Source organism: Hyla sarda, chromosome 6 (assembly GCF_029499605.1).
Source record: "Hyla sarda isolate aHylSar1 chromosome 6, aHylSar1.hap1, whole genome shotgun sequence".
In the NCBI taxonomy this organism is placed as follows: Eukaryota; Metazoa; Chordata; class Amphibia; order Anura; family Hylidae; genus Hyla; species Hyla sarda.
The window spans coordinates 128,789,208-128,933,386 of record NC_079194.1 but is presented as its reverse complement, the minus strand read 5'-3'; the positions used below and the strand labels follow the sequence as shown (position 1 = coordinate 128,933,386).

Below are 144,179 nucleotides of genomic sequence, written 5' to 3'. Positions count from 1 at the left end.
CCCCCAAAATTTGTAACACAAATTCTCCCTACTACGGAGATACCCCATATGTGGGCCCAAAGTGCTCTGGGGGCGCACAACAAGGCCCAGAAGGGAGAGTACGCCATGTACATTTGAGGTGATTTGCACAGGGGTGGCTGATTGTTACAGCGGTTTTGACAAACGCAAAAAAAACAAAACCCCACATGTGACCCCATTTCGGAAACTACACCCCTCACGGAATGTAATGAGGGGTGCAGTGAGAATTTACACCCCACAGGTGTCTGACAGATCTTTGGAACAGTGGGCTATGCAAATTAAAAATTTTGTACAGCCCTCTGTTCCAAAGATATGACAGACACCAGTGGGGGGTAAATGCTCACTTTACGCCTTGTTACGTTCCTCAAGGGGTCAAGTTTCCAAAATGGTATGCCATGTGGGGGTTATTTTGCTGTCCTGGCACCATATGGGCTTCCTAAATGCGACATGCCCCCCGAGCAAAATTTGCTCTCAAAAAGCCAAATATGACTCCTTCTCTTCTGAGCATTGTAGTTCGCCCGTAGTGCACTTCAGGTCAATTTATGGGGTACCGCCATACTCAGAAGAGATGTGGTTACAAATTTTGGGGGGTATTTTCTGCTATTAACCCTTGCAAAAATTTGAAATTTGGGGGGAAACACATTTTAGTGAAATTTTATTTTTATTTTTTTACATATGCAAAAGTCGTGAAACCCCTGTAGGGTATTAAGGCTCACTTTATTCCTTGTTACGTACCTCAAGGGGTCTAGTTTCCAAAATGGTATGTCATGTGGGGGATTTTTGCGGTTCTGGCACCATAGGGGCTTCCTAAATGCAACATGCCCCCCAAAAACCATTTTTAAAAAACGCACTCTCCAAAATCCCCTTGTCGCTCCTTCGCTTCTGAGCCCTCTACTGCGCCCGCCGAACAATTTACATAGACATATGAGGTATGTCCTTACTCGAGAGAAATTGGGCCACAAATATAAGTATACATTTTCTCCTTTTACCCCTTGTAAAAATTCAAAAATTGGGTCTACAAGAACATGCGAGTGTAAAAAATGGAGATTGTGAATTTTCTCCTTCACTTTGCTGTTATTCCTGTGAAACACCTAAAGGGTTAAAATGCTGACTGAATGTCATTTTGAATACTTTGGGGGTGCAGTTTTTATAATGGGGTCATTTGTGGGGTATTTCTAATATGAAGACCCTTCAAATCCACTTCAAACCTGAACTGGTCCCTAAAAAATTGTGAGTTTGGAAATTTTGTGAAAAATTGGAAAATTGCTGCTGAACTTTGAAGCCCTCTAGTGTTTTACAAAAGTAAAAACACGTCAATTTTATAATGCAAACATAAAGTAGACATATTGGAAATGTGAATAAAAATAAAAATTATTTGGAATATCCATTTTCCTTACAAGCAGAGAGCTTCAAATTTAGAAAAATGCAAAATTTTCTAATTTTTCATCAAATTTGGGGATTTTTCACCAAGAAAGGATGCAAGATACCACTAAATGTTACCACTATGTTATAGTAGAATATGTCACGAAAAAACAATCTCGGAATCAGAATGATAATTAAAAGCATTCCAGAGTTATTAATGTTTAAAGTGACAGTGGTCAGATGTGCAAAAAATGGCCGGGTCCTAAGGTGTAAAATGGCTGGGTCCTTAACCCCTTAACGACGCAGGACGTATATTTACGTCCTGCGCCGGCTCCCGCGATATGAAGCGGGATCGCGCCGCGATCCCGCATCATATCGCGTCGGTCCTGGCGCTAATCAACGGCCGGGACCCGCGGCTAATACCACACATCGCCGATCACGGCGATGTGCGGTATTAACCCTTTAGAAGCGGCGGTCAAAGCTGACCGCCGCTTCTAAAGTGAAAGTGAAAGTGACCCGGCTGCTCAGTCGGGCTGTTCGGGACCGCCGCGGTGAAATCGCGGCGTCCCGAACAGCTGATCGGACACTGGGAGGGCTCTTACCTGCCTCCCCGGTGTCCGATTGACGAATGACTGCTCCGTGCCTGAGATCCAGGCAGGAGCAGTCAAGCGCCGATAATGCTGATCACAGGCGTGTTAATGCACGCCAGTGATCAGCATAGGAGATCAGTGTGTGCAGTGTTATAGGTCCCTATGGGACCTATAACACTGCAAAAAAAATGTAAAAAAAAAGTGTTAATAAAGGTCATTTAACCCCTTCCCTAATAAAAGTTTGAATCACCCCCCTTTTCCCATAAAAAAAATAAAACAGTGTAAAAAAATAAAAAATAAACATATGTGGTATCGTCGCGTGCGTAAATGTCAGAACTATAAAAATATATAATTAATTAAGCCGTACGGTCAATGATGTACGCGCAAAAAAATTCAGAAAAAGTCCAAAAAAGCGTATTTTGGTCACTTTTTATACCATTAAAAAATGAATAAAAAGTGATAAAAAAGTCCGATCAAAACAAAAATCATACCGATAAAAACTTCAGATCACGGCGCAAAAAATGAGTCCTCATACCACCCCATACGTGGAAAAATAAAAAAGTTATAGGGGTCAGAAGATGACATTTTTAGACGTATAAATTTTCCTGCATGTAGTTATGATTTTTTCCAGAAGTGCGACAAAATCAAACCTATATAAGTAGGGTATCATTTTAACCGTATGGACCTACAGAATAATGATCAGGTGTAATTTTTACCGAAATATGCCCTGCGTAGAAACGAAAGCCCCCAAAAGTTACAAAATGGCGTTTTTTTTTCGATTTTGTCGCACAATGATTTTTTTTCCCGTTTCGCCGTGCATTTTTGGGTAAAATGACTAATTTCACTGCAAAGTAGAATTGGCGACGCAAAAAATAAGCCATAATATGGATTTTTAGGTGGAAAATTGAAAGGGTTATGATTTTTAAAAGGTAAGGAGGAAAAAACGAAAGTGCAAAAACGGAAAAACCCTGAGTCCTTAAGGGGTTAAGGGGTTAAGGAGCCAGCCAATTGTCATTTTTGGACTTTCGTTTTTTTTTCCTCCTCCCCTTATAAAAATCATAACGCTTTCAATTTTACACTTCAGGCGGATATAAGGGATGGTTTTTTTTGCAACACCAATTGTACTTCGCAGTGACATCACTTATTTTATATCAAAACGTGCTGCAAAACAAAAATCAAAAAAAAAAAAAGATTTGTGCAGAGAAATAAAAAAACAAAACAAAAGAAAAACACACCATTTCGTAACTTCCCTTTCTATGCAGTGCAGTTTTCAATAAAAAAATGACACCTAATCTATATTCTATAGGTCCATACGGTTACATGATACTCAATTTATGTAGGTTTTATTTTATTTTTCTACTTTAAAAAATCCTAACTACATGCACCAAAATGAGTATATTTAAATTGTCATCTTCTCACCCCTATAACTTTTTTATTTTTCTGCTTATGGGGCTATATTAGGGTTCATTTTTTGTGCAGTGGTCTGTGGCTTTTATCAGTACCATTTATGTTCCGATGGGACTTTTTGATCGCTTTTTATTCTTTTTTTATGGTAAATGATGTGACCAAAAATGCACAATTATGGACTTTGGTGTTTTTTTACATGTACGCCATCAACCGTGCAGTTTAACTAATCTTATATTTTAATAGTTTGGACATTTTACGCACAATACCACATATGACTATGTTTAATTTTGATTATTTTATTAAAAAAAATGGGAAAAGGGGGTGATTCAAGCTTTTATTAGGGGAGGGGCTTATTCACATTTATTAACTTTTATTTTACACTTTTTATTTTTTTTAAGTCCCTATAAGGGGCTATACCAATCAATCTTTAGATTGCATGAACTGATCAACAGCAATGATCACTGTTATCGGTGCTCTGCTGCTCCAGCCTGCAGAGCCCTGCTGGAGACATCAGAGCACCGATCGTACAGCCAGGAGGCAGGTAAGGACCCTCTCAGCTGATAGGGAAATTGTGATTCCACCGCGATGGTCCCGATCAGTTCCACAGAGCAGCCAGGATAGGTTTTTTTTACCATTTAAGATGCAGAGATCAACTTTGATTGTGGTGTATAAAGGGTCAATGCTGGGAATCGTCTCGATCAGTGATATTCAGCATTAACCCTGGGTCCTGGCTGCTCATAGCAGTCAGAACCCACCGCGTAGGACCCACCGCGTATGAAGCACGCTCAGCTCGTGAGCATCCTTCAAACAGCAGTAACTGGACCAGGGTGTACAGGTATGCCCTGCATCCTTAACTACTAGGGCATACCCATACATCCTGCATCCTGAACAGGTTAAATACATTCTCTTTCTTTACTGTGTTGATTCCCTTTCTCTATTTAAAAGTTTCTATCATAAACTCTGTCTTGTCTTTCTTCCCAGCTATACATGTTAAAGGGGTTATCCACCATAAGGTGATTTTAGTACGTACCTGGCAGAGAGTAATGCTTCTGCTTAGGAAGGATCTGCGCTTATCTTGGCGATAAATGGCTATGTTGTGAGATTACCATAACACTGTGGCTAGCTTTTTGTGAACTGGTATTTCCTGTTTCAGTTTTCTTCTTTGCCTACAAATCCCATAATTCCATTGTCCTCCCTCCCACACATCAGCCACCCCACCTATTGAAACATAAATGAGCTGCATCCATTTAAAAGACCTGTGGTTTTCAATCAGGGTGCCTACAGCTGTTGCATTAGTTGTAGATTGATCTCTCTCCCACCAAGCGATTGCTCCACCCATTGAAGCAGACAGGCTCCCTGTCATCAGCTGACTAGTGAGTCAGGTCTCAGCTGCATTGCAACCTGAGAAAAATCAGAGACAACAGTCATTTTGTATGCAGTTAAAAATAAATATTGGGACGTAAATCACATAAGAATTGTGAGAAAACCGTCACACACAGGTACAGACACTATATTATGAACTACACCAACTTTACAGCCCCTGTAGCATAGTCAAATAAAAAAGAAATCCTGGAACACAGCTTTAAAGTTTTATCTTTCATTAATAGTATGAAGTGGCAGGGCCGCCATCAGAGGGGTACAATCGGGGCACTCGCCATTATACAATGGTGACAGCGAGAAAGCACGTAAGGGACCTCCTGTCGCCCTCTCAGCTAAGCAGGACGTTGAAATGTGTGGATCAGGCCACTGAGCTGGCCAGGATGACATTTCTCCCTTTGTAGACACAGCCTTTAACTTTGAGGTGTGGGGAAGGGTGAGGTTTTGAGGTGTGGAGGGGGGTTAGGAATTCAGCTGTGCAAGGGGCCCCAAAATTTCTGATGGCAGCCTTGAGACGTGCCTTTTTATACTCAATTCGTCACACAATACATAACATCACTTAAATGTCTGAAAATATCTGAGTCTCAGCTGCAGAACTATACAGAATATTCAAGCAGGAACAATGAGTCGTCCTTGAAGCCTGAACTAAGCGATATTCTCTGATGACATAGATGATTTTCAGAATGCCGCATAACAAGAGTCATAGGAGGACTATATCTAGAAGAATGTTCTGCTCTCATGTTCTCATGACATCATACAACCCATTGTATCTTCTATTCCATGAAGATCCTATACATCTCACATAAAGCATCCTGTTCCTTAGCAACAAGAGAAAAGAAGAAGCAGAAAACAGTCTTTACCCACTGCCTGTTCTATTGGGAGGCCAATCAAATCTCCAGTCTCTGCAATGTATTCATCTGTTTAAAGAGACAATGCTTTAATACAGTGAGCTTGTGGCAGGTCCTGGCACACTTAAAGGGGTACTCTGGCCCTAATACATCTTATCAAGATGTCTGATCGCAGGGGTCCTGCTGCTGGGGACCTCTGCAATCTGTCTTTCAGCACCCACCTTTGCAAGCTCTCCACAGCGCTGGAGGCTATGAGTGTTAGCCAAAGAACTAACTAGATAATAGTACCATAGGCCACTATAACATACTCTCACCAAAAACAATGAGGCCAAATATGGAAAAAATTCATATACTTTATTGAAAATACAGTAAAAACTTATACTAAAAAATTACATAACAATAATATATTGGTGGTCATACAACACACACTGCAAGAAAATGATGAGAATGTCCCGTATGAATAAACAGAATACACAAAATACAAAAAGTCTCATCCAAAATGGTGGCGTACCACATGGGATATGTCAATATGTAAACACATAATATGTATAAGAATGAGACTATGAGGAATAGGAATCAAATACAAAGAAAGAAAGGGCAGGGTAAACAAAGAATGGAAAAATGGAAAAAGCAAACAAATTCTGGTCATGCACCCTATCCTGGGACAGCTCACCTACCCCGAACGCGTTTTTGCTTGTCACTTCGTCAGGGGGCGTGTCTCAGGTCAGAGGAAGTGAGGTATAAATAGATAGAGGGAGCAAATCCGTAGCGCCATAACGGAAAGAAAAGCCAGGACACAGGTGAAAACTATTAGTATCACAGTCATACGTTCTACTATGTATCTTATGAGATACCTTATTGGTTGGTCATACTCCGTCAGCGCCGCGCGCATAGTGTGAGTCCTGGTCAGTAAATCCCGGAGGTGGAGAAGAAGGTCACAACGAGGTCTGGAGGTATCACGTGACACTAAGTCACGTGATCCCCCAGCGCCGGATCAAGAAAAGATAGGAAGGAATGCTGCATCAGAACAAGGTCTGGAGATGTCACATGACATCAAGTCACGTGATCCTCCAGTTCCACCTCGTATAATGGAGATTACGGCCAGGAGATCAGATCGAGACTGAGCTTGGTCACATAATCGCAAGTGATGCGATGCGATCAAGCCCAGCCCCTTAGTGATCATTGTAAACATCAGAATGGATAGCACATAACAACACTCGGGCAGCACAAGCCGGCACAGGATTACATATAGGACAGACATACAGAACATATAACATAAAACACCAAGGTGATAAAACGTGCAAACAAAAAACTTACCCAGCACCACAAAAATAGTGAAAGCGTGAATGAAGAGTGAATGGAAAAGACTGTGAAAGAAAAAGAAAATGAAAAAGAAAAATGATGCATAGCAATAATAAATCCGTAATGTACAATTCATAATAAATATTGTTATATATAGACATGGTGACAAGAATTATTTTATATAAAAAAGCTAATTGTGAAAAAATCAACGTGAATATCAGTGAAGATTATGACAAAAATGTAAATTAATTATGTTGATCAATAGGTGAAAAAAACGGCATAAAAAAGAAAAAATGAAACAAAATGTGCTATAAAGCATAAAGTGCATAGAAATTATAAAAAGTGTATACTAATAATAATAATAATAATATCTAAAAAATATTTAATCAATGTGATCATAAAAATGTATGAAATATAAGTGATAAGACATAACTATACTAGTAAAAACAAATCATTATACACTATTATTAAAAAATATATCATTAGATTCATAATATTATAAAAGTGACTATGAGCAATTAAATATTTTAAATAAAGTGCGTATGTGTTGATTATACAATTAGGAGAATGCAGGTATGACCCCAGGCGACAGGATAGAACTGTCCCCAGATAAGGTGCATGAACAGTGACCTAATCCATTAAAGTACAACTTTGAATTGGCATATAGACGCGGAATGGCTCCCAAACCTAAAAAGACAAACAAAAAGGAAAAAAGAGGGAGAAGAGGGACAAAAGAAAGAGAAAAAACAAATGTGATTAAAATCAATTAAAAACGCCTGTAATAAAATCAACTAACCAAAAAGAGACACCTGACCAAGAACTAACACGAAATCCAAACTATAAAAATGGTGCAAAGCTAACATAATCATTAAGGCCGTGGGGGTAGATGGTTTTGAGGCGGTGAATCCACCTCATTTCTAGTTGGGCTAATTTGATCTTCCAATTGCCTCCTCTACTCCCAATAAAAATGTGATCAATGCCCCTTACCATCAGACCTCGAGGGTCACAATTGTGGTGGAGCTGGAAATGTCGTGGAACTGTTGTGAGCCTCCATAGATCCGATTCTTCGTTTGCTGCCAATATACTCAGGACATGTTCCCTTGTTCTTTTCTTCAACTCTTTCATTGTCATCCCTATATAGATAGAACCACAGGGGCAGGTAGCATGATAGATCACACCAATTGTATTACATGAGATATGATGGGTAATTTTAAAACTCCTTGTTCCATATGAATTCTGAAACTCCGTATCCCTACAAATGTTGGGGCATGCTACACAGTTGCCACATGGATAACACCCCCACTTTTGTTTCTTAGCGGTAAAAGGTGCGGACGTCTTCTGTCTATAATGGCTAGTCACCAAAATGTCCTTCAAATTCGGGGACCTACGGAAAGTAAGGGATGGATTCTCCGAAATATATAATTGTAAAATTGTAAGAATGTAAGAATTTGCCAATACTTGGCCAGAATGTCCCGTACTTGTGGTATCTGGCTATGGTAAGTTGTTATGAGCCTCACCTGGTTATCACCATCTTTCTTAGGTTTTGATTGCAGAAGACTCTCACGTTTAGTATGTTTGGCCCTTAGATATGCCCTCAAGATCCAATTTTCCTGGTACCCCCGTTCTCGGAATCGCTCCCAAAGTTCACATGCCCTTGTTTCGAATCCCTCATCTGTTGAACAGATTCTCCTTAGTCTCAAAAACTGTCCCATAGGGATCCCTCTCATGAGACTACGAGGATGCGATGACTCTGCGTGAAGGAGAGAATTGGTAGCAGTTGGTTTCCTAAAAAGGTCCGACTGGACCAATCCGTCCTCATCGACTGAAAACGAAACATCCAAGAAGTCCATCTTGTGGCGACCTACCTTGTATGTCAACTTGATGTTTAAATCGTTTGAGTTAAGGTGGCTCATGAATGTTCTCAATTCGTCCTCTGTTCCCTTCCACATGAAGATCACGTCATCAATTTATCTGGCCCATGCTTCGACCCTATGGATAAAAGGGGGTGGATCGGTGAGAAATATGCTCCTTTCCCACGCTCCGAGAAACAGGTTTGCATAGGCGGGCGCACAGGCCGCACCCATAGCGGTGCCGCGCACTTGTAGGTAGAACTTATCTTTAAATAAGAAGAAGTTGTGGGTCAGGGCAAATCTTAGTAACTTCAACAGGAACTCACCTTGCTTTTCATCCATTCCAGACATAAGCAGGAACGCCTGTGTAGCTCTGAGGCCATCCTCATGATGTATAGATGTATACAGGGATTCCACGTCACAAGTAACGATCCACATATCCGAGTCCAGATGTAATAATTCCATCCTATGAAGGGCATCTGTTGTGTCCTTCAAAAAGAAAGGTAAGGTCTCAACAATATTTTTTAGATTGTAGTCCAACAGTTTACAGATGGGTTCGCACAGGCTATTACAGCCTGAAACAATGGGCCTACCTGGTGGTGTGGAGGCTTGTTTGTGAACTTTAGGAAGTAAGTAGAAAGTTGAAATAGTGGGATTCTCAATGAGTAAACAATTCTTTTCTTTTGTCGAAATGATGCCATCAGAGACCGCCTGGGAAAGTAAAGATGATAGTTCACCTTTAAATTTGGTCAGTGGGTTAAAGGTTAGACGTTGGTAACAGCTAGTATCCCTCAGTTGTCTATAAGCCTCCTTTTCATATAATGCGGATGGCCAGATGACAATATTGCCCCCCTTATCAGAGGGCTTAATTACAACATCTTTAATATTTTTCAATTGTTCAATAGCTAGCCGTTCAGCTCTAGGGCAGTTATTAAAGCCCCCTTTAGGAGATAATGTCTCCAAATCCCTTGAAACCAGTTGCACGAATAAGTCTACATTGGGTGATGTAGAGATGGGGGGGAACTTACGTGATTTCGGAAGAAGTGACTTGGGAAACCAATCCTTGATAGTTGGAGCCACTTCCTCCGTTAGTTCCTCAAGTGCCTGTAATGCCATAATCTCGTCTCTGGTCGTACAAAAAGATGCATCTTCTTATAGTTCAATTTTCTTGCAAATAGATGTATGTCCTTAATGATCTCGAACTGATCAGCGCTGGAAGTAGGTGAGAATGAAAGGCCACGACTAAGTACATTTGTCTGTGTATCAGTGAGAGTGACATTAGATAAGTTAATTACCTTAAGAGCATGACGTTGATTATCCTGCTGATGGGATCTGTTCATGTGTCTCCTGGTCGCAGGTCCCTGGTATGGTTCGTGATTCCATTTCTGGAATCGAGGTCTAGATCTAGAGGGACCTAATCTCACCGATGAATTGTCAGATGCTGCCTCCGATGATGCCCTTGAGGAAACAGAAGTGCTTCTGGACCTTCCACTCTGGATGATATCCGTCTGTTTGGTAAATTTCCATCTGTAAACGCGCTGGCTTTGATAATCGTTAACATCCCTCTGAAAATCGTTAACCTCCTATATTTGTTTCTCCCATGTTATTAAGCTCTCGTTCATTTCCTTCTGGAAATTTTCATTGTCCTGAGGGTTTAACAAATCGGTAAGTTGTTCCTTTTTGTTTGTCTTTTTAGGTTTGGGAGCCATTCCGCGTCTATATGCCAATTCAAAGTTGTACTTTAATGGATTAGGTCACTGTTCATGCACCTTATCTGGGGACAGTTCTATCCTGTCGCCTGGGGTCATACCCGCATTCTCCTAATTGTATAATCAACACATACGCACTTTATTATAAATATTTAATTGCTCATAGTCACTTTTATAATATTATGAATCTAATGATATATTTTTTAATAATAGTGTATAATGATTTGTTTTTACTAGTATAGTTATGTCTTATCACTTATATTTCATAAATTTTTATGATCACATTGATTAAATATTTTTTAGGTATTATTATCATTAGAGGAATGGCTGTGGATATAGTGTTTCTGGATTTTGCTAAAGCGTTTGATACTGTCCCTCATAGACGTCTGACAGGTAAGTTAAGGTCTTTGGGTTTGGAAATTTTAGTTTGTAACTGGATTGAACACTGGCTCATGGATCGTACCCAGAGAGTGGTAGTCAATGATTCGTACTCTGATTGGTCCCCGGTTATTAGTGGTGTACCCCAAGGTTCAGTACTGGGACCACTGTTGTTTAATTTATTTATCAATGATATAGAGGATGGTATTAACAGCTCTGTTTCTATCTTTGCAGATGACACCAAGCTTTGTAGCACAGTCCAGTCTATAGAGAATGTGCATAAGTTACAAGATGACTTGGATAGACTAAGTGTCTGGGCATCCACTTGGCAAATGAGGTTCAATGTGGATAAATGTAAAGTTATGCATCTGGGTACTAATAACCTGCATGCATCGTATGTCTTAGGGGGGATTAAACTGTCAGAGTCACTGGTAGAGAAGGATCTGGGTGTACTTGTAGATCACAGACTACAGAATAGCATGCAATGTAAGGCTGCTGCTTCCAAAGCCGGCAGGATATTGTCATGTATCAAAAGAGGCATGGACTCAAGGGACAGGGACATAATACTCCCCCTTTATAAATCATTGGTACGGCCTCACCTGGAATATGCTGTTCAGTTTTGGGCACCTGTCCATAAAAGGGACACTGCGGAGTTGGAAAGGGTGCAGAGACGCGCGACTAAACTAATATGGGGCATGGAACATCTTAGCTATGAGGAGCGATTAAAGGAGTTACAATTGTTTAGTCTTGAGAAGAGACGTTTAAGGGGGGATATGATAAACGTATATAAGTATATTAATGGCCCATACAAAAAATATGGCGAAAAACTGTTCCAGGTTAAACCCCCCCCAAAGGACGAGGGGGCACTCCCTCCGTCTGGAGAAGAAAAAGTTTAGTCTCAAGGGGCGACACGCCTTCTTTACCGTGAGGACTGTGAATTTATGGAACGGTCTACCTCAGGAACTGGTCACAGCTGGAACAATTTACAGCTTTAAAACAGGATTAGATACATTCCTGGAACAAAATAACATTAATGCTTATGAAGAAATATAAAATCTCATCCCTTCCCAATATCGCGCCACACCCCTACCCCTTAATTCCCTGCTTGAACTTGATGGACATATGTCTTTTTTCGACCGTACTAACTATGTAACTATGTAACTATGTAACTATGTATACACTTTTTATAATTGCTATGCACTTTATGCTTTATAGCACATTTTGTTTCATTTTTTCTTTTTTATGCCGTTTTTTTTCACCTATTGATCAACATAATTAATTTACATTTTTGTCATAATCTTCACTGATATTCACGTTGATTTTTTCACAATTAGCTTTTTTATATAAAATAATTCTTGTCACCATGTCTATATATAACAATATTTATTATGAATTGTACATTACGGATTTATTATTACTATGCATCATTTTTCTTTTTCATTTTCTTTTTCTTTCACAGTCTTTTCCATTCACTCTTCATTCACGCTTTCACTATTTTTGTGGTGCTGGGTAAGTTTTTTGTTTGCACGTTTTATCACCTTGGTGTTTTATGTTATATGTTCTGTATGTCTGTCCTATATGTAATCCTGTGCCGGCTTGTGCTGCCCGAGTGTTGTTATGTGCTATCCATTCTGATGTTTACAATGATCACTAAGGGGCTGGGCTTGATCGCATCGCATCACTTGCGATTATGTGACCAAGCTCAGTCTCGATCTGATCTCCTGGACGTAATCTCCATTATACGAGGTGGAACTGGAGGATCACGTGACTTGATGTCATGTGACATCTCCAGACCTCGTTCTGATGCAGCATTCCTTCCTATCTTTTCTTGATCCGGCGCTGGGGGATCACGTGACTTAGTGTCACGTGATACCTCCAGACCTCGTTGTGACCTTCTTCTCCACCTCCGGGATTTACTGACCAGGACTCACACTATGCGCGCGGCGCTGACGGAGTATGACCAACCAATAAGGTATCTCATAAGATACATAGTAGAACGTATGACTGTGATACTAAGAGTTTTCACCTGTGTCCTGGCTTTCCTTTCCATTATGGCGCTACGGATTGGCTCCCTCCATCTATTTATACCTCACTTCCTCTGACCTGAGACACGCCCCCTGACGAAGCGACAAGCGAAAACGCGTTCGGGGTAGGTGAGCTGTCCCAGGATAGGGTGCATGACCAGAATTTGTTTGCTTTTTCCATTTTTCCATTCTTTGTTTACCCTGCCCTTTCTTTCTTTGTATTTGATTCCTATTCCTCATAGTCTCATTCTTATACATTATGTGTTTACATATTGACATATCCCATGTGGTACGCCACCATTTTGGATGAGACTTTTTGTATTTTGTGTATTCTGTTTATTCATACGGGACATTCTCATCATTTTCTTGCAGTGTGTGTTGTATGACCACCAATTTATTATTGTTATGTAATTTTTTAGTATAAGTTTTTACTGTATTTTCAATAAAGTATATGAATTTTTTCCATATTTGGCCTCATTGTTTTTGGTGAGGCTCTGAGTGTGCAGCATGACGACTACAGGGCCGTAGTATCGTGACGTCACTACTCCACCCCCGTGTGACATCACGCCCCGCACCTCAATGCAAGTCTACGGGAGGGGGCGTGGGTGCAAAGGTGGGTGCTGAATGACAGATTGTGGGGGTCCCCAGCAGCGGGACCCCGCGATCAGACATTTTAAATTGTATCCAAAGGAGTAAGATGTATTAGGGCTGGAGTACCCCTTTAACCTCATGACAATAGACAGAACACAAAGATGGGGATGAGTTCTCACTCTGTAAAGGGTGGCATATCATAAAATCACCAGATGATACATTAAGTAGGTCAGCTCTCCAGAAATATCTGCAGCCCTCAACTGCTCTATGGAAATAGGAAGGGAAAAACAAGAATCATTCACAAGATTCTAAATCATGGCTTCATTTGGGCTATAAATGTCTGATTATAATCTTTGGCTTTCTTTACCTACAGTGGCGCAAAAAAGTATGTAGTCTGCAACCAATTATGTGTGGTGTCCCGGTACCGTATTTCATACTGTACCTTTGTAGAGGTCCCCATAGTCAGAGTCCCTAGGAACGTTGGGGTCCCTCTTCTATAGTTATCCCCTCGTCACCCCTTAGTTGGTTCATATTTGCATAGAAATTCATATAAATATTAGTATAAATATGTACATTTTCAATTGCCTACCTGTTCAGTGTAGCAGGACCTTCGGGTCATGTGATTAGGTTCAGAACTTTGGTGGTTCACATGACGTGTTCACCCACAATGCATTGTAACGGTGAGTGACAGTTGTTCTGGACCAATCCAAAACGGCCAGCCCCTGCCCATATAAGGGAGCTGCGCCATCTTGATCTCTCTCTTGGGTTGCTGATTCTGGATGAGGTAGGACCTCCGCAGCTTACAAGATGATTTGCTAGGCCAAAGCCTTGCGGGCTCGGCCTATATCAAAGCGGTTATACTAAGCTATTCCCTGCTACTTTCCGCAAGATCACTGGACCTAAACGCATCCTTAAATCCAGCGGATCTATGCTAAAAAATCTCTGAGAAGCTAAATTGAGCTTATCTGATCCACACCAACTGTCAATCGCTGCTCAGCTATATCTATAGAGACTCTGTTATCTGGACTGTTACTATTGCTGCATGTACAGAAATTCTTCAGTAAAAGTTCCTGCAAGTTTTCAGTTAACAGTGGTTGTGGACAATCCTTTATTCTACATTCTCCTATTGCTCTTGGGAAGGGTGGCAATGGGCCTATCAAGATTACAGTATTTAACCCTCACCCTGGTGTCACGAGTGACAAGGGTTAACAGCACCCTTTATTATTCTGAACAGCAACACCCTAACTACCCTACACCCCACAAGGCTTTATCCCCCAAGGCTACCACAAAGCCTTTTTGGTGTCTGACGAACAGGATTCAGGTGTGTGCCTGCTGCTGTGGCCACTAGTGAAATTGTATTCCCCCAATATAACGAACTTTATTCATGTACTGTGAATACTGTGGAGGAAGTGTGCATGTAAAGTAAGGGGGGGAGGCGAAGAGTACAGCGGAGTTACAAGTTGCAAGAGAAAGAGTTGAAGTCAGCACGGGGCCTTCCTGCGCGCGTGATCCAGAAACCCCGCCCACCGAAGCCCTCGGTGCTGTGGCGGCCATTTTGTCGGAGTCTAAAGCCAGAGACCAAAAAAGAGATATAGTTCAGAGCGGAAAAAGCGCAGAGTTGCAAGGAGCCGGAACAGTACAGGAGTCTGAGACACCAGATTGCCAAATTGAAGTCTAATGTAGATTCACTTTAGCTGCCGATCAACACATTCGAATTTCAACTTAAGGCAATTGAGTTTCAAGTCACCACTCTCAAATTTGAAATCTACGCCCTCAAGTTCCAGATTAGAGAACAACTGCGTATCTCATAGGAATCCAAGATTTATTTAAAGGGCCAGCACACCCAATACAAAAATGTCAGAGCCTGAAGCGGCACTGTCCCCACCTGAGCAACAGGAGGGCGATGCTCCAGTGACTCCACCAATGGGGTCTCCACCACTAGTCAGAAGGGTGCTGCCCCCTTCACCAATGCTTCCTACCTCACAAAGACGTGCCTTCCCTGCGATTCCAGCAAGACCTTCGCCACGGGCAGAGCAGGACCCAGCAAGTCCACCTTCAGCTTCTCCCTATGTGTTGGGAGCCCCTGTTGCCGCACCTGTCTTCTTGGGGAATCCTGTGCGTCCCACCTACAACGGTGACCCTTTCACATTGAGAGACTTTAAAGAAAAGTTCTACAGTCTCTTCGGATTCTATGCCTTACCTCCTCATCAACAGATACAGTTGCTTCTGGGACAGCTCCAGGGACCTGCCTTGGAGGAACTTTGCACCTGGCCGGAGGCTGACAAAGCCACAGTGGGGCAGATTTTTGAAGGACTCTCTCAGGTGTTTGAATCTCATTCCCCCTCTGAGGTCCACCTCAGACAATATGAGCGATGTCAGAAACCAGGTGAGACTCTCAGAGCATATGCAGTAGCTTTATAGAGCGCATTAGAGGTGGTGCAGAAGCTGGATGGCATCACGCCCGAGCAGGGTAACCGAGTGTTGATGGACCATTTTATAGAGGGGGCACAGAATAAATGGGACAAGGCCCAACTTAGGATGCTAGCTGTGCAAAATCCCGACATGGCCTTCCCAGCTTTTAAGAGACTAGCGGTTAAAGTGATCGAATCAGGACCCCAGACAGAGGAGGCTAGTGTCCCCGCTACAGAATCCCCGGGGCCCTCGCCCCAGTCACCTGTCCCTTCTTAGCCTGCCCTTACAACACCTCCCCCTAGCCCTTGGATAGGGGATTTGCAAGACAACGCTCCCACCTAAGAAACCTGACCCCCGCCCTGCTGATCCTCCTAATACCCCTTCTGTGAGACCACCTGGAAGTCAGAGACCTGTCTGTAGTTATTGTAACAAGAATGGACACTGGAAGAGCCAATGCAGGGCTTTAAATGGGTGTCCCCTGGGGTCGAGGACCGCACCCCAGGAGTAGCTGCTGAAGGTCCAGAACCAGCCGGCAACAAGAAAGGACTGTCTATGTATGTTGCTCCTTGCCCTTATGTACAGGTGATAGTTGAAGGTATCCGGTTGCAAGCTCTAATAGATACGGGGTCTCAGGTGTCCACTATTCCGCAGGGAGTTTTCTATAAGTATCGGAAGCATAAGGAAGCGGAGTTTAGAGTAAACGCAGGGAATGGGAAACCAGTACCCAGGCATGGCTACTGGGAGCCCACGGTGAAGGTGGGAGAGCATGTGTTAGAAAGGCAGGGTATGATTGTCACCAGTGTTAGGGATGAAGGGGCAGCTGACTTCATCTTAGGAATGAACATCATGAGACACAGTTTTGATGATATTGTCTGTTCACTGCATGCATCTCTCCCTCACATGTCTCCTCCAGGCCGGCGAGCCGAGCAACACCACCTCAAGATCCTCCGAGCAGAACAGAAGTTTGTGAATCGTCAGGGAGAAATCTGTCGAGTCAGGATCCAAGACATACGTGCTGTTACTCTACAGCCACAAACGGAGACAGTCATTTGGTGTCGTGCCTGACCTGGGGTGAAGAATCAGGATTACCAAGCGCTCTTGGAGCCCATCACGCTGGAAGATTTTCCCTTGGTGCGAGCAGCTAAAAGCCTGGTGACAGTACGAAATGGGAAAGTTCCGGTAAGACTCATTAACCTCTCTGAAGTTGCCGTCCCGCTATCTAAGTATACCCCTGTGGCTAAGCTGCACCATTTAGATGCAAGAGATGTGGTCTCGAAGTCACAAGTGAACCCATGAGGACCTGATCAGAATCCTGCAGAACCTTGGTGGGTCCAACTACAGATAGGGGATGAAGACACTCCCAAGGAGCAGGTGGGAGGAGTCATCCAGGTAGCCAAACAATAGCAAGAAGCTTTCAGCAAGTTCCCCACTGACTTTGACAGGACTACGATGGTCAAGCATCGGATTCTCCCCGGAGACAGTCCACCCATTAAGGAGAGGCATCGTCCCGTGGCTCCTGGGAAGTTTCAGACCATAAAGAAGATGCTCGTGGAAATGAAGGAGGCTGATGTTATCCAGGAAAGCCAGAGTCCTTGGGCAGCACCTTTGGTCCTTGTGAAGAAAAAGGATGGGACTATCCGTTTTTGTGTAGATTACCGGAAACTGAACGGAGTAACTCACAAGGACGCCTATCCTCTCCCCCGTATTGAAGAATCCTTGACTGCATTGGGGTCCGCCGCCTACTTCTCTACACTGGACATTACAAGTGGCTACTGGCAAGTACCGATGGCGGAAGAAGATAGAGAAAAGACAGCATTTGTGACCCCCATGGGACTCTTTGAGTTCAAAAGTATGCCCTTTGGACTGTGCAATGCACCGGCTACTTTCCAACGCTTGATGGAGCGATGTTTAGGACATCTCAACTTCCAGAGTGTTCTCTTGTATTTAGACGACGTCATTGTCTATTCCCGGACGTATCAGGAACACCTGGACCACCTGAAAGAAGTTTTCCAAGTCCTTATTCAACATGGACTCAAGGTTAAACCCTCCAAGTGTCATCTGCTGAAGCCACAAGTACACTATCTGGGGCATGTCGTCAGGTCCCAAGGGGTCCAGCCCGATCCGGATAAAGTGAGTGCTGTGAGGGAGTGGCCTACACCCAAGACGGTGCGAGGCGTCCAAAGTTTCCTGGGATTTGCTGGATATTACCGACGCTTCATCCCCCACTTTGCCCAAATTGCTGGACCCTTGACATAGCTACTGAGAGGCACTGCCCGGGAGAATTATAATGGGAGGTTACCCATACAGTGGTCCGAAGATCAAGAAAATACCTTTCTAGCCTTGAAATACCTCCTCACGGAACCCCCTATTCTGGTGTATCCTGACTACAGTCTGCCGTTCTGTTTGTATACAGATGCTAGCTTCGAAGGTCTGGAAGCAGTCTTATCTAAGGTACAGGATGGCAAAGAGAGAGTAATCACCTATGCCAGCCGACACCTCCGAGGCACCGAAAAGAATGACGCTAACTACAGCTCCTTCAAACTGAAGCTCTTGGCCTTAGTCTGGGCCATTACTGATAAGTTTAAAGACTATCTGGCTGCTACTCCCTTCACGGTCTATACCGATAACAATCCTTTGGCCCATTTGAACACTGCTAAGTTGGGGATCTTGAACAAAGCTGGGCCTCCCGGTTGGCCAACTATGATTTCAACACTAAGTACCGCAGCGGCAAAACTAACGTTAATGCGGATGTACTTTCACGTATAGCCCCGGGGGAAGCACCTCCTGCTGAAGATGTGTGGAAAGATGTAGAGATGCCTCCCTTCTACTGAAGGTTTGTGAGCCAGAGTGCTCTAACTGCCCAGGAGGGTGATGAACCTGAACTCCTCAAAGTCCCTGAAGATTTATCCACATGGAAGACACTTAAGGACGAAAGCCGGGTTATCGGGGACCTCTTGGACTATTGCCTCCACAAGAAAGTGCCCACTCAGCTTCACAGGTCACAAGGGGACATTAAGTTGAAACGGCTGTGGCGACAGAGGAATCGCCTGTTCCTGCACAAGGGGTTGATATACCGAAACTCCCTGGACCCAGTTTCAGGAGACCGTATACATCAGATCTTGGTCCCTCGAAGAGATGCATATAGAAGACAGGTGGGCTCAGCATCATCTACAAAGGGGTGCTATCAAGCGTACCAAACAACAATAACTGCACAGGAAAAGAGAAAGAAATACGCAATATAATGCACACCCACGGTAACTATAATCCAAAAAATATATCTTTATTACATTTAAATATTACAAAACGCAGACAATACAGTTAAAACCAATTTAAAAAGGCCCAAATGGCCACTGCACAAACGAGGGGGGGGGGGGGGGGCTAACAAAAAGAGGGGGAGAAACCCCACCCAGGGCACCTGCCTCCACAAATAAACAGGCTATCAACCTATCATACAACAAGAATGTTAAATCAATACAGTCCTGTCCCCACAACACTAATAATGTATATACAACCTGAGTATCCTTAATATATAACACAGGGGACTTGTAGTGGAGGACAATAGATGGAGGAGTAGTACGGCAGGTGCCCCCCTAGAGACCCCACACGTTCCGTTGCCCGTCAGCAACTTCCTCAGGGGGAAGCAGCAATGGTCCTGAATGCCTATCATGACCAGTCCGGGCATTTCGGGGTCCATAAGACTGAAGCCACTGTCAGAAGATTTTACTGGATAGGGATGCGGGGAGACATTGAGAAATGGTGCGCTGAATACTCCATGTGCAATGTTATCAAGAATCCCCGGAGGGACGCAAGGGCCCCTTTACATCCCATCTGTACGGAGAGACCGAATCAGATTGTTGCCTTGGATCGTGTGAAGTTGGCCCCCACTCGGTCTGGCTACTGCTACGCCCTGACCATGGTGGACCATAAGTGGGTGGTCGTGGTCCCTGTCAAGGACCTTACTGCCAAGACGGCTGCCCAGCTCTTCTACAGTCACTGGATCCAACCTCTAGGGTGTCCCGAATCGGTCCTCACGGATCAGGGAACCGCCTTTGAAGCCCAGTTGTTCCAAGAACTATGCCAGTTGCATGACTGCAAGAAGCTCCAGACGACGGCATACCATCCCAAGGGCTCTGCGAGAGGATCAATCAAGTATTCATCCAAATGCTCAGAGTTACCTCTGTCTCAGAGCAAGAAGAGTGGCCCCGGTGGTTGCCTGAGCTCCTCGAAATTTACAACAACACTGTCCATTGTTCTACAGGGTACACGCCCTTTTTTCTGATGATGGGCCGACATGGCCAATTGCCAAAGGATCGGACCTTCGGGCTGCAGGCCCCTTTCAACAATTCCCCTCAGGTTTCTCAAGGTTGGGTGTCGGAGCATCAACGGAGGATAGAGGAGGCCAAAAACATTGTTGAGAAGAAAATGGGCGAAGTCCATGGAAGCCAGCAGAGAGATTATAATCGGCATGCTTCAGCTCAGCCCTTACTGCTTGGAGATAAGGTCTGGCTCAGAAAATTCCCCAGGACCCATAAATTGGACTCATTGTGGGAATCGGAACCTTAAACCATTACTGCGATCCCTTACCCAAAAATGGACGTATATGAGGTACAGAAAGAAGGGTTTGAGCCGCAGGTGGTCCACAGAAACAGAATAAAAGTGCGCCTGAAAGAAGATGTGCCTGGACCATCTCCACCTACTCAGCCTACTCCACCTCCGGCAAGGCCAGTGAGAGAATACGTGCCGGAAGAGGGAATTCATCCCACTATGGACGTTCCTTTGTTCCCCTCTCATCAGCCTGCCATGTATTGGGGTATACCATTTCCAGCTCCACCCAGCCAGCCGCCAATGGTTGCTCCACCCAGTCAGCTGCCAGTAGCCGTTCCACCCAGCCAGCTGCCAATAGCTGCTTCTCCCCGTCAGCCACCATTGGTTGTCACACCAAACATCAGTCCTGCTCCTGTATCTGCTCCAAGTCTTGACGCACCTTCCCCACCTAACTTCAGAGAATCTCCCAGTCCAACCGAAGATGTTGCTTCTGTTTCCAGCCCTCCAGCTGGTCCCTCGGGGACTGAAGTTCCTCTAGTGAAGAGACTCCTGCTGACTCAGAGGTGGTGTTGTGACGATCTCAAAGGACTACACAGAGTAAGCTACCCTTTAGGTACCAAGATTCACATTCAGTACCTGCACACATTGTACTTTCAATGACTCACTTCAATGTACTACCTATATCTTTTCAGTACACCAAATTGCTCACATAAAAGTACTACCTTAGTCTTCTCAGTACACAAAACAAAAATATATCTCACATTCAAGACATTGAGTGTGGAATTGTAGCCTATTAATACCCAATTTCTGCCACTGTTAGGTACACTCATATTTCTCTTCTCTTTATTATGTGTGTGAGATGCTCTACCTGGCTAGTAGGTGCTCTTGCAAGCTAAAAATTGAACACATGTTTCTAAAGGTAACCTAAGTAGGTTATACTGTTGTGTTCTAGGGGTAAGTAGCGTGTAGCCGATAGACCCTAGTAGCTAACCTTATTGGTAGAGAGCCTCGGGCAAGCCAATATACCCTTTTTGTGTACTAACAGGTGACTCATCGTGGCAAAAGAAAAATGTGGTGAGATTTAAAAAAAAAATCTCTAGACAGCTTGAGACAAAATGTATAGAAGGCTGTATATAAATGTCTAGTGAGCTTTATAAATATCAAAAGAACTACATAAATGTCTAGTTAGTCTCATAAATGTTAGAGAGAGCTATAAAAAATGTCTAAGGAGCTAGAAACTAAAGGTTAGATAGCTTTATTAATGTATAGTAAGCTTCAAAATGTCTAGATAGCTTCAACATTGTCTAGTCAAGATGCTAGTCAGAGTAACAAGAAAGTACAGAGGTGTTTAATGTTTACTCAGATTTTGTCAGGATGTTTAGAATGTATTAATAATCCTGTTCTAGTCCTAGTTCCTCTGCCTTAGGGGACAGGCGTCGGGGTAGACTTTGTGGTGTCCCGGTACCGTACCGTATCCTATACGTTACCTGTATAGAAGTCCCCATAGTCAGAGTCCCTAGGACGTAGGGGTCCCTCTTTTCTAATCGTCCCCTTGTTACCTCTCACTTAGCCACTAGATATATAGTAGTTCTGTCTGATAATTATAAGTATAGAAAGTGTATATAGTGAATTATCTACCTGTTTGTAGCGTAACAGGACCTGCGGGTCATGTGATCGGGTAAACTCTATGGTTTTGCTTTAGGACCTTAGGAGGTCCCAGTGACGTATGCACACACCATGCATTGTAACGGTAAGTGACAGCTGACACGGACCAATCCAAAACGGCCCTGCCCATATAAAGGAGCGGCTGCCATTAAGCGCTCTCTTTCCTCGTGGGCTGCTGATAGAGGAGGATCTGCGCAGCTATCTTCAGCAGTGACCAGGCCCAAGCCTTGCAGCAACGGCCATCCATACAGAACTGTGAGTTATCTTAATCCCTGTTAACTTCGCGGGATCACCAGACCTAAATAGACCCCTAAATCCGGACGGATCTCTGCACAACTCCTAATTCTACTAACCCTCAACGGTCCGCAGCATCTGTCAATCATTGCTGAACTGTATAGAGACTGTATTACTGAGACTGTTGCTGTTAATTGGATGTACCGCAAGTACTTCAGTAAAGTTTATGCAAGTTCAAGTTCATCCCTATTGTGGACCTTCATTCATTTAGTCACGCACCTATTGTTTCTGGGAAGGGTGGCGATAGGCTGAAGATTTACCTCAGCGTATTAACCCTCACCCCGGTGTCACGAGTGACAGGGGTTAAATTAATCCCTCATATACCTAAGCAACAGCCCCACTGTATTATATTCTCCCCTAAGGGCTACCACAACTTGTTTTAAGTAAGGGGGTTTGTGGTGTCCCGATACCGTATTTCATACGGTACCTTTGTAGAGGTCCCCATAGTCAGAGTCCCTAGGAACGTCGGGGTCCCTCTTCTATAGTTATCCCCTCGTCACCCCTTAGTTGGTTATAGATGGTCACCCCTTAATAAGTATAAATATGTATATATTCAATTGCCTACCTGTTCAGCATAGCAGGTCATGTGATCAGGTTCAGAACTCTATGGTTTTGCTAAAGGACCTTTGGTGGTTCTCATGACGTGTTCACGCACAATGCAATGTAACGGTGAGGGACAGTTGTTCTGGACCAATCCAAAGTGGCTAGCCCCTGCCCATATAAGGGAGCTGGGCCATCTTGATCGCTCTCTTGGGTTGCTGATTCTGGATGAGGTAGAACTTCCGCAGCTTACAAGACAATTTACTAGGCCAAAGCCTTGCGGCCTCGGCCTATATCAAAGCGGTTATACTAAGCAATTCCCCGCTACTTTTCGCAAGATCACTGGACCTAAACGCACCCTTAAATCCAGCGGATCTATGCTACAAAATCTCTGAGAAGCTAAATTGAGCTTATCTGATCCCAACCTCAGCTATATCTATAGAGACTCTGTTATCTGGACTGTTACTATTGCTGCATGTACAGAAATTCTTCAGTAAAAGTACCTGCAAGTTTTCAGTTAACAGTGGTTGTGGACAAACTTTTATTCTACATTCACCTACTGCTCTTGGGAAGGGTGACAATAGGCCTATCAAGATTACAGTATTTAACCCTCACCCTGGCGTCACAAGTGACAAGGGTTAACAGTGCCCTTTATTATTCTGAACAGCAACACCCTAACTACCCTACACCCCACAAGGCTTTATCCCCCAAGGTTACCATATATGCAAGTTCTCCCACTTAAAAAGATGAGAGAGGCCTGTAAGTATCATCATAGGTATACCTCAACTATGAGAGACATATAGAGAAAAATGTAAAATAAAATCACATTGTCTGATTTTTAAATAATGTATTTGCAAATTATAGTGGAAAATAAGTATTTGGACAATAACAAAAGTTCATCTCTATGCTTTGTTATATACCCTTTGTTGGCTATGACAGAGGTCAAACATTTTCTATAAGTCTTCACAAGGTTTTCACACACTGTTGCTGGTATTTTGGCCCATTCCTCCATGCAGATCTACTCTAGAGCAGAGATGTTTTGGAGCTGTCGCTGGGCAACACAGACTTTCAACTCCCTCCAAAGGTTTTCTATGGGGTTGAGATCTAGAGACTGGCTAGGCTTTTTGTCCCACTGTATATGTGTCCTCAGTTTTTTTCCCTCCAGCGCTGCAGAAAATGCATTGGAGAGAAAATGAGGCAGGAACTGATCCCATTCATTTAAATGGGACAGTTCAAAATCCGCAGACAGGGGAACGCATCTACCTGCGCTCCCGCGTCCGGTGATCAGAAGCAGTGGACGCCGGATGATGCACAACTGATGCCAACTGATGCACTTCTGTGATCAGTTGTGGCATTAGTTGTGGCAATTTTCCCCCAGTTTTGCTTGAGCCTTATAATATTTATTCACCTCTTCCAGTAATTAAATCAGAACAGAATGTTGATTAGAATAGTAAAGTACTGGGAGGTAAACTTTAAAAATTACACACTCAAAGAAGCCCAGTCTACAGCAGTACTATGTATTTCAGTGTGCTGGTCTTGTGCATGGTTTCTATCTGGAAAAAAAAAAAAAAAAGTGGGAGATATAGGGTTCCCAGCAGCACAGGGTATTACAGGAGAGGAGTGGGTAGATCATTTAGGGGTCACAGGCTAAGGGGCCACTGTTTTTACCACTTTCTGGGGGTTAAAGAAAAGCTGTCATCAGTGTCACCTGCACTAATCTGTCAGTAGAGACAGGTAGTGCAGGTGACACTGATGACAACCATACTTACCTTGCCCTGTTGCGTGGTGTCGTTCTCCAGTAATCCTCTTCGGCATCTTCAGCTCCGGGCCCGGCTTGGAGCATAGGCGGAGCTTAGTGTGGTCACCACTACTGTTTGCTAGCAGCAAGAGCCAGCAGAGAACAGCAGTGGTGACCTAACTAAGCTCTGCCTATGCTCCAAGCTGGGCTTGAAGCTAAAGATACTGAAGAGGATTACTGTAGAACTACAGCATGGAACAGAACAAGGTAAGTACCATTGTCCTCAGTGTCACCTGCACTACCTGTTTGTACCGACAGAATAGTGCAGGTGACCTTGATGACAGATTTCCGTTAGCAAACTGTCAAAGAACCCACACAGACAACAGTATACATTTGGGAAATTAACTGAATGTAGTCATTAGTAGGCCTTCTGACAGGTTACCTACATTTACTTGCGATGTGGGCAAAAATCAGAAAGGTAATTTGGCCTAAAAGATACACAATGAAATGAGTGAGGTCCCAACACATATAATAATGCAAATAATTATTTATATATATATATATATATATAACTGTATAAAAAAAAAAAAAATATATATATATATATATATATATATATATATATATATACAGTGGTCCCTCAACATACGAGGGTAATTAGTTCCAAACGACCCATCGTTTGTCGAATCCATCGTATGTTGAGGGATCCGTGCAATGTAAAGTACAGGAAGTTATACTCACCTGTCCCCGTCGCTCCGGACCGCGTCCTCACCGCTCCCGATGCTGTCCCAGGGGCTCCCGATGCTGTCCCGCTGCTCCGGTGTCTTCTTCGGGATCCTCTGGCTTCTTCCTCATCTTCTGCAGGGTCCAGGCCTCGCTCTCTGGTGACGTTATTACGCTGCTGCGCCGGCACAGCGTGCGTAGTGACGTAATAGCGACGCCGGAAAGTGAGGCCCGGACCCTGGAGAAGATACAGAAGATGCCGGAGGATCGCGAAGTGGACCCGGAGCAGCGGGGATAGGTAAGCGAACCTGTCCGGGATGCTTAAACTGCTATCCGACAGCAGCTTAAGCATTTTGCGCTGTCGGATAGCAGTTAATGCGATGGCCCCGACATATAAAAGTATCGTATGTCGATGCTGACATCGACATGCGATGGCTTCTGAGAGGCCATCGTATGTCGATTTTATCATATGCCGGGGCCATCGCATGTCGGGGGGGTTACTGTATAATTTAGTTTTCTCTATCGGCTCCATTGGGTTACACAGACAGTGGGTGTATCTTGCTGTCTCTAGGAGGTGTGACACTATGGTGATAAAAAAAAGTCGGCTCCTCCCAGCAGGATACACCCGCCTTCAGGCTCTGAGCTAGTCAGTTTAAGCTTAGTGTCTGAAGGAGGTGGACGTGTTGTGGGTTGCTCCAGACCAGGACTTCAGATTTTTTTGTTTTCCTAGTTAGGGACGTGTTAGTTTTTTATTCCTTTTCTTTTCTGGTGGTGACTCAGGGACTGCGGTTTCCCGTTTCCCCATTGCGAGTGTGGGGGCACAGACATTGTGTATATGCGCTGTTAACCCCCCCTCGCCAACGGTCAGCGCTTGGGTGGTACCTCACGGTTCCGGATCCCCCTATTTCCCTGCTCGCCTCGCTTGCGCATAGCTGATGCAGGTAACTGAAGCTGACTGAAGACTTCACTGAAGACTCCATTAGGTAAGTTCTTCTGACTGAGGTAAGTAATTTCCCCCTTTTTCTCCATAGGTATGGACTCGCAACAGCTGGAGTTTTGGCCACCTTCAGTTTTTTGTGGCTAGCTTTCAGGGGCTGCACTTTATTTTTGGGGGAGCAGTGGCACCATGAAGGGACACTATATATGGGGCACTTCACTTAGGTGTGTGTGTGTGGGTGCTTTGTGCGTTATTTCACAGCGCCTTATTCCGGCACTTTACTTATGTGTGTGTGTGTGTGTGTGTATCGGGGTACTTCGTTCACAGCGCCTTATGTGCGGCTGTTAGCCGCGGAGCTGTCCTGGGCCGGGCGCTCTCAGCGCCGGATTACTTTCACTTTGCCGACAGCACCTTATTCGCGGCAAACAGCCGCGGCGCTTGCCGGCAGTGCCTAATCGCGGCTTACAGCCGCGGCACTCCTTGAGCCAGACACTTCAGCGTCGGCTTCTTTCTTTTCCCCGGCAGTTTCTGCCGGCGTTGGCCGCCCGCTCTATTCCCCCGAGCGCACATACGGCCGTCAGTGCGCTCGGGACAAGGAGCGGGCGCCATGACAGTTTCTCTTCGGCGGTCTGTAGCTCCGCCCACAGGGCTAGGAGCGCTCAGAGGCGCGAAGCAGCCTCCAATCAGCGCGAATTTCAGTGGGCAGGGGTTAGTTAGTTAGTGCCTTGCTTCAGGCACGCCCCCCTTTTCCAATTGGCTGGCCTGTTTCTCTATCTAGCTGCACAGAGCGGGTCTCCTCACTGCAGCTGACAGGGGACACAGACTAGGGTTAGAAAGTTCCTATCTCCCTTCTTTTCCCACATTATGTCCATACCCAGAGTTGTTCCTCCCTCTAAACAGAGACCTGGAACTTCAGTGACTTACTATCTCTGTAAGCACTGTAATACCAAAATATCTGGCTCTGCTGAGCCCACTTGTCCTGCCTGCTCCACTGCTCCCCCAGACCCCCTGGTACCCCCTGATGTTCCTTCGGTCCCGGTGGATCCAGCCGCTCCCCCAGCCTGGGTTTCTTCCCTGACCCAGTATATGGCTGACTTGAACAAAGTATCCCGCTCGGTGGCTGAGGCCTCCCGGGAAGTGGTGTCCGCCTTGAAGGGGTCTTCCCTGCGCAGGACCTCTGGAAGGGCTCGCTCCTCGTCTCCATGTACTTCACGCTCTCACAAGCGTCCTAGGGGTGCCTCGTCTGACTCTTCCAGTGAGTCTTCAGGTAGATGTAAGTGTTCCCCTCGTGGGTCCCGCCCCCCCCCCCCCCCTGTCATCTGGGCACAAACGTTGCTCCTCCAGAGGACGTTCTCGGAGTTGCCGCTTTGGCACGCCAGAGCCGCGTTCTCTGTCAGAGTTGCCCCCCTCCAGGACTGCCTCTACTCATTCACATTCCCCTGGTGAACTGGTGGACGAGGCTTCCGAGCCGGCATCTGACTCAGAGGACCGCCCGGACTCAGTTGCAACGGTGAATTCTTTGGTGACAGCCCTAAGAGACACCTTTCACTTAGAGGACCCAGGATCTTCGGATGTCAATCCAGGAGTATCCTTTCATCGTGCTAAGCCAGCACCTCAGAAGTTCAGCTCTCACGCTGACTTTGACGACATTCTGGAAACCGCATGGAAACATCCAGACAAGAGGTTCCCGGGAATCAAGACAATTCAAGATCGTTATCCATTTGACAAGGTCTTTGTCACTAAGGTGGTTTCTCCTCCCTCAGTGGACCCACCAGTTTACCGGATCAATAAGGCGACTACACTGCCTCTGGCAGATGCCGCTGCCTTCAAGGATCCCACGGACAAGAAGGTAGAATCCTTAGCGAAGTTTGCCACTGAAGCTGCTGGCTCTTCTCTTCTTCCCATCTCCGCCTCCACATGGGTGTCCAAGGGCCTGTCGGAGTGGTGCCAAAAGCTCCGTTAGGATATCTTGGCGGGATCCCCCGGAGGATCTATCTGCTTTGGCTCTCCAATGCTCTAAAGCCTGGGATTTTCTGTGCGCAGCTTCCATGCAGGCAGCCCGGTGTTCTGCCTATGCTGTTGGCATCTAGCGGCTCTCCGCTGCTCTATGTGGCTTAAGGCTTGGAATGCGGATGCCGCTTCCAAGAGATCTCTCACTGAGCTTCCCTTTACGGGTGGCCGTCTTTTTGGCAAACGCCTTGATGAGATTATCTCCGAGGCAACGGGAGGTAAGAGTTCCTTGTTACCTCAAAATAAGGCTTGCCCTACTTCCCAAAGTTTTCCTTTCGGTTCTTTCGGACCTCCAGCTCCAACAAGGGATCCGGGCAGGCACCCTCGCGGGACAAGAAGGCTCCCTCGTTCCGGGCTCGCCCGTCTTGGAAGTTGGACTCCAACCGGTCCGGCCGTTTTGCGCCCAAATCAGGCAACTGCAAGCCCAGTTCTGCATGAAGAGAGGCCCCCACCCGCGGTTTCTTCTCGGGTGGGAGGTCGTCTCTTACTTTTTCGAGACATTTGGACCTCTCACATTCAAGACTCTTGGGTCAGGGACGTGGTGTCCAACGGTTACCGGATCGAATTTGCATCCCTTCCGAGGGATCGCTTTATTCGATCCCGGGCCCCCCGGTCTCCTCCTCTGGCGAAGCAGTTTTGAGCGGCTCTCCAGTCTCTGCTTCTCCAGGGGGTTATCGTTCCTGTTCCTCCAGGGGAACGTTTTTGGGGTTTCTATTCAAATCTTTTTGTGGTCCCCAAGAAGAACGGTTCTGTGCATCCAATTTTGGACCTCAAGCGTCTAAATCTTCATCTTCTCATCCACCACTTCCAAATGGAATCTCTCCGTTCGGTAGTGGCGTCCCTGGAACAAGGGGAATTCCTTTCATCGGTGGACATCAAGGATGCCTACCTCCATGTGCCAATATTTTCGGGCCATCATCGGTACCTCCGCTTTGCGGTTCCAGAGAGGCACTTTCAATTTGTAGCCCTCCCCTTCAGTCTAGCCACAGCTCCTCGGGTCTTTACAAATGTCCTTGCGCCGGTGATGGGCCTGTTACGGTCGAGGGGAATCTCAGGGATACCCTATCTGGACGACCTTCTCATCAAAGCTCCAACCAGGGCCCAGACTCTGGAGAATCTGGACATCACTCTCCACACTCTGACTCGCTTTGGGTGGATGGTCAACCAGGACAAGTCAGTCCTCTGTCCTACCCAGTCTCTAACTTTTCTGGGACTTCTCTTCGACACGGCCTCTGCCCGAATTCGTCTTCCGCCGGACAAGCGTCTGGCGTCCGGCGCTCCCTTCGGACCCAGGTATCAGTCTCCATCCGCACTTGTATGGAAGTCCTGGGTCAGATGGTGGCAACTATGGAGGCCATACCTTTTGCCCAGTTTTATTACCGCCCCCTCCAACTGGCGATTCTCTCTTGGTGGAACAGGTCTCCTCTGTCCCTCGATCGTCAGATTGTTCTCCCTCTCAGGGTCCGTCAGTCTCTGCCCCGGATGGCTTCGCTCCCCCCTTCTTCTCCAAGGGTGGTCGCTTCTTCCCCTTCACTGGCAGGTTGTTACAACGGATGCCAGTCTGTCGGGCTGGGGCGGCGTGTTCAGGGATTGGACGGTTCAGGGACTCTGGTTCCCCCAGGAGACCCTTCTTCCGATAAACATATTGGAATTACGGGCGATTCTTCTTTGTCTTCTTCATTGGGAGTCCTATCTTCAGTCCCGTCCTGTCCGCGTTCAGTCGGACAATGTTACGGCCGTGGCATACATAAATCGTCAGGGCGGCACTCGCAGCTTGGCAGCCATGGCCGAGGTGACCAAGATTCTCTCCTGGGCGGAGAGCAAGGTTCCGGCCATTTTGGCGATTCACATCCCGGGGGTGCTCAACTGGGAAGCGGACTTCCTCAGTCGGTCCTCACCCGACCCCGGCGCACCTCTGCGACCTCTGGGGCATTCCGGACGTGGACCTCTTCACGTCCGGCACAATCGGAAGATCCTTCCATTTGTGTCCAAGTCCCGGGACCCTCAGGCTCTGGCCGTGGACGCCCTAGTGATTCCTTGGGCGGGCTTTACCATACCCTATCTGTTCCCTCCTCTTCCGCTTCTTCCCAGGGTGCTGAGGAAGCTCAAGGCAGAGGGCATTCCCGCCATTCTGGTAGCTCCAGATTGGCCCCGAAGGTCGTGGTACGCCAACGTAGTCAGGCTCCTGGACGACGCTCCACTGCGCCTTCCGCTCTGTCGGGACCTGCTCTCTCAGGGTCCTCTTTGCCACCCCAATTTATAGTCGCTGCATTTGACGGCGTGGCGGTTGAGACTGCGATTTTGAGGTCCCGTGGGTTCTCTTCCAAAGTCATTCGCACCATGCTCAAGGCTCGTAAGCCCTCCTCTGCAAGGATTTACCACCGTACTTGGAGGTCTTATTTTTGCCTGGCTCCTTCTCATCCAAGGGAGCGCTTACTGCACAAGCTGGACGTGGTTCGGGCTGTTCGTGTTTAGCTCTCCATCACTTCTTCGTTTTGTCAGTGTGATTCCTTTTTCATCCTCACAGAGGGTCGTCGCAAGGGACAACCTGCTTCCAAGGCCACCATTTCTAGGTGGATTCGGTCTATCATTTCGGAAGCCTATCGCTGTAAGGGGAAGATTTCTCCTTTCAGGGTTGTGGCTCATTCCACACATTCTGTTGGGGCATCCTGGGCTCTCCAGAATAGAGCCTTGTCCTTGCAAATTTGCAAGGCGGCTACCTGGTCGTCTTTGCACACTTTCTCGAGGTTTTATCGGGTTCATACTTTTGCATCGGCTGATGCTACCCTGGGGCGTGAGGTATTGCAGGCGGCAGTGGATCAGCCATCTGCCTGATTACTTATCTGCTCACCCAAGGGACGGCTTTGGTACATCCCACTGTCTGTGTCCCCCAATGGATCCTTCGAGAAAGAGATTTTACGGTAAGTGTTAAAAAATCTCCTTTTTTTTCATAAATCAATATTGTAAAGCTAACAAACTTTGTAGTAAATCTTATTACAGAGAAATTCTTCTTTCTTCACTTGGGTCTGAGGAGGTATTGGTTTTTCTTGTGGATACTTCCAAGCTAGACCTCTCACCTAGCCCACCAGTAAGAAAGGAAGATAAAAAAGGGTAATAGTGAATAGTGTCCCTGGCACTGCCAGGGGCCCTCCTTATGAAAAAAAGCTAAGTTAACTATGGTTTGTTATGTTGATGTTAAGCAGTTACACCTTATCAGCTGGAGACATTGCAGACATGGTTATGTTGTGGACTGTTTTTATTGCACTGTGTAAACATGTTATTGATTGTTCATTGCTGCGGTATCTATGAGGTTTGGCAACATCAGTAATTCTGCCTCTGTGTAACATGTGGCCATTAGGTTGTTAGCAAGCACTTACATGGGAAGCCCATTGCGTGGCTATGGTTGCTAAGGATGAGATCATGTAACCGTTCGAAAAACAATTCTCTATGCAGTCGTAAAACTGCTTGGCTCCACTGAGTGGCATGTAGTGTAATGCTGAAGTGTAAACTATGAGTTGTAGAGAAAAATGTCAGCATTCCTGGCTTGCATGAGTCCTCTTCCTCTTGGCTGATAACACCTAGAGATGTATCCAGGATGATATATGGATTAGACGTTACTTATAGGCTAGCTTTTTGTTGAGTATGGCACTAGGGGGCACCTTTTTTTTTCCCACTGAAAGACAGCTAATTTGTATGTATCTCTACTTTTTCGACACCTGTCTGGCTGATCAGTATGTCTGCAGACTGGACAGTGGCACAGGAGGGGGCGATGGTTGGTTCTGTGTCTCCTCCAAGTAACTACTGGTTCTGTCTCCTCCTGATGGCTGAGATCTGCTGAGATTAGACAAAGGGAATATTTTATCCCTGCTGTGTCCTAATCATTGCCTACAGCCAGATTTGGAGAGGGCATCTAAAAATGTCCTTGATGCCTCCCCACTAGGATATATAAGAACCTGAGCTGAGGATACAGAGAGGATAGAGAGATGATTCCATTGGAGTGAGAAGTGGATGCTGCAGCCAGAAACTTATTGGGATCATGAAAATGTCATTAAATGAGACTTCCTTGAAAATCCCAGTAAAGTGAGAAATTGAGGCTGAGACCAGCAACTTCTTGGGATACTGTAAATTTCATTTTTTGTAGGACCGATGCTACTTTTGAATGGGGAATTGCTGCTGAAGTTGACATGCCTACAGGGATATCCATCAGGTGAGGGACCTGGAGCTTTGCTGCTCTTATGGAGCAGATGTGCTTTGGGGCCCCCTTAGGTACCTGGGCCCCGGGGTGCGACTGCTACCCCTGCTACCTCTATAGCTACACCCCTGCCCATGACCCTATTGTACTGTACCCTTATTCTATGGACCATGTTTTGGTCTGTGTTTCTGCCCCTTGTGCTCAGAAAGTCGAGCATCCCTGAGGACTATTGGGGGCCATTTATCATTGTCTTTAACCTCACCAGTGTGCTGTCCTGTACAGGCTCTTTCTCTCCTAATTTCTTACGCAGGCATCGTACTGATACTGCAAGTGTCGGCATCTCTGCCCTGACGCTGCATGCTTTATTTCAGCTGTGCATGCATCTTAATCACACATTGTTAAAAAATTGTGCTTTCTTAGGAATAATGTACAGGTGGCCTGAATTCTCAAAAGGACCCCTCTTTCCCTTCACGTGTTAGAGCTGTGGCCCTAAATAAACACCATTGGGATTTGCCCAGGCCCAGTCCGCCCCTGTTAATGAATATGGGCCATAATCTAAGTAAAGGTGCATAACTTTTCTTTATAAACGGGTACACTTAATTTACATAAATGCCTTTATCTGTCTTCATTGACAATAAATAATTACATAGATTAAATGAGACAAGAGATCACAGGGAGGGAAAGAGGCCATAACAAGAGGAGGTGACGCTCCCTGTCCCTCCTGGAAGCAGCCAACAATAAGCCCAACTGAAGACAATGAGACCTCCAGATTATATATTAGTAATTTCCATCCCCCGCTCGCTGCCATTAACATGAGAACAGGCCGTTAGAGGCTCCTAGGAATGACTTTACCCTTCCATCTGTACAGATTTGTGCAGAACGGTTTCTTGACTATTTGAAAGTTTGTAGAAATTAAACCTGACTCCAGAGATTAATTTAGAAGCAACTTTTCAAAAGCTTTGACTGTACTTCTCTGTTTAATTAACTAGTTTCCCTATCAGGGCTTTTACTTTTTAATTAAAAGGAGGAAATGGCTGTTTTTCATGTCAGATCATCGGCTGTCAATTGTTAGACAAATTCAGTCCAAAGAAATAAGCGGAAAAATAAGGGATGAATGGATGGTGGCCCTGTCTACAACAACTCAGATCTCACAGGCCAATGAGGGAAGACCATAAGAGAGAAGTGGAAGCATCATGTGCCTCATGCCTTAATGACATCAGCAGGCTGATTATTTAAAGGGAACCCGTCATTAAGTTTTACCCTATATAATGAGCAACAAGATGTAATAGAGATTAATATCATGTGTCCTACCAAACCTGAACGACTTCAGGCTGTCTGTAAATGTGGAGCAACTAACTTTTATAAATGTCCCATGCAGTAGTAAATTTAGACCCAAGTAGTCATTTGGGTGTGTGGCTTGCCGAACTAGTCATGGAACCAGTCACACCTGATCCTTCAGGGATTGCATGTGCTTGACAGCCCAGGCACAGCCTGATGTCTGTGTGTGCTGATATGGGGCAGAGCCTGGGCTGTCAATCATGCGTAATCCCGCCTCAGTAGATGTTATTACAGCATGAATAGGTGCGAATAAAAAGGTATCCTGCTGATAGACATATGGTCATGACATCACTCCCCTCTCCCTCCATGCATGTCTACATGACATGTATTGAGGGGGCGTGGCGTGACCTCATGTCCACTGCTGCACAGAGATCGCGGGTGATCCCAGCAGCTGGACTCCCATGATCAGACATCTTATTCCCTATCCTTTGGATAGAGGATAAGATGTCTAGTGGCGGAGAAACACTTTAAAGCTTGGGGCCCCAACGTATTTTAATAGTGTTTGGAACATTTAAAAAAGTAGTTTTTTTTCCACATTTAGGCATCCAGGTTTGGTAGTACACATGATAACATAATCTCAACCTCTATTCCTATCTGCATCTTATTATATAGGGTAAAACTGATGCCTCCATATCTCTATGTGATATTTTGGTCTCATTCAAATAGCAATAGTCACAGACAAAAAACATATATGAACCATAGCAGAATACAGGCTGCCACAAAGCAGAAAATGTTATTGAGTTTTGGAAGAGATTAATGTAACAATGAAAGAATACAGGCTGCCATGAACATCATCTTACAATAATTCTGCTTTTTTTTTGTAGACAATAATGATCCTAATTTACTATTGTGAACCCAACTTGTGCAGTGCACAACATGCCAAAAAAAAAAAGTGGTGTGGATGCTTGGAAAAAGGGGCTTAGTCGTTCAAAAAAGGAATGTGTTCTCCCAACCAGACCTATTTACTATTAAATTAATACAAAATCCTGTGAATAAATGGCTGGAAATTCAACAAGGAAAATATGGCCAGAACTTTCCAGACCTGTGTGTCCTCATGGTAAATAGAGTGGAATCATGCAAGTCTGAAACAATATTCTAGACTATTAAAATCCCAGCACTCTTAGTAAATCGGGGCCAATGACACAGTGGGAAAATGCCACACAGTCGGGGACTACAAGGCAAAAAGCAGAATACAGGCTGCCATAAACAGCATATTTATTCATAATAAGGGCCCATTCACACTATGGGGGAGATTTCTCAAATCCTGTCTAGAGGACATTCCACCGCAGAAATTTCAGATCCCAGACTCTGCCAAAAGAATGTTCATTTTTTCTTTGGAATTTTCTGGGAAATGCATTACCTTCTATTGAGACAGCACATTTGCAGGTGGTCTTAGTGCCTACTTTAACCCCTTAAGGACCCAGCCCATTTTCACCTTAAGGACCTGGCCATTTTTTGCACATCTGACCACTGTCGCTTTAAGCATTAATAACTCTGGGATGCTTTCACTTTTCATTCTGATTCCGAGAGAGTTTTTTCGTGACATGTTCTACTTTATGTTAGTGATAACATTTTGTCGATACTTGCACAATTTCTTGGTGAAAAATTCCCAAATTTTATAAAAAATTGACATGCCAAATAAAATATATATTGACTCACATATACAATGGGGGAGATTTATCAAAATCTGTCCAGAGGAAAAGTTGCTAAGTTGCCCATAGTAACAAATCAGATCGCTTATTTCATTTTTCACAGGCCTCTTTAAAAATGAAAGAAGAGATCTGATTGGTTGCTATGGGCAACTCAGTAACTTTTTCTCTTGACAGGTTTTGATAAATCTCTCCCAATATGTCTATTTTATGTTTGCATCATAAAGTTGACATCAAAGTTGACATCAAAGTTGACATCAAAGTTCAGCAGCAATTTTCAGTTTTTCACAAAATTTTCTAAACCCGTCGAGAAAACGGGAAAAAACTTTGACAGCGGCGATCTAGAGGGTTAATAGGCAGCCGCATGTCAGCTGGGAGCCGGCCGGTATGACGTGGGCACAAGTCAGGAGCCTGCGTCATACCCCGTTGACGGCACATAGACGAGCATAGACGTCCATGGTCGTTAACGGGTTAAGTACCAGGGTGTCAGGACGTCTGTGTCCCTAAGTGGTTAAAGATAGAGGCATATTAGAGGATTTCTATATGAGCATCTATATGGTACCTTACATCTCTATATGACTGTAATCCTCTTCTAACACACACACATATATATATATATATATATATATATATATATATATATTCTGATTTTCTACGACTGACATAACTCCCATTACCTGCTGTGGCATCTTTTTTTACCATGGTTGTCAGGTATGATAAAGATTTTAATGAGCATTGTGTTAAAATGAGTGATATCTCTGGAAGACTCACTTTCAGATCAGTAACAGGTGAAATAAGTTAAATCTGAATTCTTTATTGGCTCATTTACTCTAATGTGGTAAATGTCTATCATCTTCAATACTATATATCTCCCTCCTGTAATATGGTCCAATTATTGTTATTTCATACACACTGCAGAACACTCCTCCTGCGCAATGAATACAATTTCTATATCATTATATATTTTTTTTTACCCAAATAAAGGGTCTTTTAGCAGATGTTTCTAATATTTCTAATGTGCCCTTCATGTTTTGCACAGGAAAGCCATGAGTGGAAGAAGCTTAAGAGTCATCGAGACTGTTGAATTTAAATGATTGCAAAATTGGTCACACCCAAAGGTAAGTATAGTACAATGGCAGTGCTTCTCCCATGAGTCTCTTGAGTATGCGAAATTGGCCTCATCACCCATCCCCATAGGCACTTCAACATTGGCAGACCAAGGAAAAAGGAAGGATCATAGTGCCCACTTCTCTGATTTATGTTGTGTTCTATTCACCAGCTAACAAATATTATACTTAGCAGTATGGCTGTTTGTGTGTACAGCACTGTGCCCAGTATTTGCCATGTATGCTTTGTGATGAAATCTCACCACTGCAATGTCCATATAATGTCATCAGTGACAGTGTCCCATTGCAGTGAAAAAGTAGCAAACAGTGCCCAAATAACACTGTCATACATTGACTCTACAGATGAGCGAATCGTAGCTGACGAACCAAAATTCGTCATGAATTTCATAAAAAATTAGATTTTCAAGGAATGTGCATATTGCCGCGATTCTATTGCGCAAATCTCTTCATTAAACTCCATTTACTGCGGTCCAGGCTCCAGGGCATCTAAAATGGTGGATCCACGTGTCAGTACATGGGGCAAGGAACACTGGGAAGGCAAGGCGGGAGGGAAGTAGACGGGATGACCCTGAATCACATTCACACATCAGCAGCCAGTCACCCCTGTAATGTCACAGCCAGGGGGTAAAGTCCTGGGGAAAAAGTGTGGGAACTCACCAGAGATTTCAACTCAAGGGCTGGTCCTGCAGGATTTTGCTCATGGGATTGGTGTTCCTGCTGTGGAAAAAGTGCAAGAACTCAGTTCCCATGCGTTCCTGCAGGACTTGGGCCCTGGTCAAAGCCCTATATATTCGGCAGCCATTTTCCGGCTCATTACACTGCAGAGAGATAAAATGGATGTGGGTGTGTGAGAGCTGTTTGTTGCCTTAGCTGCAGAAACGTTTTCACAGGAGGGAGAAATTATTTTTAAAGGCAAAAGTGTTTCTTTGTTCCACGACAACTGGTCTGCTGGTTATACTAGTCTGTAGACTGTATAATCCATACCCAGCAGTCCATTCCTAATAGTATTTGAGAGAGAGTCTTTTTGCAATTTTGGGTTTAGTACACAGTGACTGGGTGCTCCAGTATTGTTGTGTACTTCTGGTGCTGTGGGCAATTTTCTTTTATTTTTTAACGTAATGTAGAGCATTTTTCTGCCCTCATAAGTGCATACCACGTAGCTACATCTAAGTGGTGTACTATTTTGTACCTGTTAATCTGTCAAGGGCCTACATATGTGAAAGACCAGGCAAAAGTAATCACCGGCTGGTGTTTTACTGAAATAATTTTTGAAGTGTACAGTAGCGCATTTTTCTGCCCTCATAAGTGCATACCACATACCAACATCTAAGTGGTGTACTATTGTGTACCTGTTAATCTGTCAAGAGCCTAGATACTGAGAAAGTCCAAGCAAAAGTACTCACCAGCTGGTGTTTCTTACTCAGATACTTTTTTAAGTGTACTGTAGCACATTTTTCTGCCCTCATAAGTGCATACCACATAAGTACATCTATGTAGTGTACTATTTTGTACCTGTTGATCTGTCAAGGACCAAGATACTGTGAAAGACCAGGCAAAAGTACTCACCAGCTGGTGTTTCTTACTCAGATACTTTTTTAAGTGTACTGTAGCACATTTTTCTGCCCTCATAAGTGCATACCACATACGTACATCTAAGTAGTGTACTATTTTGTACCCGTTAATCTGTCAAGGGCCTAGATACTGTGAAAGTCCAGGCAAAAGAATGTATTAACTACTTGGACAGAGTAAACACTTTCAGAGTTTTTTCTGCGTATAGTTAGGCACATTACTGCCCTCATCCGTGCATACCGCATAGGTTCATCCAAGTATTGTACCATTTAGTACCTGTTAAGCTGTCAAGGTGCTCCATACCGTCAAAGTCCAAACAATAGTATCCACCGGCTGGTATTTTACAAAAATACAGAGTTTTTTCTGCGCATAGTTAGGCATATTACTGCCCTCATCAGTGCATACCGCATAGGTTCATCCAAGTATTGTACCATTTAGTACCTGTTAATCTGTCAAGGTGCTCCAAACCGTCAAAGTCCAAACAATAGTATCCACCGACTGGTGTTTTATAAAAATACAGAGTTTTTTCTGCGTATAGTTAGGCATATTACTGCCCTCATCAGTGCATACCGCATAGGTACATCCAAGTATTGTACAATTTAGTACCTGTTAAGCTGTCAAGGTGCTCCATACTGTCAAAGTCCAAACAATAGTATCCACCGGCTGGTGTTTTACAAAAATACAGAGTTTTTTCTGCGCATAGTTAGGCATATTACTGCCCTCATCAGTGTATACCGCATAGGTACATCCAAGTATTGTACCATTTAGTACCTGTTAAGCTGTCAAGGTGCTCCATACCGTCAAAATCCAAACAATAGTATCCACAGGCTGGTGTTTTACAAAAATACAGAGTTTTTTCTGCGTATAGTTAGGCATATTACTGCCCTCATCAGTGCATACCGCATACATACATACAAGTATTGTACAATTTAGTACCTGTTAATCTGTCAAGGTGCTCCATACCGTCAAAGTCCAAACAATAGTATCCACCGGCTGGTGTTTTAAAAAAATACAGAGTTTTTTCTGCGCATAGTTAGGCACATTACTGCCCTCATCAGTGCATACCGCATAGGTTCATCCAAGTATTGTACCATTTAGTACCTGTTAAGCTGTCAAGGTGCTCTATACCGTCAAAGTCCAAACAATAGTATCCACCGGCAAATGTTTTACAAAAATACAGATTTTTTCTGCTAATAGTTAGGCATATTACTGCCCTCATCAGTGCATACCGCATAGGTACATCCATGTATTGTACCACCTAGTACCTGTTAATCTGTCAAGGGCCTACATACTGTCAAAGGACAGCCGTAAATAATCACCCTCTGCTGTTCTAGACAAATACTGTTTAAAGAGTAGTGTAGCGTATTGTAATACCCTCATAAACACACTAAGTATGTCAGGCAGAGAAGTGCCAGGACGTGCACAGAGGAGTTGCAGAGGCCTAAATACTTCAGGCAGAGTTGGCAGCAGACTTGGGGCGAGTGGCAGCAGGAGTCGCAGCGAGAGGCCTGAGCTCCTGTTATCAGCCAGCGGTCGTGTCTCCACCAGCAACCCATCTGCCGTCGTAGATTGGTTAACACGCTCATCCACATCATCACAAGTGACATCTGACACCCCCAGACAACAGTCGCTGGGTTCCTCAGACACAACCCTCAGTTGGCATGGCCAGGGAGCAGTCCGTGTCCTCCCATTGCCTTTGTCCTATGCTGTTCCCTCTCCTAAAGAAGTATCTTATGCTGTGGGTTCAGCTCCACTATTTACTGAAGACGATCTAAGAGAGGACAGTCAGCAGCTACTGGACAGCCAAGAAGGGAAGGAGACATGCGCCGCTTGCTCCGCTAGGCAGCCAAGTAGTGATGCGGAGAGTGACGTGGGAGGCGGTGTTGCAAGTGTTCAGGGTCCTGAAGCAGACACTGTTGGGGAACCTGAGGAGGACATAAGTGACGTGCACACAACTGTTGATGATGATGAAGCCGATCGCAATTGGGAGCCGGGTGCAGAAGGGGCTTCATCATCATCAGGAGAAGAGAGTTGCAGATTGCCCTTGAGGCAGCAAGGCGGTAGCACGGTTTGCAGTCAGCGTGGTGGCAGGAGAGGAAATTCAGGAGCCAAACGTGCCTGGGGGAGACCACCTGCTTCGCGGCGGTCTACCTTTCCGGGAGGTAGTGGAACAGGGGTTCCTGGAGACAGCGCCAGTAGCAGTCAATTAGTACGGACTGCGGGTGGGAAAATCAGCTACTCGGCAGTGTGGAAGTTTTTTCATAAGGCATCCGGAGGAAGTTCACGTAGCCACATGCAAGATCTGTCGGCAGAAGGTGAAGCGTGGTCAGGGTCCCAATGTCGGCACCACGGCCCTGCGTCAACACATGCTTCACCACCATAAAGCTGCCTGGGAGAATCGTGGCTCCGATGTAGTGGTCCAGCCTGCTGCATCACCCAGTGGCCATCCGCTCCCTCCTTCATCAGGCCAAGGCTCCACCACCTCAGCCGAAGGGAGCTGTGTGTCAAACCCTCCTTCTGTTGCTCCTGCTTCTCCCGCTTTTAGACAGCCATTCCGCCAACAATCCATCGACGAAGCCATGTCCAAGAGACAACAATATGCGCCCACTCATCCAACGGCGCAGAAGTTGAATGTGCTCCTGTCCAAGTTGCTGGTGCTGCAGTCCTTCCCTTTTCAAGTGGTGGACTCTGCACCTTTTAGAGAATTGATGGCTTGTGGTGAGCCAAGGTGGAGAGTCCCAAGCCATCATTTCTTTGCGAAGAAGGCAGTACCAGCCCTGCATAAGTTTGTGTAAGAGAAGGTGGGCCAGTCCCTGAGCCTGTAGATGTGTTCAAAAGAGCACGGCAGCGCCGACGTGTGGAGCTTTAACTCCGGGCAGGGACAATACTTGTCTTTTACGGCTCACTGGGTAAATGTGGTTCCTGCACAGCCACAACAGCAACTTGGACAGGTCACACCGCTTCCTCCTCCACGCTCTCGTCCTTGGCCTCCACTGCACATCCAAATCTCGGTGGCCCTTCATCGTACCATGTGTGTAGGGCACAGCGCTGTCAAGCTGTTCTTCACATGGTTTGCCTTGGCGAATGGAGTCACACAGGGGAGGAACTGCTAAAGTTCATTCGTAAAGAAATCCAAGTATGGCTTACTCCACAAAATCTGGAAATGGGATCCATGGTGACCAACAATGGGAAGAACATTGTGTCCGCGCTGCGACAAGGAAGTGTGAAACATGCGCCCTGCATGGCACACATGTTCAATCTGGTTGTCAAGTACTTCCTCAAGTCTTCACCCCATTTTCAAAACATCCTGAAAATGGCAAGGAAACTGTGCATGCACTTCAGCCACTCGTACACCGCCAAGCACACCTTCCTTGAGCTGCAGCGTCAGAACGGTATCCCACAACATAGGCTTATTTGTGACGTTGCCACACGTTGGAATTCCACCCTCCATATGTTGGACAGACTATACGAACAAAGAAAAGCCATCACCGATTTATTGATGATCCAAGCAGATAGGAGTACTCGCCTGTGTAACTTCAATGTGAACCAGTGGCAGCTCATACGTGACATCTGCCGTTTGCTGAGGCCCTTTGAGGAAGCCACATTATTTGTGAGTCGCCTGGATTACGCCATGAACGACGTAATTCCACTCCTACATTTCTTACAACAAATTATTGAAACCATGGCTGGTCACGGCAATGGAGACATTGTGCCTACATCTCAAGGTTACATGAGCCCTGCGGGGGCTGAACTGGAGGAGGAGGATGATGAGGGGCAGAGCGGAGCACAGTTTAGGTTGGATGAGATGGCCTGTGTTTCTAGTCTTCGGACAGGAGAGGAAGAGCAGGAGCAGCCAGAGGAGCTCGAGGGTTATGAGGAAGTTGAGACAGAGGACCCAGACACACCGTGGCAGTATGCAGTGGAGATGGAGGCAGGTAGTCCCTCTGATTCACTGGCGCAAATGGCACGATGCATGCTCAGTTGCTTGCGTAGTGACCCCCGAATTGTCAAAATTCGTCAGCGGGATGACTTCTGGATCTCCACCTTATTAGACCCTCGCTGCCATCCCAAAATGGGGGCCATTTTTACACCCACTGAGAGGGAGGACAAACTGACCTACCACAGAGAGATTCTACGTAGTCAGTTGGCTGATGCCTATCGGCCACATGGTCCATCCACTCGCAGGTCTGACTCGGGGGGCCCTCTGCGCTCACCTTCCACTGCCATGGCTGCTGGGGAGGGGAGGGGTGGGAGGAGCAGTACCAGCTCAATCAGCAGCAGCCTGAGTCTACAGTCGCTGATGAGTATCTTTCTTCACCCGCATAGTGAAGCAACTCATCAGCAGCAGGTAGACATGGAGCAGGACCTGAACCAGCACGTGGTGGCATACCTTGACATGACCATGCCAACAACCATTGAAGATCCGCTGGACTTCTGGGCAGCCAAACTTGATTTATGGCCACAACTAGCAGAGTTTGCCCTGGAAAAGCTGTCCTGCACGGCCAATAGTGTGCCATCAGAGCGGTGTTTAGTGTGTCCGGGGCCATAGTCACCCCAAGGCGAACTTGTCTGTCCACCAAAAATGTCGAGAGACTGACGTTTGTCAAGATGAATCAGGGATGGATCAGCCAGGATTTCCAGCCACCAATCCCAGATGCCTCAGAGTAGATTGACCATGCTGTTACACCAACATTTCCCAATTATGGTTGGTAATGAAACCCTCTTGGGTAATCAATTAGGGTTATGAAACCCTCTTTGGTACTGCAATTGCCTGCTCCTGGCTCATCCTGTGTCTTTCAGGAACTACTTGCCTCACTGATGCTTCTGGCCTTGGGCTTTTCATTTTTGGATGTTTAGCAGTAGCTAAATATATGCTTAATGCAAATTTCAACATTCATCTTTAAATGTAAGGGGTTGGTTATGAAACCCTCTTGGGTACTGCGATTGCCTGCTCCTGGCTCATCCTGTGTCTTTCAGGGACTACTTGCCTCACTGATGCTTCTGGCCTTGGGCCTTTCATTTTTGGATGTTTAGCAGTAGCTAAATATATGCTTAATGCAAATGTCAACATTGATCTTTAAATGTAAAGGGTTATGAAACCCTCTTGTGTACTGCGAATGCCTGCTCCATACTCATTCTGTGTCTTTCAGGAACTACTTGCCTCCCTGCCCTCAGGCCTTGGGCCTTCAATTTTTGGATGTTTAGCAGTAGCTAAATACATGCTTAATGCAAATTTCAACATTGATCTTTAAATGTAAGGGGATGGTTATGAAACCCTCTTGGGTACTGCTCCTGACTGCTCCTGACTCATTCTGTGTCTTTCGGGAACTACTTGCCTCCCTGATGCCTCAGGTCTTGGGCCTTCAATTTTTGGAAGTTTAGCAGTAGCTAATACATGCTTATTGCAAATTTCAACAATGATCTTTAAATTCTCGGCGCTCTGCTAGGGCCTTCTCCTACCCCGCCGGGGCCGATCCGAGGACCTCACTAAACCATCCAATCGGTAGTAGAGACATGCGGTGTATACAAAGGGCAGGGACTTAATGAACCCTAGCTTATGACCGGCGCTTAGTTGTGATTCTTCTTTCCTGGCAAATAATTGCAATCCCTGATCCCTATCGCGAACTGGGTTCAGCGGGTTACCAGCACCTGTCGGTGAAAGATAGACACACGCTGGTCCATTCAGTGTAGCGCGTGTGCAGACCTGGACATCTGAGGGCATAACACACCTGCTATTGCTCGATCTCGCGAGTGATCGTGCAATGTAAGGGGTTATTAAAGCCTCTTGGGTACTGCTGATGCCTACTCCTGACTGCTCCTGTGTCTTTCAGGAACTACTTTACTTCATGATGCTTCTGTGCTTGGGCCTTTAATTTTAGGATTTTTGAAATACATACATACATGCTTAATTTAAATTTCAACATTTATGGTGCAATGTATGGGGTTATTAAACACTCTTGGGTAGTGTTTTTTTCAAATTTTCTGATAATTATCACAGTAATAAACTTGAATTTTCCACAATAATAACCATTACACCATTGAACGATTGTTGCGTGTGATTTTTTTAAGTAAAATTTTCAAAAAAAATACGCAGAGGGATGAACTCTGCTTCTTTATTTCATTAAAAATTATTTTAATGAAGAATGTATTTTGGTGGTCCACCGTCCTGCATTATAGAGTCTTCTGGACTCTTGGATATGCGCTTGTTCTTAAACAAAGTTACAAAAAACAAAAATGGCCTGTCAGGGCTCTGGAGACGTTGCGCCTACAGCTTATGGCCACATGAGCCCTGTGGGTGCTTGTGAGATTAGGTCCTTTGTACCCACATGGCGGGGTCAGGGACACAAATTTTTATTTAAATTTCAAATAAAAAAAATCACACATTTCAATGGTCTCCTCATGCTGCAGCCAACTCCAGTCTGCGTCATTCTGGTAATATATAGAGAGCACTCGCTGTCCTAAATTTTCGTTAAAATTTTTCGTCAGAAATGTTTGTCTTTTTTATTAGGGATTGTGAAGCTTTGGTGCATACTCATGCATCAGCCAACTCCAGCCTGTGTCATTCAGGCAATATATGGTTTACTGATGGTGCTGCTGGGCTTGGGTCTGGGAATTTCAAATTTTCTCATAGGTAGCACTATCCATAAGTCATCTTCATAAATTTCTACAATTGTTGTGTTTTTTGGAGGGATTGTGAAGCCCTAGTGTGTACTCATGCATCAGCCAACTCCAGGCTGTGTCATTCAGGCAACATATAGGTAGCACCCGCTGTCCTAAATATTCTTAAAATTATTTTAAAAATGGTTGTTTTTTCTTTGGGATTCTGAAGCCTTGGTGTGTACTCAATGCTGCTTCCTTCCCACTCAGCCCGTTGGTCCTGCGACAGTGTGCTACTCCGCCTCCACATCCTCCACTGTGTCTTAAGCCTCCACCGCCCGGACAAGTCTCAGTGGCCCTTCAGCATACCATGTGTGCAGGTCATGGCGGTGTCACGCTGTTCTTCACATGGTTTGCCTTGGCGAGAAGTCTTGGAAACAATGGCCAGTCAGGGCAATGGAGACGTTTTGCCTAAATCTCACGGCCACATGAGCCCTGTGGGGGCTTGTTGGATTTGGTCCTTCGTATCAACACGCTGGGGTCCGGGACAAGCAAAGGTTGTTTTAAATTTCAAATAAAAAAAAAGGATGGTGCTGCTGGGCCTGGGTCTGGGAATTTCACATTTTCTAATGGGTAGCACCCGCTATCCAAAATCTTTTTAAAACATTTCTAAAATTGTGGTGTTTTTTGGGGGGATTGTGAAGCCCTGGTGTGTACTCGTGCATCAGCCAACTCCAGGCTGTGTCATTCAGGCGATATATGGGTTACTGATGCCGCTGTGGGGCCTGGGTCTGGGAATTTCAAATTTTCTCATAGGTAGCACCCGCTATCCAAAATCTTCGGTTTAAATTTCTTAATTCATCTTTTAATCTTAGGGATTGTGAAGGCCTAGTGCCTACTCATGCTGCTGGCAACTCCGGGCTGTGCCATTCATCCACTATATGGTCTCCTCATGCTGCCAACACCTCCATGCTGTGTCATTCAGCCACTATATGGTGTCCTCATGCTGCCAACACCTGCACGCTGTGCCATTCAGCCACTATATGGTCTCCTCATGCTGCCAACACCTCCCCGCTGTGTCATTCAGCCACTATATGGTGTCCTCATGCTTCAGCCTCATCCAAGCTGTGTCATTCAGCCACTATATGGTGTCCTCATGCTGCCAACACCTCCACGCTGTGCCATTCAGCCACTAAATGGTCTCCTCATGCTGCCAACACCTCCACGCTGTCATTCAGTCACTATATGGTCTCCTGACACTGATGCCACCACCAGGGTCTGTCATTGTGCTGCTGTGTGGCAGTGATTCTAAAAGCGAGGCCGGTAATCTGCATGTTATTCTGAATAACAGTATTATTTCACTAACCCAGCACACTCTATATGCATTTTAGAACACAGCATAGTGTTCTATACCCCTATAGAGGCTGTATGTAGGCTAGAAATAGCCTTTGTTAATATAGATTCGACGCAAAAAAATTCGGATCGAAACAAACTTTTTCGGAAAATTCAGCGAAACGGCCGAATCAAATTTTTGAAAAGTTCGCTCATCTCTAGTGCCAATACTCAAAGGTGTTTTGCAGGTTGTACAGTGAAGAAATATGTGATGTGATGCTAACTCCAGCTGAAAGCCAAAAAAGAGATGGCCTGCTTTTTTTCTCCACTTCTCACTAGTTGATTCTTCTTCTTGAAGCAGGAAACAGTATACTTGATGTTGAAGTTGGGCACAGTCTTGGGTAAAAATCTCCAAAATTCTGCACAGTGCCACCCTAACCCAAATTTGTCTCAGAGTAGAGGATTCTAGCAACTGGAACTAGACCTAGTTATTTAGACTAGACTACTACCATGCACTAGACCTAGTATTGAAGACAAGTTATGCTTTCAGCAGACTTGGTGTTTGTGCCTAAACTTCTTTTCAGGCTTATCAGGTTAAATTCTGACTGAAAGGTCTACCAAACAAGAACAGAGGTAGGAGACTTCCTCACCATACTCTGGCTAGAGCCAGATTCAGCAAGCCACTAGTGTTGAGCAGCATAGGCCATATTTGAATTTGCGATATTTCGCGAATATATGGACGGATATTCGGCATATATTCGCAACATTTGCATATTCGTAATATTCGCGTCATATTTTCGCATATGCGAAACTTCGCATATGCAAGTTTTCCCATATGGGAAAATTCGTATGCCAGTCTCACACAGTAGTATTAGAGCCTTCTTTAGACCACACAAGCTGGAAGCAGAGAGGGATGATCACTGTGATGTGTACTGTGAAAAAAAACTAATATTAAAAAAGCAGTATTCGGAATTACGAATATTTAGTGCTATATTCGCGAATATGCGATATTCGCGAATAAAATTCGCATTGCGAATATTCGCGAGCAACACTACAAGTCACCAATCAGATATTGATGGTCTATCTTAAGTAGTGTTGCTCGCGAATATTCGCAATTCGAATATTATTCGCGAATATCGCATATTCGCGAATTCGCGAATTTCGCGAATATAGCGCTATATTTTCGTAATTACGAATATTCGTTTTTTATTTATTTTTTTCTTCACAGTACACATCACAGTGATCACCCCTCTTTGCTTCCAGCTTGTGTGGTGTAAAGAAGGCTGTAATACTACTGTGTGAGACTGGCGTGCAAAAATTCGCACATGCGAAAATTCGCTATACGAAAATTAGCATATGTTAATTTTCGCATATGCGAATTTACACATATGTTAATTTTAGCATACGCGTATTTTCGCATACGCGAAAATAAAGCGAGGGTATAACGAATATGCGAATATTCGCGAATATATGACGAATATTCGTCCATATATTCGCGAATATTCGCGAATTCGAATATGGCCTATGCCGCTCAACACTAATCTTAAGGATAGGCCCTCGGTATGTGGAATTGGAAAACCCATTTAAGGTGCATATTAACTAGTGATGAGCGGCCATATTCAAATTTTGCGATATTTTGTGAATATATAAATAAATATTTGACCTATGTTTGCGAAATTCACATATTCGCTATGTCCATACTAACTCACACAGTAAATAATATTGGAGACTTCTTTGGACCACAACCTGGAAGCAGGGAGGGATGATCACTTTTTTGTTTACACAGTACACATCATTGTTGTAATGTGTACTGTGAAGAAAAAAAACAAATTTTCCTCATTACCAATATATAGCGCTATATTCTAAATATTCACAAAATTGTGAAGTGTTGATATTCGCAGTAAAAATTCGCAATTCACGCTCAACACTAATAAAAATGTGGTGCAAGGTATGGTTTTTGGTGCAAATTTAGATAAAATCCAAAGACTATATAGTGCTCAAATACCACCATTCTGTTTACATTATACTGTCATGCATTAGCTAAATAACACCATTATTTGTCAAAAACATAAGTAATACCAATTGAACTACAAGGAGCAAGGAGTAAGCATGAAGGGTTTATAGTTCCCATGTATGCAGAATCAGGACCATTGTCCGATGAGGCTAATATATTGTAGTTTATGGCCATAGTCTTAATTGCAAGCCTATCAACAATTATAACTGACATGTATGAATGATATAGGGACCACTTTCATTTTTATTGGTTCGCCTACAATTGTGAAAATATTCAAAACCTTCAGCACTCAATGTGAAGCTGGGCAAATCTTCAGTTCGCATCTGATTTATAGCACATTCCCTGAAATGGAGGTAATGGGAAAATAAAAGTTGTGTTTGCTCAGGCTTTGTGTGTGAGCGCAGAAACAGCAGGGGGCCGGTAATTACCAGGGCTGGAACATTTATACTGTAATGTGCTGTGTACATAATCAGCATCATAACAAATTAGAACAAGCACAAGATCATCGTCTGTGTACTCTCTGCACAGGAGCACAGGGACTCGTAAATCCTCCTATAGATATACTTCCGTGGCCTGGGAGGGGGATGGACATGCCAAACTATACAGAGAGAGAGTGCAGACTGAGGATGTGGTTACTGGAAGAAAGGGAGTTAGAAAATATTTGTATTTCTGAGTAAGCAAGGCTCATTAATGGAGGTGACATGATAATTAACAGACGCGTTTCAAGTCCACTGACCAGCATTGATTGTGATCTATAGGGAACACAGTAATAATCAACCTCTATGTGGGAATGTGACATTTACAATTCACTATTCACAAAAGGATGATGTTTGTCATTGCTGTACATCTGAAGTGGAAACTACACGGATGCATTCTACAGGTCACTTACCAGATTAAAACCAAGTAGCATACATAGTACACCCAGTAATATATGAAAAATTACTTGCTACCCTATTCATATAAATACCAGTATTATAGTAATGATATTCTTGTACATAAGAACAGTATTATATTAGTTATATTCCTGTACATAATGGACAGTATTATATTAGTAATATTCTTGTTCATGGGAGCAGCTTATAGTAGTTATATTCTTGTAGATAGGGGACAGTATTATAGCAGCAATATTCTTGTACATAGTGGGCAGTATTATAATAGTTATAATCTTGTAGATAGGGGACAGTATTATAGCAGTTATCTTCCTGTACATAGAGAGCAGTATTATAGCAGTTGTATACCTGTACATAAGGTACAGTATTATATTAGTAATATTCTTGTTCATAGGAACAGTATTATAGCAGTTATATTCTTGCACTTTGGTGGCCGTATTATAGCAGTTATATTCTTGTACATAGGGGGCAGTATTATAGTAGTTATAATCCTGTACATAAAGGACAGTATTATTGTCATGACCAATTGGGGGGACAGGGAGAGCTGTCCCTAGAAACATTCTCCCTGCCTACTTGCCTATCCGCCCTAAACTGCGGATCGACAACCACTGTGCCGGTCCCTACCTTCACTAAAGTGCAGTGGGAGTACCGTATATACTCGAGTATAAGCCGACCCGAGTATAAGCCGAGACCCCTAATTTCAACCCAAAATCCCAGGAAAAGTTATTGACTCGAGTATAAGCCTAGGGTGGGAAATACCTCATCCCCCCCTGTCATCATCCAGACCCGTCATTAACATCCTCATCATCATCCCCTTGTCATCATCCCACACATCCCCCCCTTCATCATCCCCTTATCATCCCACACATCCCCCCTTCATCATCCCCTTATCATCCCACACATCCCCCCTTCATCATCCCCTTGTCATCATCCCACACATCCCCCCCTTCATCATCCCCTTATCATCCCGCACATCCCCCCTTCATCATCCCCTTATCATCCCGCACATCCCCCCTTCATCATCCCCTTATCATCCCACACATCCCCCCTTCATCATCCCCTTATCATCCCGCACATCCCCCCTTCATCATCCCCTTATCATCCCACACCCCCCCCTTCATCATCCCCACCCCCCTTCATCATCCCCACACCCCCCCTTCATCATCCTCTTCTCATCAATCGCCCTCAGTGGTCTTCAACCTGCGGACCTCCAGAGGTTTCAAAACTACAACTCCCAGCAAGCCCGGGCAGCCATCGGCTGTCCGGGCTTGCTGGGAGTTGTAGTTTTGAAACCTCCGGAGGTCCGCAGGTTGAAGACCACTGCGGCCTTCAACATCATCCAGCCCCCCTCTCACCCCCTTTAGTTCTGAGTACTCACCTCCGCTCGGCGCTGGTCCGGTCCTGCAGGGCTGTCCGGAGAGGAGGTGGTCCGGTGAGGAGGTGGTCCGGGCTGCTATCTTCACCGGGGGCGCCTCTTCTCCGCGCTTCCGGCCCGGAATAGAGGCGTTGCCTTGACAATGACGCAGAAGTATGTTGGCAATGAACGCACCTCTGCGTCGTTGTCAAGGCAACGTGACTATTCTGAGGCCGGGCCCGAAGCGCTTAGAAGAGGCCTCCCCGGTGAAGATAGCAGCCCGGAACCAGTATCCCACCGGACCACCTCCTCACCGGACAGTCCTGCAGGACCGGACCAGCGCCGAGCGGAGGTGAGTACTCAGAACTAAAGGGGGTGAGAGGGGGCTGGATAATGTTGAAGGCCGCAGTGGTCTTCAACCTACGGACCTCCGGAGGTTTCAAAACTACAACTCCCAGCAAGCCCGGACAGCCGATGGCTGCCCGGGCTTGCTGGGAGTTGTAGTTTTGAAACCTCTGGAGGTCCGCAGGTTGAAGACCACTGCGGGTGGGGGAGTTCACTCGAGTATAAGCCGAGGGGGGTGTTTTCAGCACGAAAAATCGTGCTGAAAAACTCGGCTTATACTCGAGTATATACGGTAAAAACAAATAATAATATACATAGTCTGTCACAGGCCAGAGACAGAACGGGAAAACTACCAAACAACCAGATACAGCAGACAGAATATAAACTCACAAACAGGGCAGGATGCAGTGTACTAACAAACAGTTCATGAACCGGAATCCAGATAAACTGAAGATATGATTAAATGAACAAGACTAGGAATGGAACAAGTATACAGCAGAATCCAGGAGATGCAGGGGATGAACGGAAGAACTGAATGCAAAACACCAAATTGATCAGGAACATAGAACACTGTTCACACTGGACTCAGATAACTAACATAAACAGATTAAGTTCAGAGGACACAGATCAGTGAATAAGAACAGAGGACACTATAAATCAGTGGTAAAGAACAGAGGAAACACTAGATCAGTGATCATGTACTCTATGATCAGTGCATGTACTATAAACTCTAAAGATCAGCAAGCAACTCTGGACACATACAAAGAACATACTAGACACCCCACTCCACAAAAGGAGTAGACAGCATAATAACTCCAGAAAGACTTCTAGCCAGCTGGCACACTCTACCGTGTTAACAGAATATTGGCCTAGAAGGAAACAGAAATATAAAACACGGAACACAAGACTGAGAAACAGATGAGTCTGAACAGACTCCACAAAATCAAACTCCACAACGAGGAGGGACACAGGTCAAGATTCTCACAGTGTGAACGCAGACAAAGAAACAAGGTTAAAGCAGAATGGACATACAATATCCTAAAAACCAACAAATGTAACACAGACTAAAATCTATAATAAACAGCACTATTAACTATGGTTAAATATTACAATATAAATACAAGGCGCACGATTAAGCAGACAAAGTCAGAATTGCACAAATCACCAGCACAGAGTGTAGCAGAGCTCGGGTTTAAATGGCCCCACCTGAGTTCTCATTGGCTAAGAGCTTTAACTATTCCCTAGCCAGGGAGGATTAAAAAAAACTGCTCAGACAAAAACTAATGTCTGAACAGACCCCAAGACATAAAACACAAAAACAAATAAACGGACATTACAATTATATTAGTAATATTCTTGTTCATAGGAGCAGTATTATAGTAGTTGTAATCTTGTACAGAGGGTACAATATTATAGCAGTTATTTTCTTATACTTAGGTGGCAGTGTTATAGTAGTTATTCGTAAGAAAACTTGGAAGTGCATTCACCAGTACTTGTGAAGTAAAAGGAAAAATTTTTATTTAGTCCATTTAAAAATCTTGTGCAGGTCAGATAGACTGCATGGTGCAAAATGGTCATCACAAGAACAGCTCCCCTTTTTGTGTCTATGCGACCTGCACAAGATTTTAAATCATATCTGTCCTCCTTATCTATGAGGGTGCATAAACTGACAGAAAACTAAAAATTCCTGGCAATTCATTGACATAGAAGCAATGTTCAAATTTTATTACAAGGATATATATGGTGTAACAGAGGAACAGAAAAATAATGCACTTACTATGACAATGAAAGATGAATGAAAAATGCACACTGTCATATGTCAATGCATATAATATATTACAATACATATAATACATTACATTACTCTACAAGGCAATACAAAAATGTGCACTACCAACGATTTTATCCCTGTCTGTACAAGAGAAGGTGCCCATAGCAAAGATCAAAACTGGAACTTATAGTGTCAGATTTTGTCTCCCAGGACAGAAAGGTCTGGTTTTTATTTACCTTTGTTTCCATGACACAGTGGACAGTCCCCATCCATTCATTTGGTGACAATGCAGATAACTGGAAAGAGAAGTTATGTAGAGTTTTTTATTTTAACAGTAGATTAAGGAATGGGATCTACTAGGACTGGGCCAACCAGATGTTAGGACTTTTCACTCCAAGGGCCCCATGGCAGCCGCATGAGCTGCCCTCATAACACGTATGCCCTTGGGCAGTATAATATTAGTTATATTTTTGTATGTAGTGGGCAGTATTATGTAAGTTGCATTCTTGCACATATGGTGTTGTATTATGGTAGTTCTATTTTTGTCTATAAGGGACAGTATTGCGGTAACTAGATTCCCATATAACATATCATTTGTGCTTGTTTCTCAGATATGGTGAATTGACATTTACAATAATGAATGTTTAACCCTTCCACTGACAGCTAACTATACACAAGCTATATTAATGCAATATTCTTTCCATATGACTGAATTTAGCTCTTGTGGGTTTTCATTCTTCCTTGAACTGGCATTTCTCTTTCATTCTCCTGTCATATCTCTATTTATTACAAAGTCACATTTTATACATATAAATGATCCAGAGTCTTGTTGACATTTACTGAGCAAAAAGAGAACTTTTAGAGAAATGTAATGAGGTTGAATACAGAACAATCTGTACAATGAACGTTGTCATCCTGAAATTTGAATAGTGATAAAATGCTAAATAAAGACTTAGCCTATATGGAGATCGTGTGTGCGAGTTCAGCACAATAAGACAAAACAGTAGAGATATAAATGTCCTCTTGCATAATGCAGCTTGCAGCATAGAAATGTTATAGAAGAACTCTAAGAAGACAATGGGAAATACAGTGAATGAAATATGGGGAGAGTCTAAAGCCAGTATTGGAACTTTAGCTAAACATAACCCAAGTATCACAGTATGAATCAGAACTCTCATAACAAAGCAAGTTACAGCATTCCTAAACATAGGCATACATACTGTGCACTGAAACAGTGCCTACATAACAGTGACCATCACAGTATGGATATGTTCACACTACAGAGTGTGAACGGAATCTCCGCTCACTGAATTCAGTGAGCGGAGGTTCAGACTGGCAGCCGGCGACGTCGGAAGGACCGTGCGGCACTGCGCCGTCACCATTGAGGGCTATGCAGTGCTCGCGGACTTCCACGCAAAGAATGAACATGTTCTTTCTTTGCGCAGAACAATTTCAGCGGTGGAATTGTCCATTGCTGAAATTCCGCAGTGTGAACGGGTCTCGCAGAGACCCATTCACACTAATGTTAAGTTCACATTGTGGAATTCCGCTCGCGAAATTCCGCTGCCGTAGTGTGAACATACCCTATGTCTGTAGCAGTCTAGTATTTATTGTGTCTCTACAAAGCAACATTGTGTCTCTACAAAGCAACGTTCCTACATTATGTTTAAGAATGGTGTGAGGCGTGGGGTCATTCTATTAGGGTGCGTTCACACTGAGTAATTCAAGAGGAATTTACTCGAGTAATTCCTCTTGAATTCTCCGCTTCAAATTAATTCCCATCTCCTCTTCCCATTGACTTTAATGTTATTTCTGCTGTCCTGTTCACACTGCGGAAATTCTGCTCTCGGAATTTCGATGCTGAATGTCGTTCCGCTTGAAGAAAGAACATGTTCATTCTTCAAGCGGAATCCGCTAATAGAAATCGATGGAAGTCAATGGTAAAAAAAATTCCGCCCGACATCGTTTTTGCACGGAATTTGCGCAGAAATGGCTGAAAAACCCTCCACTTCTTTCTCCCCTATTTCCGCGCACAATTCTGTGCAAATTCTATGCAAATTCCATGTGAATTTCGAGCGGAAATAAAATTATTTTTTCCGCCCGTAAATTTTTCTGGATTTGCTCAGTGTGAACGCACCCTATGTGAGAGATTGGGCTTGGGAAGCAATCCTTATGACCAATAGGAGCAGTTTCTGGGACATAATGAGAGTGTTTGTGAAAGATTTAGCATGAGGAGCATTATATGTGACAAAGGGAAGCAGTTTGTATGAGAAAAAGGCTTTAGGAAGCAGTCTGTTTGAGGGGAGGCGGCAAGGAGTCTAATTATACTGAGATTGGTCCGGGATCTGATTATTTTAGTCATTTAGCAGTTGGTCTGAGTTTATTTTGCAGTTAATTCTGGGGCCCACTATTTTGTTACGCTCCTGCTTTCATGTGCATAATATCCTCGGTCATTGTTATATCTAAAGTATAGTATTTAGGCAACTGAGATACACTATAGGTACAGCAACGGTAGGCAATGGAGCAGCAGCAAACATACCGTTGGAGGCAGAAAAAGGACCATAATATTATAGCAAGGGGGGAGTTGTGTTGCTATAGAGTGTATACATGGCTGCAAAGATAAGGAACCAAAGATGGCAGTCATAACTGGGCAGACATATATCATGTCATATTTGTCTGAGCTTGAGATAAAAAGGGTATAGAACATCTACAGTCAGAGAAGATACCCCCTGTTAGTCATTGAATGTAAGTAATTTGTGGCTGAATTTAACCAATTTAGAATTTATATCAGTCTAGCACGGCCATATAACACATGCAGCATTATTTCACACATTTCTACTGAATTAAAAATAGATCACTATGGAACTTAAGTTACTTGGATCTGCTGGGTATTAGTGATGAAGTGCAACATGGACCTTTTGACAATTTTGATTGAAACAGACCTTAGATGCATGTTTTTTAATTCGCAGCTTAGGATGAATTCTCATGGTTGGGTGAACAAGTAATTAAGTTCTATGTAATGTATATTATACATAAAATACCGTAACAAGAAAAGAAAAGCATATCTAGTGAACTTTTAGTAAAGGATGCCCTGCTTACCTCTAATGGGTTCTCAATCTATTTTTGCTATGTTGACTTACAGCATTCAGGATGACCAACAGCACTACTGTGTGGCATATGTGCGTAAGAAGATGTCAGTTGCATATATATATATATATATATATATATATATATATATATATATACATATATACTTTTTTTCCTATCTCCCCCCTGCTACCACCAAAAAAACTGTTAAAAAAAGACAATCAATGAACCATATGCATCCCATAATGATGCTTATAAAAAAAAAAAAAAATGTTCTACATAAAAAAATAAAAAACACATTTATCCACATTGATGGAAACATGAAAAATCGATGATTCTTGAAAAGTGGCACAAAAAAAATTAATGTTTTTCTACAAAACATAAAAGTGGTAAAATATGTGTAGCACTTGGGTACAATAACAATGCAGCTACTACTGTGGTGTCATGGTGTGAAAAACTCTTGTCTATTTGCCTTGTCAGGTGGATTTCACTTTATTGTATCTGCTCGGGCCCACAGCTCCAAGCCAAAGGTTATGTAATTTATTCTGAATGCATTTATCATTGTTTAATGTACTTATATTTTCTGTCATGTCAAGAGTTAACTGTATCTTTGCAGCAGATTGTATAGGGAATCAAATGTGCAGACAGGGAGGAGTTAGTAAGTAGTGTTAGTCTGGAGAGGAGAGTTAGTGGAGGTCCAGTAAAGACCTCTACTATGTGACCTGTTCCTCACCACATGAGGACAGGCCCAGAACCCATTTTGCAGCAATTCCTGTACCTGAGCGATATCACTCTTCACTAGGACCCCACCAACCAGGTTGTCAGTCCTGTCAATGTCTAAGGTTTGGGAGAACAGGTGTCTCACAGGCCCTATAGCCAAGTGCAGGGGCGTAGCTTGTAGCTTATGAGCCAAAGCAAAATGCAAAATCTGCAACAGGGCCCCATATACATATTAAAATAGTTGTCTTTTGTGGGGAAGATGTGTTTTGGGGCCCCCTTAGGCACCAGGGTCCTGATGTGACTACTACCTCTATAAGTACACCCGTGGCCAAGTGGTTTCCCTGACCTTGCATTGGAGGTATTCCTTATCTGCCGCTTGACACCGACAAGTGCTTTACCTTGGAGCGTTAACACTCCTGGCATCACAAACATTCATATAGTCGCATCACCCTACACCACAATACCAGCATACTGATACTGAGTTAAAACTACTGTACACAGACCAACATAAACAGCTCTAAACAGCTCTAAACCAATTCTGCCGACTGTATAAGTGATTACAGTGGAAATTACATCCAGTGACCCACAAGTGGCATCTTCTTGGAGTCTTCTTTCTTTTTCTTCTCTATCTGGCTAAGACCGCCATAAAGACTTCTTCCAATCATTATTTGTCTTTGCAGAATCTGCCAAACATCTTAGGTTCAGCACATGACCAACACATTTCCACCTTTCCCCTACTCTGTGTCCCAAATAATACCTCCCTTGGTGCCCTCCCTGAATAATATAAGTGAATAGGTAAGTGGGTTGGAGGAGGGTAGGGTGTTTGGGTTGGAGCTGGTAGGTAGGTTCCTAGAGACTGGTAATTCCATCCCATTAGTAAGGTAATTCACCCAATTAGGTAGAAAATCCCCCTCATTAAGTAGAAGTTCCCTGGGGATAGGTAGGTAGCTAGGTAATTCCCCCCATTTAGTAGATGTCCTCCAATAGGCAGGTAAAGAATCCCCTCTTCCATACTAATTATGTAGATTACCACAGTAGGTAGATAAGTAATTCCCCAAATCAAGTAGGTACCCCCTGTAGGGTAGGCAAGTAGAGATACACGCAGTAGGTAGATAGCTAGGTAATTGCCCAACATCAACATTGCCCAACATCAATAATTGCCCAACAGCACACAAGTCACAACCATCTTCCCTCCACTCACACGTTGAGATAGGGCCTTTTTCTTCCCCAGCATTGGGTTTTGTTACTGTGAGGAACACAGGACCTTCTCCTGCTGCCTGGGTGCAATGAATTGACATCATCATATGCAGCTCACAACAGAAATGTTGTGCAGTACTGGAGTAAGGGCTTCTGGACCTTAAAAGGGGACTGGACTGGAAAAAAATGTTTTTTAAATCAACTGGTGCCAGAAAGTTAAACAGATTTGTAAATTACTTCTATTTAAAAATCTTAATCCTTCCAGTACTTATCAGCCGCTGTACGCTCCACAGGAAGTTCTTTTCTTTTTGAATTTCCTTTCTGTCTGACCACAGTGCTCTCTGTTGATACTTCTGTCCATTTTAGGAACTGTCCAGAGTAGGAGCAAATCCCCATAGCAAACCTATCCTGCTCTGAACAGTTCTTAACATGGACAGAAGTGTCAGCAGAGAGCACTGTGGTCAGACAAAAAAGGAAATTCAAAAATAAATGACCTTCCTATAGATCATACATGAGCTGATAAGTACCAGAAGGATAAAGATTTTTAAACAGAAGTAAATTACAAATCTGTTTAACTTTCTGGCACCAGTTGATGTGAAAGAAAAGGTTTTCCAGTGGAGTACCCCTTTAAGTCAAAAATATGTAACAGGTCCTTCACCTAATATGAGCTATTTATAAAACTGGTGCCTTCTTGTTGTCAATGAATCTTAAGCATCTGGGCCTGGGTCCGAATGCTACCTCTGCCCCCCATTCAGCTATACACCTGCAAAGGAGGATAGGGAAAAGCAGTAATGGATAGCACAATGTTCAAGTCCAGAAGGGGGTGTTATTTTGGTTTTTAAGCGTGAATTTCATCTTTAGTGTTCTGCAACCAAAATACATAACTGAGACCATATCAGCTTCATGTACACCCATCCACGAATGACTCCATTTGCACATTGATGACTCTGTCTATTTCAAACACATTGTTCAAAAAAAATTGTTTGGATCAGAGTGAAAAAAGTCAATTAAAATATTTGACGGAGTTTGTGGCTGAACACAGAGAATATTTATAAGTCACTTGAAAGTAAAAATATGTAGCTGTTAAACCTACTGGAGACAGGCAAAAAAAATACTGACAGCTGGGGCAAAGACAAGATTATGTTTTATTAGGTCACAACACGCGAAGACAATCAGAACTCTTAATAACACATCGTGAGCCAGAGTTGTCTGTGAGTCTGGTTTACTCTCTTGTTCTTGGCATAATCCGCTTTCTCCTGCTAGGATGCTGAGCACAGCTGAAAGCGGCTCTATCAGGACATGGCACTGGCACAGATTGTGTACTTGGCTATAACATGGGATTGCTGCGTTTATCAGAGTACTGCAGAATTCATTGTATCTCGTCGTACCACACAAGAGCACAAGAGCCAAAGAATCCCAAACTTTTCTCCAAGGAGAGCTCCAGCCAATGAGTCCATAAGCTTCCCCCTGTGTTATTTTATAAGGAGCTGCACCATTTATTACACTTGGGGCATAGCTATAGGGGGTACAGGTTTAGCAAGAACAAACAGGCCTCAATACCTCTGAGGCCCCATAATTCCTAAAGTGGATAATCTTTCCTGCAGTTTATGAATTGCTTGTCTGTCTCATGATCACTATGTCTACTCACAATATTTTATGCTGTCGGTGGAATGTCCGTACAGAAATTTTCCATGTCGACATTCTACCATGTGAACATAGCCTAAGAATTTCTGTACACATGGCATGTCAGATTTTTGACCATTAAGTTTTTAGAGCTGAAATTCTGGTCGCCTGTTCATAAAAGGAACACTGCGGAGTTGGAAAGGGTGCAGAGACGCGCGACTAAACTAATATGGGGCATGGAACATCTTAGCTATGAGGAGCGATTAAAGGAGTTACAATTGTTTAGTCTTGAGAAGAGACGTTTAAGGGGGGATATGATAAACGTATATAAGTATATAAATGGCCCATACAAAAAATATGGAGAAAAAATGTTCCAGGTTAAACCCCCCCCAAAGGACGAGGGGGCACTCCCTCCGTCTGGAGAAGAAAATGTTTAGTCTAAAGGGGCGACACGCCTTCTTTACCGTGAGGACTGTGAATTTATGGAACGGTCTACCTCAGGAACTGGTCACAGCAGGAACAATTAACAGCTTTAAAACAGGGTTAGATACATTCCTGGAACAAAATAACATTAATGCTTATGCAGAATTATAAAACGACATCCCTTTCCCTTATACCCTTACACCCTTCCCTTCAATTCCCTGCTTGGACTTGATGGACGTATGTCTTTTTTCAACCATACTAACAATGTAATTTGCTTTAACCCCCTTAAAGGGGTTCTCCGGTGCTTACACATCTTTTCCCCTATCCAAAGGATAGGGGATAAGATGCCTGATCGCGGGAGTCCCGCCGCTGGGGACCCCCGTGATCTTGCACGCGGCAACCCGTTTGTAATCAGTCCCCGGAGTATGTTCGCTCCGGGTCTGATTAATGTCGATCACGGGGCCGGCAGTGTGTGAGTTCACGCCTCAACCCCCGTGTGAGCTCACGCTCCGCCCCTCAATGCAAGTCTATGGAAGGGGGCATGACAGCTATCACGCTACCTCCCGTAGACTTGCATTGAGGGGTGGAGCGTGACGTCACACGGGGGCAGAGGCGTGACGTCACACGCCGCCGGCTGTGTGGTCGCCGGTAATCAGACCTGGAGCGAACACGCTCCGGGGACTGATTACAAACGGGATGCTGCGTGCAATATCACGGGGGTCCCCAGCGGCGGGACTCCCGCAATCAGGCATCTTATCCCCTATCCTTTGGATAGGGTAAAAGATGTGTAAGCACCGGAGAACCCCTTTAAGGATGCAGGGTTTTTCCATTTTTGCATTAAAAATTTTTCCTCATCACCTTCTAAAAATCATAACACTTTCAATTTAATACCTAAAATTCCATATTATGGCTTATTTTTTGTGCCACCAATTCTACTTTGCAGTGACTAGTCATTTTACCAAAATATCCACGGCGAAGCAGAAAAAAAATTCATTGTGCGACAAAATTGAAGAAAAATGCCCTTTTGGGGGGCTTCCGTTTCTACACAGTAAATTTTTTGGTAAAATCTTATCTTTATTCTGTAGTTCCATACGGTTAAAATGAAACCCTTCTTATATAGGTTTGATTTTGTATTACTTCTAAAAAAAAATTATAACTACATGCAGGAAAATTTATACGTTTGAAATTGTCCTCTTCTGACCCCTATAACTTTTTTATTTTTCTGTGTACGCCCTATGTCCCTAAGGGGTTAAACACTGTGTGGCACACTACTGTTAGGCTAAGCTTCTACTTGTTTTTTTTTTTCTGATTAGACACAGAGATATACAGCACTGTAACCATGCCTTCTTGTACTTAGACAGCATATGACGAATCCGTGACCTGCGCCGAGGCTGTGACGCAGCGGTGAGCGGTGAGTTCTATCCGGGCCAGTACCCGACGCAAATGCGCCGCAGCATGAGGGTCAGTGCGCATTTATGCCATTTGGCTGGGTATAAAAGGGAGCACATTATGGACTTAGAAAGCGTCCCTTGAGAAAGTCCAAGTTGACGAAAGGTACGTTGGGGCGGTGGAGACAGGTCCATACCATGGGTAAGTGAGGTGCTGCACTGTTATGTAACATTTATGTGTGCATGGGATGTTTATCTATAGTGGTCCACAATATGTGGCTGTATATTTAGTGGTTGGAGATCTCTTCACCTTTACCATTGCTCATAGTCACAATATTTACCATACGCCCTTCATTGCTGCTGCGCCCTCTAAATATATATCCATTATGTAATATTAGCATCATACTGTGCTACCTGTCTGATCTTATTGGATTTGATTATCTGTATACACTCATTGTTTTGTTATAAAGAATTGTGGTGTCCCGGTACCGGATTGCATCCGATACCTTGTGGTGAGGTCCCCAAAGTCAGAGTCCCTAGGTACCGGTGGGGTCCTCATCTATAGTTAGCCCCTAGTCACCCCTTTAATGGTTAAAATTATTCAAATTCTAAGTGTAAATATGTATATAATGTATACTTACCTTGTTGTAGTGTCGCAGGACCTGCGGGTCACGTGATGCGTTCCAGAACTCTATGGTTTTCTAGTTAAGGACCTTTGGAGGTAGTCAGGTGATCACCCACCATGCATTGTAACGGTGAGTGACAGCTGACATTGGACCAATCCAAAACGGCCCTGTCCCTGCCCGGGAGCGGTGGCCATTAATCTCTCTCTTGTTCCTGCGCTGCTGATGAGGACGGATCTGCACAGCTGTCATCAGCACTTGCTAGGCCTAAGCCCTGCGGCCGTGGCCATCTCTCAAAAACTGTGAGTTACTTCAATCCCTGTTAACTCTGCAAGATCACTGGACCTAAATACTCCCTTAAATCAAGCGGATCTCTGCAAGAAACCCTAATTCTAATAATTTCTGGATAACTCAATGGTCCTCAGCATCTGTCAATCACTGCTGTGCTGAATAGAGACTTTGTTAATAAGACTGTTGCTGTTATTGGATATACCGCAAATACCTCAGTAAAGTTTCACGCAAGTTCAAGTTCATCTTTGCTGTGGACATTCAGTCATTTATGCACGCACCTATCGTTTCTGGGAAGGGTGGCGATAGGCCGAAGATTTACCTCAGCGTATTAACCCTCACCCTGGCGTCATGAGTGACAAGGGTTAAATTAACCCCTCATATACCAACACAGCAACACCCCATCTACACAACACCCCAAGGCAGTTACCACAGAATGCTTCACATTTTTTTGTCACATATTTGTGATTTTTAATTGTAACTAATAATAGAGATGAGCGAATCAAATCTGACGAACCCGAATTCGTTACGAATTTCAGGAAAAATTCGATTCTGATCGAATACGAACTTCGTTGCGATTCAATCGCACGAATCGCTTTATTAAACTCCATTTTCCTGCGTTCTAGGCTGTTCTAGACCTAAGATGGCGGCTCCACATGTCAGTACATGGGGCAAGGCATCATGGGAGGGTGGGAAGCTGGCTCGGGAATCAAGGTAGGCGGGCTGACCCTGAATCACATGTCAGATGCAGCCTATGAGTGTTCACTGACCCCTGTGATGTCACAGCCCTATATAATCGGCGGCCATCTTCCCTCTGGTCATATCTTCTCCACACGAGATAGGAAAAGGAAGTGACTGCACGTCTGTGTGCTGCTCGCATACAACGGCGTTATACAGCATCCGACCGCTACGAGTAGCGGTGACATCAGCATTAGGGAAAGATACAGGGCACAGTGTTGCTGCAGTTCTGACCGAAAATGATTCTAGCAAAACCTCGTATTCTCCTTACTCCATATAGCAGGCATAGAGGTGCTGCATAGCAGTCACCTGCGTCATAGATCTCACAGCTGTTTACCTGTATGGAGCATCTAATCTCCTCTTTTTTCAGTCCAATTGAGTTTTTTCTGTTGCTCGACAAATCTGATTCTCACAATTGTGTGACAGAGTGCAATTTAGGGTTTAATCCCAGTAAAAAAAATAATTCTGTGGTGCTGCCCAGTTGGGTCCTGCTGCTGTTCAGAAATAAGTCATATTAGTGTGGACTTTAGTGCCTTTTTACAATTTTTCACCTGTTACTCTGTCTCGGTGCTAAATTCAGTGTTATACCACACGTTATACACCTGCCGGTGTATTAAAGGAAAAAAAAAGTTTTTCCTGCGTACAAATACGCTTTTTCAGTGGCCTTATCATTGCAAAGGGCCTACATACAAGCAAATAGCGTACCATATACTACCTTTTTTTCTGTCTCTGTGCTAAATTCAGTGTTATACCACACGTTATACACCTGCCGGTGTATTAAAGAAAAAAATGTTTTTCCTGAGTACAAATACGCTGTATCAGTGGCCTTATTATTGCAAAGGGCCTACATATAAGCAAATAGCGTACCATATACTACCTTTTTTTCTGTCTCTGTGCTAAATTAAGTGTTATGCCACACGTTATACACCTGCCGGTGTATGAAAGAAAAAAAAAGTTTTTCCTGCGTACAAATACGCTTAACAGTGCGCTCATCATTGCAAAGGGCATACATACAACCAAGTAGTGTACTATTTAGTACCTGTATTTCTGTCTCTGTGCTAAAATCAGTGCTATTCCACACATTAGTATACACCGGCTTGTGTATACAACAAAAAAAAGAGTTTTTTTCTGCGTATAAAGACGCTTAACAGTGCGCTCATCATTGCAAAGGGCATACATAGAACCAAGTAGTGTACTATTTACTACCTGTTATTCTGTCTCTGTGCTAAATTCAGTGCTATTCCACACATTAGTATACACCTGCTGGTGTATTTAGGTGTATTTAAAAAAAAAAAAGTGTTTTTTCTGCGTAGAAATACATATACCAGTGCGCTCATCAGTGCAAAGGGCATACATACAACAAAGGAGTGTACTATTTAGTAACTGTTATTCTGTCTAGGGCCTATATACTTTGAAAGGACAGCCGTAAGTAATCGCCTGCTGCTGTTCTATACCCTCATAAACGCACTAAGTATGTCAGGCAGGGAAGTGCCAGAACGTTCACAGAGAAGGGGCAGAGGCCTACATACGTCAGGCAGAGTTGGCAGCAGAGTTGGGGCGAGTGGCAGCAGGAGTCGCAGCAATAGGCCTGAGCTCCCGTTAACACCCAGCGGTCGTGTCGTCGACCCATCTCTCCTCGTCAATTGGTTTGCACACTCATCCCCATCATCACAAGCGACATCTGACAAGCCCAGTCAAGAGTCGGTGGGTTCCTCAGACACAACCTACAGTTGGCATGGCCCGGGAGCAGTCCCCGTAATCCCATTGTCTTTGTTCTATGCAGTTCCCTCTCCCAAAGAAGTATCTCATGCTTTGGGTTCAGCTCCACTATTTAGATAGGACGATGTAATAGAGGACAGTCAGAAGCTAATGGGCAGCCAAGAATGTGAGGAGACATGCGTCGCTTGCTCCGCAAGGCAGCCAAGTAGTGATGCGGAGAGTGACGTGGGAGGCGGTGTTTCAATTGTTCAGGGTCCTGAGGCAGACACTGTTGTGGAACACGAGGAGGACATCAGTGACGTGCACACATCTTTTGATGATGATGAAGCCAATCGTAATTTGGAGCCGGGTGCAGAAGCCGGGGCTTCATCATCATCAGGAGAAGAGATTTGCTCTTTGTCTATGAGGCAGCAAGGCGGTAGAACGGTTGGCAATCAGCGTGGTGGTGACAGTAGTGGAAATTCAGGAGCCAAACGTGCCAGGGGGAGACCACCTGCTTCGCGGCAAGCTACCATTCAGGGAGGTAGTGAAACAGGGGTTCCTGGAGACGGCGCCAATAGCAGTGAAATAGTAGACTGCGGGTGGGAAAATCAGCTACTCTGCGGTGTGGTTGCTCTTCATAAAGAATCCGGAGGACCTCAGCATAGTCACATGCAAAATTTGTCTGCAGAAAGTGAAGCATGACCAGGGTCCCAGTCTCGGCACCACGGCCCTGCATCAACACATGAATCGCCACAATAAAGCAGCATGGGATAACCGTGGCTCCGATGTAGTGGTCCAGCCTGCCGCATCACCCAGTGGCCATCCGCTCCCTCCATCATCCAGCCAAGGCTCCACCACCTCAGCCGAAGGGAGCATTGTGTCAAACCATCCTTCTTGCTCTCCTGCTTCTTCCGCTCGTAGTCAGCCATTCCGCCAACAATCCATCGGCGAAGCTATGTCCAAGAGACAACAGTATGCGCCCACTCATCCAACGGCGCAGAAGTTGAATGTGCTCCTGTCCAAGTTGCTGGTGTTGCAGTCCCTCCCTTTCCAACTGGTGGACTCTGCAGCTTTCAGGGAATTGATGGCTTGTGCCGAGCCGAGGTGAAGAGTCCCAAGCCGTCATTTCTTTGCGAAGAAGGCAGTACCAGCCTTGCATAAGTTTGTACAAGAGAAGGTGGGCCAGTCCTTGAGCCTGTCGGTGTGTTCAAAAGTGCATGGCAGCGCCGACGTGTGGAGCTGTAACTACGGGCAGGAACAATACATGTCTCTTACGGCCCACTGGGTAAATGTTGTTCCTGCACAGTCACAACAGCAACTTGGAAAGGTCACACCGCTTCCTCCTCCACGCTCTCGCTCCCAGGCAGTTGGTCCTTTTACAGTGTGCGCCTCCTCCTCTTCCCTTGTGTCCTCGGCCTCCACTGCATGTCCAAATATCGGTGGCCCTTCATCGTACCACGTGTGTAGGGCACAGCGGTGTCAAGCCGTCCTTCACATGGTTTGCCTTGGCGAACGGAGTCACACAGGGGAGGAACTGCTAAAGTTCATTAGGGAAGAAATCCGAGTCTCGCTTACTCCACGAAATCTGGAAATGGGAACCATAGTGACCGACAATGGGAAGGACATTGTGGCCGTGCTGCGACAAGGAAGTGTGAACCATTCGCCCTGCATGGCACACGTGTTGAATCTGGTTGTCAAGAAGTTCATCAAGTCTTCACCCCATTTGCAAGACGTTCTGACAATGGCAAGGAAACTGTGCATGCACTTCAGCCACTCGTACACTTTGCTTGAGCTGCAGCGTCAGAACGGTATCCCACAACATAGTCTCATTTGTGACGTTGCCACACGTTGGAATTCCACCCTCCATATGTTGGACAGACTATACGAACAAAGAAAAGCCATCACAGATTTTTTGATGATACAAGCAGATAGGAGTACTCCGCTGTGTAACTTCAATATGAACAAGTGGCAGCTCATACGTGACACCTGCCGTTTGAGGACCTTTGAGGAAGCCACATTTTTTGTTAGTCGCTCGAATTACGCCATAAACGATGTAATTCCACTCCTACATTTACTCCAAAAAATTATTGAAAACATGGCTGGTCACGGCAATGGAGACGTTGCGCCTACATCAGAAGGCTACATGAGTCCTGTGGGGGATGAACTGGAGGAGGATGATGAGGGGCAGAGCGGAGCACAGTTTTCGGTGGATGAGATGGCCGGTGTTTCTGGTCATTGGACAGGAGAGGAGGTGCAGGAGCAGCCAGAGGAGCTGGAGGGTTATTACGAGGGAGGCGAGACAGAGGACCCAGACACACCGTGGCAGTATGCAGTGGAGATGGAGGCAGGTAGTCCCAGCGAGTCACTGTCACAAATGGCACGATGCATGCTGAGTTGCTTGCGTAGTGATCCCCGAATTGTCAAAATTCGTCAGCGCGATGACTTCTGGATCTCCACCTTATTAGACCCTCTCTACCAGCCCAGAATGGGGGCCTTTTTTACACCCACTGAGAGGGAGGACAAACTGACCTACTTCAGGGAGCTTCTACGTAGTCGGTTGGCCGATGCCTATCGGCCACATGGTCCATCCACTCGCAGGTCTGACTCAGGGGCCCTCTGCGCTCACCTTCCACTGCCACGGCTGCTGGGGAGGGGAGGGGTGGCAGGAGCAGTACCGGCTCAATCAGCAGCAGCCTGAGTCTACAGTCTCTTATGAGTAGCTTCCTTCAGCCGCATAGTGAAGCTACTCATCAGCTGCAGGTGGACATGGAGCAGGACCTGAACCAGCAGGTGGTGGCTTACCTCGACATGACCCTGCCAACAACCATTGAAGATCCGCTGGACTTCTGGGCAGCCAAACTCGATTTGTGACCGCAACTAGCGGAGTTTGCCCTGGAAAAGCTGTCCTGCCCGGCCAGTAGTGTGCCATCAGAGCGGGTGTTTAGTGCGGCCGGGCCATAGTCACCCCAAGGCGAACTCTTCTGTCCACTAAAAATGTGGAGAGACTGACGTTTGTCAAGATGAATCAGGGATGGATCAGCCAGGATTTCCAGCCACCAATGACCATGAGTAGATTGACCATGCCCCTACAACAAAATTTTCTCTATTGTGTTTGGTTATGAAACACTCTGGGGCAGACCTGGGCATTGTACGTCCCGCTTGCCACATACGGTCCTTTGATTAGCTCTGACCGGCCCGCACTGATTGGGGGACAACTATGCTGCCTAATCTGGGGGACAACTATGCTCCTAATCTGGGGGACATCTATGCTGCCTAATCTGGGGGACAACTATGCTCCTTATCTGGGGGACAACTATGCTCCTCATCTGGGGGACAACTAAGCTCCTAATCTGGTGGACATCTATGCTGCCTAATCTGGGGGACAACTATGCTCCTAATCTGGGGAACATCTATGCTGCCTACTCTGGGGGACAAGTATGCTCCTAATGTGGGGGACATCTATGCTGCCTAATCTGGGGGACATCTATGCTGTCTAATCTGGGGGACATCTATGCTGCCTAATCTGGGTGACATCTGTGCTGCCTTATCTGGGGGACATCTATGCTGCCTAATCTGAGGGACATCTATGCTGCCTAATCTGGGGAATAACTATGCTCCTTATCTGGGGGACAACTATGCTCCTAATCTGGTAGACATCTATGCTGCCTAATCTGGGGGACAAGTATGCTCCTAATCTGGGGGACATCTATGCTGCCTACTCTGGGGGACAAGTATGTTCCTAATCTGGAGGACATCTATGCTACCTAATCCGGGGGACATCTATGCTGCCTACCCTGGGGGAAAACTATGCTCCTAATCTGGGGGACATCTATGCTGCCTAATCTGGGGGACAACTATGCTCCTAATCTGGGGGACATCTATGCTGCCTAATCTGGGGGACATCTATGCTGCCTAATCTGGGTGACATATATGATGCCTAATCTGGGGGACAACTATGCTCCTTATCTGGGGGACAACTATGCTCCTAATCTGGGGGACTACTACGCTCCTATTCTGGTGGACATCTATGCTGCCTAATCTGGGGGACATTTATGCTGCCTAATCTGGGTGACATCTATGCTGCCTAATCTGGGGGACAACTATGCTCCTTATCTGGGGGACAACTATGCTCCTAATCTGGGGGACAACTAAACTCCTAATCTGGTGGACATCTATGCTGCCTATTCTGGGGGACAAGTATGCTCCTAATCTGGGGGACATCTATGCTGCCTAATCTGGGTGACATCTATGCTGCCTAATCTGGGGGACATCTATGCTGCCTAATCTGGGTGACATCTATCCTGCCTAATCTGGGGGACAAGTATGCTCCTAATCTGGGGGACATATATGCTGCCTGCTCTGGGGGACAACTATGCTCCTAATCTGGGGGACATCTATGCTGCCTAATCCGGGGGACATCTATGCTGCCTACTCTGGGGGACAACTATGCTTCTAATCTGGGGGACATCTATGCTGCCTAATCTGGGGGACAACTATGCTCCTAATCTGGGGGACATCTATGCTGCCTAATCTGGGGGACATCTATGCTGCCTAATCTGGGTGACATCTATGCCGCCTAATCTGGGGGACAACTATGCTCCTTATCTGGGGGACAACTATGCTCCTAATCTGGGGGACAACTAAACTCCTAATCTAGTGGACATCTATGCTGCCTAATCTGGGGGACAAGTATGCTCCTAATCTGGGGGACAGCTATGCTGCCTACTCTGGGGGACAAGTATGCTCCTAATCTGAGGGACATCTATGCTGCCTAATCCGGGGGACATTTATGCTGCCTACTCTGGGGGACAACTATGCTCCTAATCTGGGGGACATCTATGCTGCCTAATCTGGGGGACAACTATGCTCCTAATCTTGGGGACATCTATGCTGCCTTATCTGGGGGACATCTATGCTGCCTAATCTGGGTGACATCTATGATGCTTAATCTGGGGGACAACTATGCTCCTTATCTGGGGGACAACTATGCTCCTAATCTGGGGGACAACTACGCTCCTATTCTGGTGGACATCTATGCTGCCTAATCTGGGGGACATTTATGCTGCCTAATCTGGGGGACATCTATGCTGCCTAATCTGGGGGACATCTATGCTCCTTATCTGGGGGACAACTAAGATCCTAATCTGGTGGACATCTATGCTGTTTTATCTGGGGGACATCTATGCTGTTTTATCTGGGGGACAAGTATGACCCTAATCTGGGGGACATCTATGCTGCCTACTCTGGGGGACAAGTATGCTTCTAATGTGGGGGACATCTATGCTGCCTAATCTGGGTAACATCTATGCTGCCTAATCTGGGGGACATCTATGCTGCCTAATCTGGGTGACATCTATGCTGCCTAATCTGGGGGACATCTATGCTGCCTAATCTGGGGGACATCTATGCTGCCTAATCTGGGGGACAAGTATGCTCCTAATCTAGGGGAAATTTATGCTACCTACTCTGGGGGACAAGTATGCTCCTAATCTGGGGAACATCTTTGCTGCCTAATCCGGAGGACATCTATGCTGCCTACTCTGGGGGACAACTATGCTCCTAATCTGGGGGACATCTATGCTGCCTATTCTGGGGGACACCTATGCTCCTAATCTGGGTGACATCTATGCTGCCTAATCTGGGTGACATCTATGCTGCCTAATCTGGGGGACAACTATGCTCCTAATATGGGGAAAACTGATGCTTCTGGCCTTGGGCCTATAATTTTTTGAAGTTTAGCAGTAGCTAAATACATGCTTAATGCAAATGTCAACATTGATCTTTAAATGTAAGGGGTTATGAAACCCTCTTGGGTACTGCGAATGACTGCTCAAGACTCATTCTGTGTCTTTCACAAACTACTTGCCTCCCTGGTGCCTCAGGCCTTGGGCCTATAATTTTTTGAAGTTTAGCAGTAGCTAAATACATGCTTAATACAAATTTCAACAATGATTGTTAAATTCTCGGCGCTCTGCCAGAGCCTTCTCCTACCCCGCCTAGGCCGATCCGAAGACCTCACTAACCAACTCACTAACTAATCCAATCGCTTATAGCGACGGGCGGTGTGTACAAAGGGCAGGGACTTGATCAACGCCAGCTTATGACCCTCACTTACTGGTAATTCCTCGTTTTAAGATTAAATAATTGCAATCCCAGATCCCTATCCCAAACTGGTTTCAGCGTGCAACACGCACCTGTCCTTGAAAGATAGAGACACGCTAATCCATTCAGTGGAGTGCTAGTGCGGCCCAGGACATCTGAGGCCATAACACACCTGTTATTGCTTGATCTCGCAATTGATTGTGCAATGTAAGGGGTTATTAAAGCCTCTTGGGTACTGCTGAGGCCTACTCCTGACTGCTCCTGGTGCAATGTACGGGGTAATTAAACACTCTTGGGAAGTGTTATTGTTAAATTTACTGATAATTTTATCAGTAATAAAATTGAATTTTGCAGAATGCTAACCGTTACACAATGGAACGCTTGTTGCGTGTGATTTTTTAATGAAAAAAAAAATTAAATAAAATAAAAAAATAAAAAATATATATATATATATTTATATATATATATATATATATATATATATATATATATATGGAGAGGGATTAACTCTGCTTAATCATTTTTGACGATTAGAATCCTTTTGTGATATGATCTTTTGGAGACAGATGCGCTTACACACATGCAATAATTTTTTTAACCAAATTTCAAACATTGTGTGGTTTATTATTTTATAGAAGAATGTCTTTGGGTGGTCCACCATCCTGCATTATAGAGTCTTCTGAACTGCTGAATATGCACTTGTTTTTAAAAAACAGGTATTTTGTCAGACAATTTCAATAAAATGTTTGCGTTTTTTTGGGGTGGATTGTGAAGCCCGGGTGTGTACTCGTGCATCAGCCAACTCCAGGCTGTGTCTTTCAGGCAATCTATGGGTTCCTGATGCCGCAGAGGTGGGGCCTGGGTCTGGAAATTTAAAATTTTTGGATTGCGGGTGCTACCTATAAGAAATCTTTGTCAAAAATGTCATATATTGTGTTGTTTTTTTTGGGGGGGGGGGGGATTGTGAAGCCCTGGTGTGTAGTGTACTAGTGCATCAGCCAACTCCACGCTGTGCCATTCAGCCACTAAAGGGTCTCCTCTTGCTGCCAACATGTCCACGCTGTGTCATTCAGCCACTATATGGTGTCCTCATGCTGCCAACACCTCCACGCTGTGCCATTCAGCCACTATATGGTGTCCTCATGCTGCCAACACCTCCATGCTATGTCATTCAGTCACTATATGGTCTCCTGACACTGATGCCACCACCAGGCTCTGTCATTGTGCTGCTGTGCGGGAGTGATTCTAAGAGCGATGCCGGTAATCTGCATGCTATTCTGAATAACAGTATTATTTCACTACCCCAGCACACTCCATATGCGTTTTAGGACACAGCAAATTGTTCTATACCCCTATAGAGGCTGTATGTAGGCTAGAAATAGCCTTTTTTAATATCGATTCGCCGCAAACAAATTTGGATCAAACAAACTTTTCGGGAAAATTCGGCGAATCGACCGAGTCAAATTTTTGAAAAGTTCGCTCATCTCTAGTCAATATGTCATTTTGTTCTGAATGAGTTACACATTTTTTATTAGTGAAGATTTTCAGCTCGAATCAATCAGTCTTGGAGGTCCACTGTGTGATTTAAGAGTTCTCCTAATTTTTCTGAGCAGTGTGTGAGATCATTCTAGTGAAACAATGTTAGAAAAAAGGAAAGTAAACACTCAATGATGAATATGAATAGACATCCTTCAAAATAAGGATTCACTGAAGAATGAAACTGTATTAGATGAATACACTGGTAAGTCCATCATTTAATGAGTACCTGCCACCAACTGAGCTGCTGTAATACTGCCTGTCTCCACGGGGGGTTCTGGAATACTGCACAGACCATCCTGTCATCACTGGGATCAGCTGTATAGCGGCTGCATCTGGGTGGGGGGTGCACGGATCGGTCTTTCATAAGGGGAGGGGGTAGTCATGCTGCGCGTATAGTCCTGTCATAACGGGGGGCTTTGGGGTTTCCATGGCTGCGGGCCGGCTTGTCACCATGGGTAGGCACATGCAGCGCTGTTCGGCCCTCTGTGCACAGCGCTCGCTCCCGCCTGACTGACAGTCAGGGAGCTTCGCTGTGCTTTTCTGTGTCCCGGCTACACTGAGAGTTCGCCGGGCCGGCATGAGTCCGAACTCTATCCGCCGGGACATGTAGGGAGACCCCTAGTGGTCAATTTTTTAAAATAAAAAAAACATATAAATATACATTTTTGTTAATCACGTTATTAGAAAGTTGCTTCTAATACATTAATTAACAAAATATAAAACGTTTTTTGGTGACAGGTACTTTTTACGCCTTCCAAGCTACGTGATGTAAAGTGATAAATCAATTTTGCTTTCAAAGAGAACCCAAATTATCATTCCTAGAACCCAGTTTACAATATTGAATCCCTCAAGACTGCAAACTAAACGAGTGTGTATTGTTGTCAAAAAGCATGTATCCTAAAGCTTATTAATAAAATTGATTATTTGTCCAAGCTAACAACACTTATGCAACATCAGTGTAGCAGCCTGTTTATGGTGGTGTAATGGGTATGTAACGGGTGTCTCTCTCTCTAGCTTTGACATCTGTAGCTCTCCCACTTATCTGCAGCATCACACATTTCTGTGATGACCCAAGTCAATCAGGAGCGGGCGACTAACCAATTGTGTCCAGTCTTAGTGACCACACCCTCCTGAGAATGTCTATTCGAGCTACACTCTGCTTCCATATACTACCTGAGATAAAGGATTCTTCTTTGTTCCTGGCTCTGTTTTTGCTATATAATGTGTATTTAATATCTTGGCTCGTTTTCTGACTCAATAGCATGTGTAGTAAATTAGTAAAAGGCCTACACCCACCTTAATATAATCCCCACAGACCATACAGGAACCATAAAAAATTAACTAAAGGGGTGTCGCTAAAACTTTACAATTTTATTAGATATGCTCTAAAATTTCACCAAAATAGATCAAATGTGAACCCACAAAAGGTGTGTATTCTCCTACACACCTTTTGTGGTTTCACAATTGTTCTATTTTGGTGACATTTTAGAGCATATCCAATAAAATTGTAAAGTTTTAGCGACACCCCTTTAGTTAATTTTCTATGGTTCTCGTTTTCTGACTCCTCTATTGCTCATTGTATCTGTACTGCGCCCCTCTTTCCATTACCAACTTAACTTGTTTGACCTTTATTATACATTTGTTTGTGATTATCCTGTCTGTCATTTTCCTGTGTTGTTGTTGGTTAACCCTTTTGTGCCCTTTCCTGTTCCCTGACTTCCGTACTATTTTTGTTTGTTACTTTGACTTCGCTATGCCCTGCACCTTAATTGCGAAGGGACCAACACCGTGGTTGAGGTCACCCTATTAAAATGGTGGGCACTCCAAAAAGCAGGGACAGAAAGTATGACTCAGTTCAGGGCCGCATATATCCCTGCCCAGTGTGACAGGTGACAACAGAGGCTTTATATGATAGATGTGCATTAGCATTTACAGCCACACACATCTGTGTCCCATACCTCTAAAGACCTCACAACAGTCACAAAACATGTTGGGAGGACACTAAAAGAGCTGTACAATATTTAAAAAAATGTGTTGGCAATTTACTATTAGCACAGGGAACCTACATATCTCGATCCCCGAATATTTGTATAGCTGGAGTGACATATACTACAGTAAAAGCATTGCAGTATCACAAATAACAATGATGGCACTTGGTTTATTTTTAATTTCATTGTTTTTCTTCTGACCCATGCATGCTACTTTTTCTAAATATAAATTATAATTCCTTTTTTGAGCTAATAGAGAAAGGCTGGGCCACAAGTGGGGCAAAAAGCCGATTTTAAGATGTATTACATCTGGAATAATTTCCCTTTCCTGATCATTGATTACTCCCAATTGCCTTGGTTATTTAAATGCTCGCTAGAAAACATGCATACACCCAGGGGAGAAATTATATATGTTATTATTATTATTATTATGCATTTCTGTTGGGTGGAATTCACATTCCTCCTATTAAATATAGAATTGATGTGCTCCTAGACACATTAATACAGTTCCCACATGATTCTGATGTTCTTTTGAAGAATTTAAAAATATTAATATATCACCCAGATATATTACCACAACCTGATCTAACCAAACGTTAAAAATTCCCTTAATAAATGCTTGAGTTGCAGAAGCAAGGTAAATTCCAAAAAAGTCATGATCTGAATTCCATTTTTCATTGATAATGTTTGTTTATGCAAGCCAAATTTTATGCCCCTAACATTTTAAAACTATTTTCTTGATGAACTCTATCCACAGCTAAAAAAAAATTATGGCAAATTGCAAAGGTTTTCAATTGTGACTTTGTCTATTTTCATCCAATGAACATAAAAAATTGTATAAATAAAGTTCTTTCTGCCATTTGTCTTAGCCCCATCCCTCATGGACTGTAAGATCACACAAGCAGGGTCCTCGTTCATCCTGTTTAAATAATTTGAGTGCCATTTTGTAATTAATGTCTGATATTTGCTTGTACCCTTTATTTGTACCCTTTATTCTTAAAGTGTTGTGGAATATGTTAGCACTGTACAAATAATAATTATAAGCAGTAGTAGTAATAGTATATGGGTGCACCAAATGGCAATGAATATGGACAAATACAATTTCACCTTTGTTCACTTTAAAAAGTACCTGTCACCTAATAAACTTTTCTAAACTAACTCAGGCTATGTTCCCTAACTTCTCCTAACACCTCTCCTACCCTTAAAAAAAAATTCTGAGCTTTAAAAAGTAGTTTATCATACCTATATTCTTGCTCACATAGTGCGATCTCCCAGCAGGAGAAAGTGGGTGTTTCTCAGCAGACATGACATTACTGAAGCCTGCTGGGGGACCATTTCTGCCTTCACATCTTTGCAGTGTTGTGATGAAGAGAAGACCTCAAGCTCTGTGCAGCTTTCAGTGAGGCTCTATGCATGTTTCAGTGAAGCTCTGTGCATCTTTCAGTGAGGCTTTGTGCAGCTGTCAATCAAGCTCAGTGCAGAGAAACACTTCCTGAGTTTGGTCTCATGCCAGGCCGGGAGGAGACCAAACTCACTGTATTAATTGTGGCAGAGAACAGACCAGAGCCACCTAGTGGCCATTTTTTCTATTACATTTTAAACATATTTATGTTGATAATTTTAAAAGCAAGTGAATGGGAAAGTGCTAATTACATCTGCTAATTACACAAGGAACACTATATTAAAAGTTTTATTTGGTGACAGGTATTCTTTAAAGGGGGTACTCCCCTGAATATTTTATTTTTTAACCCCTTAACGACCATGGACATAAATGTAGGTCCTGGTGCGGCGGTACTTCACACACCAGGGCGTTCATTTACGTCCTGTACATGACCGCGAGCATCGGCTCAATGATCGTGTCATGTGTGGCAGGTCGCGGGGATCAGATCAGCTAACATGGATCAGATCAGCTAACATCAGCTAACACGGAGGTCCCCTCACCTCAGTTCTATGCCCTATGCAAAGCATGGAACAGTATTAGCAATCAACTGATTCCTATAAATAGACTATTAACCTCTTAAAGGGGTGCTCCGGTGAAAACCTTTTTTCTTTTAAATCAATTGGTGGCAGAAAGTTAAACATATTTCTAAATTACTTCTATTAAAAAATCTTAATCCTTCCAGTACTTATTAGCTGCTGAATGCTACAGAGGAAATTCTTTTCTTTTTTGAACACTGATGACATCACGAGCACAGTGCTCTCTGCTGACATCTCTGTCCATTTTAGCAACCATGCATAGCAGATGTATGCTAAGGACAGCATGATGGCTAAGTGGTTAGCACTGGTGCCTTGCAGTGCTGGGGACTTGGGTTCAAATCCCTAAGGACAACAATAAATAAAGTGGTATTATTATTATAATAACGTCAGCAGAGAGAACTGTGCTCGTGATGTCATCAGAGAGCATTCCAAAAAGAAAAGAATTGCCTCTGTAGTATTCAGCAGCTAATAAGTACAGGAAGGATTAAGATTTTTTAATAGAAATAATTTACAAATATGTTAAACTTTCTGCCACCAGTTGATTTGAAAGAAAAAAGGTTTTCACCGGAGTACCCCTTTAACCCCTTAAGGACCAAGGACGTACCGGTACGTCCTTGGTCCTGCTCTTCTGATATAACGCGGGATTACACAGTAACCCCGCGTCATATCATGGCGGGCCCGGCGTCATAGTGAAGCCGGGACCCGCCTCTAATAGCGCGCAGCGCCGATCGCGGCGCCGCGCGCTATTAACCCTTTAGTTAATAGCGGCTAAAAGTGAAAGTGAAAGTTCCCGGCTAGCTCAGTAGGGCTGTTCGGGATAGCCGCGGCTAATCGCGGCATCCCGAACAGCTGACAGGACAGCGGGAGGGCCCCTACCTGCCTCCTCGCTGTCCGATCGCCGAATGACTGCTCAGTGCCTGAGATCCAGGCATGAGCAGTCATCCGGCCGAATCGTTGACCTATAACACTGCAAAAAAAAAGTGAAAAAAAAAAGTGAATAAAGATCATTTAACTCCTCCCCTATTAAAAGTTTGAATCACCCCCCTTTTCCAATAAAAAAAAAAACACAGTGTAAATAAAAATAAAAATAAACATATGTGGTATCACCGCGTGCGGAAATGTCCGAATTATAAAAATATATCATTAATTAAACCGCTCGGTCAATGGCGTGCGCGCAAAAAAATTCCAAAGTCCAAAATAGTGCATTTTTGGTCACTTTTTATATCATTTAAAAATGATCAATAAGTCCTATCAATGCAAAAATGGTACCGTTAAAAACTTCAGATCACGGCGCAAAAAATGAGCCCTCATACCGCCCCATACACGGAAAAATAAAAAAGTTATAGGGGTCAGAAGATGACAATTTTAAACGTATTAATTTTCCTGCATGTAGTTATGATTTTTTCCAGAAGTGCGACAAAACCAAACCTATATAAGTAGGGTATCATTTTAATCGTATGGACCTACAGAATACATATCAGGTGTCATTTTTACCGAAAAATGTACTACGTAGAAACGGAAGCCCCCAAAAGTTACAAAACAGCGTTTTTTTTTCAATTTTGTCGCACAATGATTTTTTTTCCCGCTTCACCATAGATTTTTGGGCAAAATGACTGACGTCATTACAAAGTAGAATTGGTGGCACAAAAAATAAGCCATCATATGGATTTTTAGGTGTACATTTGAAAGAGTTATGATTTTTTAAAGGCAAGGAGCAAAAAACGAAAATGCAAAAACGGAAAAACCTCCGGTCCTTAAGGGGTTAAGGACGCAGGGCGTATCTGTACGCCCTGCACCCAATCCCGGTGTTTAAAACAGGGTCACGCCATGATCCCGCATCACGCCGGGTCGGTCCTGGCTGCTAATGATAGCCGGACCCTGGAATAATACCGCGCAGCACAAAGTTGATCGCCACGTTGAAAACGAAAGTAAAAGCTTCCCGGCAGCTCAGATGTCCCGATCAGCTAGGATGCGATCGGAGGCCCCCTTTCCTCGCTCTATCGTGTCATATCGGCGTTTGATTGCTCCAAGCCTGAGCTACGGGCATGAGAAATCAACACCCTATTACGCTGAGCCATGCAAAGCTATGGCTTTGCGGGGATCAGGGTAAAACATCAGTGTGTGCAGTGTTATAGCCCCCTATGGGAGCTATAACACTGCAAAAAAAAAGTGAAAAAAAAAAGTTAATAAAGGTCATTTAACCCCTTCCCTAATAAAAGTTTGAATCACCCCCCTTTTCCCATTAAAAAAAAACCTGTGTAAATAAAGATAAAAATAAACATATGTGGTATTGCCACGTGCCTAAATGTCCAAAGCATTAAAATGTATAGTTAATTAAACCCCACGGTCAATGGCGTACGCACAAAAAAAATTCCAAAATAGCGTATTTTTGGTCACTTTTTATTTCATAAAAAATTAATAAAAAGCGATCAAAAAGTCCGATCAAGGCAAAAATGCTAAAGATAAAAACTTCAAAACAGGGCACAGAAAATTAGCCCTCATACCGGCCTGTACGTGGAAAAATAAAAAAGTTATTTTAAAAACAATTTTAAACGTATAAATTTTCCTGCATGTAGTTATGATTTTTTCAGAAGTACGACAAAATCAAACCTATATAAGTAGGGTATCATTTTAACCGTAGGGACCTACAGAATAAAGCGAAGGTGTCATTTTTACCGCTAAATGTACTGCGTAGAAACGGAAGCCCCCAAAAGTTACAAAATTAAATTTTTTCTTAAATTTTGTCGCACAATGAATTTTTTTTCCGTTTCGTCGTGAATTTTTGGGTAAAATTACTAATGTCACTGCAAAGTAGAATTGGTGGTACAAAAAATAAGCCATCATATGGAATTTTATGTGCAAAATTGAAAGCTTTATGATTTTTAGAAGGTGATGAGGAACAAATGAAAATGCAAAAATGGGAAAACGCTGAGTCCTTAAGAAAAATGAGCCCTCATACCGCTAGTTATACATAAAAATGAAAACGTTTTAGGTTGTCAAAATAGAGGGATTTTAAACGTACAATTTTGGTTAAAAAGTTTGCGATTTTTTTTAAGCACAACAATAATAGAAAAGTACATAATCATGTGTATCATTTTAATCGTATTGGCCCACAGAATAAAGATCATATGTCATTTTTACCATAAATTGTATGGCGTGAAAACGAAACCTTCCAAAAATTGCAAAACTGCGATTTTCGTTTTAATTTTCACACACAAATAGTATTTTTTTTTTGGTTGTGCCATACATTTTATGGTAAAATTAATGAAGTCATTACAAACTAAAACTGGTCGAACAAAAAATAAGCCCTCAAACTAGTCTGTGGATGAAAATTTATAAGAGTTACGATTTTTAGAAGGCGAGGAAGAGAAAAGCAAAATGCAAAAAAAAATAAAAAATTGACCTGGTCCTTAACCCCTACAAGACCCATGACATATCGCTACGTCATGACACCCTGGGTCTTAAAGACCCATGAGGTACCAGTACGTCCGTGGGAATTCCGGTCCCCGATGCTCATTGGGCGGGGACCGGACTGGGGTAACTGCTGATATCGATCAGCAGGCACCCAGCGTAAATGACCAGGGGGATCATTAGACCCCCCATGTCGGCGATTGCCGCAAATCGACAGCGACCTGGAAAATAAGGGGGGGTCGAGGTTGTCCAGGACACCCATGATCCCCCTGAAGGGATAGGAGTGATGTGGCAGGGGTGCCTGCCAGGCTGTCCAGGCATGCTGGGAGTTTAGCAACAGCTGGAGGCACCCTGTTTGGGAATCACTGGCATAAAATATCCCTATGTCCACCCTTATGCAATCCCTAATTTAGTCTTCAAATGCGCATGGCGCTCTCACTTCGGAGCCCTGTTGTATTTCAAGGAAACAGTTTAGGGCCACATACAGGGTATTTCCGTGCTCGGGAGAAATTGCACTACAAATTTGGGGGGACTTTTTCTCCCTTTAAACCTTATGAAAAGGAAAAGTTGGGGGCTACACCAGCCTGTTGGTGTAAAAAAAAAAAAAATGACACTAACATGCTGGTGTTGCCCCATACTTTTTATTTTCACAAGCGCTAAAAGGAAAAAGGACCCCCAAAATTTGTAATGCAATTTCTCCTGAGTTCGGAAATACCCCATATGTGGTCCCATATGTGGAAATAAGCCCATATGCTATGCGGGCGCACAACAAGGCTCAGGAGTGAGAGTACACTATGTACATTTGAGGCCTAAATTGGTGATTTGCACAGGGGTGGCTGATTTTACAGAGGTTCTGACATAAACCCAAAAAAATAAATACGCACATGTGACCCCATTTTGGAAACTAGACCCCTCACGGAATGTAACAAGAGGTATAGTGAGCCTTAAGACCTCACAGGTGTTTGACGAATTTTCATTAAAGTTGGATGGGAAAATAAAAATAAAAATTTTGTTTGACTAAAATGCTGGTGTTACCCTAAATTTTTTCATTTTCACTAGGGAAAATAGGAAAAAAGCCCCCAAAATTTGTAACCCCATTTCTTCTGAGTAAGAACATACCCCATATGTGGATGTAAAGTGCTCTGCGGGTGCACTACAATGCTCAGAAGAGAAGTGCTATTGGGCTTTTGAAGAGAAAATTTGTCCAGAATTGAAGGCCACGTGTGCTTACAAAGCCCCCATAGTGCCAGAACAATGGAACCCCCCCCACATGTGACTCCATTCTGGAAACTACACCCCTCACGTAATGTAACAAGGGGTGCAGTGAGCATTTACGCCCCACAGGTGTCTGACCGATTTGTGGAACAGTGGTCCGTGAAAATGAAAAATGTAATTTTGATCTGTCAAACACCAGTGGGGTGTAAATACTCACTGCACCTTTATTAAATTCTGTGAGGGGTGTAGTTTCAAAAATGGGGTCACATGTGGGGGAGTCCACTGTTCTGGCACCACGGGGGGCTTTGTAAGCGCACATGGCCCCTGACTTTCATTCCAAACAAATTCACTCTCCAAAAGTTCAATGGCGCTCCTCCTCTTCTGAGCATTGTAATGCGCCAGCAGAGCACTTGACGTCCACACATGGGGTATTTCCATACTCAGAAGAAATAGGGTTACAAATTTTGGGGGTCATTTTCTCCTATTACCCCTTGTAGAAATGTTAAATTTGAGGAAAAAAACAGCATTTTTTTTTTCATTTACACATCCAACTTTAACAAAAAGTTGTGAAACACCTATGAGGTGTAAAGGCTCACTGCACCCCTTGTTTTATTTTAATTTTTTGCTGTTCTGGCACCATAGGGCTTCCTAAATGCGACATACCCACCAAAAACCATTTCAGAAAAATGTTCTTTCCAAAAGCCAAATGTGACTCCTTCTCTTCTGAGCACTGTAGTTCACCCGCAGAGCATTTAACGTCCTAACATGGAGTATTTCCATACTCAGAAGAGATGGGGTTACAAATTTTGGGGGGCATTTTCTCCCATTACCTTTTGTAAAAATGGTAAATTAGGGGAAAAAAACTGCACTTTAGTGAAAAAATATTTTTTTTTCATTTACACATCCGACTTTAACGAAAAGTCGTCAAACACCTGTGGGGTGTTAAGGCTACTGGACCGCTTGTTACGTGCCTTGAGGGGTGTAGTTTCCAAAATGGTATGCCATGTGGGGGGGGGGGGGGTTCTGCTGTTCTGGCACCCTAGGGGCGACATGCCCCCCAAAAACTATTTCAGCAAAATTTACTCTCCAAAATCCCACTGTCGCTCCTTCCCTTCTGAGCCCTCTACTGCTCCCGCTGAACACTTGACATACACATATGAGGTATTTCCTTACTTGAGAGAAATTGGGTTGCAAATTTTGGGGGACGTTTTCTCCTATTACCCCTTGCAAAAATTCAAAAACTGAGTCTACAAGAACATGCGAGTGTAAAAAATGAAGATTTGAAATTTTATCTTTCACTTTGCTGCTATTCCTGTGAAACACCTAAAGGGTTAACACACTTATTGAATGTCATTTTGAATACTTTGAAGGGTGCAGTTCTTATAATGTGGTCATTTGGGGGGTATTTCTAATACGAAGGCTCTTCAAATCCACTTCAAAATTGAACTGTTCCCTGAAAAATTCAGATTTTGAAAATTATTTGAAAAATTGGAAAGTTACTGCTGAACTTTGAAGCCCTCTGATGTTTTCCAAAAGTAAAAACAATTCAACTTTATGATGCCAACATAAAGTACCGTATATACTCGAGTATAAGCCGAGTTTTTCAGCACGATTTTTCGTGCTGAAAACACCCCCCTCAGCTTATACTCGAGTGAACTCTCCACCCGCAGTGGTCTTCAACCTGCGGACCTCCAGAGGTTTCAAAACTGCAACTCCCAGCAAGTTTTGAAACCTCTGGAGTTGTAGTTTTGAAACCTCCGGAGGTCTGCAGGTTGAAGACCACTGCGGCCTTCGACATCATCCAGCCCCCTCTCGCCCCCTTTAGTTCTGTACAGTACTCACCTCCGCTCGGCGCTGGTCCGGTGCCGCAGGACTGTCCGGAGAGGAGGTGGTCCGGTGGGATAGTGGTTCCGGGCTGCTATCTTCACCGGGGAGGCCTCTTCTAAGCGCTTCGGGCCCGGCTCCAGAATAGTCACGTTGCCTTGACAACGACGCAGAGGTACGTTCATTGCCAACGTACTTCTGCGTCATTGTCAAGGCAACGCCTCTATTCCGGGCCGGAAGCGCGAAGAAGAGGCGCCCCCAGTGAAGATAGCAGCCCGGAACCACTATCCCACTGGATCACCTCCTCACCGGACAGTCCTGCAGGACCGGACCAGCGCCGAGCGGAGGTGAGTACTGTACAGAACTAAAGGGGGGTGAGAGGGGGCTGGATGATGTCGAAGGCCGCAGTGGTCTTCAACCTGCGGACCTCCGGAGGTTTCAAAACTACAACTCCCAGCAAGCCCGGACAGCCGATGGCTGCCCGGGCTTGCTGGGAGTTGTAGTTTTGAAACCTCTGGAGGTCCGCAGGTTGAAGACCACTGCGGGCGGATGATGACAAGAGGATGATGAAGGGGGGGGGGGGTGTGGGATGATGAAGGGGGGGGTGGGATGATGAAGGGGGGTGTGTGGGATGATGACAAGGGGATGATGAAGGGGGGGGTGTGGGATGATTACAAGGGGATGATGAAGGGGGTGGGGATGATGACAAGGGGATGATGAAGGGGGGTGGGGATGATGAAGGGGGGTGGGGATGATGACAAGGGGGTGATGAAGGGGGGTGGGATGATGACAGGTGATGATGATGAGGGTCTGGATGATGACAGGCGGTGATGATGATGAGGATGTTAATGACGGGTCTGGATGATGACAGGGGAGGATGATGTATTTCCCACCCTAGGCTTATACTCGAGTCAATAACTTTTCCTGGGATTTTGGGTTGAAATTAGGGGTCTCGGCTTATACTTGGGTCGGCTTATACTCGAGTATATACGGTAGACATATTGCATATGTGAATAAATATATCATTTATTTGGTATGTCTATTTTCCTTACAAGCAGAGAGCTTCAAAGTTAGAAAAATGCAAAATTTGAAATTTTTTCATCAAATTTTGGAATTTTTCCCCAAGAAATGATGCAAGTATCAACGAAAATTAACCACTAACATGAAGTAGAATATGTCACGAAAAAACTATCTTGGAATCAGAATGAAGGGTTAAAGCATCCTAGAGTTATTAATGCTTAAATTGACAGTGGTCAGATGTGCAAAAAATTACCTTGTCCTAAACTGAAAATTGGCTGGGTCCTTAAGGGGTTAAGGTCAAATTGGGCTTGGTCCTTAAGGGGTTAAATCAACTGGTGACAGAAAGTTAATCAGATTTGTAAATTACTTTACTATTACTATTTAAAGATCTTAACCTTTCCAGTACTTATCAGCTGTTGTATGCTCCAGAGGAAGTTCTTTTCTTTTTCAATTTCCTTTCTGTCTAACCACAGTGCTCTCTGCTGACACCTCTGTCCATTTTGGGAACTGTCCAGAGCAGTAGCAAATCCCCAAAGAAAGCCTATCCTGCTCCGGGCAGTTCCTAAAATGGACAGAGGTGACAGAAAGCACTGTGGTTCGACAGAAAGGAAATTCAAAAAGGAAATAACTTCCTCTGGAGCATACAGCAGCTGATAAGTACTGGAACGGTTAAGATTTTTTAATAGAAGTAATTTACAAATCTGTTTAACTTTCTGTCTGGCGCCAGTAGATTTAAAAAGAAAAAATGTTTTCCAGTGGAGTATGCCTATAATAGCTTTTAGTTCTGCCTCTGTCAATGGGTATATACACTCAAAAGATTAACTGGTCCAGACAACAGCTCGATTGGACAGTCATAAGATCGATGTAAAAGGAGTTTGTCAGCACTATTCTTGTCAAATTATTAGTAAATTCTTTATCTATACCTGTTCATATACAAGAAGCTTTAGAATCTCTAACCTTTTCACTTGGTTGTTTTTGTAAAATCTGCAGACAGTGACCTCCTGTAAAATAGATCCTTTCTTTGTTTCACCATCATTTGTGGGGATCTCAGCCTACAGCCATATAATAATCACAAAAGAAAAAGATAGCAAGGAGAGAAGTGCACAACCGCCAAATATATGTAAAAATGTGTAGACAACTTTTATTAAAAATGTATAAAGCAAAATAAAAAAACAGGCAACAATATAAAAGCAATTAGAAACACACATCAACACCTGAATATAGCAGTGAATAAACAATATCAAACCCTGCTAGATCCAGCAATAAGCATAGGGTTATATGCCATGAAACCAAATAAAAGACTAGTACTCAAAAACTGGTAATAATAGACACATTCAATAATCGTACACAGTAAGAAGATGAAAATGTGTGTGAATGAAAAAAAAAAGCTATAACTCAAACACTGCAGTGCCAAGTGACTGGAATACTACACCGTGCTAAAGGGTCATAATACTACACAATATCTTGACAATATACACATTATAAGGTGCACAAAATAAGGTGCAAAACGTAAGCTCAGTAAACCAGTCTACCAGTGTAGCCCATAGTAAAGGTGGACAACAGCCGATGTGCTCTGTCACGTAGTGACTTCCTCAAGTGTACAGGTTCGTCTTTTAGATAAACTGGGCTTCTAGAGAAATAGGGGACATCTTCTTTTGACATTTTACTTCTTATTTAATAACAAAAGAAATGTTCAAAAAGTTCTGATTTACTCTAGAGTCCTCCATGGCAAGTGATATTTATTGAGAATGAATTCAAGCCTTGGTGTGGGTAGTTTTGTTGCAGTGTCGGGATCTTGGGTTCAAATCCAACCAGGAAACATCTCCTTTGAGTTTTTATTTTCTCCCTGTCTATGTTTGGGTTTCCTCTGGGTACTTCAGTTTCTTTCTACACTCCAAAAAACATTCTGAGGTTAGACTGTGAGCCCCGATGGGGATAGGTCCGATGTACAGTACAGCAGATTATGTCAGCACTACATAAATGGATAAAATGAATACATGGAGAAAAAAAAAAGCTATAGGAGTCTTTGCTTTCTTTTTTTTATATTAGGTGCTATGAAAGAGAATGAACAAAGGACTGTAATAACTGGTAACCCTTGTTAAAATAAATGATTCCTCATTTAGAATCTGCTATTACTGCCACCATCTTGTATAATCGACTTGGACAATTGATGAGAAAGTAATCATATTTGCCACAAGTATTGTGCGTTTTTTTTTTTTTTTTAGGCTAGGTTCACATTGCTGTTTGCATCTGACCTCTTGAGGGTCCAAACCTCTCTCTCTTTTTTTTCTGAGCTGAACAGATCGGATGCAAACGGCGGCTACTTACAGGAATTTAACAGAGGAAAAAGTAGTGCTGACCAGATTGCCGACAAAACTTTAAATAGCAGAGTTCAACAACAATATGAATGAGGGGGGGCGGAGCTAGCCACGAGCCGAAGAAGACGCACGGATGCAGAGCTCCTGAGGCAAAGACACATTACCGATCATTTAGCAACGGGAAGACTCTCCTAACCTGCTCACAAACGCTCCGGTGGGGTTCCTGATCGCCCCCGGAGCCTGAGGACACTTTGACCTCCTGCCTAGACCCGTGCTTTCCCGAGATACGGCCTGCGCTGCTGTGTGGCTGAAGAACGCCGGCGCCATCTTGCCACGGGTGCGACGCGCACCGAAAGGAGACACTGCCACGGGGCCTGGGACGGACCGGATGAGAGTACTACGCGCAGTGAGTACCAACTGACTTGCCCGTGCTGGCGACAGGACTGCCTGGGGTTGACCGCGGGACCTCACTACGGGAGCGTGTGGTAACTGCTGTGCGGTGGCCGAGTGAAGGGGATCTGTCGCCGCCATCTTGCGGCCCTGCTTTCCTCCCCCCTTGTAAAGGCCCTGTACAGAGCGGGAATCTTGCTGGCCATCCGGGGACAAAAGACCAGTACTTACCTTATCGGACAGTCAGCGCTGTAACCAGCTGTCGCCTCCCGACCCCGCTCTACACCTAACTCCATCTCACTCCTCGTTTGGTTGGCGTGACGCGGCGCGCACACCTGGAGGGGAGATAAGACCCGGCCTGCTCTCCACATCCTTCAGTTTAGAAGAAGGCGCCCCACACGACTAAGGAGACCTAAAGCACAGTGCAGGGTCTGAATAGTGCACCGGCCCCACTTCACTCAATCCCCTGGATTGCCCTATGGTCATCGCCAAATACCCTGTCCGATACCGCAAGGCTGTTGAGGTGCTACATGGGGAATATGTGACATATAGCGTTCATACTGTGGATCTGATGTCTGCTGGCGCCCCCCTAAGTACGGCAATTGAGTTTTCCTGTGGTGCCTCCACACAACTGAGTGACTGAGAGAGAAGTGCCAAAAATTGCTTCTGAGAAACTTAGACTCTCCTACCCTTCACAATAACCGCAAATATACGGACTCTATGCGAAAATCCACATACTGTGTATCACGGACCCTCTGAGATCTGGACTCCTGGGGCAGCAGCCCTCTGCTGCCACCTAGTGATCACTCAGACGTGTCACACCTCTAATGCTAAGTGGTTTATGAAAGATCATTTTAACTCAGTCCCTGTCCAACTGCTAGCCTCCCCACCCCTGGCGTACCAGCAGCCAATAGCTGGTGTACTACAAGGTCTCCCTCCCCCCTACGCTCCACGAGTGAAGATTGATACTATGAGATAAATTGCTTCGGCACCCGGACTGTCAGGTGTCTCCTCTATAATGCCAGCATCCCCCTCCCCCCCCCCCTTTTTTGCTAATGTTCAATTGCGGCCTCTGATGTCTCCACTACTACATGATGGTGAAAATTGGTCCAGCCAAACCTAGACCCAGCTCTCCATACAGCAAAAAAGGCAGTATTGACACTTTTGTGAAAAGGTCCAACTCTTCTGATTCAAGGAAAATTAGCGACATGGCTTCTATACAGGAGAAATCCTTAACACCTAAGGCGCGCAGAGAACCCAATGTAGATCGAGAAAGCGACTCTGAAGAACTTGTCTTGAATAACTCTTTACCTGTATCACGCACATTTATGGACAGACTTCTTAGGAACGCCTTAGAACCTGTCACCAAAGAGATCCAAGATCTGAAATCAGACATTAGACAAATCGGTAACAGGGTGGAACAGCTAGAAAATGCACACACACACAAGTAGTAGCCTACACTGCAGCATCTACCTCAGCAATGGGCTCCTGCCAAAACCATTTAAATAAAGTCATTGACTGGCTTGAGGACCAAGACAACCGGAGTAGAAGGAACAACTTGCGAATTAAAGGTCTCCCAGAGACGGTACTGCCGGAGTCGCTGAATGCCACACTGAAACTCGTTTTCATTCGCATCTTGGGGGAAACATACCCCTTAGAAATCCAAATAGAGAGAGCTCACAGATCTCTGCAGGCGAAACCTAGAGCTCAAGACCCACCGCGCGATGTGATCTGTCGCTTATTAAACTCCACGGTACGAGATGATATTCTACGAAAAGCGAGAACGTGCCAAGAACTGAAATTTGAAGACACTCCTCTGGCCGTCTTCCAAGATCTGGCCAGGATAACTATTTCAAAGAGAGGAATGCTGCGCCCTCTAACAACATACTTACGCCAAAAGAACATCCTTTACAGATGGCTTTTTCCCTTTGGAATTTCTTTTGCTGTAGGGAGCAAGAAGTTCATAATCAGGAATAGACAGGACTTGACACCGGCCCTGGAGGCCCTAGGCCAGACCGACTTGGACATTCCAGACTGGTCCGCTGTGACTGATCTTACTCAACTACCTACTATCACACCTCCTACTCCGTGGGAAGGTGTTGGAACCCAAAAGTCCCAGAAGAAGAAGAAGACCCACAAGATGACACCTAAGCGTATTGACATGGATTCTGTCTGACCATCGTTGTTCATTCCATGTCACGCTCTTGCGCATCGGGAGTGGAACACTTCTTCGCCCATGTCAATGACCCTTGTGTGAACACTGGACCAAGTGACAAGACTGTCCAACATTACCTTGTGCACCAGGAATGATGCACCTCCCTGCACATGCGACCCACCCGTATGTGCATACCAGACGTTGTTAGGTTCTAATTGCCCGCAGAGAGCTGAGACTTAGATTAATACTTTCATGCTAGCTTAAAACGTGGAAGCCATTACATTCTATGATCTAACTGCAGAGCCCCAGCGCTAGTTTGAAGCTCTCTATCTGAATGGGCGGTTATTTGTTGATGTGTTTGTAGATCTGGTTGCTAGAACAGGTGGCCTAGTGTCCACCCCCTGCGATCTATATACTGAATGTTTCCAAATCATATGATGATCTTATCGTATTCTTTCTTTTAGACATACTGTTTCCTATTAGCGTATACGTTCCCTTGCTCCTTGCTTGCTCATTTGCTTCTAACCCTTTGACACCCTATATATATTGGTCATTCACAGATATCAGTAGGCCCTTATACATTATTACCTCTGGGGATACTCAGGTACAGTCATGGCTTACATGCCACAACCCAACTATAGGTAGTAATCATCAATGTAGATCTCTATTTGAACAGATAGTCATATGTTGATGTACTTGAGGAGCTTTTTACCGTGTCGGACTAGTCGACATACACACACTCCCCCCCCTCACCCTCCCCTAGAGTTTGTATGTCAACTGCTAATTAGTTGCGCTCATGTCTTGACGCAACTACAACTTCAATTACTAGTACTTAATGACATATGCCCCCCCCCCCCCCCCCATCTTTGGACCTATACACATAGGCTGGGTATTCACACTATATGTACCATAGCCTCTGCAATATTCCTGTACAGAGACATGTGCTCTTCAACCTTGTACTTTTCTTTCTACAGATGGCTTTTTGCTACTGGTTAGTTAACTGCCATTCCTCACCTCTCGCTCCCCTTATTCATAATCTATCCTCTCCCCTCTCCTTAACCTACCTCACACCCCCCCCCCCCACACCCCCTCCTGCTGTTCTTCCCCTTCTGTCACTTTCTCCGAAGACTGACTTCCTACTTGGCCCAAAGGACTTGATGCGTCCGTTACTAACCCTTTTACACCCCTTCTCCTACCCCCCCTGCTGGCTAACTATTGCATACTATTATTATAAATCCGTTGGATATACTTGGCGGTCCTGACCTGCCAATCCCCTCGCTTGTAATGCATATTACTTTACCTAATGTTATTGTTATTGGTTATGGTTTAAACAAGTTGTCGCCTGTTACCATGTGTAAGACTCACAGATATTCCACCACGGAGCCTTACCGCTCCATAACTGCCCGGCCAGGCCTTTACCTATTACTGCCCCCCCCCCCCCCCTCCCCTCGCCTACCCTATCCCCCCCCCTCACTGGGTACACGGATGGTTAACACTCACTCATGTCACCACACCTTAATATGGCCACATTAAAATTGTGTACATACAACGTCAAAGGTTTTAACTCCCCCAATAAGCGCAGCCACGTTCTCTCGCTGCTAAAAAAAGACCAGATATCTATAGTTTTTTTACAGGAAACTCACTTCAAGGATGGTAAAATACCCAAACTCCCTACTAATGTTTTTTCTTTTTGGTCTCACAGCCCGAGTAACTCTTCGGCCTCTTGTGGGGTGACTATAGCTATGCAAAAGGACGTCCCTTTCACCCCCTCAGACAGATATGCCTCTAGCGATGGCAGGGCCCTCTTTCTGAGAGGTAAGCTTGGCAACACCACATACACCTTCGCAAACCTCTATGCACCCAACACAAATCAGATCACCTGGATACTACACACACTGGAGGAACTGAGATTGTTCGCTGAGGGGCCCATTGTAATTGGTGGTGACCTGAATCTCACTCTGGACCCTCTCCGGGATTCCTCGAGGCGCCGCTCCGTACATTCTTTCTCAGCTCTTAATCGCTTGAAATGCAAATTGCAGGAGCTGGGCCTGGTGGATGCCTGGAGATTGCTCCATCCTTCAGATTCTGACTACACCTTTTTCTCAGCCCCTCATAGGTCACATCAAAGGTTAGATTACATACTGATACATTCTAGTCTCATCACTCATCTACATTCGGCAAATATAGGCACGATAACATTGTCCGATCACTCACCTGTAGATGCGACTATCGCTTTTCCCACTCTGCCCAGGAGGGATTTAACCTGGAGACTAAATGAGACTCTACTTGACTCTGCGGCTCATGTAACAGACCTACAGTCTCGCTTGCAAGAATACTTTGAGTTAAATGTAACGCCAGACTTGTCATTACCATTCATATGGGAGGCACATAAGGCGTACATTAGGGGCTTACTCATCTCGTTGGGCAGCAGAGTCAAGAGGGAGAGATCTAGAGAAATAGACACACTACTTCAGCGTATTTCTGACCTAGAAAGACAACATAAGCAATCTGCTGCACTGAAAGTATATGAAGATCTGACCTCCCTCAGAGACAACCTAAAGGATCTACTTAATGTAAAGCGAGCAAAGTCCTTACAGTTCCTCAAACACAAAATATATACCCATGGAGATAAAGGCGGCAAATTGATGACCACTATGCTCAAGAAACAAAGAGAAAGGTCATTTATTCACACCGTTACCACCCCCGGAGGACATTCCTACTCCTCCACCAAAGACATAGCTAGGACCTTCACTGAGTATTACTCTTCCCTTTACAACCTGCCGTCCACTTTAGACCCCCCACATATCCGAACACCACAAATCTCTGCTTTCCTTGACCAAATTGATGTCCCAACACTAGAAGCCTCTGATATTGAATCTTTGCTTCATCCCGTCACCGCACAGGAAGTTAGAGAAACCATCTCTTCATTCCCCACTGGTAAAAGCCCTGGTCCGGATGGACTCACAATCCTTTATTACAAGAAATTTATAGATATTCTTGCTCCTCGCTTTGCAGACAATTGTAACGCCCTCCTAAACGGAGACCGCTTTCCCAGACAAGCACTAGAGGCACACATCACGGTCATCCCTAAAGAGGGAAAAGATCCGTCGCGCTGTGCCAATTATAGACCTATATCCCTACTTAACCTTGATGTAAAAATCTGGGCAAAGCTGCTGGCCATTAGAGTTGGCAAAATTCTACCAAAACTCATCCACCCGGACCAGACTGGCTTTGTGAAGGGCAGAGAGGGGAGACATAATGTGATTAGGGTCTTACACGCCATTCAATATGCACAGGATTCCCGTACCCCCATGCTTCTTCTTGGCACTGATGCCGAGAAGGCATTTGACAGGGTTGCATGGGACTTTTTGGAACATACTCTGATTAAATTTGGATTCCCCATGAAATTTATTAATGCCATCTTTTCCCTTTACACCACTCCATATGCCAGAGCTCGGATAAATGGCACCCTGTCGCCGGCCTTCCATATAAAAAATGGAACTAGACAAGGCTGCCCCCTTTCGCCATCTTTATTCATTCTAACAGTCGAAACGCTCCTCCAGAGTCTTAGAAGGGACCCGGAGATTACTGGCCTGACCATAGGCTCACAAGAGCACCTAGTTTCAGCTTTCGCTGATGATGTGTTGCTGCTGATCACGAATCCTCGTAGGTCTGTACCGGGACTGCTCCGGGTCCTGTCTGCTTATGGCGCAGCGTCGAACTTTAAGGTGAACTACTCCAAATCTGAAATATTAAATGTTACTGTACCAACGCGACTCGCGGAAGTGATTAAGTCCCTCGCCCCTTTCCAATGGCCCTCAACCTCAATGAAGTATCTAGGAATCAAACTCACAAAATCACTATCATCCTTGTTCGACAATAACTTTCCACCTTTACTACACAAACTAACGGAGTTGCTGCGCACATATGACATACCTTATCTTTCGTGGATGGGGCGAAAGAATTTACTGCAAACATATATCATGCCCATATTTTTATATACTCTATCCATTCTCCCAATTCACCTACCACTATCCTATCTACATAAAATACGTCGCCTCTTTTCCAACTTTCTATGGAAGACAGGGAGACCGAGACTGGCACACTCAGTTCTAATACGTAAGAAACCGAAGGGAGGACTGGGTCTGCCTGACATAGAAAACTACTATAAGGCAATTCACCTAAGAAGGTGGATAGAAATAGCAGCAGGGAGAAGCTTGCTTAGAGACCAAGAGTTGGAGACTAGAACGTTGGGCAATAATGCTTTAAGTTCTATATGGACACCACAAAAGACTACTGCTTCAACTCTTCATAACCCATTGCTCAAAGGCACTTTGCTAGTAAGATACGACATATCTAGCTCTACACAGGAGACAGTTTCGCCACTTGCACCAGCTTCACTTATACCGCAAACTCTAAACACATTAGGGGCCAGTTCTAACCCACTGTGGTCTGTATTATCTTCGATCGACTTAGCCACCTTTCTTACGAATAATAAGATACCTGATATTAACTCACTTACGTCCCTGATCCCATCTCACCCCTCCGCTACACTACACGCTTATACTGCCAGACAACAATGTATAGCCTTCCAGAAACAATTTTCTGTTGCCAAGACCCTTTCATGGCTAGACCGGCTCTACATCCATGGCACTAAGAACCAACTCAAATTGTCACTTCTTTACACCCAACTGGTTCAAGACGCACACACTCCGTACCCATTGTATCTAAACTCTTGGGAAAAAGAACTCAAACTAAATTTAACCGATGAGCTAAGAGATTATGTGCTACGGAACTCGCATGGTTTTTCCCGATGCGTAAAATTGCAGGAAAATCATTACAAGTTGCTTACCAGATGGTACAAAACACCAGAGGCCCTATTTAGATTTGGACTAACCCGTGATAATATGTGCTGGCGCTGTAGCGAGGAGGTGGGCACGTTTGAGCATATTTGGTGGTCCTGCCCAGTAATACAGACTTTCTGGAAGGATGTAGAGGCCACAATAAATTCAGTCTGTGGAAGCTCAATTTCCCTTTCTATGGCAGTAGTAGCTCTGGCGCTTCCCACTCCCTTGCTCAGACCATCTAAGGGCTCCCTCCCTACCCACATGTTGGCTGCGGCTAAGCTGCTGGTCCCTCTGCTGTGGAAACAAAAAAATCCTCCCTCTAAAGCCCAATGGCTGGAGAAAATTAATCAGATATGCCGCATGGAGGAGATGTCTAGCTGGCACCTGGGTTCACACGACAGATACGTGCAATTGTGGTCTCCATGGCTGGAATATAAAAAGCGCCATGCTGCTACCACCGATGTAGTCACTTGAGCTCACCCAGTCACCCCCCCCCCCCTATCCCCCCCCCCTCCCCTCAATCATATTTTTAACTACACGAACCCCCCCCACCCCCACCCCCTTATGTACCTTTCATTCAATCACTAGCGACACCTTTATGATATGTCCTGGCCGGGACACGTTTCTTCTTTTGCTTCCTTGCTAATGTTAGTTGTGGTACTTAAATTTACCTGTTCCTCTGAGATATGTTCATACGTTTGTTGATGCAGATTTCCTGTCATGATATTGGCTCACCAACTACAGCGATTACTAGCAAGGATTTTGTACCACCTAAGACCATTACTGGACTCTTAAAAAGCATTGTCTTGTTCATTCAGAAGTGACACCTCCAGATAACTAAATGTTCACTATTTTACTATAGCTCTTATGTGGGGTCACTGCGATGATCCAGGAAAGTCTGTATATTGTTTCATGTTGTTCTTTAAACTAATAAAAAGAGATTTGTCAAAAAAAACAATATGAATGAGCTCTTAATTTTCTAGAAGTGGGGACTGATACAGATAAGTAACTTTTGCAGGCCTAGGAACAGACCCACTTTCCTTGTCTATTCAACTATAATAGTACAGAAAACCTTCACAATCTGAAAATCTCGGGGAGGGTGGGTGTAAGGGCTGAAGTACTACATTGAGTTTGAAATTCTAGGACAACTTATACAAAATTTGGTTCTGTGCAAAAACCTTAAAGTGTTACTGCCTAAGAATTCTATGCAGAGAAAAGGTCAGATCTCCCGGCAGGCCCGTTGAGTGGAGCGCAATGACCCCTGTTTCCCCAGCTAATAAAAACACACAATCTGATCAGGTCCCGATGCAGTTAACAACTTTTGACATGTCTGAGCAACCTGTTGATTTTCATGACAGTGTTGCTTTAACATTCTGGAATATCAAATATTTCACCTTAGAACTTTGCATGTCTACATATAGCATAGTAAGCAAACAGTTTATATTTAGATATCAGCCAGCCGATTGCGGTGAACCCGGTCTTGCTCAGAACTTTGGTGTAAAAGCGGCTTGCAGAACATTCAAACTATGTTGAGCTGGCTCACAAAGGCCTGGTAACTGCACTATTATAGCAGAAGGGATGAGGAACACGCGGTGTGTTGGCACCTGACTGCATGAAAGGATGAGAAAGTAACACTAAAATGATGTCAGGGTAGCTTTACTACCCTGCATCACATGACAAGCAGCAAGGCACATAACAGTATATATATATATATATATATATATATATATATATATATATATATATAAAAACCAGATACAGGCGCAGCACTCCAACAAAATAAGTGATTTAATATCTCATGTCAGCATTACAACGTTTCAGCTCCTCCTGGAGCCTTTTTCAAGCATAGTGATACACAAACCTATGAGGGCTTTTATGCCCATACAAATCATTAGTGCCAAACAATTTCATAAAGTGATCATTAATACAAATCAAATAAAAACTATATAAGTGTAAATATAAATTCATGTAGAAAATAGTGCATACTGGTATATAAAGTGCACTAGTGCATACTGTGCAGAGTAATAGTAAAAATATTAAAAACATAGCTTGAAAAATACAATTCATAGTTAACTATGAATTGTATTTTTCAAGCTATGTTTTTAATATTTTTACTATTACTCTGCACAGTATGCACTAGTGCACTTTATATACCAGTATGCACTATTTTCTACATGAATTTATATTTACACTTATATAGTTTTTATTTGATTTGTATTAATGATCACTTTATGAAATTGTTTGGCACTAATGATTTGTATGGGCATAAAAGCCCTCATAGGTTTGTGTATCACTATGCTTGAAAAAGGCTCCAGGAGGAGCTGAAACGTTGTAATGCTGACATGAGATATTAAATCACTTATTTTGTTGGAGTGCTGCGCCTGTATCTGGTTTTTATCTTGGATGGACTCTGATCAAGTCCTTTGGGACGCTGGCACCAATTTTTTGGTTGGACTGGATAAGTAGTGCTGCTTTATTTTGGGATTATATATATATATATATATATATATATATATATTTTAAGGTGTTATCTGTGCACTGGACTTCCTCCGGCATAGATTTCCATCATCTAGAATGTCTTAGGACAGAAAGTTTCAGGACGGCGCACATTATTTGCATCATTATTTTCTTTCACGGTTGTCCTTAACGTCATAGCAGGGAGTTGATGTGTATTCACAATAAAGTGTTATATAAGCAATAATTTTTTGGTTGAAATGATTAATATGGTGGCTGAAACTTAGGGGTTATTTGGGGTTAATTTGGAGCTGGACCTTCTATTTTACAGTGAATGGCATAGAGAGAAACACAGGAGTGACAGGTGGGCTATGGAGGTGTAATATACACCCATTAGACACTGACACCGAGTGGTCCGTTGCCCCGTCACACTTATTTCACCGCGATCTGCAGAGAATGTGTGAGGGACATGCTAGCCTATCACTTTTAGGCAGTATACTCCATATATTGATTATCTATCCCCTTGGTTTATAAGTTTGCTGCCTGATTTCTTATCTTCTTTAATATACTTACCTTGCTTTATGCCCATACCTTTTCCCATATCTAATATGGCGTCTTCACAATTGTGACACTCTTTCACCTGTTAATCAGTGAGAGAGTGAGCGGCGCGCAGCCGCAATGCACATCTTCTCCCCATGGCTCGATCGCATCATGTGATTGATCATGTGATGCGATGTGTTCCGGTCCTGCGCACCGCCTCTGTTTACAAACAGTGGTGGAGACACGCCGTGCAAGGAAAGTAGGCTGTCCGGAGACGGAGGTAACACCCATTAATATCTATAATATTTCAGAAGACATATGTAATGAATTGAGGATATGTCAGGCACTGTATCATGATCGCACTGTATTGCACTTTATTATTATGTATGTGATTTAGACATTTTTTGTATAGATCGCTGTATTTAGCACATATATTTATATTGTTTTGACAAGTGATGTCATTGTTGTTACGCCCTTATGGGCAGATCTGTACAATTGTGAACCATATATATATATATGGCACATGTTCACCTTCACTGTATGCTTGATAAAGACGCCATTGAGTGGGTCGAAACGTAGCACCATATGGGTGAATAAAGGAAATATTTTTTCATCTTGAAACTGCTGGAGTGCCGCTGTTTTGCTTCCCATTGGAGTTTTGCTGTTCATTGTACCTGTGGTCGAGGTTGGAGCCGGCTGAGCACCCTCACTGATATACCATAGGTTGAAGCCTTGTCACGGTGCTCCTTCATCATTATATTATCTATTGGGTTCTGGTGACTGCGGAGTTGAGCATGTGAGCATTTACATTTGGACTTTGGTCTTTTTTCTAACTTTTCCACATCTTTTTTTTTTTTTGTATTTTTTACGATTTTTTCTAATATGGAGGAAATACGCATTAATTCATCACCCAATCTGTTTACATATACTAATGTGGACATTGATAAAATTTTAAGTGGCCCATTGGGAGAAAGTAGTTTTTTTAAGTACTCCCACCAAAGTGGACATTAAAAAGACATATGAGGCAGAGTCAAGACGTTTGGTTGCACTTAATCTTCATCTATCACTGTTGAGCCGATACTATCAGAACAGCATGATCCCTAGAGGACTGAGATCACATTTAAGACCAAATCTGTTCCCCAAAAATGAAGATTTTTGTAGGATATTTGAGGGCTTGTCTAACAAGTATGCATTGGGCATTATTTTGTTAAATATTGATTTTCTTCAGAAAGAGATATTGGTGGTAAAGAATCGGCTAACTGATTTTGAAGAGACTTTGACTAATACTTTGAGTGATGTGGAACTAAGGATCTTTAAGGATAGACTAACAGATTCCCTTAAGAAATTTCAGCAGGATCAAGAAGAATCCAAGAGACAAAAATGGCACCGGGATACGGTGGATTATCGCTGTGGCCAAATTTATAATTGGCAAAACATGGATGGACAGGACAAAACATATAGACAACCCAATAGACAACAAGTGAATAAAAATAAGGATAAACAATTGAAAGAAAGTTATTTTTTAGTCCAAGGCCAAGAGGAAAGTGCAACATCAGGAGGAGGAGAAGGATCCGGAGGGGCGGTCGGATGCGACATAAAGACAGCACAGACCCAACAGTGGTACAACAGGACAGGGACATCCAGCAAGAAACAGACAGACAACTAGATAATTTGGTGGTAAATATATCTTCATATGAACTTTCTTGTGATGAATTAACTATTTTGAATCGTGGACTTTCCTTTTGCCCCACAAGGGATGTGGACTGGTTTCAGTTGCAGATTGATTTATATTCTTTTTTTTGTAATGTTAAACTGAGGGCATGGTTTGGAGGGAAGGGGGTGGTGAGACCACAGGGTCCAAGTCCCAGTGAAATCACATTAAAAATCTTAGGTTTATCCAATAAAAGTGAGTACCTTCCCGTTAACAATTCACATGCTAATGATACTTATATCTCTTTAGTAGAACAGGAAATTTTCAAACTGCAATCTAAACATAAGGGAAATGTTCATTGGGGACATAACAATATGTCTGCATTTGAACGTAGAATACTAGATGAGTTGGTCCATAACGACGATCTCGTGATAAAACCTGCCGATAAGGGGGGCGCGATCGTCGTTATGGATCGACAAATGTATTTACAGTTGATTCACCGCCAATTAAGTAAAAATGATGTTTACTGCTGTGTACCCCTAGATCCTACACCCTCCATTAGGATACGACTTAAAAGACTGGTAGATAATGCCTTTGCTTGTGACATTATTGATGACGACACACAAACATTTTTGGCACCATTACATCCCCGTATACCTGTTATATATACATTACCAAAGATTCATAAAGATCTAAAGTGTCCTCCAAGCCACCCGATAGTATCGGGGTGTGAATCGATCCTTAGTCCAGCATCAATTTTCATAGACAAACTTCTGCGTAGTTTTGCCACCAGTGCCTTGTCATACATTCAGGACACCTCTGATTTTTTAGTTAAAATATCCGACCTCAGGATACCAGATGGAGCATATCTGGTGTCTTTTGACATCGTCAGTCTATATACGTGTATTAATCATTAAAGAGGTGCCCTGAGTGTGACCAAGGCACTTAGAAATACTGAGTACACTGAGGAATGTAAAGAATTCATTGTGGGTCTGATTGAAATCATACTTACATGTAATTATTTCTTGTTTGAGGACAAGTTCTACGTCCAAAAGAAAGGGACTGCTATGGGGTCTAATATGGCCCCGACTTACGCAAATATCGTTATGGCGGACTTGGAAGAATCTAAAATCTATATATCCCACCACTTCAGCCATGTGCTGAAGTGGTGGAGATATATAGATGACATTTTTTTGATTTGGTGTGGTAACAGGGAGGAATTTCAGTTATTTTTTGATTTTCTGAATGGTATTGACGCGGACATTAAGTTCACAATGACATGCTCTGATGCTGGGGTCCAGTTTTTGGATACTTGGGTCTATAAGGAAGGTGACAAACTTAGTACAGATTTTTTTGTAAAGCCAACAGATAGAAATAATTTATTACAATACGGGAGCCAACATCCAAAAAATATGATTAAATCCCTCCCACAAAGTCAGGTCATGAGAGTTAAAAGAATTGTTGAAGACCCTAAAAAATTGGATAGGAGGTTGACTGAGATGGGTAATAAATTCAAGAAGAGAGGATACCCCAATAAACTCATAAAAAGTCAAAGCAATAAGGTTAAGGATATATCTAGAGAACAACTAATGCAACCATAGCCAAAAGAGAAAAGTGAGGTGAGATGAATCCCCTTTATTTCCATATATAGTGGATTAAGTAACGAAATTGCATCTGCAGTCCACAAACATTGGAAGATTCTTACAGACAGCTTTCCACAAATACCTGAATTTAATGTACCACCTCTTCTTTCATATAAAAGACCTAAAATCTTATGTGACATGCTAGTCAGGGCAGACGTGGGTAAAGAACAGATCGAACTTGCCTCTAAACTTAAACCCGGTTGTTTCCCATGTGGGAATTGTAAAAATTGCCCCCTCATGTTAAAGGGTGACTGTTTTGTTCATCCTGTGACCAAAAGATCATATACCATTAAGCAACACCTGACTTGTAGGAGTGACTTTGTTATTTATATTTTAATGTGTCCTTGTAAATATTTATATGTTGGCGAGACGATCACTGAATGTAGATTTCGATTGAATAATCACAAGTCATCTATTCGTACCCGCAAAACCAATTTGCCAATACCACGTCATTTTATAGAGCATAATTGTAATATTGAGGATCTCAGATTTACAATCATTGACTCCCGCGGTCCAGGAGAGGCGGTGATAGGGAGAGACTTTTAAAACAGAGAGAAGCCATGTGGATTCAAAAACTTGATACTTTACAACCCCATGGCTTGAATATTGATTTTTCTCCTAAAGTTTTTTTTTATAGATATTGGGCCACTTACTATATATGTTAAATATTTTATATGCATTATATTTCTTTGTCATGAGTAATTATGTTTTATCCTTTTTCTATATATAGGGTAGCACTAACTGCACTTTTTCACTTGTAATAATTTTAAGGAAGATAGTCCTCATAATGTAAAAATTCTGATACTTGTTTTTCTTTTTTCTTTTAAGGTGTTATCTGTGCACTGGACATCCTGCGGCGTAGATTTCCATCATCTAGAATGTCTCAGGACGGAGTGTTTCAGGACAGAGCACATTATTTGCATCGTTATTTTTCTTTCACAGTTGTCCTTAACATCATAGCGGGGAGTTGATGTGTGTTCACAATAAAGTGTTATATATGCAATAATTTTTTGGTTAAAATGATTAATATGGTGGCTGAAACTCAGGGGTTATTTGGGGTTGATTTGGAGCTGGACCTTCTATTTTACAGTGAATGGCATAGAGAGGAACACAGGAGTGACAGGTGGGCTATGGAGGTGTAATATACACTGATTAGACACTGACCCCGAGTGGTCCGTTGCCCCGTCACACTTATTTTACCACGATCTGCGGAGAATGTGTGAAGGACATGCTAGCCTATCACTTTTAGGCAGTATGCTCCATATATTGATTATCCATCCCCTTGGTTTATAAGTTTGCTGCCTGATTTATTGTCTTCTTTAATATACTTACCTTGCTTTATGCCCATACCTTTTCCCATATCTAATATGGCGTCTTCACAACTGTGACACTCTTTCACCTGTTAATCAGGTGCAGCCGTAATGCACATCTTCTCCCCATGGCGTGATCGCATCATGTGATTGATCATGTGATGCGATGTGTTCCGGTCCTGCGCACCGCCTCTGTTTACAAACAGTGGTGGAGACACGCCGCGCAAGGAAAGCAGGCTGTCCGGAGACGGAGGTAACACCCACCTATTAATATCTATAATGTTTCAGAAGACATATGTAATGAATTGAGGATATGTCAGGCACTGTATCATGATCGCACTGTATTGCACTTTATTATTATGTATGTGATTTAGACATTTTTTGTATAGATCGCTGTATTTAGCACATATATTTATATTGTTTCGACAAGTGATGTCATTGTTGTCAAGCCCTTATGGGCAGATCTGTACAATTGTGAACCATATATATGGCACATATTCACCTTCACTGTATGCTTGATAAAGACCCCATTGAGTGGGTCGAAATGTAGCACCATATGGGTGAATAAAGGAAATATTTTTCATCTTGAAACTGCTGGAGTGCTGCTGTTTTGCTTCCCATTGGAGATTTGAGATATATATATATATATATATATATATATATATATATATATATATACATATATATATATATATATATATATATATATATATATAGATATTTACACATTGCAATAGATAATATTAGATTTAATTAACTATTTACATTGCTTAGGGTATGGAGGGACATCGCAATAGAGTCCGCCTGACAGGAGAGCAAGGGTAAAGGGGTGCAACTCCTGTATTGGGAAACCACACACATCTCATTGTGGTGAGGGGTGTGAAGAGGGCAGATGGAATAACCCTAGGGGCAGATGGCATTAACCCCTTGTGTTCGTGACACCAGGGCATTGTTTATCCTCTACACCACCCGAAGGTATACAGCTGGATCCTGGGCTAGGTACGGGGGTAAATATTGACTCCGACGCCAAGTTACGGAACAACAGCAGCTTTACTGAGTCAGACAGATGCAACAGTCAAGACAGCTTGGCTAGGCCCAAGGAGGTGACCAGTGACTTCAGAGACCATAGGGCTTGCTGGGACTTATAGTGGATTTGGACAGTTTGATGCAGGGTAACATTGACTTGAGACAGATTGACTTGGACTGACTTGACTGAGACAGACTATGACAGACTTCACCGTTTTTGTAGCTTACCAGGCTTTGACTTCGACCTGGGGGGTAGTGGACTTGACTGCGTGGTAGACTTTTGGCCTCTTTAGGACACCAGACACTCCCTCCAGACTTGACCTCACTGCAACTCAGCACTAAAGAGACTGAGGAAGCTCCACCCAGGGCTTTTATGGGGGAGACTCAGAAGGGGTCCCATAGGTCACCCTGTGGGTCACATGGTCACTGGTACCTTCCCTGGTTACAATCACATTAAAACTGTTTTTAAATGTATATAACATTTTATGTACAAGGCATTACATAACATAAGCACTTGAAGGGATATATAGGACACAATTACAGGGGTCATGGAATTGGAGTCTGCCTGACAGGGCAGCTAGGGTACAGGGGTGCAACTCCTGTACTGGGCCACACATTATCCCCTATCCAGAGGATAGAAGATAAGCTGTCTGATGGTGAGAGTCCCGCTGATCTTAGGCACGGCACCCTAGTCATCTGTGCACGGAGCAAACTCCCCTCTGTGCCGGATGACTGGCGACTCCAGCCATCCCGCCCCCTCTATTCATGTCTTTGGGAGGAGGTGTGACAGCTATGTAGTAGCCATCAAGCCCCCTCCCATAGACATGAATGGAGGGGGTGTGGCATAACATCACGAACATGCTCCAAGCTACCATGTTCTGGATGCCAGACATCTTATCCCCTATCCTTTGGAGTACCCCATTAAGTTCTTGACATGCTTTTCTATGATTTTAGCCATGCTGAAGCTTCCCCAGATACCAATGGTTCCTTCACCAAATTTCACAGTGGACGTGAGACACTGTGGCTTGTAGGCCTTTACACCCACTGTGAAATATGGTGGAGGTTCTGTGATGATCTGGGAATACTTAAAGGGGTTCTCCGGTGCTTAAACATCTTTTACCCTATCCAAAGGTATAGGGGACAAGATGCCTGATCGCGGGAGTCCCGCTGCTGGGGACCCCCGGGATCATGCACGCGGCACCCCATTTGTAATCAGTCCCCGGAGCGTGTTCGCTCCGGGACTGATTACAGGTGACCACCGGGCCGGCGACGTGTGACTGGCCGGCGGCGTGATAGCTGTCACGCCCCCTCCTGTAGGCTTGCATTGAGGGGCGGAGAGTGATGTCACACGGGGGCGGAGGCGTAACGTCACACGCCGCCAGCCCGGTGGTCGCCTGTAATCAGTCCAGGACTGATTACAAATGGGGTGCCGCTTGCATGATCCCGGGGGTCCCCAGCGGCGGGACTCCCGCGATCAGGCATCTTATCCCCTATCTAAAGGAAGATGTGTAAGCACTGGAGAACCCCTTTAAGCAAGGGTGAAATCAGGCAGATTTGTCTTTGGAAAGAACACTGGAATCAAGCCAAGTATTAAGTTATCCAGGAAGAACACCTGCTACTTTCAGCTCTGAAAATGTTCCCCAACACTGAGAATAGTTTTTTCCAGCAGGACAATGCTCCATGGAGTCCATGCCACACAGCCAGGTGAATCAAGGTGTATCGTGGAGGACCACCAGATCACAATCCTGTCATGGCCAGCTTAATCTCCAGACCTGAACCCCATTGAAACCCTCTGGAATTTGATCAAGAGTAAGATAAATGGTCACAATCCATCAAACACAGCTGAGCTACTTGATTTTTTTTTCACCAGGGTGGGTATAAATTAACCCGACAGCAATGTAACTAAAATTTGGGAATAAAGCATTAAGAGATATTATTCTCCAGATGCATTGTCTCTATATTCTATTTCTAACACTGCACACGGTTCTTTTAAAATGTTATTCTGCTCTTCTAATGCCCCCCCCCCGACCAACTTGTTTAATCACAGCATCATCAGAGGTATTGGACACAGATAAGAGTTGCAGTAAATGCTGATGCAAAATCCAGTGAATCCAATGAATGTCTGGCTACTGTATCTGCATTCATGGACTCTTAAACAGCAGAAAAATCTTTACTAGTAAGTGGTAGTTAGGGGGTGTAGGGAAATACTTCATCACTTTGTGACGCCAGGGCACCGTTAGCCTGTACACGGTCCGAGGTTGGAGACAGCTTCTCCTGGGCCAGATATGAGGAGTAAAGGAACACACCAACATCAGGTGACGGATAACTGTTTTTACTGAGCAGGGTGTACTGAGCAAGGTCTTGTAGCTTCCTCCGCCAGGGCATGAACATGTGTGGGTGATCCTTGCAGAATGACCGGATAAAGTAGATTTGATCTGGGCCTCCTCTTGAGAGCTCTCCACACACAACACACTTTTCACCTTTATCACACTTGCTCAGACTAGTCTTAGACTCAACTGGGGCAACTCCTCCCCTCAGTAAACCACATGGGCAAGAATTTAGGGGTTCCCATTGGCAGGCAGGGTAACATGGAGTACACTGATCCGCAGCTTAAAGCCACAGTAACACATAAATAACATACATCAGTATAACAACAACAAATTAATTATAAAAATATATTAATTCTTAGTACAGTGTGAAACATAATTAATATAACAAGAAGTCTTTCAGTGGGACCAACACCGATGCTGCAGGTCTACCCGAAGCAGTCCAAAGCCACAGGACAGCCCTTGGTGCTGGGACACCACAAGTACACAGTACAAAATAACAGTTGCCAGCGGTGCTCAGCCAACAACAGGTAATTTAAAAGAATGGTGGCACTTACTGACTTTCTGTGTGTATATTGCAGTGGCAATTTTGTGCCAGACACACTTCTTATGGCAGAACACTTAAATGGCCACCATCATTGCAACAAACTTTGTAGAAATTAATAGTACAGGGAACTAAACTTTTCTCCACACTGAAAAAAATAACCATCCTGTGTTTACAAGACAACTTAGCATCTCACTGATTATATATGTTGCCCATACAAGTCTATAGAAGGGAAGGGGCTCAAGAAAGATAGTAAAATTAGTGAGTTCAGAGTGCAGATGCAGACAGAGAGACACACAGAGACAGCAGAAAGAAGACTCCAAGTAATAGATCTCACCCTAGGATTAATATTTAGTTCATCACTGCTCTAGAATGTCGTCCATGCTGCTCTTCTTTTTTAGAGTGTGTATGGAGAATTAAGATAGCAGTATCTTCTGTGTGTGCACAGTATAGGAAATATTATAGAGGTTAGGATCCACCCACCAGCTCAGAGACAACTAAAACTTAGAGATGGTGCATTCAGGCAACATTTTAGTGAAAAATGTAATCTGCAAGGTTTAAAATGGTCAGAAATAGTGCTGCTTCTCATGTACACACACAACAACAGCTTTTCCTAAAACACCAGGTACACTTCAGGAATTTCAATTTGTCACATTATTAAGCATACGTGATTATTAACCCCTTAAAGACCAAGGGCGTACAGGTACGTCCTTGGTCCTGCTCTCCTGATATAACGCGGGGTTACACAGTAACCCCGCGTCATATCACGGCAGGCCCGGCGTCATAGTGAAGCCGGGACCCGCCTCTAATAGTGTGCAGCGCCGATCGCGGCGCCGCGCGCTCAGAGCTAAGCCGCGCGGCTAAAAGCGAAACCGAAAGTGGCCGGCTAGCTCAGTCGGGCTGTTCGGGATAGCTGCAGCTAATCGCGGCATCCCGAACAGCTGACAGGACAGCGGGAGGGCCCCTACCTGCCTCCTCGCTGTCCGATCGCCGAATGACTGCTCAGTGCCTGAGATCCAGGCATGAGCAGTCATGCGGCAGAATCGTTGATCACTGGTTTCTTATGAGAAACCAGTGATCAATGATGAAGATCAGTGTGTGCAGTGTTATAGGTCCCTATGGCACCTATAACACTGCAAAAAAAAAGTGAAAAAAAAAGTGAATAAAGATCATTTAACTCCTCCCCTATTAAAAGTTTGAATCACCCCCCTTTTCCAATAAAAAAAAAAAACACAGTGTAAATAAAAATAAAAATAAACATATATGGTATCACCGCGTGCGGAAATGTCCGAATTAAAAAAATATATCATTAATTAAACCGCTCGGTCAATGGCGTGCGCGCAAAAAAATTCCAAAGTCCAAAATAGTGCATTTTTGGTCACTTTTTATATCATTTAAAAATAAATAAAAAACGATCAATAAGTCCTATCAATGCAAAAATGGTACCGTTAAAAACTTCAGATCACGGCGCAAAAAATGAACCCTCATACCGCCCCATACACGGAAAAATAAAAAGTTAAAGGGGTCAGAAGAGGACAATTTTAAACGTATTAATTTTCCTGCATGTAGTTATGATTTTTTCCAGAAGTCCGACAAAATCAAACCTATATAAGTAGGGTATCATTTTAATCGTATGGACCTACAGAATAAAGATAAGGTGTCATTTTTACCGAAAAATGTACTACGTAGAAACGGAAGCCCCCAAAAGTTACAAAACGGCGTTTAAAAAAAATTTTTTGTCGCACAATGATTTTTTTTTCCATTTCACCGTCGATTTTTCGGCAAAATTACTGATGTCATTACAAAGTAGAATTGGTGGCGCAAAAAATAAGCCATCATATGGATTTTTAGGTGCAAGATTGAAAGAGTTATGATTTTTTAAAGGCAAGGAGCAAAAAACGAAAATGCAAAAACGGAAAAAAACCCGGTCCTTAAGGGGTTAATCAATTTCATCTGTTTTGGTGCAAAATAAAATGGAAAACAGATGCGTCGGAAAGGCAAGACAATCCCTAAAAATAATAACTTTGCAGGTAGTTGTAACAGATGATTACTATCTCCTATCCTCCCTGAGTGATTATTCTCTTATTTTTCATGGTTTTCATCCTTGTCACTGTTGGTAGAATGAGGCCGTACCTGCAGACCTTTATTTTGCACAGGTAGATTTACTGCGCCTCCTGGCAACATCTCAAGAACCTGGAGCAGATACCAGGACTTGGGCTGTTTTATGAGGAAGGCTGGACTGAGACAGGATAATCTGAATAACCTGTGGTGAACATTATGCAGTCTGTAAAATCATACAGCATGACCAATTTGACAGTCGGTCAGTGACAGTCTGGGCAGGCATATCCTTGGAGGGTCACACAAACATCCCTGTGATAGTCTATGGTACTGCTGTTAGATACCAGGATAAAATCCACAGAGCCACTGTCAGACCTTACATTGGTGCAGTGTGTCCTGGTGGAGGACAGGCTCCACACCAGGGGTGGACATATCACTTGTTCAGCCGGTTCGGCTGCACAGGGGCCCAGCGTGTTAGGGGGCCCCCCTAGTAGCCCAGGTAACAGCCTGGGCCTCACAGTTTGGGCCCCTGCAGGGCCCCCTGCCAGTACTTCATACTAAATGCTGCAGCAACAGGTCCCGGACCTGCCGCTGACAGCAGTAATTTACCTCGGCCGGGCGAGAGGACAGGCCAGGGGCTGATGGGAACAGACGTGCCCCGCGCAGGCACGCACGTCTGTTCCAAGCCCCTGATGTCACGTGTCATGGCCTCTGACCCCGGCAGAAGCGACAGGAGCAGCAAACCCTCCCGACTCACACGGCCGCATCACTGAGCAGATAAGGTGAGGAGAGCGACGGTCAGGTGCAGGGCGGTGGGGGGAGGGGATTGTAATGATGATAAAGGGGACAGGAGGGGTGTTGAAGAGGTTGGTGGTGTAATGATAAGGAGGATTGGGGGTCTGGGAGAGCGTAGTGTTGATAAGGAGGACCAGAGGGGGGGTCAGGGGGGTAGTGATTAGGGGGTTTAATGTTGATGAGAAGGACTGGGGGGGGGGGTGTCAGCTGTGTAATAATGATGAGGTGCTTAAGGTATATGGGGTGATGAGGAGACTGAGGATGGAGTGTATGGGTGTTACGCCGAGCGCTCCGGGTCCCCGCTCCTCCCCGGAGCGCTCGCTACACTCTCGCTACTGCAGCGCTCCGGTCAGATCCACTGACCCGGTGCGCTGCGATACCGCCTCCAGCCGGGATGCGATTCGCGATGCGGGTGGCGCCCGCTCGCGATGCGCACCCCGGCTCCCGTACCTGACTCGCTCTCCGTCGGTCCTGTCCCGGCGCGCGCGGCCCCGCTCCCTAGGGCGCGCGCGCGCCGGGTCTCTGCGATTTAAAGGGCCACTGCACCGCTGATTGGCGCAAGTGGTTCTAATTAGTGTGTTCACCTGTGCACTCCCTATGTATACCTCACTTCCCCTGCACTCCCTCGCCGGATCTTGTTGCCATTGTGCCAGTGAAAGCGTTTCCTTGTGTGTTCCTAGCCTGTGTTCCAGACCTCCTGCCGTTGCCCCTGACTACGATCCTTGCTGCCTGCCCCGACCTTCTGCTACGTCCGACCTTGCTTCTGTCTACTCCCTTGTACCGCGCCTATCTTCAGCAGTCAGAGAGGTTGAGCCGTTGCTAGTGGATACGACCTGGTCACTACCGCCGCAGCAAGACCATCCCGCTTTGCGGCGGGCTCTGGTGAAAACCAGTAGTGACTTAGAACCGGTCCACTAGCACGGTCCACGCCAATCCCTCTCTGGCACAGAGGATCCACCTCCTGCCAGCCGGCATCGTGACAGTAGATCCGGCCATGGATCCCGCTGAAGTCCCTCTGCCAGTTGTCGCCGACCTCACCACGGTGGTCGCCCAGCAGTCACAACAGATAGCGCAACAAGGCCACCAGCTGTCTCAACTGACCGTGATGCTACAGCAGCTACTACCACAGCTTCAGCAATCATCTCCTCCGCCAGCTCCTGCACCTCCTCCGCAGCGAGTGGCCGCTTCAGGCCTACGACTATCCTTGCCGGATAAATTTGATGGGGACTCTAAATTTTGCCGTGGCTTTCTTTCTCAATGTTCCCTGCACTTGGAGATGATGTCGGACCAGTTTCCTACTGAAAGGTCTCAGGTGGCTTTCGTAGTCAGCCTTCTGTCTGGAAAAGCTCTGTCATGGGCCACACCGCTCTGGGACCGCAATGACCCCGTCACTGCCTCTGTACACTCCTTCTTCTCGGAAATTCGAAGTGTCTTTGAGGAACCTGCCCGAGCCTCTTCTGCTGAGACTGCCCTGTTGAACCTGGTCCAGGGTAATTCTTCCGTTGGCGAGTACGCCGTACAATTCCGTACTCTTGCTTCTGAACTATCCTGGAATAATGAGGCCCTCTGCGCGACCTTTAAAAAAGGCCTATCCAGCAACATTAAAGATGTTCTGGCCGCACGAGAAATCCCTGCTAACCTACATGAACTCATTCATCTAGCCACTCGCATTGACATGCGTTTTTCCGAAAGGCGTCAGGAGCTCCGCCAGGATATGGACTTTGTTCGCACGAGCCGTTTTTTCTCCCCGGCTCCTCTCTCCTCTGGTCCCCTGCAATCCGTTCCTGTGCCTCCCGCCGTGGAGGCTATGCAGGTCGACCGGTCTCGCCTGACACCTCAAGAGAGGACACGACGCCGCATGGAGAATCTCTGCCTGTACTGTGCCGGTACCGAACACTTCCTGAAGGATTGTCCTATCCGTCCTCCCCGCCTGGAAAGACGTACGCTGACTCCGCACAAAGGTGAGACAGTCCTTGATGTCAACTCTGCTTCTCCACGTCTTACTGTGCCTGTGCGGATATCTGCCTCTACCTTCTCCTTCTCTACTATGGCCTTCTTGGATTCCGGATCTGCAGGAAATTTTATTTTGGCCTCTCTCATCAACAGGTTCAACATCCTGGTGACCAGTCTCGCCAGACCCCTCTACATCAATTGTGTTAACAATGAAAGATTGGACTGTACCATACGTTTCCGCACGGAGCCCCTCCTAATGTGCATCGGACCTCATCACGAGAAAATTGAGTTTTTGGTCCTCCCCAATTGCACTTCCGAAATTCTCCTCGGACTACCCTGGCTTCAACACCATTCCCCAACCCATGATTGGTCCACTGGGGAGATCAAGAGTTGGGGTTCCTCTTGTTTCAAGGACTGCCTTAAACCGGTTCCCAGTTCTCCTTGCCGTGACCCTGTGGTTCCCCCTGTAACCGGTCTCCCTAAGGCCTATATGGACTTTGCGGATGTTTTTTGCAAAAAACAAGCTGAGACTCTACCTCCTCACAGGCCTTATGACTGTCCTATTGACCTCCTCCCGGGCACTACTCCACCCCGGGGCAGAATTTATCCTCTCTCTGCCCCAGAGACTCTTGCTATGTCTGAGTACATCCAGGAAAATTTAAAAAAGGGCTTTATCCGCAAATCCTCCTCTCCTGCCGGAGCCGGATTTTTCTTTGTGTCCAAAAAAGATGGCTCCCTACGTCCTTGCATTGACTACCGCGGTCTTAATAAAATCACGGTAAAGAACCGCTACCCCCTACCTCTCATCTCTGAACTCTTTGATTGCCTCCAAGGTGCCCACATCTTTACCAAACTGGACTTAAGAGGTGCTTATAATCTCATCCGCATCAGAGAGGGGGATGAATGGAAAACGGCATTTAACACTAGAGATGGACACTTTGAGTATCTGGTCATGCCCTTTGGCCTGTGCAACGCCCCTGCCGTCTTCCAAGACTTTGTTAATGAAATTTTTCGTGATCTCTTATATTCCTGTGTTGTTGTGTATCTGGACGATATCCTGATTTTTTCTGCCAACCTAGAAGAACACCGCCAGCATGTCCGCATGGTTCTTCAGAGACTTCGTGACAATCAACTTTATGCCAAAATGGAGAAATGTCTGCTTGAATGTCAATCTCTTCCTTTCCTAGGATACTTGGTCTCTGGCCAGGGACTACAAATGGATCCAGACAAACTCTCTGCCGTCTTAGATTGGCCACGCCCCTCCGGACTCCGTGCTATCCAACGTTTTTTGGGATTCGCCAATTATTACAGACAATTTATTCCACATTTTTCTACCATTGTGGCTCCTATCGTGGCTTTAACCAAAAAGAATGCCAATCCTAAGTCATGGCCTCCTCAAGCGGAAGATGCCTTTAAACAGCTCAAGTCTGCCTTTTCTTCGGCTCCCGTGCTCTCCAGACCTGACCCATCTAAACCCTTCCTATTGGAGGTTGATGCCTCCTCAGTAGGAGCTGGAGCGGTCCTTCTACAAAAAAATTCTTCCGGGCATGCTGTTACTTGTGTTTTTTTTCTAGGACCTTATCTCCGGCGGAGAGGAACTACTCCATCGGGGATCGAGAGCTACTAGCCATTAAATTAGCACTTGAGGAATGGAGGCATCTGCTGGAGGGATCAAGATTTCCAGTTATTATTTACACCGATTACAAGAACCTCTCCTATCTCCAGTCTGCCCAACGGCTGAATCCTCGCCAGGCCAGGTGGTCTCTGTTCTTTGCCCGATTTAATTTTGAAATTCACTTTCGGCCTGCCGATAAGAACATTAGGGCCGATGCTCTCTCTCGTTCCTCGGATGCCTCGGAAGTAGAGCTCTCTCCGCAACACATCATTCCTCCTGACTGCCTGATCTCCACTTCTCCAGCCTCCATCAGGCAAACTCCTCCAGGGAAGACCTTCGTCTCTCCACGCCAACGCCTCGGAATCCTCAAATGGGGTCACTCCTCCCATCTCGCAGGTCAGGCGGGCATCAAGAAATTCGTGCAACTCATCTCTCGTTTCTATTGGTGGCCGACTCTGGAGACGGATGTTGTGGATTTTGTGCGAGCCTGCACTGTCTGTGCCCGGGATAAGACTCCTCGCCAGAATCCCGCTGGTCTTCTTCATCCTCTGCCTGTCCCCGAACAGCCTTGGTCTCTGATTGGTATGGACTTTATTACAGACTTACCCCCATCCCGTGGCAACACTGTTGTTTGGGTGGTCGTTGATTGATTCTCCAAGATGGCACATTTCATCCCTCTTCCTGGTCTTCCTTCAGCGCCTCAGTTGGCAAAACAATTTTTTGTACACATTTTTCGTCTTCACGGGTTGCCCACGCAGATTGTCTCGGACAGAGGCGTCCAATTCGTGTCAAAATTCTGGAGGGCTCTCTGTAAACAACTCAAGATTAAATTAAACTTTTCTTCTGCCTATCATCCTCAATCCAATGGGCAAGTAGAAAGAATTAACCAGGTCCTGGGTGATTATTTACGGCATTTTGTTTCCTCCCGCCAGGATGACTGGGCAGATCTTCTACCATGGGCCGAATTCTCGTATAACTTCAGAGTCTCTGAATCTTCCTCCAAATCCCCATTTTTCGTGGTGTACGGCCGTCACCCTCTTCCCCCCCTCCCTACTCCCTTGCCTTCTGGTTTGCCCGCTGTGGATGAAATATCTCGTGATCTTTCCACCATATGGAAAGAGACCCAAAATTCTCTCTTACAGGCTTCATCACGCATGAAGAAGTTTGCTGATAAGAAAAGAAGAGCTCCCCCCATTTTTTCTCCTGGAGACAAGGTATGGCTCTCCGCTAAATATGTCCGCTTCCGTGTCCCTAGCTACAAATTGGGACCACGCTATCTTGGTCCTTTCAAAATTTTGTGCCAGATTAATCCTGTCTCTTACAAACTTCTTCTTCCTCCTTCTCTTCGTATTCCTAATGCCTTTCACGTTTCTCTTCTTAAACCACTCATCATCAACCGTTTCTCTCCCAAACTTGTTTCTCCCACTCCTGTTTCCGGCTCCTCGGACATCTTCTCCGTAAAGGAGATACTGGCCTCCAAGAAGGTCAGAGGGAAAACTTTTTTTTTGGTCGATTGGGAGGGTTGTGGTCCTGAAGAGAGATCCTGGGAACCTGAGGACAATATCCTAGACAAAAGTCTGCTCCTCAGGTTCTCAGGCTCTAAGAAGAGGGGGAGACCCAAGGGGGGGGGTACTGTTACGCCGAGCGCTCCGGGTCCCCGCTCCTCCCCGGAGCGCTCGCTACACTCTCGCTACTGCAGCGCTCCGGTCAGATCCACTGACCCGGTGCGCTGCGATACCGCCTCCAGCCGGGATGCGATTCGCGATGCGGGTGGCGCCCGCTCGCGATGCGCACCCCGGCTCCCGTACCTGACTCGCTCTCCGTCGGTCCTGTCCCGGCGCGCGCGGCCCCGCTCCCTAGGGCGCGCGCGCGCCGGGTCTCTGCGATTTAAAGGGCCACTGCGCCGCTGATTGGCGCAAGTGGTTCTAATTAGTGTGTTCACCTGTGCACTCCCTATGTATACCTCACTTCCCCTGCACTCCCTCGCCGGATCTTGTTGCCATTGTGCCAGTGAAAGCGTTTCCTTGTGTGTTCCTAGCCTGTGTTCCAGACCTCCTGCCGTTGCCCCTGACTACGATCCTTGCTGCCTGCCCCGACCTTCTGCTACGTCCGACCTTGCTTCTGTCTACTCCCTTGTACCGCGCCTATCTTCAGCAGTCAGAGAGGTTGAGCCGTTGCTAGTGGATACGACCTGGTCACTACCGCCGCAGCAAGACCATCCCGCTTTGCGGCGGGCTCTGGTGAAAACCAGTAGTGACTTAGAACCGGTCCACTAGCACGGTCCACGCCAATCCCTCTCTGGCACAGAGGATCCACCTCCTGCCAGCCGGCATCGTGACAATGGGGTGTATGGGGTGATGAGGAGACTGAGGATGGAGTGCATGGGGTGATGAGGAGACTGAGAATGGAGTGCGTGGGATGTATGGGGTGATGAGGAGACTGATGATGGAATGTATGGGGTGTATTGCGGTGATGAGGAGACTGAGGATGGAGTGCATGGGGTGATGAGGAGACTGAGGATGGAGTACATGGGGTGTATGGGGTGATGAGGAGACTGAGGATGGAGTGCATGGGGTGATGAGGAGACTGAGGATGGAGTGCATGGGGTGATGAGGAGACTGAGGATGGAGTGCGTGGGGTGATTAGGAGACTGAGGATGGAGTGCATGGGGTGATGAGGAGACTGAGGATGGAGTGCATGGGTTGAATAGGAGACTGAGGATGGAGTGCGTGGGGTGTATGGGGTAATGAGGAGACTGATGATGGAATGTATGGGGTGTATGGGGGTGATGAGGAGACTGAGGATGGAGTGCGTGGCGTGATGAGGAGACTGAGGATGGAGTGCATGGGGTGAATGGGGTGATGAGGAGACTGAGGATGGAGTGCGTGGGGTGATGAGGAGACTGAGGATGGAGTGCATGGGGTGATGAGGAGACTGAGGATGGAGTGCGTGGGGTGAATGGGGTGATGAGGAGACTGAGGATGGAGTGCATGGGGTGATGAGGAGACTGAGGATGGGGTGATGAGGAGACTGAGGATGGAGTGCGTGGGCTGATGAGGAGACTGAGGATGGAGTGCGTGGGGTGTATGGGGTGATGAGGAGACTGAGGATGGAGTGCATGGGGTGATGAGGAGACTGAGGATGGAGTGCGTGGGGTGAATGGGGTGATGAGGAGACTGAGGATGGAGTGCATGGGGTGATGAGGAGACTGAGGATGGGGTGATGAGGAGACTGAGGATGGAGTGCGTGGGCTGATGAGGAGACTGAGGATGGAGTGCGTGGGGTGTATGGGGTGATGAGGAGACTGAGGATGGAGTGCATGGGGTGATGAGGAGACTGAGGATGGAGTGCATGGGGTGATGAGGAGACTGAGGATGGAGTGCATGGGGTGATGAGGAGACTGAGGATGGAGTGCGTGGGGTGTATGGGGTGATGAGGAGACCGAGGATGGGTTGTGTGGGGTGTATGGGGGGATGAGACTGAGGATGGGGTGTATGGGGTGATTCAGTGGTGTATCGTGGTTGGCAGTATTATATTGATAGAGTACAGTGGTTGACAGTATTATATTCAGGGGTACAGTGGTTGGCAGTATTTAGGGAGTACAGTGGTTGGCAGTATTATATTCAGGGGTACAGTGGTTGGCAGTATTATATTCAGGGGTACAGTGGTTGGCAGTATTATATTCAGGGGTACAGTGGTTGGCAGTATTCAGGGGGTACAGTGGTTGGCAGTATTATATTCAGAGGTACAGTGGTTGGAAGTATTATATTCAGGGGTACAGTGGTTGGCAGTATTCAGGGAGTACAGTGGTTGGCAGTATTATATTCAGGAGTACAGTGGTTGGCAGTATTATATTCAGGGGTACAGTGGTTGGCAGTATTATATTCAGGGGGTACAGTGGTTGGCAGTATTGTATTCAGGGGGTACAGTGGTTGGCAGTATTATATTCAGGGGTACAGTGGTTGGCAGTATTATATTCAGGGGTACAGTGGTTGGCAGTATTATATTCAGGGGGTACAGTGGTTGGAAGTATTATATTCAGGGGTACAGTGGTTGGCAGTATTCAGGGGGTACAGTGGTTGGCAGTATTCAGGGGGTACAGTGGTTGGCAGTATTATATTCAGGGGTACAGTGGTTGGCAGTATTCAGGGGGTACAGTGGTTGGCAGTATTCAGGGGGTACAGTGGTTGGCAGTATTATATTCAGGGGTACAGTGGTTGGCAGTATTATATTCAGGGGGTACAGTGGTTGGCAGTATTATATTCAGGGGTACAGTGGTTGGCAGTATTATATTCAGGGGTACAGTGGTTGGCAGTATTCAGGGGGTACAGTGGTTGGCAGTATTATATTCAGGGGTACAGTGGTTGGAAGTATTATATTCAGGGGTACAGTGGTTGGCAGTATTCAGGGGGTACAGTGGTTGGCAGTATTATATTCAGGGGTACAGTGGTTGGCAGTATTCAGGGGGTACAGTGGTTGGCAGTATTATATTCAGGGGTACAGTGGTTGGAAGTATTATATTCAGGGGTACAGTGGTTGGCAGTATTCAGGGAGTACAGTGGTTGGCAGTATTATATTCAGGAGTACAGTGGTTGGCAGTATTATATTCAGGGGTACAGTGGTTGGCAGTATTATATTCAGGGGTACAGTGGTTGGCAGTATTATATTCAGGGGGTACAGTGGTTGGCAGTATTATATTCAGGGGGTACAGTGGTTGGCAGTATTATATTCAGGGGTACAGTGGTTGGCAGTATTATATTCAGGGGTACAGTGGTTGGCAGTATTATATTCAGGGGTACAGTGGTTGGCAGTATTATATTCAGGGGTACAGTGGTTGGCAGTATTCAGGGGGTACAGTGGTTGGCAGTATTATATTCAGAGGTACAGTGGTTGGAAGTATTATATTCAGGGGTACAGTGGTTGGCAGTATTCAGGGAGTACAGTGGTTGGCAGTATTATATTCAGGAGTACAGTGGTTGGCAGTATTATATTCAGGGGTACAGTGGTTGGCAGTATTATATTCAGGGGGTACAGTGTTTGGCAGTATTATATTCAGGGGGTACAGTGGTTGGCAGTATTATATTCAGGGGTACAGTGGTTGGCAGTATTATATTCAGGGGTACAGTGGTTGGCAGTATTATATTCAGGGGGTACAGTGGTTGGAAGTATTATATTCAGGGGTACAGTGGTTGGCAGTATTCAGGGGGTACAGTGGTTGGCAGTATTCAGGGGGTACAGTGGTTGGCAGTATTATATTCAGGGGTACAGTGGTTGGCAGTATTCAGGGGGTACAGTGGTTGGCAGTATTCAGGGGGTACAGTGGTTGGCAGTATTATATTCAGGGGTACAGTGGTTGGCAGTATTATATTCAGGGGGTACAGTGGTTGGCAGTATTATATTCAGGGGTACAGTGGTTGGCAGTATTATATTCAGGGGTACAGTGGTTGGCAGTATTCAGGGGGTACAGTGGTTGGCAGTATTATATTCAGGGGTACAGTGGTTGGAAGTATTATATTCAGGGGTACAGTGGTTGGCAGTATTCAGGGGGTACAGTGGTTGGCAGTATTATATTCAGGGGTACAGTGGTTGGCAGTATTCAGGGGGTACAGTGGTTGGCAGTATTATATTCAGGGGTACAGTGGTTGGAAGTATTATATTCAGGGGTACAGTGGTTGGCAGTATTCAGGGAGTACAGTGGTTGGCAGTATTATATTCAGGAGTACAGTGGTTGGCAGTATTATATTCAGGGGTACAGTGGTTGGCAGTATTATATTCAGGGGTACAGTGGTTGGCAGTATTATATTCAGGGGGTACAGTGGTTGGCAGTATTATATTCAGGGGGTACAGTGGTTGGCAGTATTATATTCAGGGGTACAGTGGTTGGCAGTATTATATTCAGGGGTACAGTGGTTGGCAGTATTATATTCAGGGGTACAGTGGTTGTCAGTATTATATTCAGGGGGTACAGTGGTTGGCAGTATTCAGGGGGTACAGTGGTTGGCAGTATTCAGGGGGTACAGTGGTTGGCAGTATTATATTCAGGGGTACAGTGGTTGGCAGTATTATATTCAGGGGTACAGTGGTTGGCAGTATTCAGGGGGTACAGTGGTTGGCAGTATTATATTCAGGGGTACAGTGGTTGGCAGTATTCAGGGGGTACAGTGGTTGGCAGTATTCAGGGGGTACAGTGGTTGGCAGTATTATATTCAGGGGGTACAGTGGTTGGCAGTATTATATTTAGGGGGTACAGTGGTTGGCAGTATTATATTCAGGGGTACAGTGGTTGGCAGTATTATATTCAGGGGTACAGTGGTTGGCAGTATTCAGGGGGTACAGTGGTTGGCAGTATTATATTCAGGGGGTACAGTATTTGGCAAGGTTATAATGATTATTGTCATCATACAGAGGATGAGGATCTACTGACAAATGAAGGAACCAATGATGTCCAGGTGTCAGACTCTGCAGAGAAGATGGAAGAAATCCTGGTGTCTGGACCAGATGAAGAAGAAAAGTAAAGACAACAGAGAATATGTCACTCAGGTCAGTGATATCATTGTGTATTTTCCTAACTGTCCCATCAGAGCTTTAGTCACTGATATCATTGTTTAGTCTCCTGACTGTCCCATCAGCTGTAGTCACTTCAGACATGATGGGAGTTGCAGCTTTCCAATATCTCGGGAGCCACTTGAACCAAGGTGATTGGTGGGGGTCCCATGAGTCAGACCCCCACCATAAAAATGGGCTGTTTATTTTAAAATGCCTGGGCCTATTTTTGGTCCCAGTCTGGCCCTGCCTGTAAGTCAATTCTATCATTAAGGATAAGAAGCCAAGGAACCAGGGGGTGCCAAAGGGTGTCGTGCTAAGTCCAGGGGTGCGAATGTAAAGGGGAGCACTGCCCTCTGCCTCCCAGCTAGATACGGGTCAGGCTGACCTGGGGGAGTACTCACTGGGCCGCACACTGAGAGGGACAGGGGCCACCTGGAGCCCACCTCAGGAGTCGTTCCATCCACCTGTGGTGGACAAGGCAAGTGGCGACACTACACGCGCGGGGTAAGTGGAGGCCCTCCGGTGGGGTCTAGGTACATGAGGGGGCACAGTGCTGTGTGGGGGGGGGGGGGGCCCAGGCACATTCTTTGCACAGGGGCCCTCTGCTGTCTGTGTCCGCCCCTGCTCCACACATATGTGCAGATAGTTTCTAAAAATTAAATCCTTGATACCATTTACTGGCCTTCACATTCCTCAGACATGAATCCAATTGAGAACTATTATGTTTCAGTAAATCCAGTTCTGCCAAGTAGCAGCACAGACTCTCCAGAAGTTCAATGATGCCCGATCTAAGTTTGGGTGGACACTATCCACTGTCTCCTAAGGAACATGTTGCAACATTTTAAAGAGTGCATATAGGCACTTGGGACCATACACACTACTGAGTCACTTTAACCGTCATTACAATTTCAGGTTTTTTTATTAAGTTTTTGTTGGCATTTGCAATCCATCCCATCGGCGGACAAATTTTGGCTTTCGTTGACCATCAATATGTCATTTTGTTCTGAATGAATTATCACTGAATTTTTTATCAGTGAAGATTTTCAGCTCAAATCAATCAGTCTTCGAGGTCCGAAATGTGATTTAAGAGTTCTCCTAATTTTTCTGAGCAGTGTGTGAGATCATTCTAGTGAAACAATATTAGAAAAAAGGAAAATAAACATTCAATGATGAATATGAATAGACATCCTTCAAAATAAGGATTCACTGAAGAATGAAACTGTATTAGATGAATACACTGAAGGTAAATCCATCATTTAAGCCTTCCAAGCAACGTGATTTAAAGCGATAAATCAATTTTGCTTTCAAAGAGAACCCAAATTATTATTCCTTGTACCCAGTTTACAATATTGAATCTCTCAAGACTGCAAACTAAATGGGTGTTTACTTGTTGTCAAAAAGCATATGGCAGGAAATGATGTATCCTAAAGCTTATTAATAAAACTGATGTGTTGTAAAATTATTTGTCCAAGCTAACAACACTGATGCAACTTCAGTGTAGCAGCCCATTTATGGTGATGTAACGGGTGTGTAACGGGCGTGTCTCTCTCTAGCTTTGACAGCTCTAGCCCTCCTATTCATCTGCAGCATCACATATTGCAGTGACGACCAAAGGAGACATCAGGAGTGGGCGACTAACCAATTGTGTCCAGTCTAAGTGACCACACCCCCCTGAGCATGTCTATTTGAGCTTCACTCTGCTTCCAGATACTTGCCTGGGATAAAGGATTCTTCTTTGTACCTGGCTCTGTTTTTGTTATATCATGTATATTTATTTAATATCTTGGCTCGTTTTCTGACTCCTCTATTGCTTACTGTATCTGTACTGCATGTATTGTATCTGAAATAATTTCCATTTCCTGATCATTGATTACTCCCAATTGCCTTGGTTATTTAAATGCTTGCTAGAAACCATGTACAGTCATGGCCGTAAATGTTGGCACCCCTGAAATTTTTCAAGAAAATGAAGTATTTCTCACAGAAAAGGATTGCAGTACCACATGTTTTGCTATACACATTTTATTAAATATTATTAAATTTATAAAATTGTTGGCACCTTAACTTAATATTTGGTTGCACACCCTTTGGAAAAAATAACTGAAATCAGTCGCTTCCTATAACCATCAATAAGCTTCTTACACCACTCAGCAGGAATGTTGGACCAGTCTTCCTATGCAAACTGCTCCAGGTCTCTCTTATTGGAAGGCGCCTTTTCCCAACAGCAATTTTAAGATCTCTCCACAGGTGTTCAATGGGATTTAGATCTGGACTCAATGCTGGCCACTTCAAAACTATCCAGCGCTTTGTTGCCATCCATTTCTGGTTGCTTTTTTACATATGTTTGGGGTTATTGTCCTGCTGGAAGAACCAAGATCTTGGATGCAAACCCAGCTTTTTGACACTGGGCTGTACAGTGCGACCCAAAATCCATCGGTAATCCTCAGATTTCATGATGCCTTGCACACATTCAAGGCACCCAGTGCCAGAGGCAGCAGATCAACCCCAAAACACCATTGAACCTCCACCATATTTCACTGTAGGCGCTGTGTTCTTTTCTTTGTAGGCCTCATTCCATTTTCGGTAAACAGTAGAATGATGTGCTTTACCAAAAAGCTCTTGGTCTCATCTGTCCACAAGTCGTTTTCCCAGAAGGATTTTGGCTTACTCAAGTTCATTTTGGCAAAATGTAATCTTGCTTTTCATGTCTCTGTGTCAGCTGTGGGGTCCTCCTGGGTCTCCTGCCATAGCGTTTCATTTCATTTAAATGTCAATGGATAGTTCACGCTGACACTGATGCTCCCTGAGCCTGCAGGACAGCTTGAATATCTTTGGAACTTGTTTGGGGCTGCTTATCCACCATCCAGATTATCCTGCATTGACAGATTACATAAATTTTTCTCTTCCGGCGACGCCCAAGGAGATTAGTTACAGTGCCATGGGTTGCAAAATTCGAGATAACGTTGCCCACTGTGGACAAAGACAAATCTAGATCTCTGGAGATGGGCTTGTTACCTTGAGATTGTTGATATTTTACACAATTTTGGTTCTCAAGTTCTCAGACAGTTCTCTTCTCCTCTTTCTGTTGTCCATGCTTAGTGAAATCATTCAGCAGGCATCCCGTGACAATGCCTAGGGAGGTCCTGAGACCCCCCCATGTCGGCGATCGCCGCAAATGGCCGATTAATTCAGATCGGCGATTTGGGGCGATTCTGGGCTGATCGGGTCTCTGGTGACCCGATAGCGCAGAAGATAGGGATGATCGGAGATGTCAGAGGATGTCAGAGGATAGGAGCAAAGTGGCAGTGGTGCCACCTCCTCCTTTCCCCTGCCATTGGTCGGTTAGGACTAACCAACCAATGGCAGCTGGCTCTGTGCATAATGATGGGCGATACTGGGGCTGGAGCATCGTGACGTCATGGCTCCACCCCTTGTGACGTCACAGCCTGCCCCCTTAATGCAAGTCTATGGGAGGGGGTGTGAAATCCGCCACGACACCTCCCATAGACTTGTATTGAGGATGCGGGCCGTGACGTCACGAGGGGCTCAGTCCTTAAGGGGTTAAGGGAGCATCACATGCTTGAAACAATCTTATTTATCCACAATTTTGAAAGGGTGCCAATCATTTTGTCCAGACCATTTTTGGAGTTTGGTAGGACATTATTTCCAATTTGCTTTTTTTTATTCTTTTTTTGGTTTAGTTCCAATACACACAAAGGGAATAAACATGTGTATAGCAAAACATGTGTTACTGCAATCCTTTTCTGTTAGAAATGCTTAGTTTTCTTGAAAAATTTCAGGGGTGCCAACATTTACAACCAGGACTGTATACACGTAGGGGAGAAATTATATGTTATTATTAGAGATGAGCGAACTTTTGAAAAATTTGATTCAGACAATTTGCCAATTTTTTTTCGATTTCTGGCCTACAAAGAGCCTGAATAGGGGTGTAGAACACTTTGCTGTGCTCTAACACGCATTTGGAGTGTGCTGGGGTAGCGAAATAATACTGTTATTCAGAATTACATGCAGATTACCGGCATCGCTTTTAGAATCACTGCCGCAGAGCGGCACAATGACAGAGCCTGGAGGTAGCATCAGTATGAGGAGACCATATAGTGGCTGAATGACACAGCTTGAATGAGGCCTAGCAGCATAAGTAAACCATATATTGCCTGAATTACACAGCCTGGAGCTGGCAAAAGCATGAGGAGACCATTGAAATATAAGAATTTTAAATATAAATCTAGGATTTTGAAATTGAAATTGAGGATTTTGAAATGGAACTTTTAACTCCCAAGTTTTAGTGTCCTGGGCCCGGCATGTGGGAACAAAGGACCTAATCTAACAAGGAATCACATGTCACACGGCAGCACAATGACAGAGCCTGGAGGTGGCATCAGTAGTAGGAGACCATATAGTGTCTGAAGGGCACAGCCTGGAGTTAGCTGAAGCATGAGGAGACCCCAGGGCTTCACAATCCCTAAGAAAAAAAGACAAAGTTTGAGATTTTAAAGTGACGATTTTGGGTAGCTAGTACAACCATAACAAAAGTTTTTATTCCCAAGCCCAGGTCCAGCAGCATCAGTAAACCATATATTGCCTGAATGGCACAGCCTGAAGTTGCCAGCAACATGAGTAGACACCAGGGCTTCACAATCCCTAAGAAAAAAAGATGAAGTTTGAATTTTAAACTGAAGATTTTGGGTAGCTAGTGCTACCATAACAACATTTTTATTTCCAGACCCAGGCCCAGCAGCATCAGTAAACCATATATTGCCTGAATGGCACAGCCTGGAGTTGGCTGAAGCATGAGGAGACCATATAGTGTCTGAAAGGCACATCCAGGAGTTGGCAGCAGCATGAGGAGACACTAGGCCTTCACAATCCCTAAGATTACAAGATGAATTCTGAAATTTAAACCGAAGATTTTGGGTAGCTAGTGCTACCATGACAAATTTTTTATTCCCAGACCCAGTCCCAGCAGCATCAGTAAACCATATATTGCCTGAATGGCACAGCCTGGAGTTGGCTGAAGCATGAGGAGACCATATAGTTTCTGAATGAAACAGCCTGGAGGTGGCAGCAGCAGCATCAGGAGTCCTGAAAGTGACCCGGTGACAGAGTGGTGCCGTGGGTGGCAATACCAGTACCCGGTGATGAAGGTGGCTGGAATGTTTGTGTAGCAGTGCCTTAAATCTCTTTGGCACTATCCATGTTTGTGAAATGTTGGTGTAGCACCATGGTCAGTCTACTCTGATGCATCTGGCATTGGTGGGTGGAAATCCTGGCTGATCCATGCCTGATTCATCTTCACAAATGTCAGTCTCTCCCCATTTTTCAGCTCAAGGAGGGTGTGCTTTGTGGTGTACGAGTGGCTGGAGTGCATGCATAGTTTCCTTCCCATTCTTAGGATGTCTCGCAAACGGGGGGAACACTTCAGGAACTGCTTCACAATCACATTGAACACGTGTGCCATGCAGGGTGCATGTTTCACCCTTCCTTGTCACAGTGCGGCCAAGATGTTCTTCCTGTTATCGGTTACCATGGTTCCTATTTCCAGATTTCGTGGAGTAAGCCATGCTCCGATTTCTTTACGAATGACTTTTAGCAGTTCCTCCCCTGTGTGACTCTTTTTGCCAAGGCAAACCATGTGAAGAACAGCGTGACACCACCGTGCTCTGAAAAACAAACAAGAAAAAGTCCCTGAGGGTCTCAGGGTAATTGTATATTGAACAACCTTTAAGGGGTTGCCCCCTCTCGGGGATAAGCCCTTACTAGATACCCTCCCCTAAAAATCAACTTTTATTGAATTTATATAAAATCTCATAACCCCTTCACACGTTTTAAAATTATCAGCGATGCAGTACTGTGCTTCAGTGGGGGTATTGTGTTGACCCCCTACTGTGTCCGGTATCACTGGAGCTATGGTACTTGATTATTATATATGATTGGTGTGCTGTAGTGTCTGCATCACCTAACCATAAACTACCAGTCCTGTTATGATTCAAACTGCCGCTGGTTAAAACTCATTCAGAACCTCCCCGACGTTTCGCGGAAGAATCCGCTTTGTCAAGGGTTGCGAGGCTACTGAGCTCCGGACGCCCATCACTAGTTTATATGACCTCGGATCCTCCTCACTTCCGTCCCGTCCCCCTCCAATGGAGTGGCGCCACGTCATAATCTCCCTTATCGCGTGATTTGTGGTCCAATCCGGTTCTCCTTTTACTCATTTATTATTATCATGTGACCAGATGACGTATCTGATCGCATGTCTCGCGCGATCTCCTTCGCTGGTCATCTCGCGCATGTTACGCCGAGCGCTCCGGGTCCCCGCTCCTCCCCGGAGCGCTCGCTTCACTCTCCCCGCTGCAGCGCTCCGGTCACGTCCTCTGACCCGGGGCGCTGCGATTCCGCTGCCAGCCGGGATGCGATTCGCGATGCGGGTAGCGCCCGCTCGCGATGCGCACCCCGGCTCCCCTACCTGACTCGCTCTCCGTCTGTTCTGTCCCGGCGCGCGCGGCCCCGCTCCCTAGGGCGCGCGCGCGCCGGGTCTCTGCGATTTAAAGGGCCACTGCGCCGCTGATTGGCGCAGTGGTTCCAATTAGTGTGTTCACCTGTGCACTTCCCTATATCACCTCACTTCCCCTGCACTCCCTTGCCGGATCTTGTTGCCTTAGTGCCAGTGAAAGCGTTCCTTGTGTGTTCCTTGCCTGTGTTTCCAGACCTTCTGCCGTTGCCCCTGACTACGATCCTTGCTGCCTGCCCCGACCTTCTGCTACGTCCGACCTTGCTTCTGCCTACTCCCTTGTACCGCGCCTATCTTCAGCAGCCAGAGAGGTGAGCCGTTGCTAGTGGATACGACCTGGTCACTACCGCCGCAGCAAGACCATCCCGCTTTGCGGCGGGCTCTGGTGAAAACCAGTAGTGGCTTAGAACCGGTCCACTAGCACGGTCCACGCCAATCCCTCTCTGGCACAGAGGATCCACTACCTGCCAGCCGGCATCGTGACAGTAGATCCGGCCATGGATCCCGCTGAAGTTCCTCTGCCAGTTGTCGCTGACCTCACCACGGTGGTCGCCCAGCAGTCACAACAGATAGCGCAACAAGGCCAACAGCTGTCTCAACTGACCGTTATGCTACAACAGTTACTACCACAGCTTCAGCAGTCATCTCCTCCGCCAGCTCCTGCACCTCCTCCGCAGCGAGTGGCCGCTCCTGGGATACGCTTATCCTTGCCGGATAAATTTGATGGGGACTCTAAGTTTTGCCGTGGCTTTCTTTCCCAATGTTCCCTGCATCTGGAGATGATGTCGGACCTGTTTCCCACTGAAAGGTCTAAGGTGGCTTTCGTAGTCAGCCTTCTGTCCGGAAAAGCCCTGTCATGGGCCACACCGCTCTGGGACCGCAATGACCCCGTCACTGCCTCTGTACACTCCTTCTTCTCGGAATTCCGAAGTGTCTTTGAGGAACCTGCCCGAGCCTCTTCTGCTGAGACTGCCCTGTTGAACCTGGTCCAGGGTAATTCTTCCGTTGGCGAGTATGCCGTACAATTCCGTACTCTTGCTTCAGAATTGTCCTGGAATAATGAGGCCCTCTGCGCGACCTTCAAAAAAGGCCTATCCAGCAACATTAAAGATGTTCTGGCCGCACGAGAAATTCCTGCTAATCTACATGAACTTATTCACCTAGCCACTCGCATTGACATGCGTTTTTCCGAAAGGCGTCAGGAACTCCGCCAAGATATGGACTCTGTTCGCACGAGGCGTTTCTTCTCCTCGGCTCCTCTCTCCTCTGGTCCCCTGCAATCTGTTCCTGTGCCTCCCGCCGTGGAGGCTATGCAGGTCGACCGGTCTCGCCTGACACCTCAAGAGAGGACACGACGCCGTATGGAGAACCTCTGCCTGTACTGTGCTAGTACCGAACACTTCCTGAGGGATTGTCCTATCCGTCCTCCCCGCCTGGAAAGACGTACGCTGACTCCGCACAAAGATGAGACAGTCCTTGATGTCTACTCTGCTTCTCCACGTCTTACTGTGCCTGTGCGGATGTCTGCCTCTGCCTTCTCCTTCTCTACAGTGGCCTTCTTGGACTCTGGATCTGCAGGAAATTTTATTTTGGCCTCTCTCGTCAACAGGTTCAACATCCCGGTGACCGGTCTCGCCAGACCCCTCTACATCAATTGTGTAAATAATGAAAGATTGGACTGTACCATACGTTTCCGCACGGAGCCCCTTCTTATGAGCATCGGATCTCATCATGAGAGGATTGAACTTTTGGTCCTCCCCAATTGCACCTCGGAAATTCTCCTTGGACTTCCCTGGCTTCAACTTCATTCCCCAACCCTGGATTGGTCCACTGGGGAGATCAAGAGTTGGGGGTCCTCTTGTTCCAAGAACTGTCTAAAACCGGTTCCCAGTAACCCTTGCCGTAACTCTGTGGTTCCTCCAGTAACCGGTCTCCCTAAGGCCTATATGGACTTCGCGGATGTTTTCTGCAAAAAACAAGCTGAGACTCTACCTCCTCACAGGCCTTATGATTGCCCTATCGACCTCCTCCCGGGCACTACTCCACCCCGGGGCAGAATTTATCCTCTCTCTGCCCCAGAGACTCTTGCCATGTCCGAATACGTCCAGGAGAATCTAAAAAAGGGCTTTATCCGTAAATCCTCCTCTCCTGCCGGAGCCGGATTTTTCTTTGTGTCCAAAAAAGATGGCTCCCTACGTCCTTGCATTGACTACCGCGGTCTTAATAAAATCACGGTTAAGAACCGCTACCCTTTACCCCTCATCTCTGAACTCTTTGATCGCCTCCAAGGTGCCCACATCTTTACTAAATTGGACTTAAGAGGCGCCTATAACCTCATCCGCATCAGAGAGGGGGACGAGTGGAAAACGGCATTTAACACCAGAGATGGACACTTTGAGTATCTGGTCATGCCCTTTGGCCTGTGCAACGCCCCTGCCGTCTTCCAAGACTTTGTCAATGAAATTTTTCGTGATCTGTTATACTCCTGTGTTGTTGTATATCTGGACGATATCCTAATTTTTTCTGCCAATCTAGAAGAACACCGCCAGCATGTCCGTATGGTTCTTCAGAGACTTCGTGACAACCAACTCTATGCCAAAATTGAGAAATGTCTGTTTGAATGCCAATCTCTTCCTTTTCTAGGATATTTGGTCTCTGGCCAGGGACTACAGATGGATCCAGACAAACTCTCTGCCGTCTTAGATTGGCCACGCCCCTCCGGACTCCGTGCTATCCAACGCTTTTTGGGGTTCGCCAATTATTACAGGCAATTTATTCCACATTTTTCTACCATTGTGGCTCCTATCGTGGCTTTAACCAAAAAAAATGCTGATCCCAAGTCCTGGCCTCCTCAAGCAGAAGACGCCTTTAAACGACTCAAGTCTGCCTTTTCTTCGGCTCCCGTCCTCTCCAGACCTGACCCTTCCAAACCCTTCCTATTGGAGGTTGATGCCTCCTCAGTGGGAGCTGGAGCTGTTCTTCTACAAAAAAATTCTTCCGGGCATGCTGTCACTTGTGGTTTTTTCTCTAGGACCTTCTCTCCAGCGGAGAGGAACTACTCCATCGGGGATCGAGAGCTTCTAGCCATTAAATTAGCACTTGAGGAATGGAGGCATCTGCTGGAGGGATCAAGTTCTCCTGTTATTATCTACACCGACCACAAGAACCTCTCCTACCTCCAGTCTGCCCAACGGCTGAATTCTCGCCAGGCCCGGTGGTCTCTGTTCTTTGCCCGATTTAATTTTGAGATTCACTTTCGTCCTGCCGATAAGAACATTAGGGCCGATGCTCTCTCCCGTTCCTCGGATGCCTCAGAAGTTGAACTCTCTCCGCAACACATCATTCCACCTGACTGCCTGATCTCCACTTCTCCTGCCTCCATCAGGCAGACTCCTCCAGGAAAGACCTTTGTTTCCCCTCGCCAACGCCTCGGAATCCTCAAATGGGGTCACTCCTCCCATCTCGCAGGTCATGCGGGTATCAAGAAATCTGTGCAACTCATCTCCCGCTTCTATTGGTGGCCGACTCTGGAGACGGATGTTGTGGACTTTGTGCGAGCCTGCACTATCTGTGCCCGGGATAAGACTCCTCGCCAGAAGCCCGCTGGTTTTCATCATCCTCTGCCTGTCCCCGAACAGCCTTGGTCTCTGATTGGTATGGATTTTATTACTGATTTACCCCCTTCCCGTGGCAACACTGTTATTTGGGTGGTCGTTGATCGATTCTCCAAAATGGCACATTTCATCCCTCTTCCTGGTCTTCCTTCTGCGCCTCAGTTGGCTAAACAATTTTTTGTACACATTTTTCGTCTCCACGGGTTGCCTACGCAGATTGTCTCGGATAGAGGCGTCCAATTCGTGTCTAAATTCTGGAGGGCTCTCTGTAAACAACTCAAGATTAAATTAAATTTTTCTTCTGCATATCATCCCCAGTCCAATGGACAAGTAGAAAGAATTAACCAGATCTTGGGTGATTATTTGCGACATTTTGTTTCCTCCCGCCAGGATGACTGGGCAGATCTCCTCCCATGGGCCGAATTCTCGTATAACTTCAGGGTCTCTGAGTCTTCCTCCAAATCCCCATTTTTCGTGGTGTACGGCCGTCACCCTCTTCCCCCCCTCCCTACTCCCTTGCCCTCTGGTCTGCCCGCTGTGGATGAAATTTCTCGTGACCTTTCCATCATATGGAGAGAGACCCAAAATTCTCTCTTACAGGCTTCATCACGCATGAAGAAGTTCGCGGATAAGAAAAGAAGAGCTCCTCCCGTTTTTTCCCCTGGAGACAAGGTATGGCTCTCCGCTAAATATGTCCGCTTCCGTGTCCCTAGCTACAAGTTGGGACCACGCTACCTTGGTCCTTTCAAAATTTTGTGTCAAATTAATCCTGTCTCTTATAAACTTCTTCTTTCTCCTTCTCTTCGTATCCCTAATGCCTTTCACGTCTCTCTTCTCAAACCACTCATCCTCAACCGTTTTTCTCCCAAATCTGTTCCTCCCACTCCTGTTTCCGGCTCCTCGGACATCTTCTCGGTCAAAGAAATTTTAGCTGCCAAAAAGGTCAGAGGAAAAAATTTTTTTTTAGTGGACTGGGAGGGTTGTGGTCCTGAAGAGAGATCCTGGGAACCTGAGGACAACATCCTAGACAAAAGTCTGCTCCTCAGGTTCTCAGGCTCTAAGAAGAGGGGGAGACCCAAGGGGGGGGGTACTGTTACGCCGAGCGCTCCGGGTCCCCGCTCCTCCCCGGAGCGCTCGCTTCACTCTCCCCGCTGCAGCGCTCCGGTCACGTCCTCTGACCCGGGGCGCTGCGATTCCGCTGCCAGCCGGGATGCGATTCGCGATGCGGGTAGCGCCCGCTCGCGATGCGCACCCCGGCTCCCCTACCTGACTCGCTCTCCGTCTGTTCTGTCCCGGCGCGCGCGGCCCCGCTCCCTAGGGCGCGCGCGCGCCGGGTCTCTGCGATTTAAAGGGCCACTGCGCCGCTGATTGGCGCAGTGGTTCCAATTAGTGTGTTCACCTGTGCACTTCCCTATATCACCTCACTTCCCCTGCACTCCCTTGCCGGATCTTGTTGCCTTAGTGCCAGTGAAAGCGTTCCTTGTGTGTTCCTTGCCTGTGTTTCCAGACCTTCTGCCGTTGCCCCTGACTACGATCCTTGCTGCCTGCCCCGACCTTCTGCTACGTCCGACCTTGCTTCTGCCTACTCCCTTGTACCGCGCCTATCTTCAGCAGCCAGAGAGGTGAGCCGTTGCTAGTGGATACGACCTGGTCACTACCGCCGCAGCAAGACCATCCCGCTTTGCGGCGGGCTCTGGTGAAAACCAGTAGTGGCTTAGAACCGGTCCACTAGCACGGTCCACGCCAATCCCTCTCTGGCACAGAGGATCCACTACCTGCCAGCCGGCATCGTGACAGCGCATGTCACAGGACTTAGATTTCTTCAGCTTCTCCGACTTGCGCATAACCCGGGTCCGATCTAGGTATGTTTATTTGGCGCATGTCACTGCACTTAGAAATAATTCAGGTCTCGCACCAGCACATATGTGCATATCGTGCATATCCTTGTGCTTCGGGAATTAGTTCCCTTTGCAGCTTATGTTAATGTATGGGTATGTTAAGACACTTAGTCCTGTTAGCATTCTTATTTAGCAGTGCAGCACAATACAGTTGTTAAGTTTGTATCACTATACTCAAAGGGGGGGGCCCGATCAATCATATGCTAGTGTGATAGGTTACCATATACCCATCTATATATTCAAAATGTCCCTGTAGATGTTCACTGAAGTAATTGTGCAGTAGCTGTTTAGTGAAATTAGTCTCTTTCATGCTGGCTGTTCTCGCATTTATCTTTAGGTTACTCAAATATACGCTAGATTTTCTGGGGACTTCTGATTATATATTACCAGAAGTACATTATTGCTTATTCTCATTGTAATTTTTATTTTTGTTTTTTTAGAACATCTCGTGGATCGTTATTTCCCCGGTGAAACCTGAGGTAAGTTGTTGTTCTCTAATGTCTGTATTAGGTATTGTTGGGTATATGGGTGTCCGAAGTGGTCTGTACAGGTTTTTTTTGTCTTACTGTGTGTTGTCTTTATGATTATTCATTCCAGGAACGCTACATATGTAAAGTCCTCGTTTAGACCGAATGGACTTCTACTTTTGAGGCGGTAAATCCACCTTGTCTCCTCTTGTAGTAGTAGCTTATCAATTTTCCCTTTCCTAGGGCCTAGTTTCATTTGACAAAGGCCCCAGAACTTCACAATGTCGGCTCTATTCTCATGTCTCATCCGTATGTGTCTCGCTAGGGGGGTATCCACCCCTGTCCTAATAGTGCTGATATGTTTTCCAATCCTCTTCCTCAATTCTTGTGTGGTTTTGCCCACATAAATCATTGGGCATGTACATGTTGCAATGTAAATTACATTGCGACTACTACAATTCAAAAATTGTCTAATATCATATTCTTTTCCATCTGTTGGATTCCTGAATTTCTTAATCCTTGGCATGTGTTTACACATAGTGCAATGCCCGCATGGGTAAGAACCGACTGGAGGTCTGGGGATCCATGTCTCTCCCCCTTCTTCCTCCTTCTTCCTATGATGGCTATGTACCAAAATATCTCTGATATTGGCTCCTCTTCGATAAGTAATGCTAGGTCTATGGGTAGTCACACCTGTCAGATCAGAATCTAGTTTTAGAACATGCCAATGACGATTGAGAATGTGTGTAATCTGTGTGGCATAGCCATCAAAATTACCTATGCATCTGATCAGTTTGGGTTTGGGATCTGTTGCTATTTTTGGGCCCAATAAATCCTTCCTTTCAAGGGGCCTCACCCGATTGTAAGCCCTTCTCATATGTTTTTTCGGGTAGCCTCTCTCTACAAAACGTCGCATCAAATTCTGACTCTCTAAATGGAAGTTCTCCTCCTCCGAGCAATTCCTCTTTGCTCGGAGGTATTGCCCATATGGTATACTCTTCTTCAGTGGGCCAGGGTGCCAACTGTCCCACTGAAGGAAGCTGTTGGTCGCAGTTGGTTTCCTATAGATGTTTGTTTGTATCTTCTGGTTGTCATCTATGTATATTGTTATGTCCAGGAAGTTGATGCTTCTACCACCCTCCTCCAGTGTGAATCGCATACTTATTCTGTTGTCATTTAGGTGAGAAACAAATTCTCTAAAAAGTGTGGAATCCCCATCCCAAAAAATCAAAATGTCATCAATGTACCTCCCCCAAAATAAAATGTGCTCGGTGTAGTGTGAAGTGCTTTCCCCAAAAACTATAGTGTTTTCCCACCACCCTAAAAATAAATTTGCAAAAGAAGGTGCACACGTGGTTCCCATAGCGGTACCCTTTGTCTGTTTGTAAAGGGTGCCGCCAAAAAGAAAGAAATTGTGAGTGAGTATAAAATCCAAAAGTGTGGTGACAAAATCATTGTGCCTCTGAAAGTGCGTACTCCGTGTAGCTAGAAAAGTGCTCACTGCCGTGATTCCCAGTGTATGTTCAATGTTACTATAAAGACTTTCTACATCGAGGCTCATCAGTCTTGTGTTAGGTGTCACTACCAAATCGTGTATTTTTGTCACCGTGTCCTTGGTGTCTTTTAAATAAGAAGGGAGGGAGGTGACAAATGGGGCCAGAATGCGGTCTACATAGACACTGGCTCCCTGTGTTATATTGTTATTGCCTGATACTATCGGGCGCCCTTTAATCGGGTTGATGGTCTTGTGGGTTTTGGGGAGTGCATAAAAGGTTGATATCACTGGGTGTGGGTTGTAGATGTATTTTAGTTCTTTTTCTGTTATGAGTCCTTCTTCCCTAGCTTTATCTAATATAAACTTTAGTTCCAGGAGATACTTACTGGTTGGGTCACTCGGTAGGATTTTATAGGTTTCTCGATCATTTAATAGCTTATATACCATATCTTCATATCCTGATTTGTCTAACAAAACGACGTTCCCACCTTTGTCCGAAGGTTTTATTACTAAATCTTCATTCTTTTGTAGGTCTTTCAGTGCGGTTTGCTCCTCCAAGGTAAGATTTGAGTGGATGAGATAATTCTGTGGTTTTATTTTTTGAATATCTTTAGTTACAAGGTCTACGAATGTTGCGATGTTGGGAAATTGTGACAATGGAGGCGTCATCACCGATCTCGGTTTCAAATCCGTGAAGGGTGCATTCACAGTAACTTCTCCCCCCTCATTCTCAGTTAGTAGATCAAATAGGGTCTCCACTGTCATCGAGTCCCTGTAGTTGCTTTCTCCCCTGGCGTTCTCGTTGTGCAGATGCCACTTGTGTAATGCTAACTTCCTAGCAAACAGGTTAATGTCCTTCACCCACCCAAACTCGTCAAATCTGGGTGTAGGGGTGAAGGACAAGCCTCTTAACAGAAGCTTTTTTTCCCCATCTGTGAGTATATGTGATGAGAGGTTGAAAATTAGCATGTTATCCTTATATTGTGAGCAACTTGCCATGGGCTGATCACCCTCGATATCGTTTTCTATCACCATTACATCATTTGTGGTTGTGTTATAGGCAGGTTCATCGTTGGTAGTGGAGTGGGTGGAATGCTGTTCCGTATCTGTGGCTGAGCCCCTAATGGAGGGGTCCCGCCTCCACCACCCGTTGCCTGACCTAAAAAATGGTGATGATGGGAGGGGGGAGGAAGTTGGGGGGTCAGCATTGTTGTCTGTAATGACGGACGCGGCATGGCCGGATTTACTCCGTACGTGCCCTTCCCTAGGTGAGGGGTTTGAGGTCTCATATTGTTCCCTACTTGTATAGGTGCTCTTGGTCCCTGTCCATTCGTTTGTGGGTATTGATTCGGGGTCATATTGGTCCCCATACCATATGTGACAGAGATAGCAGAGCCAGAGCCATGTCCATAATTTGGTTCCCATGTTGGATTGTTAGGGCTAGGTCGTATATGAGGTCTCCTCTGGTATGGAGTTTTTTTCTTTTCTTGGTAGTTATTATTGCCCTTCCTAAACTTCCTCTTAGTACCCCCACCTATGTTACTGGAGTCCGAGAGGTACTCGTCTGTCCCAGATGTTTCTGTCTCTGAGTAGTCTCTGGCTTCACCAAAACCAGTATTAGAGGGTGTGTTCCTGGTTCTATATTTATTCTCTTTGTAAATGTAGACTTTGCCTGTAGAGAAGTCTGTGTAATCACGGATGTATTTTTTGTGTTTTCGCTCCTTTATTTCGTTTTTATAGGTTTCTAGGTTCTTTTGTAATTTCACTTCCAGGGTCTGATATTCTTGATTGTTAACAAAACCCTGTATCTGTTGTATCTCTGCCTGTAGTTGCGTATTGATCTTCTGAAGATAGTCCTTTTCGTAGTCTAACAGGTATTTAATGAGGCGAAGGGAGTTCTCCGTCTGGATAGTCTCCCAGCCTTTCATAAAGGCTTCGTCCTCCCTATGTGAATTAGGTATTAGTGGTGATCGTAATCCTCTATACACTAAATTCTGCTGTACATAGGTCTCCAGGCTAGATACTTCCCACCATGCACGGATGTACTGTTTGTATGTTTTATTAATAGTACGGAATGCCTGATTTACATCCACCTGATGTAATGGTAGATGCACTGTGGAAAAAACGTGGGATGCTTCAGATTGGAATTGATCAGCATTAATTGGTTGAGACAAAAAGCCCGACATTGTTATCATTGGGACTAAAGTTGCTGTTACCAGCTGCCATGAATGGTCATATGAAAAACAAACAAGAAAAAGTCCCTGAGGGTCTCAGGGTAATTGTATATTGAACAACCTTTAAGGGGTTGCCCCCTCTCGGGGATAAGCCCTTACTAGATACCCTCCCCTAAAAATCAACTTTTATTGAATTTATATAAAATCTCATAACCCCTTCACACGTTTTAAAATTATCAGCGATGCAGTACTGTGCTTCAGTGGGGGTATTGTGTTGACCCCCTACTGTGTCCGGTATCACTGGAGCTATGGTACTTGATTATTATATATGATTGGTGTGCTGTAGTGTCTGCATCACCTAACCATAAACTACCAGTCCTGTTATGATTCAAACTGCCGCTGGTTAAAACTCATTCAGAACCTCCCCGACGTTTCGCGGAAGAATCCGCTTTGTCAAGGGTTGCGAGGCTACTGAGCTCCGGACGCCCATCACTAGTTTATATGACCTCGGATCCTCTACACTTCCGTCCCGTCCCCCTCCAATGGAGTGGCGCCACGTCATAATCTCCCTTATCGCGTGATTTGTGGTCCAATCCGGTTCTCCTTTTACTCATTTATTATTATCATGTGACCAGATGACGTATCTGATCGCATGTCTCGCGCGATCTCCTTCGCTGGTCATCTCGCGCATGTCACAGGACTTAGATTTCTTCAGCTTCTCCGACTTGCGCATAACCCGGGTCCGATCTAGGTATGTTTATTTGGCGCATGTCACTGCACTTAGAAATAATTCAGGTCTCGCACCAGCACATATGTGCATATCGTGCATATCCTTGTGCTTCGGGAATTAGTTCCCTTTGCAGCTTATGTTGATGTATGGGTATGTTAAGACACTTAGTCCTGTTAGCATTCTTATTTAGCAGTGCAGCACAATACAGTTGTTAAGTTTGTATCACTATACTCAAAGGGGGGGGGGGGGGCCCGAACAATCATATGCTAGTGTGATAGGTTACCATATACCCATCTATATATTCAAAATGTCCCTGTAGATGTTCACTGAAGTAATTGTGCAGTAGCTGTTTAGTGAAATTAGTCTCTTTCATGCTGGCTGTTCTCGCATTTATCTTTAGGTTACTCAAATATACGCTAGATTTTCTGGGGACTTCTGATTATATATTACCAGAAGTACATTATTGCTTATTCTCATTGTAATTTTTATTTTTGTTTTTTTAGAACATCTCGTGGATCGTTATTTCCCCGGTGAAACCTGAGGTAAGTTGTTGTTCTCTAATGTCTGTATTAGGTATTGTTGCCCACCGTGCCCCGCACACATGGTATGCAGAAGGGCCACTGAGACTTGTCCAGGCAGTGGAGGCCACGGTGGAGGATGGATGAGGAGGTCGAGTCACACACTGTCACAGGAACAATGGGCTTACAGCGTGGAGGAGGAAGCGGCGTGACCTGTCCAAGTTGGGGTTGTGGCTGTGCAGGAACCACATTCACCCAGTGAGCCATAAAGGACATGTATTGTCCTTGACCGTAGATACAGATAAAGACGTCGGCGCTGCCGTGCAATTTGGTACACAACGACAGGCTCAAGGACTGGACCACCTTCTATTCCACAAAATTGTGCAGGGCTGGTACTGCCTTCTTCGCAAAGAAATGATGGCTTGGCACTCTCCACTTCGGCTCGACACAAGCCATCAGTTTTCTGAAAGGTACAGAGTCCATCACTTGAAAAGGGAGGGACTGCAGCAACAGGAACTTAGACAGGAGCACATTCAGGTTCTGCGCCATTGGATGAGTGGGCTCATACTGTTGTCTCTTGGACATGGATTCGCGGACATGGATTGTTGGTTTAATGGCTGAATAAAAGTGGGAGAAGCAGGAACATCTGGAGCGACAGAAGGAGGGTATGACACACAGCTCCCTTTGACTGAAGTGGTGGAGCCTTGGCTGAAACAGGGAGTGGCGTGCCACTGGGTGATGCAGCAGGCTGGACAATTACATCGGAGGCACGGTTCTCCCAGGCCGCTTTATGGTGGCGAAGCATGTGTTGACGCAGGGCCGTGGTGCCAACATTGGGACCCTGTCCATGCTTCATCTTCCGCCGACATATTTTGCATGTGGCTATGTGAACCTCCTCTGGATGCCTGATGAAAAACTACCACACCGCTGACTAGCTGATTTTCCCACTAACAGTCTGCACTAATTGAGTGCTACTGCCGCCGTCTCCAGGAACCCCTGTTCCACTACCTCCCAGGAAGATAGGCTGCCGCGAAACAGGTAGTCTCCCCCGGGCACGTTTGGCTCCAGAACTTCCACTTCTGCCACTATGCTTACTGCCAACCATGCTATCGCCTTCCTGGCTCAGCTGCTGCTTCACTGGCAACCTGCAACTCTCTTCTCCTGATGATGATGATGAAGCCCCTTCTGCACCCGACTCTTAATTGCGATCGGCTTCATCATCATCAAGTGTCTGCACATCACTGATGTCCTCCTCAGGTTCCTCAACAGTGTCTGCTTCAGGACCCTGAACCCTACCAACACCACCTCCCACGTAACTCATCACTACTTGCCCGCCCACCAGAGGAAGCGGCAGATGTCTCCTCCACTCCTTGGCTGGGCAGTAGCTGCAGACTGTCCTCTATTAGATCATCCTCAGTGAATAGTGGAGCTGAACCCACAGCATAAGATACTTCTGTAGGAGAGGAACAGCATAGGACAGAGGCAATGGGAGGACAGGGACTGCTCCTGAGCCATGCCAACTGAGGGTTGTGTCTGACATACTTAGTGCATATATGAGGGGAGTACAATACGCTTCCCTACGCTTAAAACAGTATTTGCCTAGTACAGCAGCAGGTGTGCACTTTTGGCTGTCCTTTCACAGTACCTAGGCCCTTGACAGATTAACAGGGAAAAAAATGGTACACTACTTAGATGTAGGTATGTGGTATGCACTGATGAGGGCAGAAAAATGCTCTACAGTACAATTAAAAAAATATCAGCCAATGAGTACTTTTTCCTGGACTTTCACAGTATGTATACCCTTGACAGATTAACAGGTAAAAAAAAAAAAGTACAGTACTTAGATGTACATATGCAGTATGCACTTATGAGGGCAGAAAAATTCTCTACAATTCGCCCCAAAACTCTGTCATTTTTTTTAAAAAACATCAGGCGGTGATTACTTTTGGCTGTTCTTTCACAGTATGTAGGCCCTTTACAGATTAACAGGTACAAAATAGTACACTACTTAGATGTACGTATGCGGTATGCACTCATGAGGGCAGAAAAATGCGATACAATGCACCTAATTACTCAATATTTTTGTAAAACACCAGCTGGTGATTACTTTTGTCTGTCTTTTCACAGTATGTAGGTCCTTGACAGATTAACAGGTACAAAATAGTGCACTACTTAGATGTACGTATGCGGTATGCACTTATGAGGGCAGAAAAATGCAATACAATGTGCCTTAAACTCTACAATTTTTTTAAAACACCAGCCGATGATTACTTTTGGTGGTCCTTTCACAGTATGTAGGCCCTTGACAAATTAACATGTACAAAATAGTACACTACTTAGATGTACGTATGCGGTATGCACTTATGAGGGCAGAAAAATGCACTACAATGAGCCTAAAAACTCTGTAAATTTTTTAAAACATCAGCTGGTGATTACTTTTGGCTGTCCTTTCACAGTATGTAGGCCCTTTACAGATTAACAGGTACAAAATAGTACACTACTTAGATGTACGTATGTGGTATGCATTCATGAGGGCAGAAAAATGCGATACAATGCACCTAATTACTCAATATTTTTGTAAAACACCAGCTGGTGATTACTTTTGTCTGTCTTTTCACAGTATGTAGGTACTTGACAGATTAACAGGTACAAAATAGTGCACTACTTAGATGTACGTATGCGGTATGCACTTATGAGGGCAGAAAAATGCAATACAATGCGCCTTAAACTCTGCAATTTTTTTAAAACACCAGCCGATGATTACTTTTGGTGGTCCTTTCACAGTATGTAGGCCCTTGACAAATTAACATGTACAAAATAGTACACTACTTAGATGTACGTATGCGGTATGCACTTATGAGGGCAGAAAAATGCACTACAATGAGCCTAAAAACTCTGTAAATTTTTTAAAACATCAGCTGGTGATTACTTTTGGCTGTCCTTTCACAGTATGTAGGCCCTTGACAGATTAACAGGTAGAAAATAGTACCTACTTAGATGTACGTATGCAGTATGCACTCATGAGGGCAGAAAAATGCGATACAATGCATCTAAAGACTCTGTAATTTTTTTTAAACACCAGCCGCTGATTACTTTTGGCTGTCCTTTCACAGTATGTAGGCCCTTGACAAATTGACATGTAGAAAATAGTACACTACTTAGATGTACGTATGCGGTATGCACTTATGAGGGCAGAAAAATTTGCTACAATGAGCCTAAAAACTCTGTAATTTTTTTAAAACATCAGCCGGTGATTACTTTTGGCTGTTCTTTCACAGTATGTAGGCCCTTGACAGATTAACAGGTAAAAAATAGTACAGTACTTAGATGTACATACGTGGTATGCACTTATGAGGGCAGAAAAATGCGGTACAATACGCCTAAAAACTCAGTTTTCTTTTTTTTTTTTTTTTTTAAACATCAGCCGGTGATTACTTTTGGCTGTCCTTTCACAGTATGTAGGCCCTAGACAGATTAACAGGTACAAAATAGTACACTACTTAGATGTACGTATGCAGTATGCACTCATGAGGGCAGAAAAATGCGATACAATGCACCTAAAAACTCTGTATTTTTGTAAAACACCAGCCGGTGATTACTTTTGTCTGTCCTTTCACAGTATGTAGGTCCTTGACAGATTAACAGGTACAAAAGAGTACACTACTTAGATGTACGTATGTGGTATGCACTTATTAGGGCAGAAAAATGCACTACAATGCGCCTAAAACTCTGTGATTTTTTTAAAACACCAGCCGGTGATTACTTTTGTCTGTCCTTTCACGGTATGTAGGTCCTTGACAGATTAACATGTACAAAATAGTACACTACTTAGATGTATGTATGCGGTATGCACTTATTAGGGCAGAAAAATGCACTACAATGCGCCTAAAACTCTGTAATTTTTTTTTTTAAAACATCAGCCGGTGATTACTTTTGGCTGTTCTTTCACAGTATGTAGGCCCTTGACAGATTAACAGGTAGAAAATAGTACCTACTTAGATGTACGTATGCAGTATGCACTCATGAGGGCAGAAAAATGCGCTACAATGCATCTAAAGACTCTGTAATTTTTTTTAAACACCAGCCGCTGATTACTTTTGGCTGTCTTTTCACAGTATGTAGGCCCTTGGCAAATTGACATGTACAAAATAGTACACTACTTAGATGTACGTATGCGGTATGCACTTATGAGGGCAGAAAAATGTGCTACAATGAGCCTAAAAACTCTGAATTTTTTTAAAAAACATCAGCTAGTGATTACTTTTGGCTGTTCTTTCACAGTATGTAGGCCCTTGACGGATTAACAGGTAAAAATAGTACAGTACTTAGATGTACATATGTGGTATGCACTTATGAGGGCAGAAAAATGCGCTACAATGCACTTGGAAAAAGTATTTTCATAAAACAACAGCCAGTGATTACTTTTCCCTGGCCTTTCACTGTATGTAGCCTTGTTACAGATTAACAGGTACAAAAAAGTGCACTACTTGGATGTAGGTATGTGGTATGCACGTATGAGGGCAAAAAAATGCGCTACAGTACACTTGGAAAACATATTTTCATAAAACAACAGCCAGTGATTACTTTTCCCTGGCCTTTCACTGTATGTAGGCTTGTTATAGATTAACAGGTTAAAAAGAAAAACAGTACTTAGATTTAGGTATGAGGTAGGCACGTATGAGGGCCAAAAAATGCGCTACAGTACACTTGGAAAACATATTTTCATAAAACAACAGCCAGTGATTACTTTTCCCTGGCCTTTCACTGTATGTAGGCTTGTTATAAATGAAAGGGGTACTGCCGTGCTGACAACTTATCCCCTATCTAAAGGATAGGGGATAAGTTGCCTGATCGTGTGGGGTCCCATCGCTGGGGAGCCCCGCGATCTCGCACGCAGCTCTCATCAGGCCCCGGAGCGATGACGGGGCCGGTGATCGTGACATCACAGCTCCGTCCCCGTGTGACGTCACGCTCCACCCCCTCAATGGAAGTCTATGGCAGGGGCGAGACAGCTGTCTTGCCCCCTGCCATAGACTTACATTGAGGTGGCGGAGCGTGATGTCACATGGGGGCGGAGCCATGACGATGTTCGCTCTGGGGCCTGATGAGAGCGGGGTGCTGCGTGCGAAATCGCGGGGGTCCCCAGCGGCAGCACCCGGCGCGATCAGGCAACTTATCCCTTATCCTTTAGATAGGGGATAAGTTGTCAGCACGGTAGTACCCCTTTAACAGGTACAAAAAAGTGCACTACTTAGATGCAGGTATGTGGTATATGCACATATGAGGGCAGAAAAATGCACTACAGTCCACTGAAAAAACATATTTTTGCACAACATATTTTTGCAGCAGTACACAACAGTGCAGCAACCCAAAAAAAAATAATGTTTATTAAACCCAAAATTACACTCTGTCACAGAGTGTTAAGAATGGAAACACACACAGACACGCAGCCGTCCTCTCTCTCAGCAGTAAATGGCATGAAATGAGCAGCCGCAAAATGGCTGCCGATTATATAGGGCTCTGACATCACAGGGGTCAATGAATGCTGATAGCCTTCATCCTGCATGTGATTCAGGGTCATCCCACCTGCCTCCCTTCCCACCTTACCTTCCCGCCTTCCCAGCATCCCCTGCCCCATGTACTGTCATGGGGATCCGCCATTTTAGGTGTCCTGGAGCCTGGAACGCTGAAAATGGAGTTTAATTAAGCGATTTGCGTGATAGAATCGCGGCAATATTCGTATTAATTGCGAATCGTATATTTCATGAAATTTGTAACGAATTTGGGTTTGTCTACTTCCATTCGCTCATCTCTAGATATTATTATTATTATGCATTTCTGTTTGGAGGAATTCACATTCCTCCTATTAAATATAGAATTGATGTGCTCCTAGACACATTAATACAGTTCCCACATGATTCTGATGTTTTTTGAAGAATTTAAAAATATAAATATATCACCCAGATATATTACCACAAGCTGATCTAAATACGTTAAAAATGCCATTAATAAATGCTGGAGAGTTGCATAAGCATGGTAAATTCCAAAAAGTCATGATCTGAATGCCATTTTTCATTGATAATCTTTGTTAAAGCAAGCCAAATTTTATGCCCCTAGAATATCTAACTTTGTAAAACTAGTTTCTTGATGAACTCTATCCACAACTAAGAAATTGATGGAGGAAGGCAAAGGTTTGGGATTGTGACTTAATCTATTTTTATGCAATGAACACAAAAAATTGCATAAATAAAGCTCTTTCTACCATTTGTCTTAACACCATCCCTCATAGACTGTAAAGATCACACAAGCAGGGCCCTCACTACTCTTGTTTAAATAATTTGAGTGTCATTTTGTAATATCTGATATTTATTTGTACCCTTTATTCGTAAAGTGATGTGGAATATGTTGGCACTGTACAAATAATAATTATAAGCAGTAATAGTAGTATATAGATGCACCCAATGGCAATGAATTTGAACAAATAAAGTTTCACCTCTTTGTTCACTTTAAAAAGTACCTGTCACCAAATAAACTTTTCTAAACTAACTCAGGCTATGTTCCCTAACTACTCCTAACACCTCTCCCACCCGTAAAAAAAAAAAAAAAATCAGAGCTTTAAAAAGTAGTACCTTTATTCTTGCTTACATAGTGGGGGACCACTTCTGCCCTCACATCTTTGCAGTGCTTTGATGAATAGAAGACCTCATGCTCTGTGCAGCTTTCAGTGAGGCTCTGTGCAGCTTTCAGTGAAGCTCTTTGCAGCTTCCAGTGAAGCTCTTTGCAGCTTTCAGTGGAGCTCTTTGCAGCTGTCAATAAAGCTCAGTGCAGAGTTTGGTCTCCTGCCAACCGGGAGGAGACCGAACTCACTGTATTAACCCCTTAAGGACGCAGCCCTTTTTCACCTTAAGGACTGAGCCCTTTTTCGCAATTCTGACCACCGTCACTTTACGAATTAATAACGCGAAAACGCTTTTACCGAATATTCTGATTCTGAGATTGTTTTTTCGTGACATATTCTACTTTATTTTGGTGGTAAATTTTTAGCGTTACTTGCATCCTTTTTTGGTGAAAAATCCCAAAATTTCATGAAAATTTTGAAAATTTTGCATTTTTCTAACTTTGAAGCTCTCTAATTGTAAGGAAAATGGATATTCCAAATAAATTTAATTTTTCTTCACAAACACAATATGTCCACTTTATGTTGGCATCATAAAATGGACATATTTTTGCTTTTTGAAAAATTAGAGGGCTTCAAAGTAGAGCAGCAATTTTCAAACATTTCATGAAAATTGCTAAATCTGAAGGGACAGATGTTACAGAACTACAACTCCCAGCATGCCTGGGCAGTCAAGGCATGCTGAGAGTTATAGTTTGGCAACATTTGGAGGGCTACTGTTTGGGCACCACTGTAACAGTGGTACAGTGTCTTGGCATGCTGGGAGTTGCAGTTTGGCCCCCCCTAGTGGTTGCCACAGTAAAGATCACATTACTTTCACTTTCATTTCTAACCCCCCCCCCCCCCCCCCCACTGTCGATTCCCTACCTGATCAGGATCCTGCAGGCTCCAGCGAAGATCCCAGGTCTCCAGGCATCTTCTCCTGCAGGTACGGCCTCCATCTTCTTCCCAGAGCCCCTCGACATCCAGGGGCGGGCAGAACGGGGGGTTGCCATGGCAACCCCCTGTCCTGCGCTGCTATTGGTCAGAACTCCGTTCTGAGTAATGGCAGGGGATAGGAGTATATCGCAGCTTTGCAACCTCACTCCTATCCTTTAGGCTGATCGGGGCTGTTGCTGACAACTCCGATCAGCCCTATTTTCTGGGTGATCGGGTCACCAGAGACCCGATCAGCCCGGAATTGTAGAAAATCGCATGTCTGAATTGACATGCGATTTTCTCCGTTCGCCGACATTGGGGGGTCTCAGGACCCCCCTGGGCGATGTGCCAGGGTGCCTGCTGAATGATTTCAGAAGGCATCCGGCTCCGGTCCCCAACCGGCTAGCGGTGGGGACCGGATTTCCCATGGGCGTATGGATACGCCCTCGGTTCTTAAGGACTCGGAATGCAGGGCGTATTCATACAGGGAGCAGAACAGAGCCACCTAGTGGCCATTTTTTCTATTACATTTTAAACATATTTATATTGATAATTTTAAAAGCTAGTGAATGGGAAAGTGTCTACTAATTACACAAGGAACACTATATTAAATGTTTTATTTGGTGACATGGTACTCCACTTAAGGACTCAGGGCGTACCTGTATGTCCTGAGTCAGCTCCCTTTCTATAACGCGGGGCGGGCCCGGCCTCTAACAATGGCTGGGACCTGTGACTGATCGCTGATGTGCTATTAACACTTTAGGCGTGGCATTCAAAGTTGATCACCGCATTTAAAGTGAAAGTAAACTAGTCCCGGCTAGCTCAGTCGGCTGTTCGGGACCGCCGTGGCGAAATCGTGGCGTCCCGAACAGCTGGAACACACAAGGAGGGCCTCTACCTGCCTCCTGTGTGTCCGATCGCTGAATGACTGCTCAGTGGCTGATATCCAGGCATGAGTAGTCAAGCTACAGAATTATTGATCAATGTTATCCTATGGGATAACAATGATCAATGTAAAAGATCAGTGTGTGCAGTGTTATAGTCCCCTATAGGAGCTATAACATTGCAAAAAAATAAAAGTGAAAAAAAAAGGTTAATAAAGATCATTTAACCCCTTCCCTAATAAAAGTTTGAATCACCCCCCCTTTTCCAATAAAAAAGAAAACGTGTAAATAAAAATAAACATGTGTAATGCCGAGCGCTCCGGTTCCCGCTCCTAGACCGGAGCGCTTATGGCGTGTGTCCCCAGGCAGCGTTCCGGTGTCTCAGCGTGTTCGCCCCCCCCCCCCCCCCTCTCCAGGGCGCGCGTGCACCGGGACTCTTAGATCTAAAGGGCCAGTGCACCAGTGATTGGTGCCTGGTCCAAAATGGTTTATTAAGGGTTAAGGTTTGTGATAGGCAGTGCTGTTTGGACTTAATTAGGCCTCACCTGTGCACTGCCTATAAGTACCATCTCCTCCCACAGCCTCCTGTCGGATCTTTGTTGCCTTGAGCCTGAGTGAAAGCGTTCTTTGTTCCTGTGTTCTCTGCCTGTTGCCATACCCGTTGCTACTGACTTCCGCCTGTGAACCGTTGCTGCCTGCATTGACCATTTGCTTCATCCACTACGCCTTTGCCTGATCCACTTGT

General features: G+C 44.8%; 1 long non-coding RNA gene across 2 annotated transcripts; it reads left to right on the top strand.

Moving 5' to 3' along the window:
- Positions 1-24,810: 24,810 nt before the first annotated feature.
- Positions 24,811-100,346, top strand: LOC130276102 (uncharacterized). Of its 2 annotated transcripts, none has more exons than XR_008845022.1 (3): positions 24,811-24,917; positions 36,539-36,617; positions 100,189-100,346. It is a non-coding gene; the product is annotated as an uncharacterized LOC130276102 (long non-coding RNA). The 2 variants fall into 2 exon arrangements; XR_008845023.1 differs by lacking the exon at positions 100,189-100,346 and adding an exon at positions 97,593-97,733.
- Positions 100,347-144,179: the final 43,833 nt, after the last annotated feature.